Here is a 119,016-nt window from a genome sequence, read left to right as displayed (position 1 = left end):
CGGAGCCTGTGCTCCGCAAATGGGAGAGGCCACAACAGTGAGAGGCCCGCATAACGCAAGAAAAAAAAAAAAAAAAAAAAAAAAAAAAAAATGGGGTTGGGAAAACTGGAAGGCTACATGCAAAAGGATGAAATTAGGCTATTATAGCACACACAAAAATTAACTCAAAATGGATCAAAGACTTGAATGTAAGGCCTGAAACCATAGAACTCCTAGAAGAAAGCATAAGCCAGGGGCTTCCCTGGTAGTCTAGTGGTTAAGACTCTGCCCTTCCAATACAGGGTGCACGGGTTCGATCCCTGGTCGTGGAACTAGGATCGCACATGCTGCAGTGCAGCCAAAAATAAAGAAAGAAAGAAGAAAATATAAGCTGTAAGCTCCTTGACATCCATCTTGGCAATGTTTTTTTTGGATCTGACTTCAACAGAAAGGGCAACAAACGCAAAAATAAACAAGTGGGACTTCATCAAACTAAAAAGCTCCTGCACAGCAAAGGAAAAGGCAACCTACTGAATGGGAGAAGATATTCACAAATCACATATCTGATAAGGGGTTAATATCCAAAAAATATAAACAATTCATACAACTCAATAAGAAAAAAAATTCAATTTAAAATGGGCAGAGAATCTGAATAGACATTTTTCCAAAGAAGAGATACAGATGGCCAACAGGCACATGAAAGGATGCTCAACATCACTACTCATCAGAGAAATAAAAAACCAAACCACAAAGAGATATCACCTCATACCTGCTGTCATGGCTAGTATCAAGAAAACAAGAAATAACAAGTGTTGGTAAAGATGTGAAGAAAAGGGAACGCTCGTGCACTGTCGGTGGGAATGTGAAATGGTGCAGCCACTGTAGAAAACAGTATGGAGTTTCCTAAAAAAATTAAAAATAAAACCAGCATATGATCCAGTAATTCCACTTCTGGGTATGAATCTGAAGAAAATGAAAGCTCTAATTCAAAAAGATGTATGCACACCTATGTTCATTGCAGCATTATTTACAATAGCCACGATATGGTAACAACCTAAGTGTCCATCAATGGATGAATGGATAAAGAAGATGTGGATATATACACAATGGGATATAATTCAGCCATAAAAAAGAATGAAATTTTGCCATTTGTGACAATAGTGATGGACCTTGAGGGTATTATGCTAGGTGAAATAAATCAAATGGAGAATGACAAAAACTGAATGACTTCACTTACACGTGGAATCTAAAAACAAAACAAATGAACAAACAAAACAAAACTCATAGATACAGGGAAGAGATTGGTGGTTGCCATAGAAGAGGGTGGTGAGTGTGGGCAAAAAGAAGGAGGTCAAGAGGTACAAACTTCCAGTTATAAATAAATAAGTCATGGGGATATAATATACAGCATGGTGACTATAGTCAATAATATTATATTGCATATTGAATGTTGCCAAGAGAAAAAAATTTGTAACTTTGTGTGGTGACAGATGGTAACTACACTTATTGTGGTGATCATTTCACAGTGTATACAAATATCAAATCATTATGTTGTACACCTGAGACTAATATAATGTTATATGTCAATTACAACTCAATACAAAAATAAACATATTAGCACTAAATTAGGACTTTCCCATGACTTAATTAGAAGATAGTAAGATAATTGAATAGAGAATAACTTTTCCACTATATGATTCAATATCACTTAATGTCTTGTCCATGTGCTTTTAAACTTACTTAGCATACAACTCATGGTATGTATTCTACACGTTTCTGAAAAAACTGGGACTCACCGATGACCAATGATGAAGAGGTTCAGTGGGAGAGATGAGGATAGATAGATACTCACAATACACTTGCACACTTGGGACACTTGTTTCTATACTTTTTGCCATCTGGGCCATGGAACATGTGAGTATCCTACTCCTCACTTGGTTCTGAAATTCACTGTAGAGTTTATGGAAATTGAAGAAAATAATTTTAGAGTGGTTTTCTACCCTTCCTGCACCTTCGCTTATGATGAAGAACAAGTGAGGAATAAACAATGCAGAGTAAGAAGAAAAAAGTGATTACATGTAGCAGTAAACCAATAAGTATTTACAAATTTCCATAATGGACTCAGAATTGTCCTGGCACTATGGTGGGTCTGTAAATATCCATCATCATTCTCCTGAGGGTGCTTGTAATCTAGTTGCAGAAGAAAGCTGACAAAATTGGTAGAGACCAATAGAAATGTTTGTGTTGCGTTGCACATCACAATCTGTAAAAGCTATGAAAGATCAAAGGTGAGGAGATTCAATAGATCTAGAAGGGGAGGCTTCTGGAGGAACTGAGAATGTTGCCGAGTCTTCGTGGGAAAGAAGGAAATCCTGCCATTTGTGATGACTTGGATGAAACTTGAGGGCATTATGCTAAGTGAAATAAGTGAGACAGAGAAAGAAATACTGTGTGATCTCCACTTATATGTGGAATCTAAAATGTCTGAACTCATAGAAACAGAGAGTAGAGTGGTGGTTACCAGCGGCTGGGGGAAGGGGAAATGGGGAAATGTTGGTCAAAGGGTACAAACTTCCAGTTATAAGATGAATATGTTCTGGGGGTTTAATGTACAGTGCAGTGATTATAGTTAACAATACTGCCTATATACTTGAAAGCTGCTAAGACAGTAGATCTTAAATATTCCCACTACAAAAAGGAAATGTTAATTATGAGGTGATGGACATGTTAGCTAAGCTATGGGGATAATCATTTCACAATATGTAAGTGTATCAAATTAACCCGTTGTACACCTTAAACTCTTACAAGGTTATGTGTCAGTTATATCTCAATAAAGCTGAAAAAAGTAATATAAGAAAAATATGCAAACATTTTTTTTAAATAGAATCTACATAAGATAGCATCTGAATTAGGATAAAACTATATATCAACTGTTAAAATTGTAAAAAGCAATCATTTTATGATATTCCTGTAGGAATATCTTGACTTCCAGGTACTGTATCTCTTACACAAGTTTAACTTCTCCAACTCCTGGTTTTCATGGGTGAGGAGCGCGAGACTTCGTTGAAGGTTATGAGAGCTGCTCGATGGAAGACTGAACACTGTGTTCTGAATACATTCCCTGCTTCCCACAACCCAGAAGTCCTCTTCTCCCATTTCCTCTTTCTTCTTCTCACTACCAGGTACCCATCCACACAGATAGGCACTGTCCTTCTCTCCTGTTCTTTTCTGGGATAGATTGGTCAGAAATGACTGGGTAAACTGGAGGAAAACTTAAATGAGAAAGAACTTGGACAAGAACCCATGATGACGTGGAAGGAAGCAGAGTGATATAAAGGAGTAGTATGAGAGAGCTTGTCGGGTTGATGGAGCTCTTCTGAATCCTGATGGTGGGGCTGGCTACACTGTTCTGAATGTTGTTAAAACTGATAGAAATGTACGTCGCTCCCCCAATCAATTTTACTGCATGATAACTTAAAATAAAAATAAATAAAAAAGTGTGAAACAGTGCAAGGAGGTCAGACTTCTCATCTTTCCTATCTTCCTAAACAGTCATAAGGGAAATGTGATGAGGATCTAGGCTACAAAGTGGCTACTTGTTAGAAATATTCAATAGTATAGGTAAAAAGACCCACCACACTTACACATGGGCTGATTTCTAAGACTACATACATACTGTATGAATATGTGAATGTTTCATTTTTTATCTTTTTCTTTTACCAGCAAAATACATCTTTTTGGAAGCAAGAGGTTGCTAACTTTTTTTTTAGGTATGTGTGATATGTGAATATTTTTATTAAATGATAAACCATTGTGCAATTTTCAGTATATTATTAGTCTTATTTGTTGACCTGTAGGGATCTAGATAAGCAAACCGTAAGGTTAAAAGGGTCAATGTTTTTTTTTTTTCTTACTGGACTCATATTCTATTTACTGGCTCTTAACCTTGCCATACCTAAATACGGTATCTTAGAAATCCCGTTGCATAATCTTGCATAGTTCCTGTCTCCAACATTGGTGCTGAGCACACTAAGCACTTAAGACCCATTGGGCACAAGTTAACTCTATTGATTGACCTCCTTCGTTTGCCCAGAGATTGTGACTTTACCAGTTACCCTTTCACTAAATTAGCTTCCTTCTAGACTTGCCACATGTGAATTGCTCTGTGCTCTTTACCAGTTTCTCCTAGAATGGGATGGTCTACACTTCTTATTTTTATTAAGTTACAAGTTTTCCCATCTTCTCTGTTATCACACCTATTTGCGTGGATCATGACTCATGTTCTACTCTAGTGACACATTTTTTTTGTATTTAATTAAAATTTTATTAATTAGATTTTTTAACATCTTTATTGGAGTATAATTACTTTACAATGGTGTGATAGTTTCTGCTTTATAACAAAGTGAATCAGCTATACATATACATACATCCCCATATCTCCTCCCTCTTGCGTCTCCCTCCCACCCTCCCTATCCCACCCCTCTAGGTGGTCACAAAGCACAGAGCTGATCTCCTTGTGCCATGCGGCTGCTTCCCACTAGCTATCTGTTTTACATTTGGTAGTATATGTAAGTCCATGGCACTCTCTTACTTTGTCCCAGCTTACCCTTCCCCCCTCCGTGTCTTCAAGTCCATTCTCTACGTCTGTATATTTATTCCTGCCCTGCCCCTAGGTTTTTCAGAACCTTTTTTTTTTTTTAGATTCCATATATATGTGTTAGCATATGGTATTTGTTTTCCTCTTTCTGACTTACTTCACTCTGTATGACAGACTCTAGGTCCATCCACCTCACTACAAATAACTCAATTTTGTTTCTTTTTATGGTGGAGTAATATTCCATTATATACATGTGCCACATCTTCTTTATCCATTCAGATAGTGAACTTTATGGGAATTTCTTTTTTTTTTAAATTTTATTGATGTATAGTTGATTTACAATGTTGTGGGGTGTTTCTTTGAAATGAGCTCTCGTTCGACACAGCTTTGATCTTCTTAACTTTCCTGTCTGAATGTGACTGCAAAGAAATATAAAGGATTCATAGATAATTTTTTTTTTTAATTTAAAAGAGGAGGACTCCCCTGAGGGTGCAATGGTTCAGAATCCACCTGCCAAAGAAGGGGACATGGGTTCGAGCCCTAGTCCAGGGAGATCCCACAGGCCACGGAGCAGCTAAGCCTGTGCACCACAACTACTGAGCCTGAGTGCCCTGGAGCCCGTGCTCCCCAACAAGAGAAGCCACCGCAATGTGAAGCCCGTGCACCATAAGGAAGAGTAGCCCCCGCTCACTGCAACTAGAGAAAGCCCGTGCACAGCAACGAAGACCCAATGCAGTGAAAAATAAATAAATAAATAAATATATATATATTTATATAAAATAAATAAAAGAGGATACTTTTCCTTTTCTTTTTAAATAGCTTTCAACCAGAATTGTCTAGGAGAGGCATAGATGTAAACTTTGCATCTGGTTCCACCTTCCCACATGGAAAACTCTCATGGGTTCTCAGCTTTTCTTATTAGAGACCCTGGACTTTTTCTTTTTTTAAGTGTACAGTTAAATGACATTTTTTAAAATTAACAGACTTTATTTTTTAGAATAGTTTTACATTTACACAGAAATTGAGCAGGTAATAGAGTTCCCACATCCCCTCTCCCTTCACCCCCAGTTTTCCCTATTAACATCTTACATTGAGAGGGCACATTTGTTACAATTAATGAATGTATTTTGATACATTATTATATATCCATATAATCCATATGTTTCAAATTTCCTTAGTTTTTACCTGTTGTCCTTTTTCTTTTTTTTTTTTGGCTGCACTGTGTGGCATGTTGGATCCTAGTTCCCAGACAAGGGATCGAACCCGCGTCCTCTGCACTGAAAGCACAGAGTCTTAACCACTGGACTGACAGGGAAGTCCCCCTAATGTCCTTTTTCTGTTCCAGGATCCTCTCCAGAAACCCCATATTACATTCAGCAGTCATGTTTCCTCTTGGCTGTGACAGTTTCTCAGGCTTATCTTGTTTTTGCTTGTTTGTTTTTGTTTTTCTGTTTGTTTTTTTCTTTCAGATTTATTGAGATAGGACTTATCTTGTTTTTGATGACCTTGACAGTTTTGAGGAGTGCTGGTCAGGTATTTTGTAAAATGCCCCTCTATTGGAATTTTTCTCATGATTAGACTGGAATTTTAAGTTTTGGGGAGGAAGATCTCAGGTGTAAAGTGCCAGTCTCATCACGTCACATCAAGGGGACATACTATCAGCAGTGAGTTACCATTTTTAATGTTGACCTTAATCATCTGGCTGATGTGACATTTGTCAGGTTTCTCCACTGTAAAGTTACTCTTTTAAATTCTCTTTTTGTGCTGTATTCTTTGGAAGGAAGTCACTTTTCCTGGTCTATACTTAAGCAGTGGAGACTTATGCTCCCCTTCCTTTAGATGATATACCTACAAAATTTATTTGGAATTCTCCTGCACGAGATTGTTTCTTCCCTCTCATGTAATACTTTATTCAGTCATTCATTTACATTAGTATGGACCCATGGATATTTACTGTATTCTGTGGGTTATAATCTTTGACTCCTTTATTTTCTTGCTCACGTTGTTCTAGCTTTGGCTGATGGGAGCTCTTTCGGTCGGCTCCTGTGCCCTTTGACATACTCCTATCAGTGTGGGTGTTTTTATTTTTGAGCACTTCCTTACTTTCTTACACTACACTACAAGATGTTCAGGCTCATCTTGTACATTTCCTGCCCTAGGCCTAAGTCAGATGTTTCTCCAAAGATGAACCTTGCACTTTTATAAGCACAAAACAGCTCCTTAATTAGCTATTCCAAACATAAAAGCTGTTCTTCAATCTCTTTTTCTTTTTTAGTTTACTAGAAACAAAAGATGGAAAAATGTTTTAATAAATGATGTAGCCATGAAATGCAAATTTCCAGTAAAGGTTTAAGAAAAGATGATTCAGATTTGGTATGTAGATTATAAAAATGAGACAAGGGGCTTCCCTGGCACAGAGGTTGAGAGTCTTCCTGCCGATGCAGGGGACATGGGTTTGTGCCCCAGTCCGGGAAGATCCCACATGCCGCGGAGTGGCTAGGCCCATGAGCCATGGCCGCTGAGCCTGAGCGTCCGAAACCTGTGATCTGCAACGGGAGAGGCCACAACAGTGAGAGGCCCGCGTACCGCAAAAAAAAAAAAAAAAAAAAAAAAAGAGAGAGAGACAAATTATTTGAAATCTTAAGTCCCAGAGAAACCAGGGGTCTTTGGGTTTCATGTCTATAAAGGAAACTTAGAAGGACAGAAAATGAGTCTGGTTGGGCTCCTCAAATAGTAGGTACTATTTGCAGATTATGAAATGAACTTGGAAAATTTTGAAAGAGGAAGCTATGTCCACTCACAAGTGGAAAATGAATAGAAATAGACATACTTTGTTTACTGAGTTATGTAATGACAGTTTAAGGTATTCTACTTAAAATGTTTTTCATTAATTTACCTCTTTAAATATTAATTTATAAGTTACTTTTCCTGTCTAAGGATTATTTAGGTGTTCTAATAAGGACCAAAATCAGAAAGATTTTGAAGTGAAGAGAGCTGGCTACAAAGTAGCATATCTATTGTCATATGATCTGATTTGTGTAAACATATTTAATCATATTCATAAAAAAATCTTGAGGAATATTTATCAACCTAAACATGGTTATCTATTTCTGTAATATTGGTAGATTTTTTTTTTTAAAAAAAGATATTTATTACTTTTGAAATTGGAAAAAAATAAAGGAATTCAATAAACATTACAGAAAGCCAAAATACATTTTTTAAGTAATATATGTAGCTTTTGCTAAAAAATAAAAGAAGTAGAGGACTCAGAGATGAACTAGGGTTTGAGGTTTGATTTGGAGGTAAAGGCCAAGTATTGCTTAAAGCAGTGTCTTGAAGGGTTGACTAGAAAGGAGACTTTTTTTTTTTTTTCTGGAATGATGAAGTAATCTCAATTTAATATTAGGGCTTTATATGCTATAACGTATTTAGAAATGTAATTTCCCTATTACCCAGGTTGGGTAAGATATAAATTCTAGGAAGGTCTCTAGCATTTAGAATGGATGAGTGTTACAGTGATTCATATTTGGCACTCTCTGTATTAATCCACACCTCCAGCTAGATTTTGCAAGGAAAATGGTGAGAGCAGAGGTGCTTCATGAGTTCAAGGCAACTGTTCTCAAAATTCTGGTCCCTGGACCACTTCACACTCTTAAATATTATTGAGGAACTCAAATATACGTTTATGTGGGTGATATCTAGCACTAGTTCCCATATTAGAATTCAAAACAGAAATTAAAAACACAATTATTAATTTTAAAAAAACAACACATTTTAATATAAACTGCATGTCTTTATGAAAAATAATCACATTTTCCAAAATAAAAGAAATTCTTTGAGTTTTCATTCTTTTAGTGAGAAGAATGCACTGCTTTCTGTTTTTGTGTTGCTCTTTAATATCTGGCTAAATAAAAGATAGCTAGATTCCCTATGATTGAGGTATATGAAGAAAATAGGAGGTCTTAGGAGAAGAATTTAATAGTCTTTTTGGGTAATTGTGGATATTCTTCTCTGATACTACAGAGAATTTGACAAGTGGACATTTCTTAAAGGTTAATTCCAATGAAAATCTGAAAGCATATCAGGTAATGTTTTGTACTCTGTTTTTTATATATGTGTAAACACAGACACACACCCCTATCTATCCATTGGTCTGTCTTTCACTTTGAATCCATCTTTTAACCATGCATGATTTTGAAATGTCCTGCATTGGTCATTTGGAAAATATTGGTTCACTGTATCATGTACATCTTCCATATGTTGAGATATCTCATCATACAGCATCAAAAAATCACGATCTTTAATAGTGCTACAGTCTCAACAGAAAAGTCTTTAAGATGTCAAGCTCATGGCATTGATAGAAGACATTTTCACATATTGAGGTATGGTGAAAACATTCCGACTTATATATGATTTGGCTTGAACTTTAGACTAACGAGAACAGGCTGTCTTGGAGATTGGTTCAAGATGGCGGAGTAGAAGGACGTGCTCTCACTCTCTCTTGTGAGAACACTGGGAATCACAACTAACTGCTGAACAATCATCAACAGGAAGACACTGGAACTCACCAAAAAAGATACCCCACATCCAAAGAAAAAGGAGAAGCCACAGTGAGATGGTGGGAGGGGTGCAACCACAATAAAATCAAATCCCATAACTGCTGGGTGGGTGACTCACAAACTGGAGAACACTTATACCACAGAACTCCACCCACTGGAGTGAAGGTTCTGAGCCCCATATCAGGCTTCTCAACCTAGGGGTCTGGCCACGGGAGGAGGAATTCCTAGAGAATCAGACTTTGAAGGCTAGCGGGATTTGATTGCAGGACTTTGACAGGACTGGGGGAAACAGAGACTCCACTTTTGGAGGACACACACAAGGTAATGTGTGCATCAGGACCCAGGGGGCAGGAGCAGTGGCCCCATAGGAGACTGAACCAGACCTACCTGCTAGTGTTGGAGGGTCTCCTGTGGAGGTGGGGGTGGCTGTGTCTCACTGTGGAGACAAGGACACTGGCAGCAGAAGTTCTGGGAAGTACTCCTTTGTGTGAGCCCTCCCAGAGTCCGCCATTAGCCCCACTAAAGAGCTGGACAGGCCCCAGTGTTGGGTCGCCTCAGGCTAAACAACCAACAGGGAGGGAACCCAGCCCCACCCATCAGCAGTCAAGTGGATTAAAGTTTTACTGAGCTCTGCCCACCAGAGCAACAGCCAGCTCTACCCACCACCAGTCCCTCCCATCAGGAAACTTGCAAAAGCCTCTTAGATAGCCTCATCCACCAGAGGGCAGACAGCAGAAGCAAGAAGAACTACAATCCTGCAGCCTGTGGAACAAAAACCACATTCACAGAAAGATAGACAAGATGAAAAGGCAGAGGGCTATGTACCAGATGAAGGAACAAGATAAAACCCCAGAAAAACAACTAAATGAAGTGGAGGTAGTCAACCTTCCAGAAAAAGAATTCAGAATAATCATAGTGAAGATGATCCAGGACCTCAGAAAAAGAATGGAAGCAAACAAAGATCAAGAAGATGCAAGAAATATTTAACAAAGACCTAGAAGAATTAAAGAACAAACAAAGAGAGATGAACAACACAATAACTGAAATGAAAAACACACTAGAAGGAATCAATAACAGAATAACTGAGGCAGAAGAACGGATAAGTGACCTGGAAGACAGAGTGGTGGAATTCACTGCCGTGGAACAGAATAAAGAAAAAAGAATGAAAGAAATGAAGACAACCTAAGAGACCTCTGGGACAACATTAAACACAACAACATTCCCATTATAGGGGTCCCAAGGAGAAGAGGGAGAGAAAGGACCCGAGAAAATATTTGAAGAGATTATAGTTGAAAACTTCCCTAACACGGGAAAGGAAATAGCCACACAAGTCCAGGAAGTGCAGAGAGTCCCATACAGGATAAACCTAAGGAGAAACATGCTGAGACACATAGTAATCAAATTGGCAAAACTTAAAGACAAAGAAAAATTATTGAAAGCAGCAAGGAAAAAATGACAAATAACATACAAGGGAACTCCCATAAGGTTAACAGCTGATTTCTCAGCAGAAACTCTACAAGCCAGAAGGGAGTGGCATGATATACTTAAAGTGATGAAAGGGAAGAAACTACAACCAAGATTACTCTACCCAGCAAGGATCTCATTCAGATTTGATGGAGAAATCAAAAGCTTTACAAACAAACAAAAGCTAAGAGAATTCAGCACCACTAAACCAGCTCTACAACAAATGCTAAAGGAACTTCTCTAAGTGGGAAAAACAAGAGAAGAAAAGGACCTACAAAAACAAATCCAAAACAATTAAGAAAAAGGTAATAGGAACATACATATTGATAATTACCTTAAACATGAATGGATTAAATGCTCCAACCAAAAGACACAGGCTGGCTGAATGGATACAAAAACAAGATCCATATATATGCTGTCTACGAGAGACCCACTTCAGACCTAGGGACACATACAGACTGAAAGTGAGGGGATGGAAAAAGATATTCCATGCAAATGGAAATCAAAAAGAAAACTGGAGAAGCAATACTCATATTAGATAAAATAGACTTCATTTTATTTTATTTTATTTTTAAAATTATTTATTTATTTATTTTTGGCTGTGTTTGGCCTTTATTGCTGCGCGTGGGCTTTCTCTAGTTGCGGCAAGTGGGGGCTACTCTTCATTGCAGTGCGCGGGCTTCTCATTGCAGTGGATTCTCTGGTTGCAGAGCACGGGCTCTGGGTGTGCGGGCTTCAGTAGCTGTGGCACTTGGGCTCAGTAGTTGTGGCTTACAGGCTCTAGAGCACAGGCTCAGTAGTTGTGGTGCACGGGCTTAGTTTCTCTGCGGCATGTGGGATCTTCCCACATCAGGGCTCGAACCCGTGTCCCCTACATTGGCAGGCATATTCTTTACCACTGCACAATCAGGGAAGCCCCTAAAATAGATTTTAAAATAAAGAATGTTACAAGAGACAAGGAAGGACACTACATAATGATCAAGGAATCAATCCAAGAAGAAGATATAACAATTATAAATATATATGCACCAAACATAGGAGCACCTTAATACATAAGGCAACTGCTAACAGCTCTAAAAGAGGAAATCAACAGTAACACAATAATAATGGGGGACTTTAACACCTCACTTACATCAATGTGCAGATCATCCAAACAGAAAATTACTAAGGAAACACAAGCTTTAAATGACACAGTAGACCAGATAGATTTAATTGATATTTGTAGGACATTCCATTCAAAAATAGAAGATTACACTTTCTTCTCAAGTGCGCACGGAACATTCTCCAGGATAGATCACATCTTGGGTCACAAATCAAGGCTCAGGAAATTTAAGAAAATTGAAATCATATTAAGCATCTTTTCTGACCACAACGCTATGAGATTAGAAATCAATTACAGGGAAAAAGAGCGTAAAAAACACAAACACATGGAGGCTAAACAATACGTTACTAAATAACCAAGAGATCACTGAAGAAATCAAAGAGGAAATCAAAAAATACCTAGAGACAAATGACAATGAAAACACGACAATCCAAAACTTATGGGATGCAGCAAAAGAAGTTCTACGAGGGAAGTTTATAGCTATACAAGTCTATGTCAAGAAACAGCAAACATCTCATATAAACAATCTAACCTTACACCTAAAGGAACTAGAGAAAGAAGAACAAACAAAACCCAGATAGCAGAAGGAAAGAAATCATAAAGATCAGAGCAGAAATAAAGGAAATAGAAACAAAGAAAACAATAGCAAAGATCAATAAAACTAAAAGCTTGTTCTTTGAGAAGAGAAACAAAATCGATAAACCATTAGCCAGACTCATCAAGAAAAAGAGGGAGAGGACTCAAATCAATAAAATTAGTAATGAAAAAGGAGAAGTTACAACAGACACTGCAGAAATACAAAGCATCATAAGAGACTACTACAAGCAACTCTATGTCAATAAAATAGACTACCTGGAAGAAATCGACAAATTCTTAGAAAGGTGTAACCTTCCAAGACTGAACCAGTAAGAAATAGAAAATATGAACAGACCAATCACAAGTAATGAAATTGAAACTGTGATAAAAATCTTCCAACAAAAGTCCAGGACCAGATGGCTTCGCAGGTGAATTCTATCAAACATTTAGAGAAGAGCTAACACCCATCCTTCTCAAACTCTTCCAAAAGATTTCAGAGGAAGGAACACTCCCAAACTCATTCTATGAGGCCACCATTACCCTGATACCAAAACCAGACAAAGATACTACAAAAAAATAAAATTACAGACCAATATCACTGATGAATATAGATGCAAAAATCCTCAACAAAATACTAGGAAACAGAATCCAACAACACATTAAAAGGTTCATACACCACGATCAAGAGGAATTTATCCCAGGGATGCAAGGATTCTTCTATATACGCAAATCAATCAATGTGATACACCATATTAACAAATTGAAGAAGAAAAACCATATGATCATCTCAATAGATGCCGAAAAAGCTTTTGACAAAATTTAACACCCGTTTATGATAAAAACTCTACAGAAAGTGGGCATAGAGGGAACGTACTTTAACATAATAAAGGCCATATATGACAAACCCACAGCAAACATCATTCTCAATGGTGAAAAATTGAAAGCATTTTCTCTAAGATCAGGAACAAGACAAGGATGTCCACTCTCACAATTATTATTCAACATAGTTTTGGAAGTCCTAGCCACAGCAATCAGAGAAGAAAAAGAAACAAAAGGAATCCAAATCAGAAAAGAAGAAGTAAAATTGTCACTGTTTGCAGATGACATGATACTATACGTAGAGAATCCTAAAGATGCCACCAGAAAACTACTAGAGCTAAACATTGAATTTAGTAAAGTTGCAGGATACAAAATTAATGCACAGAAATCTCTTGCATTCCTATACACTAACAATGAAAGATCAGAAACAGAAATTAAGGAAACAATCCCATTTACCATTGCAAGAAAAAGAATAAAATACTTAGGAATAAACCTACCTAGGGAGACAAAAAACCTGTATGCAGAAAACTGTAAGACACTGATGAAAGAAATTAAAGATGATACAAACACATGGAAAGATATACCATGTTCTTGGATTGGAAGCATCAATATTGTGAAAATGACTATACTGCCCAAAGCAATCTACAGATTCAATGCAATCCCTATCAATTTACCAATGGCATTTTTTACGGAACTAGAACAAAAAATTTTAAAATTTGTATGGAGACACAAAGGACCCCAAATAGCCAAAGCTGTCTTGAGGGAAAAAAACAGAGCTGGAGGAATCAGACTCCCTGACTTCAGACTATACTGAAAAGCTACAGTAATCAAGACAATATGGTACTGGCACAAAAACAGAAATCTAGATCAATGGAACAGGATAGAAAGCTCAGAGGTAAACCCATGCACCTATGGTCAACTAATCTATGACAAAGGAGGTAAGGATATACAATGGAGAAAAGACAGTCTCTTCAATAAGTGGTGCTGGGAAAACTGGACAACTACATGTGAAAGAATGAAATTAGAACACTCCCTAACACCATAAACAAAAATAAACTCAAAATGGATTAGAGATCTAAATGCAAGACTGGACACTATAAAACTCTTAGAGGAAAACATAGGAAGAACACTCTTTGACATAAATCACAGCAAGATCTTTTTTGATCCACCTCCTAGAGTAATGGAAATAAAAACAAAAATAAACAGATGGGACCTAATGAAACTTAAAAGCCTTTACACAGCAAAAGAAACCATAAATAAGATGAAAAGACAACCCTCAGAATGGGAGAAAATATTTGCAAACAAATCCACAGACAAAGGATTTATCTCCAAAATATATAAACAGCTCATGCAGCTCAATATTAAAGAAACAAACAACCCAATCCAAAAATGGGCAGAAGACCTAAATAGACATTTCTCCAAAGAAGACATACAGATGGCCAAGAAGCACATGAAAAGTTGCTCAACATCACTAATTATTAGAGAAATGCAAATCAAAACTACAATGAGGTATCACCTCACACCAGTTAGAATGGGCATCATCAGAAAATCTACAAACAGCAAATGCTGGAGAGGGTGTGGAGGAAAGGGAGCCCTCTTGTACTGTTGGTGGGCATGTGAATTGATACAGCCACTATGGAGAACAGGATGGAGGTTCCTTAAAAAACTAAAAATAGAACTACCACATGACCCAGCAATCCCACTACTGGGCATATACCCAGAGAAAACCATAATTCAAAAAGACACATGCACCCCAATGTTCATTGCAGCACTATTTACCATAGCCAGGTCATGGAAGCATCCTAAATGCCCATCAACAGACAAATGGACAGAGAAGATGTGGTACATATATACAATGGAATATTACTCAGCCATAAAAAGGAACGAAATTGGGTCACTTGTAGAGACGTGGATGGATCTAGGGACTGTCATACAGAGTGAAGTAAGTCAGAAAGAAATACAAATATTGTATATTAACACATATATGTGGATCCTAGAAAAGTGGTACAGATGAACTGGTTTGCAGGGCAGAAACAGAGACACAGATGTAGAGAACAAACATATGGACACCAAGGGGTGAAAGTGGTGGGGTGGTGGTGAGATGATTTGGGAGACTGGGATTGACATGTATAGACTAATATGTATAAAATGGATAACTAATAAGAACCTGCTGTATAAAGTAAATTAAATAAAATTCAAAAATTCAAAAGAAAAAAAGAAATGTATATGTACAACTTGTCATTTCTACTTGTATGGTATTTTTGCCATCCATATTTTAAAAAAATAAACTCAGATTTCAATCTTAAAAAAAAAAAAAGAACAGCCTGTCTTATGACCAGTCAAACATGCATTGTACATCTGCTTTAACCATTAAAGAAAGGAATGCATTAAAAAAATCAAAATGGAGTAACTGTGGTTCAGGCATTCAAAATGGAGCCAGGTTGCCATTGTGGGTATGGTTTCAGACATATTATTGCAGCACTGAGAACTTGAATTTTCTGAATCAAGGACACCACCAGCAGTTCTCAAAACAATACCTTCTAGCAGCTGACAGCTGCAACCTTATGGTCTCAAGGTCTCCCCTTTGAACTCTGCAACCGTTTTGGACCTCAACCAATTCTTACCTAACAAGCATCCTTACTTTTTGCTAGTTCCAGTCCTAAGTCTTCACAAACAACTTAGGTAACTTTGTGGGTTTTGCCCATATCACCTTCCCCTATTTTTGAGCCTGGAGGAACACAATTCAGGTGCTTCTGGAAGCTGTTTCTCCTGGACTATAGTTCTCAGTTTGGCTGGAAGAAAACTCTTTTCTGTTCCGATTATAGATTGTTTATTGATTATTTCCACTGACAGTGTTGACATAAATTTTCCAAATTTCACTGGGAAGCTACACGTTATCATTGGCAACAAATACTGTCAGTTGTTTTGCTTGAAGTGTTAGGCTCACTTTATTCATTTTGGAGAAATGTGTCAATGCCCAAGTCAGAGTAACATTAGTTTTTCCTGTTCTTTCAAGGAAAAATGGCGCTCCATGAAAAACAGCTAGTCCAGCTCCCAAGTCAGCCAGCCGCTCAAGTGTTTTTCTTCAAGACGACCGACCATTGCTACTTTGGTATACAGCAACAGTGTGTGTGCGCTTCACGTTTTTCCCCTCACAATGTTAGAAAGACGTGTACTCAGGATTGAACTTTAAAAAACTCATATTTTTCACTACTTCATCCAGGATATTCCTAAATTAAAAAAACAAAAACAAACTAGGAGAGTATGGGAGCGATGCAACGACCAGCGGGATAGTTTTGTACTACCCTCTTTTTTTTTCTCGTCCCGCCGGGCTTGGGGGGAATCTTGGTTCCTCCACCAGGAATCGAATGCAGGCCCACGGTATTGAAAGCGCAGAGTCCTAACCGTGGGATCGCCAGGGAATTCCCTGCGCCACCCTCTTGACTCCTGCTGGTGCGATGTCGGCTGTGTTAATGTGAACCCAGAAAAAAAGACAAAGAACATGTCATTTACAACGAATTTTTTTTTTTTTTTTCGGTACGCGGGCCTCTCACTGTTGTGGCCTGTCCCGTTGCGGAGCACAGGCTCGGGACGCACAAGTTCCGGACGCACAGGCTCAGCCGCTCAGCGGCCATGGTTCACGGGCCTAGCCGCTCCGCGGCACGTGGGATCCTCCCGGACCGGGACACGAACCCATGTCCCCTGCATCAGCAGGCGGACTCTCAACCACTGCACCACCAGGGAAGCCGTGAAGATTGCTTCTAACATTGGGACCCCTAAAAAGCTCTTGGAGACTTCCAGAGGTCTGGGGATCACACCTAGAATTGCTGAATTAGAAGGAGAACATGTGAGAAAACAGGTCGTATAATGGAATTGAATTTAGTATATAATAATAACTTTCTTAAAAGAAGGGCTGCGGACTTCAAGTGCAGTGAGAGGCAGATTAGAAGAGGAGAAAGACCGGTGGGACTTATCAGGTCGGGAGACAGGATTTTAAGTGGGCCTTAAAGGACTGGTCCAAATAGTTTGAAGAAAAGAGTGTTGGAAGGGAAAGGCTTGCTCAGAACGCACAAAGAATAGACTCTGACTTCTGAGATCTTGTAGATACGAAAGGCTGATAAGGAATAAAGCCAGGCTTTTGTTCCCTGCGGTGTTGTGTGTACTAGGAGGTGATGGGTGCGTCTGCACTTTTGTCAACATCACCCTTAGAAATTGTATGCGAGGAAACCCTTGGACTGACAGGTGCGGAGAGGCGGGGAGTTGGGGTCACGGCTGTGAAGAGACGGGCCTCTATTGAAAATACACATTTATGTCTCAGAATGGCTACAGATAAAAACCTACTACAAAAGGAATATGTCCGAGGAAACTAATTTTGCTAACACATATTGATCTTTTGAAAAGCCAATAGAAGTAGGTGGCAAGGAGATGGCAGTGTATCCGAATGTTCACATAGTTCTGAAAGAACTCAAGGGATAAATCCTTTGCTCAGACCACTTTTCTGACACACTGTTATCAGCAGTCCCTAACTTGCGGGTCCCCGGTTCCCCGCTTGGCAAACAGCCAGGGCTCGTGAGCACTGGGAGCCGCTCGCAGCCGCTCGGAGCACGGGTCCCGCGGCCTTCCGCGATCGCACAAGAGCGGCCCTCGGCACTCGCCGTACGCGGACTCTACCATCGCCGGCGCAGGGGGGTCGGAGGCCGCGGAAGAGGAGTCCCGAGGGCGGTTCGGGAAAGCCGGGCATCGAAGGACAGTTGTTTCACAGCTCGCATAGCCCGCCCGCCCTTTTCCCCTCTCCGCTTCCCACAGCGCCGTCCCATCCGGGAGCTCTGCCGTGTTCCCGCGGCGGCAGGTGAGCGCCCGGCCGCGGCCCCGGCCCGGGCCCCCCCCTTCTCGGCGGTGGCGGCGGCCGGCGGGGAGGCGCCTGCGCGCAGTAATGGCAGCGCGGTGAGCAGGGACGGAGCTGACAGCCGCCGCCGCCCACCCTCCTCGCCGGGCTTCGTCCTGCGCGCCCTCGGGCTGTCTCCCACCCCTGGCCCCTGCCCCGCGTCCCGCCTCTGCAGCAGGTAACCCGCTGAAGGCCCGGCTCCGGTTGCGGGCACCGGGAAACTTCCCTTCCCGGTTAGTGGGTGGCGGGGCTGGGGCGGGGAGAGGAGTTGGGGGCACGGAGGGGGAGGGGAGGGATGGAGGGGCGGCTGGGGACCGGGTGTTCTGTGGGTGACCCCGGCTCCAGGAGCGCCAGCCCCGGAGCCCGGCCGCCCCCGGACTGCATCCCGGGCCTCCCAAACCGGTCTTGGCCGCCCCTCCCTCGGCCTCATTTTCCTCCTAGGAAGGTGCGAGTGCGTGTTCTCTGCTTATTTACGTCCTCACGCGGGCACAGAGCTCTGTGTTTGCTGGGGGTGGGGGTGGGGGCGGCATCAGTCTCTTATATCTTTACTACGAGTGTTTTCACTTTTGTTTCCGCAGACAGCGAAGATTGATAGCTCTGGGGAGTAGTGTCCTATGTGCATGCTAGACCTGTCTCACCACTTAGGGTTTGGTGAAATTAGATCCTTAGACTCTCTTAAGAGCACTTAGTTACACACCAGGGAGTCTGCACCATTCCCCATCACCCCACAAATACGTGCATGTACATAAAACATTTGCGAGTTGCAGGCTGTTGTTATTGTTAAATCCTCTCCTTTCCCCAGGGATTACTGTTACCAGTTGAAGGACAGTACCTTGGAAGTTAAAATTTTGATAATAAGGTAAAAACTATTAACATTCGCTACAGACTGTTTGAGTTTACAGTGTAAGCATCTTTGAACTAGACCTGTCCTAAATCTACACTCATAGTAAGGTATGGGAAATAATCACTTAGTTCTCATTTACTACCGACTACGTAATAGGCATTTAAAAACACTCAAAAGACTGCGCCCTCCTTTTTACAATCTCACAGTTCTTTCCAAGACAGACACTTGAACAGATTGTTTATATTTTGCCTCTTTTGCCCAAATATAGTGTTTGGAAGACCCTTCCAAAAGAGTCAGAGATGAAATAGCAGATGTACACAGTGTTTTGAGTCAATCTCCCCACCCCCCACCCCCAGATGCTGTTTATAAGTTGGGGGAACATCTCTATAGTGTGCATGCACAAAGTATGTGAAAAATACCTTTTCTATGTCTTTGAATGTTCACTTGCATCTGAAATACTCTTACTTCACTCTCCACCCTTTGGTGATGTTTTCAGAGTTTTATGTGGAAAGGTAGTTTATTCATGTTTTTTATCTTCACCAGTCTGTCACTAAATTAAATGCTGTGGACCTTCTTTAAAGTCAGTTTTGCCTTGTCTAACAGTTCAATATTTATTAAGCACCTGATTCGTATGTCAAGCATTACTGGAAGCATTAGGGATACAACCATAAACAAGACACGTGAAATTTCTGCTTTCCCGGAGCTTCAATTCTGGGAGGTAAGGGAAAGTCAGAAAGTAATTAAGAAATAAAAGCAATTTCAGAGAATCATAAGTGCTATAAAGGAAGTAAAGTAGGGAGTTGTGGTAGTGACTGGGACAGACTGCTTCAGATGCTGTGGTCAGGAAAGACCTGTCTGAGGTGAATTTTGACCTGATACCTGAAAAGTGGGAAGGATTTAGTCTTTGGAAGTCTGAGGGAAGAGTGTTTCTGTCTGAGGGAACAGTAAATGGAAATCCCTAGAGGTGGTTTCAAGCTTGGGTTCAGCAAATTGAAAGAAACTCAGTGAAGGTGGGCTGGGACCCTCTCGAGAGAGAAGAGGTTAGGTGGTAGCCAGGGGTCAGGTCATGTGAGGTCTGTTATCCAAAGGAGTTTGGCTTTTATTCTTAAAGTACATTGAAAAGCTATTTCCTTTTTGTGAAGCTGGGAGTGATATGGTCTGGTTTACAATCTGACTGTGAAGGAGATTGGATAAGAGGAGAATAGCAGGGGTACCAGTGAGAAGGCTGTGGCAGATTTGAGTAGTGACTGGAGTCAAGTAAAAAAGATTTTGAGATATATTTATAGTTAAAAGTAGTGATTTGGCATGGTTGGATGGGAATGCAGTTGTTTGGGACAGGGGTGACTCCTGGGTTTGGGGCTTCACCTGGGGCATGGTGATGCCACGTATTGGGATGGGGAAGAAGTGAGGGAAGCAGGTTGTTATATGGGGATAGGGTTGGAGGGGACGTGTTACATAGGACCTGTTAGATGTTCACGTGGAGTTGAGAAGCAGGCAGTTGGATATACACGTCTGGACTTCAGTGGAGAGGTTAGGGAGTCCTTCGTCCATTCAGCAAATAGTTTTCAAGTACTAGCTGTGGACTAGGCGGTGGTGATGTATAGTAGTGAAAAAATAGACAAAAATCTCTGCCTTCATCAGGTTTAAATTCTAGTAAGAGAAAGAGATGGGGAGTCATCTGCCTTTATCTGTTGGTTTATTATAATTATGTTTGGATAACAACTACATTCACCTGATTCAGAATTTGAAATGTTTGATGGGATATAGAATGAAAATCTCCTCTATTTCTTGTCCCTGCAGTTTTTGTCAAGGCCAAATATGTTAGTGGTTTCTTACTCATCTTTCCAAAGATATATTTTGTGCACATGTAGGCAAATGTGTGTAGATTCTTCTCCCCACTCGGCAAAAGTGGAAGCATACTTTCCTTGCTTTGACACCTTGTATTTTTAAGAGTATTAAATAGTATTTAAAAGTTATGAAGCAGTATGAGACCACCTAAAGAAAGAATGTAGAAAGAAGAGGAGACAGTCCTGGGGCACTGCAACATTTTCTGATTTGGTCCCTGCCCTCTTTGAGTTTGGGAACTGCAAATGTGGAGTTGTTTAAAGAGCTGTTATTTTTGTGAGGCTTTTTACAGAAGTTTGCACTGTTTGTGTGTGTGTGTGTGTGTGTGTGTGTGTGTGTGTGTTTCACCTTATCTGCCTGTTTTCTTTATATGCTAAAATAATGTTTGATTATGATTGAAAGCAGCGTTTTCATGTATGTACTGTCAGTTAAATTCAGGTAAATTAATGGCAAGATCAAGCCCTTGAATGTTAATATTTTGAAGAAGTTTGGCTGATGTTAAATCTTAGGAAAACAAGCAGAAATTTGGAATGTTATCATGAGACATAACAAGTTATTGATACTTGAGATGTATGACTGAATTCTCTCTCAGTAACCAGTTAATAATCAAACTATTTGTTCAGAGTGATCTGGCTCTTTGCCTGGGTTTGAATCTTAACAGTGATGTTTCTATTGCATTGCAGATGTTAGCATAATCTTTGTGTTATTATCTTAAAGAATACAGACCTTCCCCGATTTATGATGGTTTGACTTACAATTTTTCAACTTTATGATGGTACAAAAGTGATATGCATTCAGCAGAAACCATACTTTGAATTTTGCATTTTGATCTTTTCTTGGGCTAGCAATATGGAGTATGATAATCTCGTGATGCTGGGCAGTGAGCCTCAGATCCCAGTCAGCCTAGCAATTACGAGGGTGAACAACCAATATACACAATCATTCTGTGCCCATACAACCATTCTGTTTTTCACTTTCGGTACAGTAGTCAAAAAATTACATGAGATATTCAATACTTTATTATAAAGTAGGCTTTGTGTTAGATGATTTTGCCCAACCGTCGACTCATGTAAGTGTCCTGAGCACGTTTAAGGTAGGCTAGGCTAAGCTATGATGTTCGTAGGTTAGGTATATTAAATGCATTTCAACCTAACGATATTTTTAACTTTTGATGGGTTTAGTGGGCTGTAACCTGATCTTAAGTTGAAGAAGATCTGTATATAGATTCAAACTGTGTTGCTACTGTGTATTTGGAAAGGCCTGTTGGAGATACTAGAACAGTGAAGTTCCTTTGATTCTTAAAAATTTTGAGACAATGAGTAGTGTTAAGAGCATGATATTAGCATCTGCAACAACTTTTGGGTGCAGTTAAACCCTGTTGATTGACCTGGAGGAGGGGAGATGGAATATTCTGTAAGTTGCTTTAAGCTTTGTTGCTTTGAAGAATTAAAAAATCCAGACTGGGCTTCCCTGGTGGCGCGGTGGCTGAGAGTCCGCCTGCCGATGCAGGGGACGTGGGTTCGTGCCCCAGTCCAGGAAGATCCCACATGCCGCGGAGCGGCTGGGCCCATGGGCCACGGCCACTGAGCCTGCGCGTCCAGAGCCTGTGCTCCACAACGGGAGAGGCCACAGCACTGAGAGGCCCGAGTACCGCAAAAAAAAAAAAAAAATCCAGACTTATTTTGTTCTCTACTGAATTTATAATACTTTTTATGTTGGTTGGCATTTTGATTTTCAGTTAGCTGTCTTTAGCCAGATAACTTCCTATGTAAATTGATCTACCTCTTTTTTTCTGAGATTGTTCTTGATTTATGAACTGTTTTGTTCAGTTTGATTCTTGTGGTTATTTTTGTTATTGTTACCTCCTTTTTTTTCTTTTTTGTCTGAGATAAGTAAGCAGTTAGTTTCTAGGTTGGAGAAATATAATCTTTGGTAGAAAATATTTAATGTTTCTTTTTGAAGCATTAGACACTAATTACTGTGAAACGTGTGGTGAACGTGTTAAGCCTACTTAAACTCTGTAAATGCATAGATGTTAATGTCCTATTTGAAGATTTTAGTTATCCAAGGGATTTTCATTTATATTCTTTAACATTGTAAATAATGTTACTGTTGTTATTTAATCATTGGATTATAGCCTGATTGTGTATGTGTCGGAATTTTTCATCAATCAGGCTAATAGTTTCTCTTATCATCTGTATGCTTCTTGAAGGCAGCATCTCTAGTACTTGGTAGAGAGAGGTCTGAATATTGTAAATACTTAATAAATATCTATTAACTCAATGACTTAAGCCCTGTTCCAATGTAGGTTGCTTTTCAAATAGTGACATGTTGGATTTACCCTGTATAGATATTCCTTGAATTTCTCAACTTTGTTTTACTTCAGTTGAAAAAAAGTACAAGATACTTAAAAATTTATTTATTTAGTTTTGGCTGCACTGTGCAGCATGTGGAATTTTCGAATCTGTGCCCCCTGCAGTGGAAGTGTGGAGTTTTAACTCCTGGACCACCAGGGAAGTCCCCCCAAGTTTTTTAAATGTTGGAGTAATTTTAGACTTACAGAGAAGTTGCACAAATAGTACAGAGAGCCCAAGTATACTTTTCCCCCAGCTTTTTGTAATGTTAACAGCTTACATAACCAGAGCACAATGATCAAAATGAGGAAAACTAACATTGTTACAATACTGTTAAACTACAGACCTTATTTGAATCTCACCAGTTTTTCCTGTAATGTCCTTTACCTCTTTCAAGATTCAGTCCAGGATCAGACACAGCGTTTAGCATGTGTCTCCCTAGTCTCTTGTGATCTGTGATAGTCTTCTCTCATTTTCCATCACCTTCATGCTTGTGATGAGTGTGGTCAGTTATTTTGTAGAATGTTTCTCAACTTTGGTTTGTCTGATGTTTTCTCATAGTTAGATTGAGGTTGTACATTTTTGGCAGGAATACTAGAGAAGTGATGCTGAGTCCTACTCAGTGCGTCACATCACAGGATACAGGGTGTCAGTATATCCTATTAGAGGTGATGTTGACTCTCATTAAGGTCATGTCTGTTAAATTTCTCTGCTTGTAAAGTTACTGTTTTTCTCTTTGTAATTACTGGCTATCTTGGGGGAGATTGAAACTGTGCAGAAATCCTGTTCTCAAATTTTTGCCCATTCATTGCAGCATCCTTTGGTAGTTCTTGCTTGTAATAATTATTATAGTAGTGTTCACCTGATGGCAATTTTACATTTTTCTCATTTCCTTCTACACTTATTAATTGGAATTCTTCTATAAGGGAGAACTGTCCCTTCTCCATATTTGTTTATTCCGTAATTTGTTTGTATCAGTGTTGGGTCATAGATATTTGTTTTACTCTGTGGTTTATAATCTAATTCTATCATTGTTTATTTTATCGCTCAGATTGTTCCACTGTGGCTTTCAGGTTAGCTCTTTGTCTTTTGGACATCCCCCATCCTCTTTAGGAAAGCACTTCTATTTTCTGGCATCATAAGATGTCCAGGCTCATATTTTCCCTGCTGCAGCCCTGGAACCAGTCACTTCTCCAAGCTCTGGTTCCTTCTATTGGAGAATGGTATCTAGAAACCAAGATCTGGATGCTGTGTGTGTTCATTGCCACTGGGGTGTCATTGCTCCTAGGCCCGCTCAGTGAGCAGAGCTAGAACTATATATGTATACTAATCCATGCATACACAAACATCTATGTTTATTTCTATATCTTTTTATCTTTGTTTGTGTGTTAAAAACCATGAGTTCATACTGATAACTCTGATTCCAGTCAAGCACTATAGCATTTACACTAGCTGTCCCCTTTTATTCATGACTACTATTTTCTGACAGAAATAGAGCATACTTTTCTAATAGTCATAATAATGTATGTAGTATAAAGTTACCAAAATAATGAATCCAAGGTTTTTAGATAGATGTTACTTAATTTAGCTCTCATAATAGGATAACAAATATTGCAAGTCATTGGGTTGTGCAAAGAGAGGATAATTAGAGTAACCCTTTTTAATATTTGGATAGAAAGTCAGGCCTAGAAAAAAAATGTACTCTTAATGTTTGGATTATTTGTGCAAAGGCTTATTGGTCATAGCCTTGTCTAGCCTTCATGCCAAACTGGGCTTGCCTACCCATGAGAGACGCAGACAAATTCAGGTTCTCTAACTCATCCCTGATACGTATATAAGAATTATTATTATTTTTTAAGGCTAGTTGGTATCTTAGATTCCTTGCCTAGGTTGTTAAAAATGGAAAAAAATGAGAAAGCAAGTGAAGAAGACATTAAACTTCATGCTGATAGGAGCGATGTGAAAACTTGGAAAGAAATACTGTCTGTGTAGATGTGTGGGAGAGTCTCAAGTTCATTGAGGAGAGAAGGGTCTTTAATTCTGGTCAAATTAGCTTTATTTTGGAAGCAAATGTCTTCTGTAACTTCTTTGTTGTATTATAAGTACATTCCCTACTTACCACTGTCCTCCTTCCCTTTTTTTGAGACTGAGGTTTTCATCCTGCACTATACATTTTGCCAGCTGGGATGACAGACTGCTGTATTTTTCTTTACTGTTTTCTACACCAGTTTCCTCCTTTTTTTTTTAAAGCATACTACTAGAAATTCTTAAGTAGGAAAGTCATGTGACGGAGATGACATTTGTGGTGCGGAGCTTGTGTGTCAAACCTCATTGCAACATTAAGCTTTGTACCCCGAGCCTCCAACTAACAAAGGTACCTCTTGGCTATAGCTAATGGGTCACACATTCAGTACAGTAAGATTAAAGTATTTAGATGCATTCTTGGAGCTTATTTTCATATGAAATCATGGTAACATTTTTGGTCAGTGTACACTGGAGACAGCCCTTGAAATGGAAAATATTGCAAAGTTAATAATGCTCTTTGATTGGGTCTTAAGTATTTTCCTTATTTTGTGTATTTAGAATATAACCTGCTCAATAAGCCCCCTGAATGTCATTTGGAAAACTAACTATGGTATGTTGACTTACCTGAAATTTTTTTAGTCCCCAGTATTATATCTTTTTGGTAATTTTTGGAATGCCAAATTTTTATTGCTGGTACTGATGAATACTGAAATAAAAAATTATCATTTGGTAGTTTTTTGGTTTTGTTTTGTTTTTTTTAACTAAAAAGAGACTCACAACTTTAAGCGTTTAGCCATTTACATTATTGATAATTATACTTTTGGAAGGCAACTGAAATGTTTATCAGTAGTTAAGCTGTAGTCATACTGATCAGTATGTTAAACATGGTTATACGTTTTACTAAAATAGTTTATACTTCAAATGGAGTATCTAATTATGCACCAATGTCAGTTCTAGACTTAAAATGGAATGTTTTGAGATTCTGTTACTGCTTTACCTGCTGAAATGTAATTATCCAAGTCACTTCTTTGTATGAAAAATGTCTAAGTGAAGAACGACACAGTATCACTCCAAATTAAAATCCATCTGATCTTTGCGAAGTTATATCTTTTGTATTTCTGCTATTACTAGTAACTTTGCTTTTTAAACATTTTTGGAGTGGGAATTTTGTTAGGCTGTGTTAACACATCATACTTTGGGGTAGTACCATGTTATTTTGGAGCTCTTTCAGCCTCAGTACCTAAAACTCACTGGAAAGTTAAATTTTCAAGAGAAAGGAAAGATTAGTGACAGGTCACCTTTCAGTGTTCTGAGGAGTGAGGTATGTGTATGAGGAGAAAAACTTAAAAAGCAAAAGAGATTTTAGAACATTGCTATCAGAAATCTAGATAGCTTATTAATTTGATTTTCCTGATTGCTTCTTTATTTTCATCTTTACCTTGGATTACCTAGCTATTCTCTTAGAACTGGTAACTGATTTAAAAGTCTTTGTTGTCAGAATATTAGTAAAGTATTGACTTTCATGGGAAGTCAGTGATAAATTAAGAAAGCACAGAGAAGTTTTATTTTTTCTTAAATGATAATTGATAGATAATAAGGATTGTAAGTTAAAAGTCTGAAGAATTGTAAGCAGAGGGTATGATATTATCAGACTTGCATTTTTGGAAAGCTTACATTGGCCACAGTATTTGGAATGTAACAAGGTGGCAAAAGAGGATACAGGTGGCTCATTTAGGAGGCAGTAGTTGGGTGAGAGGTGGTGGTTTGGATTAGGGTGATGTCAGTGGGAATGGGAAGTAGTGGTTGGATTCAAGAAATGGTTAGAAGATAGGGCTGACAGGACTTATTGATTGATTTGAAGAAGAGAGTAAGAGAAATCAAGAATGATTAATAAAATTTCTACCTTGAGGAGCTAGAGTATGATAATACTAAGATGTGAAATACTGGAAATGGATGGACATGTTGAGTTTGAGGGGCCAGGTTTATTGAGGTATAACTTACACATAGTAAAATTCACCCTAAAAAGATACACAGTTATTTGAATTTTGACAAATTTATATGGTCACATAACCACCACCACAATCAAGATATAGAATATTTTATCACCCCAGCAGTTTCCTATTTGCTCCTTTGTAGTCCATCGTGAGTCTCTGACAACCAGTGATCTGATGTATGTCCTTATATTTTTGCCTTTTTCAGCAACCATACAATACGTAGCCTAATGAGTCTGTCTGCTTTCACTTGGTATAATGCTTTTGAGAATCATCCATTGTTGTCCACATATCAGTGAGTTGTTCCATTTTAATGTTGAATAGTACACCATTGTGTGAAAGCACCACATTTTGTTTTCCATTCACTAGTTGATGGCACATTTGGGTTTCTGGGTTTTGGTAGTCATGAATAAAGGTGCTCTAAAATTTTGTGTTTAAGTTTTTCTGTAAATGTATGTCTTCATTTCTCATCTATAAATAGCCAGGAATGGGATTTGCTGGGTCACATGGGAAGTGTATGCTTAATTTTAATAGAAACTGCCTAAGTGGTTATTTCATTTTAAATTCCCACCTGCAGCAAATGAGAGTTTCAGTTGCTCCATGTCCTCATCTGCATTTGATACTGTCAAAATTTTTGAGCCATTCTAATAAGTGTATAGTGGTATCTTGTTGAAGTTTTTGTTTGTTTGTTTGTTTTTTGTGGTACGGCCTCTCACTGCTGCGGCCTCTCACTGCGGCGGCCTCTCCCGTTGCGGAGCACAGGCTCTGGACGCGCAGGCTCAGCGGCCACGGCTCACGGGCCCAGCTGCTCCGCGGCATGTGGGATCCTCCCGGACCGGGGCACGAACCTGCGTTCCCTGCATCGGCAGGCAGACTCTCAACCACTGCGCCACCAGGGAAGCCCTGATACCACTCTTGATAGAGAATTCTAGGTGGTTAGTCATTTTCCCTGAGAATTTTGAAGGCATTGCTTTATATTACCTTCTAGCTTCCAGTGTTGCTCTTGTAAATCTAAAGACTTTAATTTATGTAGTCGTTTTTTCTTTTCTGAAAACTTACGGAATCTTTTCTTTACCCCCAGTGTTTTAATGTGTCAAAAGAGGTGCCTTGTTATTTATTTTTAAAATCAAATATTCTGGGTATTCAGTATGCCCTTTTAAGTTGGAAAACTAATGTTCATTAGTTCTGGGATATCTTTTCTTTGATAATTACCTCTCATTCTAATTTTCTAGAATGCATATTAATTGAATGTTAGACCTTTTGGATTAATGCTACTTTTTTTTTAAGCTTTCTGATTTCTTTTATGTGCTTCCCCCCATATTTATGGAGCTGTTAATGATGATGATGGTGAAGATTTTTTTTTTTACCCTTTTACTTTGGAAAATCGCAAACATATACAGAAAATGCATATTATAATAATCCCTCATGTACTTATCACTCATTCTCAACAATTACCAATTCATAAACAAGCTGTTTAATTTTGAAGCAGATCTCAGACAGCATTTATTACATCCATAAATATTTTGGCATGTATCTCTGACAGATAATGACTCTCAGTTTTAAAGCTCTCATAATTATTGTTATAAAAATTATTTTTTAAAGTCATCAAATATCCCATCAGTTTATAAATTTCCAGTGTTATCATCAATATAATTTTTAAAAAGAGCTTAAATCTAGATCCAAATAAGATCAGTCACACTGTGGTAGATGAATGTGTCTTTTTAGTCTATTTTAGTTCAGTTTCCATTCCACATATATCTCTCTCCCACTCTCATTTTCTTTTCTCTCTTTTCCTCTTATGTGTGTGCATAGTTTATTGAAGAAATCTGATTATCCAGTAGTTTCCTGCAGTCTGGATTTTGCTAACTTGCAGGTTGATGGTTAGTAATGCTTATATGTATAATATATGTATAGCACAGGAGGAATTCAGAAGGTATTTAGTAAACAGTAGTTAATGATAATAGTGTAATTTTCTTCTCTTATCAACTAGTATAGCAGTTGTAACTTAAATTGTGTTATTAGTATCTTTAGAAGAAAACCTTGTTAATGTCAACGTAAAAAGAGCTTACTGGGCTTCCCTGGTGGTGCAGTGGTTGAGAGTCCGTGTGCCGATGCAGGGGACGCGGGTTCGTGCCCCGGTCCGGGAAGATCCCATATGCCACGGAGAGGCTGGGCCCGTGAGCCATGGCTGCTGGGCCTGCACATCCGGAGCCTGTGCTCCGCAACGGGAGAGGCCACAACAGTGAGAGGCCCACATACTGCCACAAAAAAAAAAAAAAAAAAAAAAAAAAAAAAAGCTTACTAATTCCTAAAAAAAAAACTATTTAACTTAAAATTACTGATATTAAACTTCAATTTTGGAGGACTCATCACATATCATATCAAACTTAGTAGAATGAATCCAGATACAGCCAAACAATGAAATGCTATTAAGATTAAAGAAACCCTTGTGTATTAAAATGGAATACTTTCCCAAATATACTGTTAAGTGAATATATTGTTAAGTAAGCAGTGTAATACCATTTATGTAAAACAAGTAGAAAAAGACCGTCTCTATATTCATTTATGTAAAAGGGGGGAATAACAATATATATGTATAAAATACCCCCAGACACATATAATATATGCCTCTGGTGATGAGAGTTGGTGACTAGAGCATGGGAGTGAGAGGGAGACTGAGATTTCAGAATTTGCAACCACGTAAATATACCTTTTCTCCCCTCCCCTCCACGTTAAATTGCTCCAAAGTTTTTTTTTTTGTTTTTTTTTGTTTGCGGTACGCGGGCCTTTCTGGTTGCGGAGCACAGGCTCCGGACGTGCAGGCTCAGCGGCCATGGCTCACGGGCACAGCTGCTCTGCAGCATGTGGGATCTTCCCGGACTGGGGCATGAACCTGTGGCGGACTCTCAACCACTGCGCCACCAGGGAAGCCCGCTCCAAAGTTTTTGATACGATTATTTCACCTTAAATGTCTAACAGCTTTATTGAGTTATGCTTCACGTACCATTTCAGTGTACTCTTGAACTGTACAATTCAGTGGTACAGCTAAAAGCGCATTCACAGGGTTGTACAACTATGATGACAATCAATACTAGAACATTTTCATCACCCAATTAGCAATCACTTCCCATTTTTCTCCAAGTCCTCTAGCCCTGTGCAACCACTAAAATACTTCCTGTGTCTACAGGTTTGCCTATTCTGGATATTTCATATACGTAAGTGGAATCCTAAAACGTGGTCTTTTGTGACCAACTTTATTCACATAGTGTGTTTTCAAGGTTCGTCTGTATTGTAGCATCTGTCAGTACTCCATTCTCTTGTATTACAGAATAATAATCTGTTGTATGGATGTACTGCATTTTATTTATCCATTTATTGCTCGATAGACATTTGAGTTATTCCCACTTTTTTGGCCTTTGTGAATAATGCTGCTCTGAACATTTGCATCCAGGTTTTTGTGTGGACATGTTTTCTCTTGCATAGGAGTGGAATTGCTGGGTCATATGGTAACTATGTTTATATAAATCACTTTTGTGATTATTTAACTTACTATTATTGACAGCCATACATACTTAGAAATGGTGCTCTAAGTGAGAAAATCTAATCTAGGAATCGTTTTCAAATGTAATGAAAATTTCGTAAATGTTATTGTCATAAAATATTGTCACAATGTTATCTGGAAACATAAGTAAACATGAATTTTTATTTTTCAATTTTTTTTTTTAATTTGGAGCCTATGATTTATTTTTAGGGGCCATAGGCACAGTACCTGTGTGCCAAAGTGTTAAAAACCCTAACATTGCGTGAATGGACCCAGAAGAAAGCTAGAGGAAACTGTAGTAATGTGAGATTTGAACTTTGCAGGTGCTCAGTAGGACATAGTCTCACTGACTGGGGATGGCAGTGGTCCTGACAGGACCCCAGGTGTAGGACATGATGTGGCACAGGAATGAAAACAAGACTTACGCGTATTCTTGTGAGTTGTCCGACAGTTCGGGAAGTGGAGAAGAACAGTGTGGTGGCCGTGGTCTTGTTTCTTTCTTTGCCCTCCTCTCTTTCACGTCCTGACATAAATGCTCCACGAGTGAACGATCATTTAAACAGCTGAAATAAAATGAAGGCTTCTCTCACCTTGGTGTCCACATTTTCCACCCATCTGAGAATGGATTATCACTGCACATAAACCCATTCTGTCAGAAACCTGTTGGTCTCAGCAGAGAAGTCAGTGCCAGTCTGATTCTGCTAAAACTTCAGTAAAGCTAAAAGGTAATCTGTGCAACCATTAAAATAATTTATAAGCAGGGTGTGTAGTATGATTCCATTTTTATAAGGGGAGGAAACGAATGTGAAGCAGACAGTGACAGCTTTTTGATAGACAGTTTCAGAATAGTCCCTACCTTGAAGAAACACTCAGATAATCACAGTTGAGCATGGTTTAATCCTCTAATAGAGGGTTAACATAGAGTTCTCAAGTGATGCCTAAGAGGGCACCTTACCTAGCTTAAGTGGGCCCAGAAAATTTCTTGAAAGCAGGTATTCTGGGCCAAGGCTGAACTATCAGTAGGAGTTAGGGGAGTGGGTGGAAAGGGGGAGGCAAGGAGAAGAGAAGAATTTTAGGTACAGAAAACAATGAGGATAAAAGGCAGCGTGCGTGAATCAGCCTGTTGTGTTCAGTGACCTCTGAGCAGAGAAGTTACCAGATTATGATGTCAAGGAAGGGAGTCCCATGAGAAGAGCAAGGTGGAGAGGTGCTTTAGTCCAAGGTCAAACCATGGAAGCTTGGTGGGCCATGTTGCCAATGAACTTACACCGGATGCTGTCTATAGCGGACAGTCACAAACAGCTTTCAGTACCAGAGTGACATGGTCATCTCTGTGGTTTACGTAGGTTATTTTTGTTTCTGAGTGCCAGATCCAAGAGTCTAACCTTCTTGAAGGTCAAGAACTTTGTTTATTGCCCACTGTATCCTCAGCCTAGTACAACGCCTGGCATGTATCTAAGTATTCACTAAGGATGTTAGTAAGGCAGTATAGTTGTATATTGCAGTTGAGGGCAGGGGTTACAGCGCAGGTCTGAATAACTCCATGACCTTAAGCAAGTTTCTTAATCACTCTGTGATCAGTTTTCTTATCTAGAAAATGGGGAGAACATTGGGCCCTACCTAATCAGTTTGTTGGGAGGATTAAGTGAATTTATATAAAGCACTTAGATTTGTGTTTGGCTTATAGTAAGTACTGTGTAAATATTAACAGTTGTTAGTATTTCTTTGATAAAGATTAATACAAACTGGAACTGCTGAGGGCCTGATCTCAGAGCATTCATAGGGTTGCACAGGAATGGATGGATTTAAGAAGTACTGAGTAACACAGATAGGATGTGTGAATAAGGGTGAGATGGAGTTAAGGTTAATTTTCTGATTTAGAGCTAGAGCTTTAGGTTTCCCCCTTCCCCCAGTACACACACCCACCCGCACGCGCGCGCGCACACACACACACACACACACACACACACACACACAGAGGAACTACTGCTAATCCATTCTCGGTAGTTAGAGGAAGTTTAAGGCTTGTAGGTGGAGTCCCTGGTATGTTGAAGAAAGAGGGTTGATTTAGTGTGGCAAACCCTCTTTTGGGTTTTTGTTTGGCTTCTCTGATTCTTTTTCTTCCCTTCCTTGGACTCCTCTTGAGTTCTTTTCTTCACAGGACAGAAACGTAAGAAGGGCCCAGGGCCACCTCCAGTCTGTGGGCTGGGACCATGCAGCTGGTCTCCTCCCCTTGTCTCTTTTTTCCTTTCTCTCGGTGCATTCCCCCCTTCTCCCCTCTGTCTCCCTACCTCCTTTTTTACCACAGCGGGACACAGGAGGAAGAATGTTTCCTCCTTGTTTGACCCTGGCTACAGACGAGCTTGGTGCTTCACCGTCCTAGTAACGAGGGAAAACTTTGGGGAAGATGTGAAGGCATGTGCCGGAAAAGTGCTCCCTTGTGCAATTAAATTTAACTTTAAGAGGTTTCTCTTTTTAATTCTGTTCTTCTGGTGTGATATTGAAAAGGATTTGGAATCTAGTTAAACTAATGCTCCAGGAAAATAAACTCTTTAATTGTCTTGTGTTTTCTCATATATGGCCTCAGTCTCCAGTTTAAGGAGTGCAAACCACAAGGATTTGGGGCCATAACCTTTTTACTGAGTATCTCTTGTGCATTTCTCATGATGGAAGTTAACTTTTTGGCTCATTAGGTCCCAGCTTCTTTCTCTCAGCAAATTAAATGAGGCTTCTCTATCTTTGGACCACCCTGGGTTATAAATAATTTGTGCTAAAAGCTTTTTATTTCCTAGAGTTTGCAGTGAATGCACATATGCTGTGGAGTTCCTTGTCTGGACAGTCATGAGAAGATGGCAGCCAGTGTTTATTGTTCTCACCACGTGCCAGGTTCTGGTCTCACCCCTTCCGTGCAGCATGCTGTCTAGTTATGTGGTGCTTTAGAAACAAGTAACTGACCTTGTAGAATTCATGCTAATGTTACTGTTGTTTTTAATTAACAGATTTCAACACTAAACTTGCACAATGTCTTTGAAACCAAGAGTAGTGGATTTTGATGAAACCTGGAACAAACTCCTCACGACAATCAAAGCTGTGGTCATGTTGGAGTACGTGGAGAGAGCAACATGGAACGACCGCTTCTCGTATCCTTCCTGTGGCATGGATGCCTGCCCTGATCAACATGCTAGGTTCATAAGCTTGTTGAAAAGTGACAACAGGTTTAAGCTTTCCTAAGTGGAAGAACATGCCAGTGTGACTATTTTCATATATATAATTGTTCACATTTCCAAGTTGATTGCCTGTATGTGGCAGTCAACAATCTTTGATAACCTTTTGCTCAACAAATACTTTACTGAGCACTTAGTGTATGTCAGGCACTACTTTAGGCTTTGGGAGTACATTTGTGAACAAAACAAACTACTTTCCCTTCCTTCTACTAAAGGAAATAGATATTAAACGGATGTAAAACACAAAACCTGATGCCAGTGCTTCTAATAACAGGTGGGGGGACGTAAAGCAAAGCGAGGGCATAAGCGTGGTTGGAGTGCGTGTGCGCGCCTCTCTAGATGGTGGTCAAGGAAGGCCTCCTTGAGGATGGTGAGGATGGCGAGGATGGTGATACTTGAGCAGAGGCTGGAACCGAGGGAGGGAGCAGGTCACTCCCTTCTTCTAAATTATGTCAGAGTTCTTTTATTTAATGAGTCATTTTTTTATCCTTGCTTGCTAATCGATGATTTTATAGATACTGCATTTTTTACATGTCACATTTATATTTTTTCTCTTAAGAAATGTCAATAAAATTTTTCATTTTTTTATAGTTTTGTATTGTCAGTTCTCTTTTGATCATTATTTTACCATTTTCAATTTTAAGGTAATCTTTACTTTTATTCCCATTGCAAAACATTGTTTTTGACCCACTATGCAGTAGAGTTAATAGTGTTAAAACTAAAAATTAAGCCCAAGCATAGGAAGCATCTTTTAATAGAGAAAATGAACTAAAGTAAGTAATTTGCTGCTGACCAGCACTGCCTTTTGGTTGTAACAGAGTTCAGAGCTCTTGCTCCTGAACACCTTTTGTTTCTGACTTTGAGAATTTGTAAGTGGAAAGTTCGTACATACAGGTATCTTTCTATTCCGGCTCCCAGAAAAGATGACTCGGAGAAGACAGTGTTTCAATCTAAATCTGACCACCTACATTATTTCCCATTTTTGGTTTTTTAAAGTATCTTGTCTATAACCAAATCATAATTGAATGCTAGAGGGTTGAAAAGTGCTCCTCTTGGGTGCTCTTCCCAAGGCCTAACCATTTCCAGAGTGCTTGGGTATTTGAACAGGTTAAAGAAAAAGAACATATTTAGGTATATCTTTTAGGCAGTTGAGTGAAATTATGCAGTGAGACTCCAAACTATGCTGAGTTAAAATATTCATTTAAAAAATTTATTAAGGTGGACTCCATTAAAAGCAATACATGAGTACATTCTCACTGAGGAAGAGTCAAACAATATATAAGTCCTGTATGTGGAGTGAAATGGGAAAGTCTCCCTGGATTCCTACCTTGCAGAGATCCCTTTCCCTCAGCAGAGAGAAGGGAAGCCCTATTAGGTGAATTTTGCTGGTCATTTTTGTTTACATATACATGCAGTGGCTATATTGAGACATTAACTTTGTTGATGTAAAACATTTGAGCACATAATTAGCATATCATGTTGAAATTATGGTACTGAATTGCTGATTTTTCAGTATCAAGTAAGTTGTGTATTCTAGAAATGTGTGTATATGGCTTAAGGGAAGATTAGAGGAGCAAATATCATCATCATGTTGGATGGAAGTTCTGGAAGTAGGTATTCAGAACTTAAAGATAATAAATGTATCACTTCTGATTGTTGATCTAGAGCCTGGCCAAATTTAGTCATTTAAAAAATTTTTGTTTTTTCTTTTTTTTTTTTTTTTGGCAGTGCTGTGTGGCTTGTGGGATCTTAGTTCCCTGACCAGGGATTGAACCCAGGCCCACGGCAGTGAAAACTCCGAGTCTTAACCACTGGACTGCCAGGGAATTAAAAAAAATTAAATTTAATTTAAATTTAAGTATGATATACATGCTGACTGGTGAATGTAGAGGTGAGTTCTCACAAAGTGAGTGCACCTGTGTACCCAGTAAACAGAGTGCTCCCACCAATCAGGAACCTCTGTTCCCCAGTTGCTGAAGTTAACTGCTGTCCCGGCTTCTACAACACCTAATTCTGACAACCGTTTTACATCTAGTTTTACTAGGATAGGCTTGTGATCAGTTAAGATTTAAATTATGTCATGAACTAGGACTTTTTTTTCTAAAGGCATTTTTAGCTGAAACCTGGAGGGACCCCAGGCTGAGCCGGGAGCTCATGTAATACCTTACTTTGAAGCTCCTTCTCCATTGATGCCTTGTTCCCTCTCCCCTCCTCCAAACCATGTCAATTCTCTGTAGAATTTGTGTCCAGATAAATTAAAAAAATTTTCTTTCTTAGGTAGTGTATATTCAAGTCTCTCCTTTCTTTGTAATACAGGTGAATATTTTTTATGTTACTGCTGAAAAATAGCTCTTATATCTGTACTATTTTATTTAATCTTCCAGTCTGTAAAGGTTCATTATGATATCTAAGTTGATATAAAATAACTTAATAGTTTCTTTTTTTTTTAACATCTTTATTGGAGTATAATTGCTTTACAATGGTGTGTTAGTTTCTGCTTTATAACAAAGTGAATCAGCTATACATATACATATACCCCCATATCTCCTCCCTCTTGTGTTTCCCTCCCACCCTTCCAATCCCTAAAATAACTTAATAGTTTCTTATTGTAACTTTTTTTTCTATAAAGAAACCTGGCACAGTGATATTACACTATTTGGGTGATATTTTTGCTTCACCATGTTTGTTTTTTAAGTATGTAAATAAAATTTTAAGTATTTAATATAATAGTAATCGAACAAATATATATACGTGGATACATGGAGATATTTTATTGGTTACTAATTACAATTAAAAATAAACAACAAAAGAATTTGGAGGGAACATAGGAAAGTCTGACTGAGGCCTCCCAGACAATGACATCACGTGGAGAGGGCTGCTTGCTCTTTTTGGGGTGAGGATACAAGGTAAAGAGTCAGAGCATGTGAGGTTGATTTCCCACCTCCCTTCTATCACCAACGTGTCGGGTAAGTGTCTTTCATTCTGTGTATGTATCTATATAATCCTAAACTGCAAAAATGAAATAAGGATTTTTCATTTTTTAATGCCAGACTTGAGTTAAATCTTTTGTTTTAAAGTAGTATTTTCAATGAATATGAAAACCTTAACAATTTAACTAGAGATATCTATGCTTTATGTGTGGCCTATCCTGAACCCCTTGGAGAAAGACTTTATACAGAAACTAAGATTTTTTTGGAAAATCACGTACGGCATTTGCACAAGGTAAGGATTGATATATACATGATGTAAATGTGTTTATGGCTACATAGTTATTTGACTAGTTCACTGTTTTCCAGTGCAGAACTTGTATCAGGTTAAGGTTATTTGTTTTGTTTCCTAATTAGCATTTTTCTAATATGTATATAAGAGCTTTGGGTCAAGCTCTGTGTTGTTAGGTTCTCCAAGGGAAGTCAGTTTAGTTGCTCCAGATCATACAACTAGTAAGTTAAAGAGTAGGGTTTCAAATCAAGATGTGTTCAACTTGAAATCAAGTGTTTACATATCCTCTGGATGGTGTTTATAGAACCAAGTTTTCTTTTACTGTTGCTTCCCACCTCTTGGTGAGTCTCTGTCTTTATATTCAACATTTTAGCTGCCTCTTCATATCCTATATAAGGTCTTTAAAAACCTAGAATTAAAAAGGAGAATGGTAAATTAAAAAGTATGATAGAAAATCTCTGTGACCAGTTATTTTGGTCAGTGTGCCATGTGCATGAGGGAAACATCACCGACTTGATCTGTGTATAAGCAGTGAATGAATTTTGTAGTATTTGGCTACACGCAGCATTTCTGACTTATTTTGGATTACTGATCTTATCAGGAACTGGATGAGATCATTTATTCTTTGAACTAGAAACTTGACTACGTTCTTTTCCCCCCCAGTATTTTATTTTATTTATTTTTTAAAACTTTTTATTTTATATTGGAGTATAGCCAATTAACAATGTTGTGATAGTTTCAGGTGCACAGCAAAGCGACTCAGCCATACATATACTTGTATCCATTCTCCCCCAAACTCCCCTCCCATCCAGGCTGTCATATAACATTGAGTAGAGTTCCCTGCACTATACAGTAGGTCCCTGTTGGTTATCCATTTATTTTATTTATTTATTTTATACATCTTCATTGGAGTATAATTGCTTCACAATGCTGTGTTAGTTACTGTTGTACAACAAAGTGAATCATCCATATGCATACGTATACCCCCATATCCCCTCCCTCTTGTGTCTCCCTCCCACCCTCCCTATCCCACCCCTCTAGGTAACGCAAAGCACCGAGCTGATCTCCCCGTGCTATGTTGCTGCTTCCCACTAGCTATCTGTTTTACATTTGGTAGTATATGTATATGTCGATGCTACTCTCGCTTCACCCCAGCTTCCCCCTCCCCCAATGGTGTGTCCTTAAGTCCATTCTCTATGTCTGCGTCTTTATTCCTGCCCTGCCACTAGGTTCATCAGTACCTTTTTTTTTTTTTTAATTTCATATATATGTGTTAACATATGGTATTTGTTTTTCTCTTCCTGACTGACTTCACTCTGTATGACAGACTCTAGGTCTATCCACCTCACTACAGATAACTCACTTTCATTTCTTTTTATGGCTGAGTAGTATTCCATTGTATATACGTGCCACATCTTCTTTAGCCATTGATCTGTCGATGGACACTTAGGTTGCTTCCGTGTCCTGGCTATTGTAAATAGTGCTGCGGTGAACACTGGGGTACATGTCTCTTTTTGAATTATGGTTTTCTCAGGGTATACCCAGCAGTGGGATTGCTGGGTCATATGGTAGTTCCATTTTTAGTTTTTTAAGGAACCTCCATACTGTTCTCCATAGTGGCTGTATCAATTTACATTCCCACCAACAGTGCAGGAGGGTTCCCTTTTCACCACACCCTCTCCAGCATTTATTGTTTCTAGATTTTTTGATAAGGGCCATTCTGACCAGTGTGAGGTGATACCTCATTGTAGTTTTGATTTGCATTTCTCTAATAGTTAGTGATGTTGGGCATCTTTTCATGTGCCTTTTGGCCATCAGTATGTCTTCTTTGGTGAAATGTCTATGTAGATCTTCTTCCCATTTCTTAATTGGGTTGTTTGCTCTTTTGATATTGAGCTCCATGAGCTGTTTGTATAGTTTGGAGACTAATCCTTTGTCAGTTGCTTCATTTGCAAATATTTTCTCCCATTCTGAGGGTTGTCTTTTTGTCCAGTTTATGGTTTCCTTTGCTGTGCAAAAGCTTTTAATTAGGTCCCATTTGTTTATTTTTGTTTTTTCATTACTCTAGGAGGTGGGTCAAAAAAAGATCTTGCTGTGGTTTATGTCAAAGAGTGTTTTTCCTGTATTTTCCTCTAAGAGTTTTATAGTATCTGGTCTTACATTTAGGTCTTTAACCCATTTTGAGTTTATTTTTGTGTATGGTGTTAGGTAGTATTCTAATTTCATTCTTTTACATGTAGCTGTCCACTTTTCCCACCACCACTTATTGAAGAGGCTGTCTTTTCTCCATTGTATGGTCTTGCCTCCTTTGTCGTAAATTTGGTGACCGTACGTGCATGTGCTCATCTCTGGGCTTTCTATCCTGTTCCATTGATCTATATTTCTGTTTTTTGTGCCAGTACCATACTGTCTTGATTGCTGTAGCTTTGTAGTATAGTTTGAAGTCAGGGAGCCTGATTCCTCCAGCTCCGTTTTTTTTTTCTCAAGATTGCTTTGGCTATACGAAGCCACCATCACCCTGATACCAAAACCAGAAAAAGGTATCACAAAAAAGAAAATTATAGACCAATATCACTGATGAACATAGATGCAAAAATCCTGAACAAAATACTAGCAAACAGAATCCAAGAACATATTAAAAGGATCATACACCATGATCAAGTGGAATTTATCCCAGGAGTGCAAGGATTCTTCAGTATACACAAATCAATCAATGTCATACACCAAATTAACAAATTAAGGAATAAAAACCATACGATCATCTCAGTAGATGCAGGAAAAGCTTTTGACACAATTCAACACTCATTTATGATAAAAACTCTCCAGAAAATGGGCATAGAGGGAACCTACCTCAACATAATAAAGGCCATATATGGCAAACCCACAGTAAACATCATGCTCAATGGTGAAAAACTGAAAGTGTTTCCACTAAGATCAGCAACAAGACAAGGATGTTCACTCTTGCCACTCTTATTCAACATAGTTTTGGAAGTCCTAGCCATGGCAGTCAGAGAAGAAAAAGAAATAAAAGGAATACAAATTGGAAAAGAAGAAGTCAAACTGTCACTGTTCGCAGATGACATGATACTATACATAGAGAATCCTAAAGATGCCACCAGAAAACTACTAGAGCTAATCGGTGAATTTGGTAAGGTTGCAGGATACAAAATGAATGCACAGAAATCTCTGGCATTCCTATATACTAACAATGAAAAATCAGAAAGAGGAATTAAGGAAACACTCCCATTTACCATTGCAACAAAAAGAATAAAATACCTAGGAATAAACCTACTTAAGGAGGTGAAAGACTTGTACTCAGAAAACTATAAAACACTGATGAAAGGAATCAAAGATGGCATAAGCAGATGGAGAAATATATCATGTTCTTGGATTGGAAGAATCAATATTGTGAAAATGACCCAAAGCAATCTACAGATTCAGTGCAATCCCTATCAAACTACCAATGGCATTCGCAGAATTAGAACAAAGAATTTTACAATTTGTATGGAAACACAAAAGAACCCGAATAGCAAAACGTTATCCATTTTAATTATCAGTGGGTACATGTCTATCCCATACTCCCTAACTATCCCTTTCCCCCATCCGTCCCCCCTGGTAACCATAAGTTCCTTCTCTAAGTCTATGGAAACTTGGCTACCTTTTGTTAGCCCTGTGACCCTGGGCAACTCACCTCACCTACCTTGTAGATTGAACTTCATGTTCCTTTATCTGTAAAATGGAGATAAAGTAACAGAGTCTGTGTAATAATATGTCTAACCCTGTACATGACTAGGAGTAGATCTTTTTCAAATGGTAATAACCCATAAGTAGAGCACAATTGATCCTGTGATATTTCCCTTATAACATTTGAAGAAAAGCTCAGTTTTTCAAAGCCTATTTTATCTATCTGTTTATTTTATTTTATTTTGTTTTCATTGAAATATAGTTGACATACAATATTTGTAAGCTCAGATTTTCAGAGCAGATTTTATTTGTTTATTCTCTTTTCATTGAAATATAGTTGACATACAATATTCTGTTAGTTTCAGGTGAACTACAGTGATTCAACATTTACGTACATTATGAAATGATCACCAAATTATGTCTAGTTACCATCTGTCCTTATACAAAGTTATTACAATATTATTGACCATATTCCTTGCACTCTACATTACATCCCCATGACTTATTTATTTTCTAACTGGAAGTTTGTATCTCTTAATCCCTTTCACCTTTTTGGACCCCTACCCCAGCCTTCTCCCCTCTGGCAACCACCTGTTTGTTCTCTGTATCTCTGAGTCTGTGTCTGTTTTGTTTCGCTAGTTCGTTTGTTTTTCAGATTACACATATGAATGAGATGATGCGGTATTTGTCTTTCTCTGTGTGACTTATTTCACTTAGCATGATACCCTCTGGGTTCATCCATGTTGTTTTAAATGGTGAGATTTCATTCTTCATGCGGCTGAATAGTAACCCATTGTATATATATATATATATACCACATCTTCTTTATCCATTTGTCTATTGTTGGACACTTAGGTTGCTTATGTATCTTGGCTATTGTAAGTAATGCTGCTATAACTGCTGTGAACATTGGGGTGCATGTATCTTTTTAAATTAGTGTTTTCTTTTTCTTCAGGTAAATACCCAGGAGTGGAATTTCTGGCTCACATGGTAGTTCTGTTTTTAATTTTTTGAGGAACACCCTGTTTTCCATAGTGGCTGTACCAGTTTACAGTCCCATCAGTAATGCATGAGGGTTCCCTTTTCTATAGATCCTTGCCAGCACTTGCTATTTCTTGACTTTATTTATTTATTTTTGGCTGTGTTGGGTCTTCGTTGCTGCACATGGGCTTTCTCTAGTTGTGGCGAGTGGGGGCTACTCTTTGTTGCGGTGCGTGGGCTTCTCATTGTGGTGGCTTCTCTTGTTGCAGAGCACGGGCTCTAGGCGCATGGGCTTCAGTATTTGTGGCACGTGGGCTCAGTAGTTGTGGCTCGCAGGCTCAGTAGTTGTGGCACACGGGTTTAGTTGCTCCACGGCAAGTGGGATCTTCCCGGACCAGGACTCGAACCCGTGTCCCCTGCATTGTCGGGCAGATTCTTAACCACTGTGCCACCAGGGAAGTCCTATTTGTTGAGTTTTGATGATAACCATTCTGACAGGTGTGAGGTTATAGCTCATTCTGGTTTTGATTTGCAGGAAATGCTCTACTTTTTATTATATATGGCAGATACAGTTTAGCATTCTGCTCTGTGCATTTATCAGTTTATGAAAGTGGTTTTAATGACAAGTAATTTAACTTATTCTTAACATTTTTCATATGTTATTTTTGAAGTTAAAGTTCTGTTGTGAGCTGGTTAGCTTTGGTTATAATATACTAGATAACTGTGAGTCATTTATAAATTTTGCAATTTTATGTTTTAGCGTAGGTTGTAAGTGTGATTTTTAAAAACTTTTTATTTTGAAATAACTTTAAGCTTATAGAAAAGTTGCAAAAATAATACAAAGACTTCTCAAATACTTTTTACCCAGCTTCTTAATATTAACATCTTGCATAACAGTGGTACAATGATTAAAACCAAGAAATTAACATTGTGATTGAAAAATTACAATTGTGAAGTAGTTTTATGAAAGTTTAGAATACTTACATAATTTTATACCATATTTTCTCTCAAGTCCAGTGACAAAAAAAGAAGTTGGCTATTATGTAGATGACAAAGTAAATTGTTAATATAGCCAACAGAACTGAAAAGTTTCATCTGTGAGAACTTTTTAAATTACTAAAGTATTGCATTATGTTGTAGATCATTTCGAACATACTGATGAGGAAAAAGAAAATAAACATCACCCATACATACCTCCAGAATTAACCACTGTTAATACTTTTGATATATATATATATATATATATATATTTTTTTTTTTTGGCGGTATGCGGGTCTCTCACTGTTGTGGCCTCTCCCGTTGCGGAGCACGGGCTCTGGACGCGCAGGCTCAGCGGCCATGGCTCACGGGCCCAGCCGCTCTGCGGCATGTGGGATCTTCCCAGACCGGGGCACGAACCCGTGTCCCCTGCATCGGCAGGCGGACTCTCAACCACTGCGCCACCAGGGAAGCCCTCTATTTTTAAATATATCTTTTTTTGATACATATTAACAAAAATATAATTTATGTCTTTTGCATATTTTTGTTTTGTGTAGACTTCCATTTTTTATTAGAAAATGAAGTTATGTTGTATACTTTATAATGTGCTTTTTGCTTTTAATAATATTGTAGGTCTCTTTCTTTGTCATTAAATAGACTTGTAATTCTGGCAATGTTGTAAAATTTTTCATTTTGTGGAGATACTGTGATTTATTTAAATATTCCTATATTGCTGGGCATATGGATTATTTCCAGTACATAAAGTTGTGATTATAAACAATACTTCCATGAACACCCTTGTAGCTGAGTTATTCTTGTGTTACCAAGTTTTTTATAGGATAAGTCCCTAGACGTGGAATTACTGGGTTATAAGTCATGAACATTTCCCTCCATATCTGTGTGTTCCGAATTGGTGGATATGGAGGCCCGGCTGTAGGGACTTGAGCATCTGCGGATTTTGGTATCCATGGTGGGGTCCTGGAAACAATCCCCACTGATGTTGAGGAACAACCATAGTAAGAAATTGTTCCTAGATTTATATTCTATCCAACCAGCAGCAGCAGTTCCTAAGTGGGCCCTATTCCCCAGCATTATTAATAGTGGTTGCAATTTTTAATTTATTTACCATATGATAGGCAAAAACTACTATTTATAGGCTATTCCTGTCATCCTGAGACTTAATTGGTAAAACTCCAAGTTTAAAAGCATAGCTTTCATCAAGAGTTAATTGGATGAGTGTTGAGGTCATGTCTTGCCTAAGGTCACACGGACGGTTGATGGAAGAACTGAAGTAAGAGCAGCGGTGGCCTCGGGAATGTCTGTCCTGTCCAGTGGATTTTTATTGTTAGACTGGATTTCCATTAAAATTAACTTTTTAAACATCAGCCCTCAGATTTCAGTTTGATTTTCATTTTTCAAAAAATAGTAGGTTTTTATTAAATAAATATAAAATAACTTATTCGGGGAATATGGAAAATGTGTCAATTTTCATAAGTAGTCTTATTCACAGAAGTGAATAATATGAGGTGATGACGTAACTACAGGCTGATCAAAAGTGATGGACGTGAGGAAGCACAGTAGAATTACATTCTGTTTTAATCTGATCTAATATTCTGGCCCAAAGAACAGCATCAAACCATTACATTTTGTTTTTTTATCTTAGAGAATGAAACGTTTACTCTAGTATGGACGCTTCACTTTCATATCTAAGATTCACATTTTTTTTCTAGCTCTTTAATTGTTACTAAAGGTAATTAAAAATAAGAATGTAATTTGTAAATGTAATATATAGTGCTTGAATTATGTCACTTAAGAACATTAGTTTTTGATAAATTTCATAGTTTACAAATGGTTAGTGCTTTCTGAGTAAAAAGTATTTTTCTTCTTTTTCTAGAGAGTTCTGGAGTCTGAAGAGCAAGTACTTGTTATGTATCATAGGTACTGGGAGGAATACAGCAAGGGTGCAGACTATATGGACTGCTTGTATAGGTAAGTACACTTTTAGACTCTTGACAGTCTAAACAGTATTGCCTGCATTTGGTAATTGCAGGAGTTTTTTGTTTGTTTTTACTACCTACTACCCATGAAAATGAGCAGAACTAAAGCATTACCTGATGTATGGACTTTTCTCTGCTATGGGGAAAGGTCTGTAGTGTGGGTCATGTGGGTATTTGGGAGCCAGGCAGTGTATGGAAACTTATTCTGTGAAAACTAAAACTGTATTTGATGGCATAGCTCTGTTTCTTCAGTTGTCTGGGACTGTGTAACACACATTAAATCTTGACAAATCTGAAGTGAAACTTCAGCTTGGATGAAACTTTTAGTGAATCTAAGCTCGTGCCCCCCTCCAGCATGCTCTTGTTTGACTCTAGGATTCAGCATTTTATGTTTCATGGAAGTACCTGGCAATTTTCTCTTGATGTTCTCCCGCCCTTTCCTCTAGACGTACTGAATTACCGGCAGTGTTGTGATGCCTTGTGGTCTCATATCATCCCGCCTTTCCTTGTGCTATTCTGTCTGTCTGGCTTGCTTTTCTTCCTTTCCCTGAATGACTAGTTCCCATTCCCCGCTCTGAACTCCCCTCTCCTTGCCTCGGTCTCCTGCTTAGATCTTTGGTGTTAACTGCCACTCATGCATGTTCCTGTGGCACCCTGTGCTGGTCCTCTCTAACTCATTCACATAGACTGTGGAAATAAGTACAGTACCTAGGTACACAGGCAGAGACCCATTTGTTGAAGGACAGTGGATAAATAGGGAATAGTGCTGTTAAGCACCTGGGCCTTGTGGCCTGCGATGGTTGCAGTGATAATTTTGCCCTGTGCATTGTGGCTTGAGCCACAGATGAACCTCTGCCTCAGTTTCTTGCTGGAGAAGAGGAGCAGAGCTAGGTCTCAAAGTGTTTCCTGCACAGGTACATGGGGCCAAGGCATGGTCGCCTTGGTGTGTCTGTCCTTCTTTGCTTTACCGGTTCGTATTCCCTTTGGTTTTTATAACAACACTGGACTTTACTAGATGTAAGCTGCCTATGTTAGAAACTGGAACTCACTTCTAAATGGCCAGTAGCTCTATTTCCTCTTAGAAGAGCAAAATATAATAAAACCAGAAACCAGCAATTGCTAGCACGGGCAAGGTTTGCTGGGGCTTTGGCTTTTACTGAACATGTTTGCCATCCATTAAACATCCTGACATTTGATTTCCCTCCTCCATCCACCGAAGTGGCCTAGTCATAAATAGAACTTTAAGGATTCCTTAGCTAAACCGTGGGGGAGAGCGGGGGGAGTTTTAAGGATCAGAGTGAGAGCACACGCGTGTCTTTGTCACTGCTGAGAAGCTGGGGCCACTGGTATATGGATGACAAAACAGAGTGCTTTGATTGTGTGCCGTGCAGTGGATCCCTCATTAACTGAGATACTTCAGTGAAGATTCAAGTTGTTTTTCTGTTCTTTCTTAGTTTTCTGGGGCACCGTTCTCTTGGTTCTCCTGCACCTCTCTTTACCAAAATCAATTTGGTATTATTGAAAGTAGTACTATTAAATTGGTACTGTTGATGAGCTTTTATTAAATTTTGCAATATATGTGATTGATATATACACATATGTGTGCGTATATATAAAGCCATATGAGGTAGTTGGTTTTTTACAGTGGAGGAAAACTAAGGGTCAGAGAGGTCAAGATCCCTGAGCTGGAAAAATTACAAGGGCAGAATTTAAACCCAGATCAGTCTGAATAAATCCATTTAACTTCTTCATTCTACCTATAGCCTCATTCTAGAGAGTCATTGTAGTCACTCACGTAGGTTCTATGCTCATCCTTTAGCTACACTCTGCATTCTTTCTAGGATGATCTCTATTACTCCTGGTTTTAGCTACAACCTATATATTGATAACCACCAAAATAAATGTTTATTGAAGGTGGTCTAAGTTTCAGAGGAATATTCTTACCTAGCTGCCTGTACCTCCAGGATGTTTCGTGGGTACATCGTACTACTGCAGATGTTCACAACTGAGCTTGTTATCTTTTACACACACGCTGTCCCAATAATACTCATTTTGGTTAATGGTAGTCCTGGACATCCAGATGTATATGCCGGAAGTCTCAGTTATCCTTCACCTAGGGTTATCCTCTCTACCTGACCCCTCTTGGTCAAATCCTCCAAATGTCTCTTAAATTTATTATTTCCTTTGCAGTGCTATTATAGTATTGTAGTTCAAGCTTTTTATTGTTTCTGACCTGGACTATTATTGATAACATCCCTGTAACCAGTCTCCCAGCCTTTGATTTCTAATTTATTCTATTTAGTAAACTTCTCAAGTGCAAATTTGATCACCGTCCAAAATCACTTAGTAACTTTCCACTGTCTGTAGTAAAGACTTAGAACCTATGGCTCATGGGATTCACTTATAGAGTGTTTTGTTTGACCTCTGTGGGGTTGGCTTCATGTGACTGATTTATTTAATTATATTGGTAGACTGGGTGGTGAGATCCTTCTTATAGAGGGCACATTTGATTAGATAAAAACTGTAATTAGTATAAAAACTAGATAATTAGATAAAAACTGCTTGATAGTCTTTACTTGTTGGGTAGTAGGTTATCCAGGCTATCTCTTGTTATTAATCTTAGTCTATAAGGAAATCTGTGTGAAGAAATGTAAAGGAAAAAAATCAGTTTTATTTCAAAGCATTTTTCAGTATTATTGTTTTGAAGTAATTTCTAGCCTTTTCTTTACTCTGATTGATTTATAAGATGGATATGCATTAGCATAGGTGACTTAAGGATTCCAATTTTAAAGAAAAATAATGATGCTCCTACGCCACCTTTCCTGCTGCTACATATCTGTTTAGGCCCTGCGGGCCCTTGAAGTGGGGTACTTAAAGTATTACCTTGAGAACTAACGACTCTTGAAATCCAGTAGTATTAGCATGGGAACAGTTCTTATAATGGATTTTTTTAAAGATAGCTTGAAATGCCTGGTTTCTTAGAGGGTTCACAGTTACCTTAGGCTATTAGTTCTTGTTAGTTAATACTGTTGTGTTACTGCTGATACTCCAGAAAAGCAAAGGATGCTTATCAATCACTTTGTTGCCACAATAAATTATAAAAACATGTACTACTGCATGAGTTAGACCTGAGCAGAACAGTCAGGTATTGACTGTGTGGTAGAGTATCGACTATTTAAAGAAATTATTGAAAGCTATTTTACTTTACGATTTCCTAGAATATATATCTTTATTTAAAAACAAATGTGTGGTTAATAAATCTGATTGTAAAATACTACAGTGACTTAGAAATTAAGAATGGCGTCTGAATCAAAGTGAAAAATTATGCTACTTACATTTTAAATCATATCTATAAATTATTTTAAAAGCTTCTCTATCAAGCTTAAACTGTCAAGAGTAGAAATCTGTAATGAGAAGAATATAGATAATGAAAGTTAGTTTAAAATTTATTCCATGCGGGAAAGAGAATAGTGACTTGTCCTATCAGATGTAAAACGTATGAAGCTCCACTAAAACAGTGTATTGGCTGTGGAACATACACACAGATCTCTAGTGAATCCAGACTTCTGCAGATCTAGCAACTACTCTTCGGAGTCAGCAAACTCCTACGCTGAGAAGTTTACACTTACTGTATAGGAATAAGGGGGCTGCTGTAGGCTTCTGAATAGGGAGTTGATATCCTGAAAGCAGAATTTTTAGGTAAATTGGATATGCCAGAAATGGGAAATAGAGATCAGTCATGAGAGTGTTGCACATGATCCAAGCAGAGTCAACGAATGGCCTTGAAAGTGAAAAGGAAAATAATGGGAGGAGGTGAGGAAGAGTGTGAGAGGACAGGAGGACCAGCTGATTAAAGGAGGTAAACGGAAGGATGAGATAAGTGATGCTAATGTTTTAGGTAGGATTACTGGGATGGCCATGGTACAGTGACCAGAAAAGGAATGGTTTGGAGCAAAGGGTCTTATAGAAAGGCACATGTAATGGTGCAGATATGACTAAGTTCCCCCTACTCAGCACTTTTCACTGTTGAAATGTTACATTTGTTTATGTTTTTATGTCCTACCAGATGGGTAAGCTCTCTGGGCAGAGACTACATTTTTGTTTTTCGTTTTTCTATCCTCAGTGCCTTGTTGTACCTGGCATGCAGTACGCACTTGGTCATTACTTGCTGAATGAGAGTGGGAGACCTCGTGAGTTTTCTGGCCCAGCTCTGCCACTTAGTAGCTGATGGACCTTTGCCGAGTTCTTTAAGCTGTCTAAGCTGCAATTTTCTTACATGTAAAATGAGGATTCTAATGGTACCACATATATCTACCTCCTAGTATTCAGCCAGCTGCAATGCTTACACCTGTCTCTGACACACGATAGGCGCTCCATAAGTGTCAGTGATTACTTTTATTTCCTGACATTCATGCTTTTATGATCTGGCTCCAGGCTGCTTTTCCAAGTTTGTGTTCTAATGTTAGCTTTTGCCATCCGTGCTGCTGGAACGTTACCCGTTTATTCATTTCGTAATTCAGAGAAGTATTTTTCGAGGACTGCCTATCTGCCTGCCACTGTTATGGACACTGTCTGCCAGACCTCACATTCTAGAGAGGAGATGGATGTACAAAACCAGTAGACAAAGAAAAGAACAGGATTATTTCACATAGTAGCAAGTGCTGTGAAGAAAACAGTTATGTATTAGATAGTTACTTCATTGGGGGTGGGAAGTGAAGGTTAGTTTGGTTTGGGGTCAGGTCAGGCCTGAGAGAGGTGTGTTTGAGCCGAGACCAGAGTGACAGAGGCCAGAGGTGAAACGCCCTACCCCAGGGAATCTGTTTCAGGTGAAGCAGCCATTTCTCTCCAGCTCTTGCTTCCGTCTCTCAGTCCTGTTCCCCTTTTCTCAGCTGGAAGGCGTGGTGGAAGCACAGCAGGAAATTATTAGGGTTACAGTGAGAATGGAAGGGAAAGCTAAATGATATTTTGAAGGAAATGACATTGTAACCAGTGGACAGAAGAGACTAAAATGTCACATGGAGCACCAAGGTTGTAAGCCCTGGAGTCCAGAGCTGGAAGTGAGTGAATGTGGGAGGGAACTTGTGTAAGTGGTGGTGGCCGTAGCGCTTTATTATTTTTCATCGTCTGCTAGGATTGTCAGTGGAGTTATGCAGTTGAAATTTTTGTTTTCTTTGCTTGCAGTTTCAGTTGTATGAACATTCAGCAGACCTTTCATTTTGATTCAGTGAACGTGGGAAAGTGTGTGTTTTAATACGGAGATTTTGTGGTTGTTGCCTAAATACTTGTATTGTCAATAGCTATTTTCACCTTGGCAGAAGCCGTCAAACGAATAGTTTTAGGTGTTGAGCATTAAAGGCCTTGTGGTGAAATCTGGGATGGTGAAAAGTGGTGCTTGAATATTACACGCCTTTGTACACATTTTATCTAATCTTAGCACTCTTTTTCATCTTAGTAGTTCTTAGAGTTCATCACAGTTATTAGTCTTTCTTTATAAAGCTGTTTACCCCTGGTAGACAAAGTGATCTTGAATCTGTCAGTTTTGCCCATACTTCTTACTGTCTGTAACAATCTATTGCATTTTCTCACCTACTGATGGTGATTTTTTTGTTTGTTTGTTTGTTTAAAAATGAAAAGTTATGTATTTAATGGTGATAAAATATAGAGAACTTTCTTGACTTTGATCTTTTAACCATTTTCTGTTTAATTCTTTGCAAAGTGAACTTGTCTTATTTAACAAGAAGAATCCGGGAATGAGCAAATTAGACTGTAGAGGGTTGACCCTTGGATAGGAGCTGTTGGGCTATAAGAGTATTGGAAAGTTTTAGAACAAAACCCCTGAGTTTTTTTTTTTTTTGCGATATGTGGGCCTCTCACTGTCGTGGCCTCTCCCGTTGCCGGATGCGCAAGCTCAGCGCCCATGGCTCACGGGCCCAGCCGCTCCGCGGCATGTGGGATCCTCCCGGACCGGGGCACGAACCCGTATCCCCTGCATCGGCAGGTGGACTCTCAACCACTGCGCCACCAGGGAGGCCCCCCCTGAGTTTTTTTAAGTGAGACTGTGGTAGTAGGGTTTTTTTTTTTGCTACTCTAGAGGTCTTACTCTTTGTCTCTTAGGGCCTAGCAAAGGGAGTTGGGCTGGTAATTTTTATCTTTTTTAAAAATTATATTTCTAATTTATATATAATTAGTTTCTTTTGGATGTATTACTGAACTATTCTACAGTTGATTATAACCCTAAAATTATTGCTCTAAAGTTGCATGTTACTTGTTTTCCTACTGATTTTGATATAGTGTCTATTGATATTACATTTGTTTTTCAGGTATCTCAACACCCAGTTTATTAAAAAGAATAAATTGACAGAAGCTGACCTTCAGTATGGTTATGGTGGTGTAGATATGAATGAACCACTTATGGAAATAGGAGAGGTAAGACATTCTTTAAATGACTGGCAAACATAAGAGTGTTTTTATATACTGAGGAAATTTGATTCACTATCCTTTTCTTAAGGACACTGAGTGGACTATCTTAAAATTGTCAAGATTTAAAACATCCTAGGGAATAATTCCCTGGCGGTCCAGTGGTTAAGACTCTGTGCTTCCAGTGCAGGGGACGTGGGTTTGATCCCTTGTTGGGGAACTAAGTTCCTGAAAGATGCATGGCCAAAGGGGGGAAAAAAATCCTGAATGTTAAGTAAATGAAATATTGTTATGATTTCCTAAGAATCTTCAGATAGATGAGAAGAACAGAAAAGATGTGATGAGTATTATTTTAATAGTTAAATTAATGATGGATGAATGACAGAAGATTAATAGTTCTGCTGTATGAAGAATCTCATAAAAAGTATTTAGAAAATGTTGAGACTCTTATGGTTGAAAAGTGTAAAGGACGTGGACTTAAAAAAGAACCTAAAAGAGAGGAAATACAAATTTGTGGATGCAACAAATTTATTTTAACTTTAAAAAGTAATTAAAGAGGGCTTCCCTGGTGGCTCAGTGGTTGAGAGTCCGCCTGCCAATGCTGGGGACGTGGGTTCGTGCCCCGGTCCAGGAAGATCCCACATGCTGCGGAGCGGCTGGGCCCATGAGCCACGGCCGCTGAGCCTGCACGTCTGGAGCCTGTGCTCCACAATGGGAGAGGCCACAACAGTGAGGGGCCCGCGTACCGCAAAAAAAAAAAAAAAAGTAATTAAAGAAATTCAGAGTAAAACAATAAAGTGTGCAGTTCAACCAATTCACTCAAATTTTTGAGGTACAGTTCAGATTCAAATGTGGAAAATTATAATATATAAAACATATACTGACTATGCAAGAAATACTCTGGTGCGGTGTTTTTTTAAAAATTATTTATTTATTTATTTATTTATTTTTGGCTGTGTTGGGTCTTCGTTTCTGTGCGAGGGTTTTCTCTAGTTGTGGCAAGCGGGGGCCACTCTTCATCGCGGTGCGCGGGCCTCTCACTGTTGTGGCCTCTCTTGTTGCGGAGCACAGGCTCCAGACGCGCAGGCTCAGTAGTTGTGGCTCACAGGCCTAGTTGCTCCGAGGCATGTGGGATCTTCCTAGACCAGGGCTCAAACCCGTGTCCCCTGCATCAGCAGGCAGATTCTCAAGCACTGCACCACCCGAGAAGCCCTAGTGCAGTGTTTTTTTATTCATGTCGTACATATTTATCGAGTAGCCAGACATTGGGGATACAGTGGTGAACAGACAGAAGGTCCGCTGTCCTCATGGGGAACTAGATGCCAACAAAGTAAAGAAATTATTGTTAAATTTTGATGGGTGTCAGTGAAGGAAATAAACAACTAAGATGCAGCATTAGTAGAAATTTAAATTAGAATAACCCTTTTAGAAAGAAATTTGTCAGTGTCTTTCAGTAGACTTTAAAATGTTCAATACCTGTTGACCAGGTAATCCCACGTCTGGTAATTTGTACTGCAAAACTAATACGGAAAAAACGGTTTAAATGTATAAAAGTATTCCTTGCAGTCATTAATAAGGGTGACTAATGGGCTAACAGTCTAAATTTCCAATATCCAATAAAAATCACACATAGAAGACTATATACAATATGATTTTGTTATGAAAGTAGGCAAAGGGATAAATTAGTAGAAAACAGTTCATAGAAACATTAACAAAGGGGAAAATGGGTTTTGAAAACATTTGGACACAACATTATATGTTTAATAGGAATAAAGCTGTAGAGGGGAAAGGATGTAGAGAAACAGATCAGTGGGAAATACCAGAATCTTAATAGCAATTGCTTTAGTTTGTAGGATTATAAGTGAATGTTTTATTTTATAATCGTTCCTTATCACTAACGCCGTCATGCCCACTCCTCTTCCCAGAGGAAATCACTATAAACAATTAGATTTATATCTTTTCTGAATTTTACCTGCGCATTTACATATAAATATATATATATATACACACATAATAGTTTTGACATCAGAGCATACATAAAATTTTGCAACTTGTATTTCTTGCCTTTTGTTTAAAAAGTAGGGATATCAAATAATTATTTATTAAACTATTCCCCTTAGTTTTCATTTTTTTGTTGTCACAAACAATACTGTGTGGACATCATTGTTCATTTGTTCACTTATTAAATATTTTTTGAATCCCTCTGTGCTAGACACTGTACTATATGCTGGGAATATGGTAATGAGTAAAGTAAACAGAAATCTTACAATCATGGAGTTACATTTGTGTATATATCTGCTTGTACATGAGCAGAAATTTTCATGGAGTGAGTACCGGGAAGTGGATTTTCTGGGTCAAAGCACAGCCTGAACTTTGATAGCCCTGCCACCTTGCCTTTCAAAGGCTTTACCAGTTTGTCCTCCTACTACAGCTATAAAATCCCATTTTCTTATGTATTATCTTCTTTGTGCTAATTAAAAAGAAAAAGAAGGCAAAACCTGAAGAATGTTCCTTGTAGGAAAACAGATGCTTTTACTTATTTTTATAAAATTACCAGTGGATCAGAAAAAAGTTATCCCAGGGAAACAGTAGAGAGGCTAAAAACAGAATCATACCTGTGTGGATGCAGCTACGTTGGAAACAGGAGAAATCAATTTTTTTTTTTAGGAGCAATCAGTTTTTGATACTGGAATAACTTGTACTCTGTATGAGAAAAATTTATTGGAGTTTAAAGGCTTTCATGTGAAGGCAAAACTTGAAAACTTTGGAAGGCAGCATAGGAGCACACATATCTCCTCAAGGTTGACCTTAGGGAGCGAAAGAGTTCTTAAAAGACACAAGAATGCAGACAATAATGGAAAAGATTGATAAATTTGAGCACATTAAAATATAATATATTTCTACTTAAAAAATGCTGTAAAGAAATTCAAAAGTCAAGTCACAAACTATGACAAAGTGCGATATGTAAAACTGTCAAGATATATATATATCTTCTCATGATATATAAAGAACTACGAGGTCGCATTGAGAACAAGACAAACATTAATGGAATAATGGGCAAAAGAGATGAATGGACAGTTTACAGAGAAAAAAGAAAACTGAAATGCACAAAAATCATAAAAAGATGCCCAGCCTTATTCAGGAAATTGCCAGTTAAACCCTGAAGGAGGTCCATTTTATGTCCATCACATTGGCAAAATCTGACCGGAGCCTGGCAGTAGCAGTTGTTGTCAGGATGTTGGCTTCAAGTATAAAGTGGAAAACCACTTGGCTTTGTTTAGTAAAGCTGCACGCATGCCTGCTCCTGTCGGCCAGCGTCTCCACTCGTAGGTGTGTATCAGGGAACCGCTTGCTTATGACCACCAGAAGGTGAATACAGGAACAGCCGCAGTGTTCTCAGTGGCAAAAGCTGGGATCACAGTGTCATCAGCAGTAGAAAGTAAAAGTTGATCATAGTGTCTTCATACAAGAGGATACTATATAGCAATGCCAATGATTGAACTATAAACAAGTTACAGTTAAAAATTATACATAAGAAATAAGATTAAAAAATAACAAAAAATAAATAAAATTTAAAAATAACAACAAACAAAACAAACCAAAACAAAAATCATACATGGAAGAGCATACAATGTGATTTTGTTATCAAGGTCAGAAACAGTCAACTTCAGGACTTCCCTGGCGGTCCAGTGGTTAGGACTCTGCGCTTCCATTGCAGGGGACCCGGGTTTGATACTTAGGGAACTAAGATCCCACATGCCACGTGGTGCGGCCAAAAAAAAAAAAAAAGAAATAGTCAACTTCAAAAATATCATGTGGGGATAGTCACACACTTGGTAGAGCTGTAAGGAAGGGAATGATTTAACACAAAACGCAGGATAGTGATAACCTCTGAGGGGAAAGAAAAGAGGACATTTGAGGCAACAGTAATGGTGAAGTCGTATTTCTTAAATTGGGTGTTGAATACAGGTATGTTTATGTATTATTCTTTAAATTGACTTATTCTTTTATGTTTGTATGAGAGGTGTTATAATTTAGAAAACCAGCCAACAGCCGAATCACATTATTTTATTTAACATAACTCCTTTGTTTCCATTATAGTTTTGGTGTCTATAGCCCTTCCCTAATATTGGGCATTTAACAATCAATAAATTAAGGTTTTATAAAAATCAGTTATTTCTGTAAGATTTTCAATTAATGATAAAAGCTTAATTCTGTTGTTTGTACAAGTCTGATATGATAGTGTCATTTTAAATTAGGAATTTATTTTCCTTATATTCAATTTTTATTTGAATTTTGAAGTATAGTTATAAATACTTCATTTGATGGGTGTTTCTACTTTTAAAAGAAGTCTTGAACAGATGTTTAAATCAAATACTAAGTAATTCAGCCTTGATGATTTTCATTTTTCCTGGCAGCTAGCATTGGATATGTGGAGGAAATTGATGGTTGAACCACTTCAGACCATCCTCATCCGAATGCTGCTCCGAGAAATCAAAAAGTGAGTACTGACATTGATCTTCCTGAGTCAGTTCTAATTTGCTGTTTGAAATGGTCTAAAATAGTGAACGGTTGCATGGCTGTCAACTGCACATAGGCCTCCTTTTACTGTAACAAGCCTCATTTTCCATTCTAATGCCAATATTTTAAAATAGTTTTATAATCTTTTGGTTTTGGGGGGCAGATTTCACTATGACCTAATATGCTTAGTAAATAAATAAGTCCCTGAAGGAAATGACTTGTTTTGTAATCCTGAAACATCTTGGATCTTGTAGGCAGTGCTGAGTTGTTTGAACATATTCTCAGCTGAAACCCTGATGACAATAACCTACTCAGGAAAACAGATTCTTCCAGTTGTTGGTCACCTTAATAATCAGTTAACTTGTGAGGTAAATTTATGAGAAAAGGGCTTCCCACTGTCCTCATGGCCCAGAGTGGTTGACTCTTTACCTAACTGCTGTGTGAATAAGGTTTGGCACCAAGTAAGTTATCCTGTGGAGTCCAGAGTAGAACATTCTTGGTCACCTCTGGCCTAGAAGATTCTTACTAGACCTCAGCTCTGGGGAATCAGAAACTGAAATCGCTCACACAGATCAATTTTAGGTGACTGGAACTACTGTGAAAGGAATTCTGTAGACCAGTGAATTGCTGTGTGATAATGGCCACTCCCTCTGAAACTGCTTTCATTAAGAAGACCCAAATATGGAGCTTTTTATGTGAGGAAAAAAGCAGAGCGTTGTTCTTACTATGGGGCTCCTAATAAGAAAGAAGAGGTTAAGAAAAAAAGCCACAAAAGGAGAGACTATTTTAATATTTAATGTTAACACCAAATAGAAAATATGTGGTAGGAGTTAGTAACTTGGTTTTTAAAAATTGTCACTCACGCTTTTCATGATTCTACTGTTTCCAAAGGTGATGAGAGAGAGGAAAGGCAGTAGTGAAGCAGTAGGGTGGAACAGTGTTCTTCCTTCCTCTTTCTCCACTGAACTATGACTGACTAAAAGAACACGTCCAACGAGAGTTACAGGCTCTAGTATAATTTCCTTTGCTAAGAAATATTAGCTTTCTTCTTGACTTGGAATTCAGCTATTTTACATTAAAAGTATAATGAAAATATTGTTATAATTTTCTAAATGCACTTTTAATGAAATGTCTCTTTTAATATAATTTTGATCCAACCTAGTAAATTTTCCTTCAGTGTGATTGTTAGCTTGTTAAAAATGAATTTTATGAAAAATTAAAGAAAATATAACTGAGAAAAATAATACAACAGTAGGATACTAATTCTGGAAAAGACATAGGGACTATATGTTTAGAGACATTAGGGCAACTTGTTTTGGTTTTGTTGTTAAAATCAGTTTCCATTAAAGTATTATTCAACATGCTTTACTAATATCTCATTTATTTTTTATGTCTACTCTATTAGGTAGGTATTATCTTACATTTTACAGCTAAGGGTGCTAAGGCTTAATAATAATAATAAAATATGGAAACTGTGTACCAAGCAGTGATCTAAAAACTTTACGTGTGAATCCCATTTAATCTTCACCCTAGGTGATTGGTACAATTTACCATTTTACAGTTGTGTTGCTCTATTCAGCTCCCATCTTCTTAATTCCAGAGATTCAAATCTGGAATTTTTAACTCTAAATCCATTATGCCTGTCATTTCAATCCACAGAATGTTTCTTCCACTCCTAGCTCCAGTACTTTAGCTAAATAATGAATATATTTTGGTTTTATAATGCTTTGAGTATTCTAGTGTTTTCACACGTATTTTCTTTATTTGATCTCAAGGAGGCCAGGCAGGTTTTATTTATAAGTAAGTAAATTGAACTTCAATAAGGAAAAATGACTTACTGAACTTGATGTAGGTAGGAAAGACACTCCATGTCTTCAAGCTTCCAATTTGGGTCTTTCTGCTACATTGCTTTAACATCTATTTACCCTTCGTCATGTGAGATATCATGGACAGATAGGGTGACAACAAAGCATGATGAGAGAGTGGTAAATTGTCCAGAGCACTGGGAAAAATAGATTGAAAAAGGTGAGATGAGGTGGAGAGGATTATACAGTGAAAAGATTTCAGAGCAAGGACAAATGACATGCCGGCAATCCCTAACAGATAGACGTGGTTTTATTCCTGCCTAGATTGGTCTCCCTTAGTGCTAACATTATTTAATGTAGTCTGAGAGGTTATTTTTTTATCATAATAGCCAAGAGTCGCTAAAAGAAAAGACATGCGTCTCTCCTAGTTCTTAAATACATTTAGTACTTGGTACACTGTTTACCCTTCTACGTCAACATTTTTTAGATACTGCTGCTTTAAAACTTCCCAGGGTTTTACGTTTGTTTAGCCCTGTGATTCTTAAGCACTTGTCCTTTAGCTAAAATGCTTGCTTCCACCACTCAGGTGCTTATCTGATACTAATGATACAGCTCTTTTCCTACAACTTGGGTTAGATAATCCCTACCTCAGTTAATTGTTCTTTATTTTACCCAAGTAATATACTTTCTCCATCTTTTCACTGTGTGCTCTTAGCTTCATCAGTAGATGAATTAATTTGGTTAGCACCTTTAGGAAAAGAGTAGTTCCTAATGTAACTTTGGTTGTGCAGAGGTATATTTTATGCTGCACCATCACCTGCATCTCTAGGAGTTTTTGTATAGAATCACACATAGAACTGTCCTTCATTTTCTTATTGTAAGAGAAATATACAGATCGTAAAAATTCCCCAACTCACAGGTAGTGTGTTGATCTTCTTGGAAGATTGCGGAAAGTTGGGGGCCATCTCAGCCTTGAAAGAGGTAAAGTTATCTGTCAAGCTAATGGAGGACTTTTTCTTGTGAAATCAAAATGTTCTGCTAAGTGAAAATTCTTACTAGGCATGAATGCTGAAATGCTCAGTAAACTGTAATACAATTTCATGACTTTTGAAAAAAGTTGTAATTGGGTGGAGTGGGGTTTCTGTAGATCAGAAAAGACGGTCTAAAAAGGTCACAGGCAGGAAAACAAGACAGCAACATAAAGTGACATAAAAGGCTAAAAAACCATGTATCCTCTGCTTTTAAGGTACAGACTAGGCCCAGGCTCTTTTTTTGATTAATTGTATTCTATAAAGGTGGCTTCTTTTGAGGTATATAAACGCTACAGGAATAATCCCAGCTTCATGCATTTTAGAAAAACTGTTTCAGTGAAGTACTGGATTTAAAAGTGGAATATGTAGGTTGCAGAATTTTTGTGTTTGCTTAAGAGAGTCAATGAAACAATTGTTAGTTTAATTTTTTTTCATGGTATCATGAAATCTGTACACATAAAAATTAATTGATAATCCAAAAGTAAAAGTGCTCCTCCTATATAAGGAAGAAAGAAACAAGTGATGTGATCATAGGTTGTGTATCTGCATGTTTTTCACAGTGTCTGCTTCACTAAGGAAAGATAAAAGTAATTCTATTTATATAATAACTTGTCTTTTATAATAAAATAGTAGGATTGCCAATTGGGACTTTCAGCATAGTAACAACCTAACATTGTTTTTAATTTTAATAAATAAAATGCTGTAACTTTGTGGATCTAAATGTTACAGTGTAAGAATATGAAATTAGAGAGAAGAAAGTAGATACATTTTTAAATGTAAGTAAAAGGATTTGCTTAGATGCTTAAAGATACTGTTGAAAACACAAGACTTTTTAATGCTAAATGGATTCAGACTTGCTTACCTTTTTTCCAGTAGCTCCGCAGTTAACTTTCTAGTGTCAAGTAGTCTTTGAACAAAAATAGAAACTTTAATTTAAAAAATTTTTTTTAAAATATATTTTATTTATTTATTTTTGGCTGCATTGGATCTTAGTTGCTGTGTATGGGCTTTCTCTCTAGTTGCGGTGAATAGGGTCTACTCTTCGTTGTGGTGGGCGGGCTTCTCATTGCAGTGGCTTCTCTTATTGCGGAGCACAGGCTCTAGGTGTGCGGGCTTCAGTAGTTGTGGTGCCTGGGCTCAGTAGTTGTGGTGCACAGGCTTAGTTGCTCCGTGGCCTGTGGGATTTTCCCGGACCAGGGCTCGAACCCATGTCCCTTGCATTGGCAGGTGGATTCTTAATCACTGTGCCACCAGAGAAACCCCAAAATAAAAACTTTAAATAAAATTCTTTCTTCCCCTTTGAATTAGGAACAATCTGTAACATAGGCTGCAATAGCTGATTTGTGTTTTCTCTGGCATGTTCATATGTTTGTTATTCTATTTCTTAACTGTTAAGAAATTATAGATTTCATTGAGGAAAAATATCTTGGATAAAAATAAAATTTAGGGCTTCCCTGGTGGCGCAGTGGTTGAGAGTCCGCCTGCCGATGCAGGGGACACGGGTTTGTGCCCCGGTCCGGGAAGATCCCACATGCTGCGGAGCGGCTGGGCCTGTGAGCCATGGCTGCTGAGCCTGCGCGTCCAGAGCCTGTGCTCCGCAAGGGGAGAGGCCACAACAGAAGCCCGCGTACAGCAAAAACAAACAAACAAAATAAATAAATAAATAAAATTTAATGTAGTAGTTTTTATTCTTTTGTATCTCAGTTTCTGAGAGATGTTTTAAATTTCCCAGCTCATTTTCGATTTATGGATTTTCATCGGTGCAGTTGTTGTTTTATGAATTTTGAGGCTCTGTTGTTAGTTGAATAAATATCAGGATTATTCTGTTCATGGTTAATTGTTTTTATTGTTATGTAGTAACTTTATCTATCTTGTGCTCTTTTTCCATATTCTGTCACATATTAATATTGTTATAACAGTTTTCTTTTGGACTTTTGGGGATTTTGCTGTGTGTGTGTATCATTTTAGTGTAAAATTAAATATAGATACAGGAGGCCATACAACACAAATGTACAGCTTAATGAATTATTATAAGGTGAATGTGCTTGTTGCTGCCACCCAGGTTAAGGACTAGAACCACGCCAGCCTCCCCTGAAACCCTTGTGTGTGTCCCATCCCCTCCCTTTCTCCCATAGTAACCACTACCCAACTTTTGAGGCAATCACTTTCTTCTATTTCCTTATGGTTTTTTCACCCATGTGTGCATTCCTAGAATCTGTAGTTTAGTCTTGTCTATCCTAAAAAAACCTGCTCCAGACTGTGCCCAGACTGCGCCAGACTGAGCTAGACTGAGCTAGGCTGAGCCCAGACTGCGCCAGACTGCTCCAGACTGCACCCTGACTGCTCCCAGACTGCACCCAGACTGCACCCAGACTGCACCCAGACTGCGCCCAGACTGCGCCCAGACTGTGCCGGACTGCGCCAGACTGCTCCAGACTGCTCCAGACGGCACCCTGACTGCTCCCAGACTGCACCCAGACTGCCCCCAAACTGCACCAAACTGCCCCCAGACTGTGCCCAGACTTTTAATCTAATACATCTTTTAAATCTTTTAATCAATAGGTTTCTCCTCCATCCCTTTTTTTTTTAACTTGTAACTTATTTGTTCATGAATCCTGGCCATTTGATCTTTAGACTTTACCACCGTCTGGATATTGCTGATTGCATGCATGAGGCCCATTTACACGTGTTTCTTTGTCCTCTGTTTCCTGTAAATTGGCAGTTCAGTGTTAGACTCAGGTTGGTTCTTGCTGGCGAAACCAAAGATATTTTGTTCTTTGGTAATGTCTGATTTTTCACTCCTTTTGATGTAGGCAGCCACTGATGCTAAATGCTGACATCTTTTACTATATTGGGGTTTGTAAAAAGATGCCACCTTAATTCTGTCATTTAGTTTTCATTTTTTAACTTGAAAAATTTTATTAAAATATTCTTACCCTTATCTACTATTTGGTTATCATATAGGAAGGGCGAAATAACTGCTTGTTTCTTTTCTTTTCTTTACCCAGTTGTCAGGATAATGAGTTGGTTTGCTGTCATGTTCAAAAAGTGGCCAATTAGCTTTTTTTTTTCAACATACTGTGAGGAAACTTATAGAGTTAAATGTTTTTGATTTGATCCTATTCATTGTCTAACTTTATTAAAGTTTAAATAGCCTCTCTTTGGTTAGTTGGTGCCAGAGCCTTTTTGAAGTGACCCTAGTCATCATTGATAACTTTCTTGCTATCTAGTATGTCAGTGTATTCCAGGCTTATCTTGTACATTTTCTTCCCCAGACCTGGTACCAGCTACTCAGTGAAAAACTTAGTTCCAAATACACAAATGATATGTAAATGCATTCTTGAAAACCTTTGAGTGTTCCAGATCCTTTCCTCAATCTTCCTCTCCACAGAGGTAATCCCTGTTATCATTTGGTTAACTGTCTTTTCAAACCTTTTCCTATGAATTTTTATATCTATGTAGAGAAATAAATATGATACAGAATACAATACAGGATATTGTTTTGTTTTCTTTTTTTAAGTATAGAATTTTTTCTTTTTTTCTAACTTCTGAAAATCATTTATGACGTACTTCTTTTAAAATTCAATTTTATATCTTGATAATTTTTCTATGTTTGTACGTAGAGATCTTTCTCATTCTTCCTAAACTCTATATATTTGGTATGGCTCTACCTCATTTTTTAAACTCTTCTCCTAGTAATGTCTATTAGGTTGTTTCCAGTTTTTCCATTACTACAACTCTTGGTTCTGTCATGCACAGGTGCAGATGTTTGGAGCCATAGAGTATGTGCATTTAGAATTAATGTTACCCTCTGTAAAGTACCTGTTCTTCCAAAGGCAGAGTATGGGAACCCGTTTCTCTACTACTCATCAAGTCTTGCCAGTCTGAAGGTGAACTGTTTCCTTGATTTCCCAGTGCCTCCTGAGGTGCTCTGGGGTTGGGGCCAAGCAGTCTGGGCACAGTCTGGCGCAGTCTGGGCACGGTCTGGCGCAGTCTGGGTGCAGCCTTGGTGCAGTCTGAGCAGTCTGGAGCAGTCTGGCACAGTCAGGGTGCAGTCTGGGCACAGTCTAGCTCAGTCTGGGTGCAGTCTGGCGCAGTCTGGGTGCAGTCCAGAGCAGTCTGGCGCAGTCTGGAGCAGTCTGGCGCAGTCTGGGTGCAGTCTGGCGCAGTCTGGGTGCAGTCTGGCGCAGTCTGGAGCAGTCTGGCGCGGTCTGGGTGCAGTCTAGCTCAGTCTGGGCTCAGTCTGGCGCAGCCTTGGGGCAGTCTGGGAGCAGTCAGGGTGCAGTCCGGCGCAATCTGGGAGCAGTTTGGCGCAGTTGGGAGCAGTCTGGCCGCAGTCTGGAGCAGTTTGGCCGCAGTCTGGAGCAGTCTGGCACAGCCTGGGGGCAGTCTGGGAGCAGTCAGGGTGCAGTCTGGGGGCAGTCTGGAGCAGTCTGGGCGCAGTCTGGCGCAGTCTGGGTGCAGGTGCTTCCCTTCCTCGTGGCACCACACTCACTGCTCCTGCAGGGACACACAGAGCAGCTAGTCTACTGATGACCTTGCTGGTTTTGTGCCAGCCCGCTTTCAGTAACACCACTTCTTGCCCGTCCTCCTTCACTATCTTCCACCCCCTCCTTTTAGCAGTTCTTTCTCTTGTGCATTTTGGTCCGTAATTTTGTTTTTCTGTGCTGTCTAGTCTTCATTCTCTTTTTTTCAATTTCTACAGGTCCAAGGGCTACAGCCAACAATGGAGTGTTAAAAAGTATCCTTCCTGTCACTTCTCAGATTTGGAGTGAGAGCAGGAGGCTGCATTTAATTTGTTGGAACCATATTCTCATTTTAATCATAGCTGGTGAATGGGAGTTTCACCAAGACATTAATTTACCCATTGTCACATATCAGAATCAGGGCTTTTGAGAGTTCCAGCCTAACTTTTAATGACCATCACAAACCTGGTCTGCTCTCTGAAATGCCTTGGTTTTAAAATCACAGTTAGTGCTTTTTTTGGTCTCTCAGCTTACTTCTCCTCTCTAATTTATTGAAAATGCTTCCATTTTGCGCCTACCTGTACTTAAAATACTAGCTTATTGATGGTTTACTCATGTACCAGGCACTGTGCTACATACTTTCTTGGATTATGCATAATCTTTACCATATCCTCGTGAGAGTAGGTACATTTCTTACCCCCACTTTACAGAAGGGGACATCTCTGGGTACTAAAGGTTAATAAGCACCTGCACAAGGTGACATATTAATGCAGCCAGAACTTGAACCTAGGTAGTCTGACTCCAAAATCCTGGTCTTAGGGGCTACAATAAACTATTCCTATTAGTTCCTATCCTCCCAGCTGAGTGATTTCATTATGATTGTTGTAGGCATTTTCCACTTAGTTCTGTCAAGATCAAATAATGAGCCATATTCTAAAAATTCTTCATATTCTTTTCTCAAGGCTTGTCTCTTGGGATCACTGTTCTTAGATGAGACCAGAGCTTTTCAGATAACCAGCTTAGTCATTGCTTTTATATAGTACTAACTTAGCATCATTTCAGTTTATTTTCATTATATGTCAGCCTAATAGAAATAAATTACAATGATTTTCTATTGTACCTTTTGTGCAGTTATCAAAGTGTATGGTGAATTGAATAATTATGCCTAAGAGTTTCTGAGTTCAGATGTTCTTCTTACAGGAGAGGACAATTTAGTTATTAAGCAGTAGGAATGTCGATGTTCTTTCCAGGCACTACCTTACCTGATTCCAGCTTCTCTGGGCCTTTTGGGGTCAGAAACAAATGGCAGGAGTGCTGAGAATAGCAGCAGTGGACGTTTTCCTGGTGCTGAGCAGGGACAGTAGGATTTGGTCATGAAAATAATTTTAGGTAACCTGATTTTCCAAATATTTAGATATTTCTCACTTTTGACTGATTTTCATTTGGTCCCAGACAAAGTTAAAAGGCAAAAAGTGATGCGCTCCAAATCAATGGAATAGGTTATATCATTATTTCAGCAGATTTAATTTGGGTTTAAGAGGGAAGGTCAGCAGAGGAAAGGAGCTCACCATGTGTCACCTTGTATGAACTCATCGTTCTTATTAGTTCTTATATTAAAATGTAGACTTTGTAACTACATTTCTGTGACTGTCAGAAGGACTGTAGCCATATTAATTCAAGCACAACAAACTTTTCCCAGAATATCCAGATAATTAATGGGAGACAGAATGAGGATTAAAGGGAGGCAGAGGCAGGGAGGGGCACTGATATATAAAGGTAATTGCCACAATACTTTTCTTAAATGTTAGAAAATCTTTATATCCCAGTACGAAAACCAGAAGATTTTACTAGGAAATGATGATAATATATTTTTCTGTTGCTTTCTTTGTAAAATAATTATTAATTCAAAAAATAAAATATTTTAAAGTGAGGTGGAAGATTACCATGGAAAGGTAAACCTTTGTATAATGGTTTGATTTGAGCATTATTACTGGAGTCAGAAACTTCCAACATAGAGCCAGACTGTTTTACTGTGGCTTTAGGCCCACTCTTATTTTTTTCCTATTTCATTTTCCTATTTCTGTAATTATAAAAGCCAAAATTCACCTACATTTCTTATTGTGATTAAGACTTGCATCACAGTAGTACCCTTGACTAAGTAGGAACTTACCAAAATGTCACATGAATAATTGAGATGATTTTAGATCCCTTTGTAACTGTAACGGAATATAGAAATATTAAAACATATCTCACTAAATTTCTAAGTAGAGAAATACCTTTGTGCTTAAATGAAAGCAACTCAGTGGCTCTAGCAGACCTCTTAGAGAGAGAACAACAGTTATTAGTCATTTCAATGAGCGATACATTGTATTAGAGTGTACCTTTGAGGAATGAGTCTCATCAGGTTACTGTAGGCATACTTGTGATGGTTCAAAGACTGCATTCTCAGACCACATCCTCTAGTAACAGAGTTTGTGGTGAGTGAAATTCAAATATTCTTAACCACTGGTATTTAAAGTCTTGAATGGCTCATAGCTACTCTATTAAAATTGAAGAAGTATCATCTTAGTGTCAACATACTATCTTTAATTTTACAATTAAGCTTTTCTGTTGTTTATTGAAATGACATCTAATGTGTACATAAACTATCATAAATATTAATTCAGCTGCAATATGAAAAATCATTTTTAAGCATCGTGTGCATTGACCTTTAAAATGCTTTATACATAATGTGATTAGACCAATAGAATAAGCAGCCATATTGTGGCATACTTTGGTATATTTCCATAGATATTTGTATTCTCAAGAATGTTTTGTGTTATACCTTGTTTTAGTGATCGTGGTGGAGAAGACCCAAACCAGAAAGTAATCCATGGGGTTATTAACTCCTTTGTTCATGTTGAACAGTATAAGAAAAAATTCCCCTTAAAGGTAAAAAACCTCCTTTAAAAACATAAATAATAGACCTTTAATTTCTTAAGTTGCCTGTTCTAATTTTTTAAATATGATTTAATTGATTTATTTAGTTTTATCAGGAAATCTTTGAGTCTCCCTTCCTGACTGAAACAGGAGAGTATTACAAACAAGAAGCTTCAAATTTATTACAAGAATCAAACTGCTCACAGTATATGGAAAAGGTAAGAAAACATTAACTACATCATCTATTATATATCAGGCATGGTTTTATTTAATATTAGTTATCTTAGTTAATATATTTTTTTGGTGGAAAAAGTTCTGTTTTTTTGATCATTACACTGAGTTAATGTACAACACTTATTGATAAATCATTGTTCCTGCTATGGCATTTTCCATAGAAAAGGTGCTATTCCAGTTTTCATTGTGGTTGATACTTTCTGATAAAATCCTGATTGCTGGATTTGCTTGTCTTTAAAATTAATATATATTCATATTCTTGGCAAAATAAACTATATTTTGTGCTTAGTAGATAAGGGAATAGGATAAGTACAGAAGCTAAGGGTTGAGGTTTTTATCTTCCTCCAAAATGGAAGGAAAAAAATAGTAAAAATATAATAATTCTAGATACTTGGTCTTTTTGGTCTGTTAAGTTTGTGGAAGGCTGAGAAAAACCTCCACGAGAAATTTTAATCATTAAACCAACACACTGATAACCATATTTATAATTCCATGTATATTTTCTCAGTAAAACAATAGTGAGATTATAAATTCAGTCATCAGATAAGATATGTTAGAAATTTTAACTAGATTGTTTCATTGGCAGTGTTGGATTTCAAGCAATTTATTATCAGATGATTTTTGTTAGTTTGTTTACCTTTAAGAAAGGTAAAATGGGGACTTCCCTGGTGGCGCAGTGGTTAAGACTCCACACTCCCAGTGTAGGGAGCCTGTGTTCGATCCCTGGTCAGGGAACTAGATTCCACATGCATGCCACAACTAAGAGTTCACATGCTGCAACTAAGGAGCCTGCCTGCTGCGACTACGACCCAGTGCAACCAAATAAATAAATAAATAAAAATTTTTTTTTTTTAAAAAGGTAAAATGTTTCAAGTGGAATAACTGTAGTGAGGCTTCCATAGGCCATAGGTCAGGAAATATCAGTACTTACTGATATGATACAATGGTGAATATTCCACAAAGCCCAGGTCCAGAAGTCTGAGTTGTTTAATTCTTTTCATGCTTTGTCACTCTTTAGCTCTGGGACCTTAAGGAAGTTACCTAGGACATTTTCCTCCGTTAAGTGCAGGCTACACTAAGTCAGTGGGTCTTAGCACTTAGCCCTTTTTACATCTTAGACTCTTGTTAAAGGTTCTAGGCCCAATCCTGAGAAGTACACACAGAATATCAGGGATGCATACTCTCCTCGTTATATCTGGCTCTCAAAAACAGGCTGTTGGCAAACAATGGAAACAACCCAAATGCCTTTCAGGAGTTGAAAAGACAGGCAAAATGTGTATACATACAATGGAATATCATTCAGCCTTAAAAAGGAATAAATTTCTGACACATGCTACAACATGGATTAACTTTGAGAATATTATGTTGAGTGAAATAAGCCAGACACAAAAGGACAAACATCGTATGGTTCCACTTATATAAAATATCTAGAATAGACAAAGTCATAGAGACAGAAAGTATTATAGATTAGAAGTTATTGGGAGGGGAGGATAGGGAGTTATAGCTTAGTGGTTACACAGTTTCTGTTTGGTGTAATGAAAAAGTTTTGGAAATAGACAGTTGCACAACATTGTGAATATAATTAATGCTACTGAATTGTACACTTAAAAATGATTAAAATGACAAATTTTATGTTACATATATTTTACCACAATTTAAAAAAACTAATAATGTAATATACCAAAATCCACTGAATTGTATACTTTAAATGGGTGAATCATATGATATGTAAACTAGATCTCAAACTATTAAAAGGAAGGCCATTGGAGATTATATTTGGAAAATAACATTTATAAGAATAGGTCATTTAATTAACAGACAATTCATATGGCCTTCCTACTTCCCTTTCTGTATCTTTCCTTAGTTTTGGCTTTTTCTGTCAGCTACAGGTGGTTTATTTGAAGCCCTGCATTGAGGCACTCCAAACTTAATCTACTTTTTATTGATATGCACACTGCCCCCCGTTTTCATTATTTTATTTTTTTCCTTTTCTCATCCTCCCTTGCCTCTCTCAGACCCACATTCTAATTCCTTTTTTATTTAGTTAATCCATAAGCAGGTTAAAGTCATGTTTGTATACTAAACATGGCTAGGTCTGTTTTTCTTTTGAGATAGAAATTAGCCAGATTCTCTGGCTATTATCTTTATTATCTGTTTCTTGTTGATGTTAACCAGTGTATTGTTTGTACCTCAGTGGTTTTTTTTATAGGATAAGCTTTAATAAAGATCTTGATTGAAATATTTGACTATGACTAAATTTTTTTTACTTTAAAAAAATTTAATGGAATATTTAATGCAGTAGTTTACTATCATGTGCATACTGTTTATGTTTTTTGTAAGATGAATCAACATAAAGTAATTAGCTTAATCTACATGATCTAGTTGATGTAAATTACTTTTTAGTTTGATAGTTAAATATTCATAAAGTGACCACCTATTCTGGTTTTTAATGATCTTTACCCATGTTTCCTATTGCATATAGGTTGTCTATATGTAGGATGATTAGGGTCAATAAATGAGGGCAAAATGCAGACCATTTAACTTTTCATAAGACCATGCCGTTCATAAGACAGTGCTGAAATGTAGGTGACATCTAGTAGCTCAATAAAATTTTGAAATGACTTATGGAATGTGAGTTTAAATTAGATAATTCTTATTGGTAAGTTACTTTGCCATGTAAGTTACTTATTGATATTACAGGTGTTTTCTCATAGTAGTTTCTGACTGTAAGAATATATTTCTAAAGGTTCTAGGTAGATTAAAAGATGAAGAAATTCGATGTCGAAAATACTTACATCCAAGTTCGTATACTAAAGTAATTCATGAATGTCAGCAACGAATGGTAGCAGACCACTTACAGTTCTTACATGCAGAATGTCATAATATCATCCGACAAGAGAAAAAAAATGGTAAGTGATACCAGACATCAATGTGAATAGAAATTAAATTATGAACCCACTTTTTACATCATCTTCCAGCTACCTTAGACTTCCAACATATTTAAGTAATAGTCTCTAAAATATTCGATATGTCTTTTTACAGATATTAATAATCTATTTTAAAAGATTGTTTTGGAAAAGTATATTTTCAAACTGTATTTTAAAGTCAAAAGAAAAACTGGGAAAATATGCTTGTACATTTTTAAAAATCACAGGGGCTTATTTCCTGAATACATTAAGAGTTTCTAGTAAATAAGAGGAGAAAAGACAAAGAACATGAAAAGGAAATATAAATAGATTTTAAATATATGAAGATGCTCAGTCTCACTCAAAATAGGGGAAATACAATGAAATGTTAACAATAAGCAGTGAATAAAATGGAATTTTTTAGAAAAAAGCAATAAGGATTTTTAAATAGCAGGGAATAAATGTAACAAGATATGTGTCAGACCTACACAGAAAACTAAACATTCTTGAAAGCAACATTGATTTATAGATCCAGGGCAATCTTCTCAAAACCCAAGACTTTTTTTTAAACTCTGAAACTCTGAAAGTTATACTTACTCTTAGAGACAGTTTTGAAGAGCGTGATGCGAAAACTGCGGGATAGCATGACTTGTAAAAACCACAGTAATTAGGAATATGAGGCATTGGTGCAAGGATAGGCAAAGAGACCAATGGATTAAAATAAAAAGCCAAGAAATAACCCATGCATATGTAGATACTTCATTTAAGACTAAGGCAGCCCTGCAGAGCAGTGGGTGAAGGATAGTGTTTTGAATGCACAGTGCCAGGTCCGTTGGATATCCATGTGGGAAAAAAGCGAAATTTGATCTCTACCTCAAACACCATATACAAAATCGATCAGTTCATTTTGGGCTTTTGATCTCAATGTAAAGCAGTAACACTTCCAGAAGATAATATAGGAGAATAATTTCATGACCTTGGAGAGTATAGAAAAATATTTTAAATAAGACATAGAAAGCACTAACCACAAGGAAAGATTGATCAAGTTGACTATCATTAAAAACTTTGGATCATTACAAAACCATTAAGACCATTGGATCATTGGACAAAGGAGCCAAGAATACATAATGGGGAAAGGACAATCTCTTTAATAAATGTTTCTGAAAAAACTGGACAGCCACATGCAAAAGAATGAAACTGAACCACTGTCTTATATCATACATAAAAATTAACTCAAAATGAATTAAACACTTGAACCTAAGACCTGAAGCCATAAAACTAGAAATAAACAAAGGCGATAAGCTCCTTGACATCCGTCTTGGTGATGATTTTTTGAATCTGACACCAAAAGCAAAGGCAACAAAAGCAAAAATAAACAAGTGGGACTCCAACAAACTAAAAAGCTTCTGTACAGCAAAGGAAACCATCAGCAAAATGAAAAGGTGACCTACTGAATGGGAGAAAATATTTGCAAATCATTTATCTGATAAGGGGTTAATATCCAAAATATATAAAAGACTCATACAACTCAATAGCAAAAGGACTGATTAAAAAATGAGACGATCTGGGCTTCCCTGGTGGCGCAGTGGTTGAGAGTCCGCCTGCCGATGCAGGGGACACGGGTTCGTGCCCCGGTCTGGGAAGATCCCACATGCTGCGGAGTGGTTAGGCCCGTGAGCCATGGCTGCTGAGCCTGCACGTCCGGAGCCTGTGCTCCGCAACGGGAGAGGCCACAACAGTGAGAGGCCCACATACCGCAGGAAAAAAAAAAAAGAAAAGATCTGAACAGACATTTTTCTAAAGAAGACTTACAGATTGCCAGCAGGTACATGAAAAGGTGCTCAACATTATTAATCATCAGGGAAATGCAACTCCAAACCCCAGTAAGATATCACCTCACACCTGTTAGCATGGCTGTTATCAAAAAGGCTAGAAATAACAGATGTTGGTGAGGATGTGAAGAAAAGGGAACCATTGTGTACAGTTGGTGGGATAAAAATTAAAAATAAAACTATCATGTGATCTAGCAATTCTACTTCCGGGCATTTATCCAAAGAAAACAAAAACACTAACCCCCAAAAATATATGAACCCTGTTCATATATGTTCATTGCAGCATTATTTACAATAACCAAGATAAGGAAGCAACCTAAGTGTCCATTGATAGGTGAATGGATGAAAATAAACACGCACACACACACACACACACACACACACACACACAGAAATATCAGTCAGCCATTAAAAAAAAAATGAAATCTGCTATTTTGCAACAACATGGATCGACCTCGAGGGCATTGTGCTAAGTGAAATAAGTCAGAGAAAGACAAATATCGTGTGATCTCACTTATACATGGAATCTAAAAAACAAAACACATGAACTCATGGATACGGAGAAGAGCTTGGTGGTTGCCAGAGTCAGTGGGGATGGCTGAAGGGAGTCAAAAGGTTTAATAACTTCCAGTTATTAAAAAAATAAGTCATGAGGATGTAATAATGTATAGCATGATGACCATAGGTAATAATACCATGTTGCATATTTGAAAGTTGCTAAGAGAGTAGATTTTAAAAGTTCTCGCAGATATCGTATAATAACACTTATGTGTGTAATCTAGAAAAATGGTATAGATGATTTTATTTACAAAGCAGAAATAGAGACACAGAGGTATGGATACCAAGGGAGAAAGGGGTGTGGTGGGAGACTGGAATTGACACATATACATCATTGATAACTATGTATAAAATAAATAACTAATGAGAACCTACTGCATAGCACAGGGAACTCTACCTAATGCACTGTGGTAACCTAAATGGGAGGGAAATCCAAAAGGGGGGAGATATCTGTATGTGTATGGCTGATTCATTTCTTGCGCAGTGGAGGCTAACACAACATTGTAAAGCAACCATACTCCAATAAAAATTAATTTAAAAAAAATTAAAAAGTTCTCATCACAAGAAAAAAGTTGTAAATATGTACAGTGACAGATGTTAACTCGACAGATTGTGGTGATCAGTCTGCAGTGTATACCAATATCATTATGTTATAAACCTGAAACTAACATATGTCAATTATAACTCAAAAAGAAAAAAAAAAGGCTGTCATATGGTTATATATTTGCAATCCCTGAAAAAGGTTTATGTCCAAAATATAAAATAGTCAAGAAGTTTGAACAGGCACTGCAGAATAGAGGTTATCCAAATGGCCAATAAACATATAAAAAGGCTCTCAATCTCACTAAAACAGAGGAATGCAAATTAAAACCAAACTAAGGTATCAGTACTTAATCACATTTTGATATAAAATGAAAAAGACTGAAAATAATAAGTGTGTGGAAGTGTATAGAGTAACAGGAACTTGTTATACGTTGGACCTAGAGTATAAATCAACGCAACCACCTTGAAACTCTGCCAGTGAGTGACTGCTAATGCTGAGCAAACACATCTTTTGCGGTCCAGCTGTTGCTCTCATAGGTGTTCAACCCCCCACCAAAAATGCATGCACACATGCACAAAAAGACATGCACAGGCATGCTCACAGCAACATTGTTTGTAATAGCTCCAAACTGGAAACAGCTCAAATGTCCAGTAACAGCAGAATGAATTAAAGTACTGCATATTCACACAATAAAATATTATAGGAGAGTGAAAAGGAACACATTATAGCTTCATACAACACAGGTGAAGCTTATGAACATGTTGAACCAAAGAAACCAAACATGAAAGAATTGTATGATTTCATGTGTATAAAGGGTTCAAAACAGGCAAACTGAACCTGTGGTTTGGTTTAGTAAGTAACTAATCTGTCACGACAGTGATTACTGTTGCAGAAGAACAGGAGGGGTAGTGATTGGGAAGAGGTATGAAGGGGACTTCTGAGTGGAGGTCATGTCTCCTTCTTACTGTGGGTGGTGATAACTTTGGGAGGGGGGGTTCACTCGTGATAATTCATTGAGATATATACACTTATGGTTTGTACATTTTTCTGTATGTGTGTTATACTTCAGTAAAAAGTTTAAAATAAAACCCACTACACTGAGAGATCATTTTCCACCTCTCAGTGCAAAGATCAAAACATTTGTTGGCAAGGGAGCTCCTGGCCACTGGGAGCTCTGTCTAGAAGGTCCTTCTGCAAGACTAAGCTTTGCATGGCAGTCCCACTTCTAGGGATTTATACTGCAGATATTCTTGCCCATATGCAGGATTATTAATTGTAACATTGTAATATCAAGAGATTGGAAATAACCAAATTCCCATCAATTGTTAAGTAATTGTTGTAATGTAGCCATAAAGTGGAGTGCTAAGCAGTTGTAAAATATGAGGAAATGCTTTGTGTACTGATGTAAAAAGATCTATAAGTTAAAATGTTGTTAATAGTACCTGAAATACGCTACACTATTTGTATAAAAAGGGGCAGAGGGAAGAATAGCGTATTTGCTTGAATGGGTAGGAAACAGCTTTGAGAAGGTACTAAGCAACCACAACGTTGCTTTCCCAGGGGAAGAGGATGGGGTGATTGGAAGAAAGGTGTGGGGATCTGGCTGTGCATACTCTTCTGTAATTCTGCATTTGGAACCATATATTACCTATTATATTAAAAACATTTTTTAACTATTTGGAAATTTAATAATAAATTTCTTTTTCCCCTCAGACATGGCAAATATGTATGTCTTACTCCGTGCTGTGTCCACTGGTTTACCTCATATGATTCAGGAGCTGCAAAATCATATCCATGATGAGGGCCTTAGAGCAACCAGTAATCTTACTCAGGAAAATGTGAGTTACATAAGGAACTGGAAAATTTTTCTCTTAATCCGATTATCATGGAGTTTTTCTTTTGACTTTACTGTTTAAAAGCATGAAAGAAAAGTCCTCCCATGCCAATAAATGAAACGTCTTTATTAAAATGTTCAAACCTAGAAGTTGTTGGACACATTTTGGAATTATCAATTATTAGAAAATCAGTGAATAAGATAAACTTCTTCCTACACACTGTCGTGTTCATTTAGGAATTGTTAATTAATTTCTCACAGAAAAGTATGTTTGCTGTTTCTTTTTTTTTTAATTAATAATTAATTTTTGGCCGTGTTGGGTCTTCATTGCTGCGCGCTGGCTTTCTCTAGTTGCGGTGAGCGGGGGCTACTCTTCGTTGCAGTGCGTGGGCTTCTCATTGCGGTGGATTCTCTTGTTGCAGAGCACAGGCTCTAGGCATGCGGGCTTCAGTAGTTGCAGCGCATGGGCTCAGTAGTGTGGCTCGCGGGCTCTAGAGCGCAGGCTCAGTAGTTGTGGCTCACGGGCTTAGTTGCTCTGCAGCATGTGGGATCTTCCTGGACCAGGGCTCGAACCCATGTCCCCTGCATTAGCAGGCAGATTCTTAACCACTGCGCCTCCATGGAAGTCCCTGTTTCCTGTTTCTAAACAGTCTTGTTTCTATGTAACTGGCATTAATGTTTAGTTAGTTGTAGTGTAGTGTAGTAATGGTATTAATCAGTGATAATATAGACAACTTACAATTTGATTTCCTTTTACATGCCCTGGATTTGATAGCCCGGGAAGCAAATTTGGATTAAAACTATCTTCCCTAAATATATGCTTACTACCCAAAATACCCAGCAGTGACCTTCATATCCTTAATCCCCATCTTAAGAGTTCCCTGCCATTTAAATTACTGTTTACAATAAGGTGTCTCCTATCAAAGTGTGTTCCTATTGTCAAATTTTGTTGGACCACCTTCTTTGTTTTTACTAGTGATGGTTGACAAATAAGATAAACATGACATCACATGTCACTTCTCTTTCCTATGTAGAGCTGTTTGCTCCTCCTGTGATGCAGTGATCTGTGTATAGACCTCATTGTTCAGGAGCATTTATTAAATGCTGATCTCCTTAGTTGTAGATTTATTTGTCTTTGGCAGATAATTCTTAGATGTTATGTCCTGCCACAGTAATGCATAAGCTTTCCCATTTTTTGTAAAACTATTAATTTATATTGCTTAGATCTAATAGCCTGTATTATTTATTAGGTTTCTTAGTTTATATTAGTTTTACAGATTCAGGGTGTGGAATGACATTGGGCATAGAGGCATAGAGTTTGGTGTCAAGGCCTGGGAGATGCAAATACAAGAGAATGCGTTTGTAGGAGACTCAGATAATTTTAGCTGACTTAGAAGTCTTAGGTCTAACTTCATAGTTATCTCCATTAAGAATGAAAACTCACTTTTGCACTACTAGGTATTTCTTCTCTCTGAGATGTGGGGAACTGTACTGCCCAACTCTAGGGGTCTCAGTTTTCACAGATAATGGCTTTTTAACTTCTCCTCTCTCTCTCAGCCTTCAGTGCCTTTGAAGGCTGTTTTTATTTACATAATCCTCTATGAAAGTGATAGGCCTGGTAGTTCTGAGATTGTATCTTGTTACACTTAAGATACAGAATTCCAGCACCAGAGAGAAGTGTTTTTTCCATGGGTTCTTCTAGCAGAGGAACTACAGTCCTGCATTTCCAGTGTTGAATGACAGCTAATTTCAACATCAAAGTTTTAGATTTTTAAGACCGTCTTAGCTAAAAACATTTTTTGAGGGTGTGTGTCGTGTGTAACATTATTTGCTTAGGGAAAACTTTACTCTTAAACAACTCTTCACTAAGCCAAATTATACCCTTGAACTTCTTAAAATGTGGTTTTGTACTTTGTATTTCATATTTTTAGATGCCAACACTATTTGTGGAGTCAGTTCTGGAAGTACATGGTAAATTTGTTCAGCTTATCAACACTGTTTTGAATGGTGATCAGCACTTTATGAGTGCGTTGGATAAGGTAACTTTTTAATACATATATTCTTATCTATATATAATTTTCTTCATTTAATCATTATTCTTTAAGGTAGTTTCAGAATTAGGGCTTCTAATTGTGAGATTTCTAATCTGGAGATGGAGATTCACCTTAACCAACCAATTTCATAGTGGAAGTCAAAATAGAAGTGTGTAACATAACTTGTAAGTGAGTAATTGAATGATTGAATTCTTGAATTATATGGGAATTGAATTTCCCATGATTATGCTATAAAAGGAGACTTGTTAATACACTAGTATGTTCTGAAAAATACATGTGTAATTTTAATATTCTTTAGTGCTCATTTTTCCTTTGAATATAATACTTAGGCTATAATGAATAATATTTGAAAGAAAAGTAAATACTATATTTTACAAATTTTTAAACTTAAATTTGCCTACATGGTTGTTGTAAGATTTTTGAAAATATAGCCTTATTTTATGTGTATTCAACTATCAGTAATGAGTTATGAAGAGTATCTTTCAGTAGGAACAGGATTATATGTAATCATTATATAATTACCATGAGGGACACAGCGAGAGGAGTTTACCCTGTGTTAGCTATGACAACAGTATTAACAAACTACCCCCAAAATGCCATGTTTTATGTGGGGTAGTAATTTTTGGACGTACAGATTATAGCATATATAGAGCCAGCTGTGTTTTTACCCTATTAATTGTGGCTAATTCCTGGTCTGTCTTCTATATAGGCCCTTACATCAGTTGTAAATTATAGAGAACCCAAGTCTGTTTGCAAAGCACCTGAATTGGTAAGTTTGATGGTTGCATAAATGTAAACATATGAAAAGTCAGCATTAGAAAATGAAAACTGAGGTGAATGTCAAATTAACTTGTTTTTGTAGCATATTTTTAAAAAGTAGTTGAAATTAATTATTAAAAATAAAAACATATCAACACTGTATATCATTTGGCTTTTATTTAAGGAATGCAGTAGGTCATCTCTGTAGCCTTTTCTTAAGAAATAATTGAAGGAGAAAATATTCCATTTTACAATGTTTGGGTTGGAAAGTATGACTGCTTTAAAATAATTTGCATTACTTTACATGGAGATTTTATTTTATCTGAGATCTAAAGGGAATTTTATGAAAAATGTTTGATAACCTTTAAAGGAAACTTGCTTACAAGGTTGTGAGATTTTTAAAAAGTACTTATGTAATGTCAGAAATGACAGAACTGTTCAAAACTCACCTAGGTGTTCCATCAAAACTTAATTACTGGGCTTCCCTGGTGGCGCAGTGGTTGAGAGTCCGCCTGCCGATGTAGGGGACACGGTTTCGTGCCCTGGTCCGGGAAGATCCCACATGCCACGGAGCGGCTGGGGCTGTGAGCCATGGCCGCTGAGCCTGCGCGTCTGGAGCCTGTGCTCCGCGACGGGAGAGGCCACAACAGTGAGAGGCCCGCGTACCACAAAAAAAAAAAAAAAAAAAAAGCTTAATTACTTATATCATTGCTCTATTGATCATTCAGGGTTGATTAGATTTTTTACTGTTTATAGTTTTTTAAAAATTTCCCTGATGACATGTATTTCAAGTTCTTCAGTGCACGTCCATGATTATTAAAACACAAGCTTGAGGATGGCAAAGACCGTGATCTTATTTTGTGTTGTTGCCACTGTGCCTCCTTTGAGAAGGGCCCTCTGTAAGCGTTACTGTCAATTTCTATTTGAGCTCGCTAAGTACTGTGACAACTTGCTGAAGAAATCAGCCAAGGGGATGACAGAGAATGAAGTAGAGGACAAGCTCACGAGCTTTATTACTGTCTTCAAATATATCGACGATAAGGATGTTTTTCAAAAGGTAAGTTGTGAATCGAGAGGTTTTATGTGTCAGCTTTGATTTATTTTTGAACTTTAAATCATCAGAAAGGAAGTAATCTTTTAAAATATTTTTTAATGTAGTTCTACGCAAGAATGCTGGCGAAACGTTTAATTCATGGGTTATCCATGTCTATGGATTCTGAAGAAGCCATGATCAATAAATTAAAGGTACTGTAGCCTTTGATATGATAGTGTCCTAGAAATTATTCCACTAGCACACAAAGATGTTCATTGTAGCAATATGAGTAATAACAGGAAATAATTCATCAGCAGTTGACTGGTTAAATGTAAAGTGGTGTAGTCTCATGGTGGGATATGCAAATGCTGTATTAAAGGACAAAGTCTCTCTATTTGTTGATATAGAATCATCCACAAGATAAAGTGTTAACTTTACAAAAAACTTGTATTACATATAAATGAACACACCTAAAATATTCCTTTAAGTACAGGTTTTGTGGAGTGCATTTGAATTTCAGTTCACTTTTATGTCATTTTAGCTTATATACTGATGAGATAAGCAGTTGCTAATTTTATTTATCCTGAGTTACTCAGTAGTTGATAATTTTCTTGTATGGTATACATTGACTATGTGGTCCTTTTTAAATATACCAAAAATAATTTACCCTTTAATTTTTAGAGGTAATGTTAACAAAGCTTTTTATATCCCAAGATTAGAGATCCAAATTTTCTGGCCTGGTGATGACAGAGTTTTGAATAACTTCGAAGAAATAGATTTCTTCATTACTCAGTTAATGGTGTTAAAAATCTGCCTCAGTACCCTCCTTTTTAACAAATATTCCCAGTTATCTTTCACGTGTATTTGATACTATCTATAAACCTTATAAGGTATCTTACATTCAGTAATGGAGCATTTTGTAGTGTTGAAATGATAAACAGATTTATAGAAAAATTCTTGTTTTAAAGGGAAATTTGTTGTTTCATTAAATATTTGTTTTCATTCACTTATTTAATCTGCATTAAAAAAAAGGAATTTTTGAAAGGTTTTGAATAGCTGCTTTGGGTCATGAATAATACAGGCCTTTGGTGTAAGTGTACAAAGCAGGACCTTTGACCATAGACCTAGCAGTAGCAAAACATTCTTAATAATCAGTATGGTTTATTATTTTTGTTTTTAAGTCATATGTTTTTTAAAACTTTCTTTTACAGCAAGCCTGTGGTTATGAATTTACCAGCAAGCTACATCGGATGTACACAGATATGAGTGTCAGTGCGGATCTGAACAATAAGTTCAACAATTTTATCAAAAATCAAGACACAGTAATAGATTTGGGAATTAGTTTTCAAATATATGTTCTACAGGTATGAATATGTGTTTCATTGTGAGCATTTACTAATCATTTCAAATACTCTGATACAAACGATTAATAGATTGATGCCTAATTACCTTTTCTTTCAATCAGAATATTATAGCTTCTAAAGTTATATTGATCTGGAATGAACTGTGCCTTGATAGTAATGCTGGTGGGTTTTATCAACATTTTGAGGAAGGAGAAAAAGATGCTTTAGTTGCTTAAATCATTTTATAAACATTTACTTTCAAGTGAGATGTTTAACTATTTGACTTTTCTCCTTCTAGGCTGGTGCATGGCCTCTTACTCAGGCTCCTTCATCTACATTTGCGATTCCCCAGGAATTGGAAAAAAGTGTACAGATGGCAAGTTGGCAGAAAATATATTGGAAGACCTAAGGAATTTTAATAATTATCTTCACGTTATATCACTTTAAATATTTCTCCGAAGTCTTGAGGGCTCACGTGATATAAAAATATATTCACACATTATTGTTATTCTGCCTTGTAGGAAGACTGTAAATTATTGTAGTTTCTAATATTAAAACTAAAATGCTAAGGGTGTCAGTTCTTTGTCAAAGCATGTCTCTTATTCTTAGTAAACCTGTTATCTGTCTTAAGTAGTTCTAAATTACAAAGATTTTGATATAAGAAAGTTTAGAATCCAGTACTTAAAACAGTCATTTTCTAATTTTTCATTTGAATATTGAGCCATCTTTATAATTCATTTATTCCTTATAATAGTTATTTTTATTCTGGGCTGTAATTTAGGTAAATATATGTAGAATGTGAAATATTCTAGAAAAAATAGATTGAAGCTGGAAAATTCAAGTAAAAATGGCTTTAAAGTGTGACTGAATAGAAACCATAGACTTCTTACCCAAAGCTTTTAAAGAGACTGTGGAGACTACATCTTTAACAGCTGTTGAGATGTAACTTGTACCATACGGCTTAGTCACGTAGTCTTGTAGTCATTGTATCAGGCTGCCGTAACAAAATACCACAGCCTGGACGGCTTATGAATGACAGAGATTGATTTCTTATGGTTCTGGAGGCTGGAAGTCTGAGGCCAGGGTGCCAGCACGGTGGGATGAGGGCCTAAGGTGACAGACTTCTTGCTGTGTCCTCACGTGGTGGAAGGGGCTAGGGATCTCTGTGGGGTCTCTTTTATAAGAGCACTAATGCCATAGATGAGAGCTCCGTCCTCATGATCTAAGCACCTCCCAAAGGCCCCACCTTCTAAAAGCATCACACTGGGCATCAGGATTTCAACATGAATTTGGGGAGACACAAACATTCAGGCCACAGCACTATACAGTTCACTCAAAGTGTACACTTTCATTGGTTTTCAGTATATTCACAGAGCTTTGCAACCACCAGCACCATTTTAGAACATTTTAATTACCCTAAAAGAAACCCCCTACATACCAGTAGTCACTCCTCGCCTTCCCCAGCTCCCTCCCCTCTCCCTAGCCCCTAGGCAATCTGCTTTCTTTCTCTGTAGATTTGCCTGTTCTGGACATCTCATATAGAGATATGTCAGACGTGGTCTTTTGTGACTGCCTTCATTCACTTTGCAGAAGAATGTCAAGGTCCATCCATGTTTGAGTCTGTGCCAGTACTTCATTCCTTTTTATTGCCAAATAATATTCCATTGTATGGAGACACCACATTTTATTTATCCATTCATCAGCTGTTGGATGTTTGGGCTGTTTTGACTTTGGGGTGTGTAAGTAATGCTGCTGTGAACATTCATGTACAAGTTTTTGAGTGGATGAACATGTTTTCATTTCCTTTGAAACTGACCCTTTTTGATTCTCTAACTCACCAAAGGAGGCTTATCTTTTAATAGTCTTTTACTTGGGCAGTAACTTGAGGTTGTGAACCAGTGAGTTATGCGTATGTTTATGAAGTTTAAAATGAAAATGGTATTTCATTACACTATTTACTAGAGATGTTCACAGTGTGTAGTTTGAATCATTACATTATGTATGTATGTTATTTTTGCTGCTTTCAAAATAAGGATTATAAATCAAGTAACACAGTGTAAGCTCCAGAATCATAAGTCCTGATTTTAAATGTCTGCTCTTCCGTTTACTGTGCTCTGTGACTTTGTTCAAATAACTTCCGAATTTTTTGTTAACTGATAATACTACTACTCAGAGTGTTAATATGAAGATGAAATACGTAAAGCACTTAGTCTGGTATATAAGAAGTACTCAATAAATGCTGAAAGTAGAAGTAATAGTGATAGTAGTGGTAATAGCAGAGTAGCCAGGTAGATTTCAAGATACCATGCATAAGGTGGACTTTCCGAATAGGAGTCTAATTTAGGACTTTCTGTGTCTTTGTAAAGGCATGATAGTGCAAACCATCTTAGAAACTTCGTGAAGAGGAGCATTTGTTTGGATGGGCAGAATATGATCCCAGGGCAGGGGATGGGGTAACCAGGTGTAAAGCACTTTGATGTATTTGTGACCAGGCAAGAGAAAGAAAACTGACCCCTCACCTTTGACAGTCTTAAACCTTATTTATTTTTAAGAGCCTGCTTTTCCAATCGAAATTAAGGGACAGGGTGGGGGCTGGCAGAACTAAAATCTCCTTAAAGTTTGTTATTCTTCTCTTTCTCCTTGAAATAATTATTTGCCAGTAATTATTGGAGCACTGGAATCAACCCCTTAAACTTTATTTATTAACATATGACCTTCCCCAGGTTCCAGTGTCCTCATTTACAAACAGGAAGTGGGTTTCTTTCTGACTATAAATTATGATTCCAAGCATATCATTCTCTCAATTTGGACTTTCTCTAATTACCAGTAGAGGGAGTTTGTCCTTACATTTCTCCTAGTAAATCCAAGTTTTCAGTCACATAAGAATGGAAATCCATCTGTGTATTTAATAGTGTACATTTTTTCACATGTAAATTAATTCTCTTTGCTTTAATGGTCATCTATATATTTCCCATCTTTCCCTTAAATATAGCTATTTATCAGAAATCACATCCATTTTGCACGTATCTTAAAAGTATGGAAATTAAGCTTTAATTGAAAGCAATTTATTTTGGGGACTTCCCTGGCGGTCCAGTGGTTGAGACTTTGCCTTCCAGTCGGGGCAGGTGGGGATGTGGGTCGATCCCTGGGTGGGGAGCTAGGATCCCACATGCCTCGGGGCAAAAAAACCAGAACATAAAACAGAAGCAGTAGTGTAACAAATTCAATAGACTTTAAAAATGGTCCCCATCAGAAAATCTTAAAAAAAAAAAAAAAAAAAGTAATTTATTTTGCATATTAGACCAGTATATCTTAAATCTACTTTTGTACCTGGTCCACAAACCTGAATAATAACTAAAGAAATATAAGGTAGTGTATATTAGTGCAGCTCTCTGTTTGAAGTGAATACGCTCATCAAATATGAAACGTTCATTTTTAAGGCCCCTTGAGTTTCCATTAATGCCCTCAAATGGTATTTGAAAGATGCTCTCTGTTAGCCTGACTGTTATAACTATTAAGCCTGACTTTAAAATGAGAAGTTTAGTCAAGGTATATTTATTACTAATAAACTTTGGTAACACAGTTATTTAATGATATCATTAAGCAAGATGTTACAACTTTTGTCTTTTAATACCAGATGAATTGATACTACTCTCATTTGGAACTGAATCTTTTTGTTCTTGACTAGCTATGGATATGAGAATCTTTATAATCAGATTTTAAATTTAAGGATAATGGAATGCTTTCTTTGGCATATTGATATCATCAATAAAACTTTAATGATGGTACTAGTTGCTAGGGCTATAAAGAGGTAAAGCATGTGCTTTCAGAGCTTGGAATATACATCCTAAAGCTAGTTTTGCACTTACATAATTTATAAAGAGCATTTTAAACTTTGGTTTTCTCAGTTTCAAAAATGTTTTATTTTGCTTTTGTCCATAAATTCCTTATAAATGTTTCATAATTACAAATTGTATAGTAGTAATTGAATTTTATTGACACCCAGGGAGATTATTAGTCAGAGCATACCTCTGGGATCCTTTTATGACATACTTTGATTTTTTTCTTTGTCTAGATTAGGACCAGGCAGAAAATCATAAGTATTCCCGGTGCCAGTCATTTCCTATTTGTCATGCCAAGGGGCTGGTGAATTTGCTCATAGAGGAGAATGCTGCACCATTGGAGGGAAAAAATGCTCAAGTTTCAGCTTCCCAGGACTATCTTGGAATAAATTGCTAAAAGAATTCACCAATTCTCCTGGCTGGCAGCTGTGAACTTTTGTTGTAAGGAGTGGGCATAGTGCAGCTTACAGGTCAAATGTTGCTGATTGCTTTATTTAAACTTCATTTTGAAAGTACAGAAAGTAAAGTTTGAAGTACAGATAAAAGCTTTGGGTATATTACATATGGCTCGTCATGCTAAAAGTATGTCCACAATTCTGAATTGTGATGTGATGAATATATTTATTTTTCAGTTTTATATGGAAGTTGAGTTTTTACCTTTTTTACATTTCAGTATCATTTTCTCGCTGTAGATTATGTACTAGCTCTTTAGAAGATATGAACTCTATTTTTTGGACTGATGTCCTACATTCAATCTGAGGGAGGAATTTTTAAAATTTTAAAGTCTATGTTAATAGAATGTTAAATTTAATTTTTCACAATAATGTCAACAAAAGATACAAACACAGGCCTCTGAAGCTTTGCTTGTATTAGTGTTTGACTGTATGTGGAAGTTAAATCGTGGATGTCACTTTTGGAGTGACCACTGATATTCAACCCGTCCGTTCAGCAAGGGTATATGTTGGCAAATAGGAGACTAGAAATGAAGGTTTGATTTATATTTTCATGTTGAAATGCCTATGGTAGTGGTTTTGGTCAGGGATTTTATTTATAAAGTCCCAATTGATATCATTCAAAATGATAATTTCTGAATTTATACAAAAAGTTAAATTTGCAGGGCTGTGGTTTGGTGGAAAGAACCACAGACAGGGTTTTAAGTGAAAAGAGCTGGCCTGATATTTATATGATCTTTGTCAGGAACTTGCATAGATGTGTTTTCTCATCTGTAAAACGAGTAAAGATACCAGATGGGCTCTAATGTCTTCTCTAACATGAATTTTTTTACTCTTTTAGTGTCGTGATAGCCAAGTAAATTAGGTTGTAGAAGCTGAAAATAATTTGATTCCTTTTTCTTTTTTACAGTTTGAATTATTTTACAGCCAGCATTTCAGTGGAAGGAAACTTACATGGTTACATTATCTTTGTACAGGTAAAATGCATTTAATTATATCTAGTTTAATGAAATTTACCTGATATGATTATGTTAAAAATTTGGAAAGCGATTTCATAGGCCCTAATTATAGTTGTTGTTTTTTCCCTGGTTTTAGTTTTTAACGTTTTCTTCTTCATCTTCCTTTCTGGTTACCATTAAAGCAAGTAATAATGAAGTTCAAGTGAAGCACTTTTTTTTTTAAATTTACATTCCTTTTATTATGAGTAAAGTTGAGCACATTTTTATATGGTTAAAGCAAGTGCAGCATTTTTAATAGTGTTTTATAATTATGCTACTTATAAGGAATTTCTGAATTTTATAATGGTTTCCTACATTTCTGTAACAAACCGCGTTTTATAGATATTAGGAATTTTATTTAGAAATGCAGACTTGATGAAACAGATATCTTAAAAACCTCTTCTCTCTAGATATGGCAGATATCCTCAAAAATTTCATTAACTATTATAGCATCACAAGGAGACCTAACCATTTGATTTTTATTTGTGGTACTGTAGTGAACAGCAGTAGTAAACGCTTTTTCCAGAATGTCCCAGTTAACTTCCAGTACTTTCCAGTTTTAGAAAAGTTTAATCAAAATCTAATCATTTCCTTAGCTTCTTCCTGGAACAGTGGGGTCTACTAATTGGAAAGTAGGATTAATACTTTGAGTGATTGGAGCCTGTGTTCAGTTTCTCTACGCTGCCTGAAGATGTTAGCCAAGGCAAACACTCAGAATTTCTCTACTTTTGCTAAAGCTATGCTTTGAAAAGTACATTGAATCAACTTTCTCTTTGTATAAGAGGGAAAGGATGGCCATGTATGTTAATGTCTCTTAGAAATGGTACAAGAAAATCTGATTAGTTGCCATACCTTTATTTAGGAAATTCACTCACCTAAGAGAAATTTCATCTAAGTAGTTTCTCGTAAGTACCATTTATTTGACTCCTTTATATTTGGAATATGATGTCTTATTTTGTTAGTAATACATATTAGTACATAATAATTAGTACATAATAATACATATCTTTACAAGTTTATCTTTATTGAACAAATTGGGCATTTAAATTTTTTCAGTAGTTTGTGAAATAAATAGATGTTCATTGATATTCTTAGTAAGTGGTCCCTTAGTAGTTGGCCTTTAATTTTACATCTCTTGTGAATTTTTTATATTCTCATTTAGTAAATATAATTGACTTTAAGGAAAAAAACATTGCTGGACCAGTGTTTTAATGTACTTGGATTAAGTTTACTTTTACTTCCCTAAATATCTATCTTGGGGAATTTAAACTCCTTTGCATTACCTCACCAATAATCAGTCTGTCTCCTAAAGTAGTTTTAATGAGGGATTTACTATTTTGGTGTTTGGCAACTAGTTATGTATTCAGATTAAGATATTATTGGTGAGAATACTTCTTCGGTGGTCCTGTGTACCTGTGTTGCATTGCATCAGAAGGCACGTGGTGTCAGACTGTCCCACTGTGAGAGGCAGTAAAGTGGTCACTTGGTTGATTGAGGTGATGTTTCCATTGTGAGGAGACTGTTTCCCCTTTTCAATTAGCAGGTGATCTGAGGGGTGACACTTAGGTCCCAAATGAATACCATCTTCCAGGAACAACTGTATCTGATGGTTGTAGCATCCACTGGTGATCATTGCTTGAATCGGTTATCTTCTTCCTGGTTGCAGATCAGTGATACTCTGTCATGCACTCAGCATTTAGTAGCTGACATTCTTCTGTTAAAAAAACGTTCCCTTAGAGACTAGGTTGCTGATAGGTAGTAGAGGAGTAACTTGGAATAAAGTATTGTGAGAGTTCTGCCTACTCTTTATTTCTGGTAATTGTTAATTACCACTTCAATTATGGTTGTCTGATTTTTCAAGTATGTATGTATTGGAATGTTTTATTCTAGTTTGGAGTTTCTTAAAGTTTGTCAACCTATTCTGAAGGTTAAATGACCTCTTTGTCATTTTCCTTTTCTATTTACACAGCAGTAATTAAGTGAATCATCTAGATTTGGGATTTCCTTCCTTGCCCCACATGTTCCTCCACCCCTTCCCCAGTCTTTCCAGTCATGAGCTGAGTAATAAGAGAATGGTGCTGAAAAAAAGTGGAAAGAGGTCCATGTACCCCGACACCGATAATTTATTGAAAAATAGCAAGAAAAAGTCATAAAATAAAACTAACAAGTTTTCCTGTTTTTAAGGGTTGCAGAGTGGATTTGATATCAGTAAATGATACTTAGACCCCTTACTTGCATTGTCTCCTAATGCTCTTTGGGTTCTTGTGGCAGAAGACTCATTGTGTTTCCAAACCCATGGTAATACATTGCAACATCTGTGACAGCTAGGTGATGGTCCTAGCTTAATCATATAGGTGCTTGAGGCATTATTTTATACTTGTTTCTGGGATATGATTAAGTAGTCATTGCACAAATGGTGTAATGCAGTTTACATGATTTTTTTTTTTTTTTTGCCTCTCACCGCGTTTCCTAAACTTTAATGTTGAGATGAGGCTCTTAAAGTGCTCTTTATACTAATTGTTAGTAGGACAGTCCTAATGACTGTAGTCTACTTAAACTCTACATGAATTGGATATTCCAATTAATTAAACTTCCTTTCATGAAAATTCAGAGATTAGGAATTTTTTCTCTAGGTGTTCCTATCCAAATAATTTTGAAAAATATTTCTGAATATCAGTTTTTAAAAAAATAAGTCGAGGCATAATGCAAGTTAGAATAGGCATCTCTGTGGTCATAGTAAGCTGGAGAATTGACTTATATCCCTTAAAGTCTTTAATTACATAATGAATGAAATATATATTATTAAATAATAAAAAAAGAAGCACACAATCTTGATCAGAGTTACTAATTACCACTAACAGGGAGAATGCAGCGTCTGGGGTAAGTTCATGTAACATACAGCTTCCTTGAGTTAAAATATAGAGCCCTAAAACCACATCTCATGCTGATATAGTTTATAATTCATTAACACTCAAATAATGCAGGATGTGTGTGTGTGCTTGTGTAAGAGAGAGAAAGAGAAATACAGTCACTAAACCACAACTTTATTCTTTAGGAAGCAGTTCTTTGACTTGCATTAACTGTTTTTACATGTTGCAAGTGCGTAACTATTTGACACACTGTTAACAAGCTCTTCAGTGTGCTGCCCCCTGGGATGGGTAGAACTGTAGTTGGCCTAAGGCTGATGTATCTTTCTAGCTCTCAGGGTAGTGTAGGGTCCAGAACATTGTTATTGCATCAACTATTTCAACAAAATAATGCATCTGCCTGTTTGTCTCTCTTCCCATTTGTGCTTATTCCTAGAAAATTACTGGGGAGAAAAACATTATTTATGAAACAAAATAGCATTGTTATATTTTGGCAGAAATTATGGTTTAGACACTTTAGTACAGGTGTCCTCCTGTATACTTGAACCTTCCCTGGGGTAGATGAGATACACACATAGGAGGCAGTTGCTGGTAGCAAGCTATCATGCTCTCCCTTTGTCTGTCTGTTTCTCCTCCTACCTCCACCTCCTCTTACTTTTCTTCTGCCCAAGTCTTAGCCTTCCTATTACTATTTAAAGACATTGTTTGAGCTTACTGGTAATGTTATGATAGCTTAACCATGATTTATACTACATACTCAAAACTAAGAGCCATCCCCCCCACCCCCTCAAACAGATGATTACATTGCTGGCAGGAATAGCTTTGCAACAATTTAACCAAGAGTTCTTGGTTCACACTTTCAGGAGAAAATATCTGAAATAAACAGTTGTTACTGAGGTAATTTTGGAATGCTTCTTTGAATGATGAGTTTGTTGTCACAATTTTGTTTTAATTGTAGGTGAAGTTAAAATGAACTATTTGGGCAAACCATACGTAGCTATGGTCACAACATACCAAATGGCGGTTCTTCTTGCCTTTAACAACAGTGAAACTGTCAGCTATAAAGAACTTCAAGACAGCACTCAGATGAATGAAAAGGAACTGACAAAAACAATCAAATCATTACTCGATGTGAAAATGATTAACCATGATTCAGAAAAGGTATGGGGTAATAGTTCAAGGAATTTAAGCATTATAAGTATTAAAGCTTTTTCATGGGATGTTTGCAGTTTTAAAAGTAAGGTTATAATTGTTAATGCCCTTTGTTCTTTGAGAAGCACTCGAATCAGCTACATTACTTCAGGCTCCTTATGGCCAAGAACTTGAGGCGTCACAGAGAAGGCTGTCTAAGTTGGTACTCGTGTGCCCTTTATAGATTGATTTTATTTGTCCTATACTGTGGCAGTTTACTGAAAAATTATTAAAGAGTTGACAGCAGAAGGATTCTGGTTAATTGAGGTTTTAAAACTGTAGTCTGTCCTAAATCTTGCTGGGTTTTTTTCCCCCATATGTTTAGTTAATATTTAATTACATGGTTCTGTGATAGGAAATGACAGCCTGTTGATGTCTATTTATACACACATTAATATGTGTAACTCCATCTCAGGTGCTGTCATTCTCATGTCCCTGAATTTCAGGACTCAACTAACCCCCATATATATATATATTTTTTTTTTTTTAATTAATTTGTTTATTTTTGGCTGCATTGGGTCTTCGTTGCTGCGTGTGGGCTTTCTCTAGTTGTGGTGAGCAGGGGCTACTCTTCATTGAGGTGCGGGGGCTTCTCATTGCGGTGGCTTCTCTTGTTGCGGAGCACGGGCTCTAGGTGTGCGGGCTTCAATAGTTGTGGCACACGGGCTCAGTAGTTGTGGCTCATGGGCTCTAGGGCACAGGCTCAGTAGTTGTGGCGCATGGGCTTAGTTGCTTCGTGGCATGTGGGATCTTCCCGGACCAGGGCTCGAACCCGTGTCGCCTGCATTGGCAGGTGGATTCTTAACCACTGTGCCACCAGGGAAGTCCAACCCCCATATGTTTTTAATATCTGTCCTGAGAATTAGCAAGCTGATAGTATATTCCTTTTTTTCTTTATAACTTTTTTTTTCTGGTAACATGTTTTTGTTTTTAAAGTATGTCTTGGATATTTAAATGGTTAAAAAAGCAACAGATATGGGTTAAATCTCATGCTGCAGATTATTGTGCCCATAAGAAAAAAGTCTTGCTTCGTTTTAATTTTGGTTCATGGTCTACGACTTATTTCTCTCATGAGTTCATTTTGCTAATGATGACTTTTGTAGCCTATAATTGAACAGCTCTAAATGGCACGTATGCTGAAATTCAAATCAAGCTTTTCTTAATTTTGAGAAACGATTAATTTTTCTGACTTCAGAAACTTAACAAAACATTAAGTTCTTAATATTAAGGTTTTAATTAAGTCAATTAATTATAAGTAAAAGTTTTTAAGTTTAAAATTTTAAGTTTAAATTTTTAAGCTTAAGTGCCTAAAAAGTTAAGTATTTTTCTAAAGCATGTTATTTTTACTGCCCAGAAATGTACAAAATAAATATTGATAGGTTGTTTGCACATTAAATTTTAATTATGAATCTGGCATTCTTTAATAGAGTTTCTTTGGTTATTATTGAGAAAGTGCCATCTGCCAAGTGCTTCGTGGTCCTGCTGGCAGACAGATTCCACCGTATGACATGCGTGGCTTTCTTAAGCCCAATAGAGCTTAAGAGCTAAAAATTGGCTTAACAACTTCCGCTTGAGAAAAGTCCACTCGCTTCTGGCAGAGTGAATAAAACGGGCGTTGAGGGGTGATGTCAGAATCACACTGGGGTGGTGAGGAAGTGATGCTTGTGTGCCATTGGAACCAGCTGGCTTCTCTAGTCAGGTTATTTTAATTGGTATTTTGTTACTGCAGCATTCAAAAAAATTTTTTTTGGTTTGGTTTTACAAAATGTGATGGAAAAATTATGAGCCTCACTATTTCATAAAAATTAAAATGTTAAAATTCTGTTTAAGCCAATGAGCTTGACTCTCGTCAGATTTATCTGGTGGTAATGTATTAAACAGTTGGGCCAGAAAATAGCTTTATTCTAAATCTAAGCTGATTAAAATTCTATCAAGCATAAAATTAGGAAAGAATTATTTTTTCCTTCATTGTTTGACAGAAGACAATTATTTTTCTCTTAAATAATATTTATAATGTAAAAGATTACGAGAGTTGAGACTCTTTTCCTTGGTCATTATTTAATTTCATGGCATATTATTTGCAGCAATTGTTATTTAGTGATTTTATTTTTATAAATGTAAGTGAATTATTTTTAATTGTAGGAAGACATTGATGCAGAATCTTCATTTTCATTAAATATGAACTTTAGCAGTAAAAGAACAAAATTTAAAATTACTACATCAATGCAGAAAGACACACCACAGGTAAGTACTTTCTAATGTCATTTCTTTTGGAAATATTTAAGCATTGGACTTTACAAGTGGTAATATTGAGACCAATGCAAAACTTTTCATATCAAAATTATGATACAACTTATCTGGTTTATTTTTTGCATTAACTAACCTTATAAACAGTATTTTAGATTTTAAAAACAGTAGTATAATGAGTATCTTAGGAAAAAGCTGTCGTAGTTTAGTCATATTTGCTCTTTTGTTTTTTTCTCCCAGTTTTAATAGTTGTCACACAGCACAGTATAAGTTTAAGCAGTACAGCATAATGATTTGACTTACCTATATCATGAAATGATGATCACAGTAAGTTTAGTGAGCATCCATCATCTCATATAGATACAAAATTAAATAAATAGGAAAAAAACTTTTCCTTGTGATGAGAACTTGTAGGATTTCCTCTCAACAGCCTTCATAGATAAATAATTGTATTTATCATGTTTACATTCCATCTCTAATCATCATTTATCTTATAATTGGGAGTTTGTACCTTCTGACCCCCTTCATCCAATTTCCCCTCTCCCCACTCCCACCCCCTGCCTCTGGTAACCACAAATCTGATCTCTTTTTCTGTGAGTTTGTTTGTTTTTGAAGTATAATTGACACTGTGTTAGTTCCTGTTACACAACATAGCGATTCAATATTTCTGTACATTTCAAAATGATCCCCATGACCGGTCTAGTTACAATGTGTCACCATACAAAGATATTACATAAATTACCCCACACTGTACATTCCATACCCATGACTCATTTATTTTGCCACTGGAAGTTTATACCTCTTAATCTCCCTCACCTATTTTTCTCTTCCCCTCATCTCCCTTCCTTCTGGCAACCACCTGTTTATTCTCTGTTATCTGTAATTCTGTTTGTGTTTTGCTGTGTTCGTTCATTTGTTTTGTTTTTTAGATTTCACATATATGTGAAATCATACAGTATATTTCTTTGTGTGACTTATTTCACTTAGCATAATACCCTCTAGGCCCATCTGTGTTGTCGCAAATGGCAAGATTTCATTCTTTTTTTATGGCTGAGTAATATACCATTGTGTATATATATCATGTCTTCTTTATCCATTCATCTATTGATGGGCCTTAGGTTGCTTCCATATCTTTGCTATTGTAAATAATGCCACAGTGAACAGTCATATTTGCTCTTAAACTGTATTAAAATATATGGATTTGTTTTGTATTCTTTCCAAAAATTTCTACTTTGAATAGTAATATAATCTCATATTTTTCATTTGTAAAATAATGGAAGGTTTTACAACACATTTTTCAAAGAAAAGTTGTAGAAAATGCTTCTCAAACTTTCCTGTGCAAATGAACCATGGGGGATGGTGTTAAAATTCAAATTGTGAGCTTGTTGGTCTGGAGTGGGGTCCGACCCCGGGTGAGCCAGTTTGCACGGTGAACATCTGCTGTTGCTTGTTTCACCTCAGCAGCAGTTGTTCTGGGGCAGCCTATTCATATCACTGAAGTTTCCTGCTTGCCTCCTATGTGCCATCCTGACCTTGGGCTCGGGGCAAGATGTGAAGGTATCAGAGATGCCAGGCCACTCGAGGGACTTACTCCCCCATGGGAGACAAATGTTAATCAATTGCTGTTGAATTTGAACCCTGAAATGTTCACCATCTCATTTTCCTGTAGGCTAATGGCAATAATTTGTAATATGGATTGTATTTTCTCTTTTAAAAGCTGTTATGAGATTCCCTACTGATGTGGCATTGCCGCTTGTGCCTCTCCTCCACTGTCTTTCCTTGAGCTCCATGCACAGAGGCCCTTCCGGCCCATCCTTGCTGGCTTCTCTGCTGGAGTCAAATGGAGCCCTTCACAGCTCTTGCCCTTGAAGCCTGCTCCAGTGTGCACTTGGAGCCAGTTACCAAAGCCTGCAAGCTTTGTGGTATAAGTTTTTACTCATTGATAGGACAGCGGTCTTGAAAACTATTACTCTGTGTCACTTAAGTTCTCCTTTATTGACTACTTACACCGAGTACAGTTTACAGTAGTGTTCATTTCTTAAAAAAATAACCTTCCAACTTTAAGTTAAGAAATTATGCATAACTCACTGTAAATATTCTTTTGGTAATGGTTATGTTATATTGGGCACATAATCGTATAATTTGATTCTCAGTATTGATTGGAGATTTATTTAAACTCACAAATAAAATGAGTGAAAAACAAGTGCAGTGACTTAATGTGTCATTGGCTTTTTTTGTCCTTGTAAAACAGGAAATGGAGCAGACGAGAAGCGCTGTAGATGAAGATCGGAAAATGTACCTCCAAGCTGCTATAGTTCGTATCATGAAAGCACGAAAAGTACTTCGGCATAATGCCCTTATTCAGGAGGTAAAAGGGGGAAAAGTCCTCAAGACCTCTTGGGGCAGAGGGTATTAGGATTAGGAATGTTTCTCTGTGAACATGTTACAGAAATAATACGACTCCCAAAAAACATAAAGAAATGCTTCATTACTTAATGAGAACAGTACTCACTTAAAATTTCAGTATTAAATTCATGTTTGAATTTAGAGGTCTAAGCCTCATCGATTCAGTCTTGTGTCCAGTTACTGAAGGACGTGGACCACATCACACACTCACTCGTTCCATGAATACACGAACATCTACCATGTGTGGAGCACCGTGCTGGTCACCGTGGGGTGCACAGCAGCTCAGGATGTGGCTCCGGCTGTTTTGGAGTTCAGTCTAGTAGGGAAGAAACGCGTTATTGAAATAATATGGGAGTAAATATAAAATTACACTCACATGCAACAAAGAAAAGATATACAGTAGCATGAGAATGTGTATAAAGGTCTTGACTTGGGGGTGTGGTGGAAGGCTTTCCTGAGCAGGTGTTACTTCAGCTAAGAGCTGAAAGTTGAGTAGGGGTTAAGTGGAAGCTTGAGGGGTGTATATGAGTAGTTAGATAGATGAATTAGTTTATGGTTTAGTTTAGTTATATATGACTATTATTAGATTTTGCTGTATCCATGTTCTTCACAGTTTTTATCCCTTCACAACATAAAGGTCGGGCTTTTTCCTTAGTTTGCATAAAAAGTTATTTGCTCCAGTGCCCTCCTGGTGAGAAGAGCACTTAAACATCCATGTCTCTCCCACAGGTGATTAGCCAGTCAAGAGCTCGGTTTAACCCTAGTATCAGCATGATTAAGAAGTGTATTGAAGTTCTGATAGACAAACAGTACATCGAACGCAGCCAGGCGTCAGCAGATGAGTACAGCTACGTAGCGTGACGCGCGCTCCCCCAGTGTGGATGTGAGAAGGTCATTGCCATCGCCATCCGGTGTGTCCTGTGGGAGAAAGCAGGCCTGTGCCTCCATAATTTGGCCATTTGGCAGCCCCTGTTTCTCTGCTGTTTACAACATCACCAGTGCCACGTCATGAGCGTCAGAGAAAATGCCTAGAGATATTTCAAGCTCATGTCATTATGACATTTCTTAAAACTTTATTAAAAAAGAATGAGTGAAGTATTGCTGAAATGTGGAAATTTGGCTGGGTACCATGCTTTTTCTCCTTCACGTTTTTGTGTTTTTTTTTTTTTTTTTTTTTAATGTATCTTAAAGGACATAAGATAAAAAACTTAAATATTGTAATATGACAGATAACCTAATAATTGTATCTACATTAAAATGACAAACATGATATTGCTGCTTGTCAAATAAAAAAATAAAGAAATAGAATGCCTTTTTTATGTGGATGGAATATCACAAAATAATACATATAAATGTCCGTTGAGTTTTCAAAGCAGCTCATGCAACTTTAGTTGCATTTGTATCTGAACAGTGTAATTCACTTATACTCCTATTTAAATCCTACATGAAAAACATCTAGACTGTTGTTTTTGAATGCATAAAGATGCATTCAGCATAAAGAATGTTTTATTTTTATGGATTAGAACTACATTGGATTTGAGCGTTTTGAATAGTGAGGATTTAATTCCATCAAGAGTTTCTGGTGGTGTCCTGCTGCAGCTCAGAACCAAAAGTGAGGGGAATGTGTGTGACCTCACATCTGGCTCAGAAAGAGCTGTCATTCAAAGGTTGTCTTACTTTTGTTTCCACAGTATGTCAGTTCTAATGTAGACTAATGCCCCGCCTCTGCTGCTTTCCCTTCTCCCTTCCTCTGGGTTGTAGGTGATCTTGTGTTCCTGGTGTATTCCTCCCATACTCCTGCCTGCCTGTTACCCTTCCACCCCCTACCACGTTCACACTAGAGTCACTCTCCGACGTCACAGGTGTTCTTAGCAGTGCATAACCTAAATACCTTTCTTTTTTTTTGTTTTTTAATCTGTGTGATGCGTTACACCAGCTGCCACTTGCATAGACATGAAAGTCCATTATTTTGTTTATTATATATATCAACAGCACCATTAGAATGCTCTGGTCTATTTTCATATCTATTATCTATCTACCCTTCCACCACCACAACACACACATACAATTTTTTTTAAGCCGAGATATTTTAAAGCATATCCTACGTGAATCATTTCACTTAACAATACTTCAGTTTATATCTCTAACAGAAAAGGCCTTTAAAAAAAAAACCACAACCACAGTTACTTTATTACACTTAACAAATAAACAATAACTTCATATCATTTAATATAGGGTCCATATTCAGATTTCTCTTATTGTTGCAAAAATGGCTTTTTCAGTTCGTTTGTTTGATTGCACTTTTTCTAACTCATGTCTCTTAAGTGCTTAAAAAATCTACTGAGCTTTTAATGACTTCTATACTGTATTTCTCATTTTCCCTTTTTTCCCCCAGAGAGAAAATAACGGCAAACCATATAATACTGTACGTCCACTGTCAAAAAACAAACCTTTGTTTTTATAACTTGATAAAGTTTTCCAAATTGATTCCTTTTTCTCTTAAATATTTATAAATGTTAAATTAAGTCTTATCCTGCTGTCTAATTGTCAAGAAAATATATTGAAAAAGGGACAAAATACTTGTGCTGAGGTCGACGGAAATGGCTGACAGGAGTTGTTGTCCCACCCTTTTCCCCATTGCACCTGAAAGGAGACATATTGGAGACACGCTTGTCATGCCCTTCACCGAGCCCCCTCCCGAGAGGGCGGTGAGTAGGATGGGTCTAGCGCACTTTCTGCGGGGGAGCAGGAGCTTGGGAAGAGCCGAGGCTGTCGGGTGGGGTCAGGCAGTGGACGTTACGGTGCCAAACCTTGGCACACAGCTCTGTGCGTGGTGCCCAGTGCCGGGGGCAGGAGGGGTCGGAGCGGCAGAAGGGCAAGACGAGGGAGGGGAGGAACGGCTCTCCCGTTTCTAAGCTGCAGGGACGCTGCAGCTTAGAAAACGAAAGGAATGCGACCAAAACCGTCAGAAGCTAAAAAAGAAATCCTGAAGACTGAGGTGGTTAACACGTGACCCAGGGATGTATTTTACAACCAGACAGTGTGCAGCTCTTGTCAACACTTTGCTCTTTCCCTTCGAAACCAGATATTTTCATTGCTGCTGGAGGTGCAGGTTTATTCTAGGGTTTGCTCCAATACTTTACGACAATTGCCTTAATATAAACAAAAGGATAGACACTCTGGGGTTTGTGCTTTACTTTATAACTTAACGATCTTGATAGGATTTTATAACTTGTGTATGCTGTAATGCTATAACATTCCTGTTAACTGTTTTTAAACCCTTATTGAAGGCAGACTGTGGCTGCTGCTTCCACATCTTATTTGTTTGATCTTCAGACAATCCTGTTAAATAGGCAGCGTTCCTCTCTTTTCACAGGTGAGGAAACTTAAGTGTAGAGTGTTTTCCAGGAGTCATTGCCAGAAACTGCAGAACCTGAATTTAAACCCAGGTAGGGGCTTCCCTGGTGGCGCAGTGTTTGGGGGTCCGCCTGCCGTTGCAGGGGACACGGGTTCGTGCCCTGGTCCGGGAAGATCCCACATGCTGCGGAGAGGCTGGGTCCGTGAGCCATGGCCGCTGAGCCTGCGCGTCCGGAGCCTGTGCTCCGCAACGGGAGAGGTCTCAGCAGTGAGAGGCCCGCGTACGGCACAAAAAAAAACAAAACAAAAGAAAAACCAGGCAGGACTGTGGACCTAATAAATGCAGTCTATTTATATAGAGTAGCCTGTGAATTAGATAGAAATAACTTCATGTTATACATGAAGAATAGTTTTTCCTGACTTTTCAGAATAAAAGTTTGTGTCTAGTTAATTTGTGATATAATAAACACTTTCTATTTTAGTTTCTTAAGGTACTTATTTAAGCTGTAAATATACATGGTTAAGTGACTTGGCTCAAAACTGATTCATGGCAGAGAGTACTTGTGAATTTAATATTTTACATTCACATGCACAAGTATAGAACATTTATTTCAAGTGCATATATTAAATGCAAGCCTGTTTTCAATTAGAAGTTTTTGAGCTCTATGGTAGCAATGGGTAACTTATTGAGCTCTTAATTTTGGGGCCCTAGGACAGATTCTTGGTTGAGCGAGGTCAGAGTAAAGATGTGAGCTTTTAAAATACTACTCCTAAGGGCAGTTGTAAATGCGCCGTAGCTAAATGAGTGGAAATTGATACAGAAAAGCTCACTGGTTGAGGATTGGTATGTTCATGGAGCATACCTTAGCTGAAGCAATTAAATCAGGCAATCCTAGGTGAGACATAAGCCCCATTGGTTGGAGTTCGTGAAAGGTGGGCTTCACTGATGGGCAGGAATGATTTTGACCTGCTGTGACTGTGCCCCCTGGGAAATAAAAGGTTTTCCTCCCCAGCCTTCATCCAGTGTTCAGGCAGTCCCCCTTCCTTTGTCACCTAACAGCCATGCCCTGGGGCCAGCTCTTGTGTGGGTACCATTGCTGCAACCAGCAGCAGCCAACATACGGTCTGTGCCCACGTGGAGCGTTTAGACTTGTGACAGTTGGACGTGAACATGCCATTCCAAGCGTAAGTGCTCGCAAAGGGAACTCCTGGCTCTCGGAGGAGGTCTTGTAAGAGAAGTTGAAAGGCAGAAAAAGGCAGGAGAGTGCAGGGGCAACAGCATGGATCCCGAGCGGATCCAGAATACCTGTGTGCCTGAGCGGCTGGTGTTTACATGGGTGAACCCCATTTGCGTGAAAAGAAAAAAGATGATGGTCATGTTTTCTTAGGTGGTGGGTGCATGAATATTCCTTTAATTATGGTGTGTAGTGTATATATTTCTATTTTTGGTGTTCGTGAACTGTTTCAGAGTATTTGCAAAGTTCAGTGGGAAATGGCTACGCTGCTTTCGTGTGCAGAATGGACTCTGGAGGGAGGGCAGAAGTCAAGTCGTGTGAACGCAGGAGGCCTGAGCAGAAGCGGCAGTTAGGAGAGGAGCAGTGGCGCCCTCTAGAGGGGGCAGTGGATAGAGCTGACACCACTTCCCAGTGAGTTGGGTGAGCGAGGAGAGGGGTGAGTGAGATGACCCCAGACTCTTTCTTGGCTGTCACAGTGATGCCATCCAGTGAGATGGGGGACCTGGACAGGGCCAGGGTGGAGAAGGAGCGGATGAGCTCGGTTCCAGGCACCTCGCACGCGACGTGCCTGTCGTGCCTGTGAGATAACCCAGTGGAGCTGGCAGTTGTTCGTATGGGCCTGGTGCTCCGCCTTGTAGATGCTCTGAACCTGGACTTCAGAATCCAATCCTGGAGGCTGCTTAATCCATTCTCACTCCTCTGACTCTTTAGCCCTTGAATTAATGTCCAGGATAAATGCAACTAGAGAGTAACAGACATTTACTACCACACGAATACAGTACATACGTCTTAAGTCATGAAAACAAGAATGAACAGGGATGAGAATATCTAGTTGTTTATGCACGTTCTAGGGTTTGTCTTCCTGGAACTTCAGACGGTGGTCTTTGTCACCCTACTTGGAGGCGAGGACCCGTTTGTAGTAGCAACATTGAGCCATAAGTCAAAGTGCCATATGATTATTTCTTATGTTCACAATCTTTGTTAGTGTTAGGCACTTACCCAGAGGGAGGAATATACCCGTGTTTTGCATTCTCCCGGCAACTTAACGTACTGTTTTTCAGCAAAAGGAAGAAACCTTTGAGAACCAACTTGTGGAAAAGAACTTGAATAAGAAAGGCAGGGTTCTTTCAGTTTTCGTTTATTGTTTTCTTTTTCTCCATTGTTGACTATTTATAGTTACACTAATTGAAGAATTGCAGCCTGTGTTGAGGTTCACAGCCCTGGGGAGAGGGGTAAAGTGAGTGGGCTGCTAATTTTATCCTCTGTGGCCAGATCAGTATTTTCCTTGGAAGAACTTTGGTGTTGCAGGAAAACGATGGAAATGTTCTGTGACTTTTATAACCGCCCAGTTTAGGTATCATTACAGGGTGGTACTGCCCCAGCACAGCACTTTGTCCTGTGCTGAGAGCCTGACCTTCTCAGAGTGGGTGGGTTTCATTAGTTTGTCTTCTGGGGAAGAAAGGATAGACACAGAGAAGCAAAGATGTACTTTTAGCAGAAATAAGCTGGTTTAACATAAACTGTACATAACATGTGGCTCAAGGAGGTCACTGATACAACGGAAGTACTCTGACAAAGGAAAAGCTGAATGCTGAATAGAAAAAAAAAAAAGCTGTTTTAGTCATACACCGCTGAGGTGACTAAATTCAAATCAATGCCGTGCATGGAGGAAATTTCTGAGACGCCTTGTTTAGACAGTACGTTTAAAAATAACCATCTCTCGATGGTGGCAGCCAAGGAAGATGTGGTTCTCCAGCCACCTGGAGAAACGGTAAACTGGAAATGCGTGGTGTAGGAAGGGACGGGGAAGGGGGGCGGGAAAGGAGGGGGGATGCCGTCGCTGCTTGTACACCACCTGCTCTACCTGGGTTGGGGCCACCCCGGGCACTGCTCCACTCAGGCTGAGGAAGAGGTGTCCACAGCCTGACCCCGCCGCCTCTGCCCTTTTCCACGCTGGCATCGGCCCGTGGCCAAACAGAGAGAGCCGGTGTGCATTCCTTCACGAGGCCAGCCTTGATCTGGAAAAGTCAGGCTCACTGCTGACCCAGTCATTTATTTATTTATTTATTTATTTATATTTATTTTAAACATTGAAGGTTTTGCTTTTGTTTTATTTTTGGCTGTGTTGGGTCTTCGTTTCTGCGCGAGGGCTTCCTCCAGTTGCGGCGAGCAGGGGCCACTCTTCATCGTGGTGCGCGGGCCTCTCACTATTGCGGCCTCTCTTGTTGCGGAGCACAGGCTCCAGACGCGCAGGCCCAGTAGTTGTGGCTCACTGGGCCTAGTTGCTCCACGGCATGTGGAATCTTCCCAGGCCAGGGCTCGAACACGTGTCCCCTGCATTGGCAGGCAGATTCTCAAGCACCGCACCACCAGGGAAGCCCCTGACCCAGTCATTTAAATCCCAGCTGACTCGATCCAAAAGCTCTGGCACCAGTTGGAGTTCCCAAAAGTGACCAATCTGGGATTCTCCGGGAAGCAGAGCTAAAGGACCAGGCAGCTAGCTAATGCATCTTTGCCCCTGCCAGACCATCAGTCCCCCCAGGGGTGACTCATAAAGGGGCAAGGATGGGGCCAACTCAGGGAGCTCAGGGGGCTCAGTGGAGCACTGTGCTGTGGTTTCTGAAAAAACACTTGAGAGATGCGAGGTGTGATGTGAACTCACAGGATTAGGGTCAGTCCTCTTCTGCCTGAAGGGCTTACTTCGTTAACTGTTTTGCCGTGGGTGTGTATGTTCATTTTAATGAGACTCCTCTAATACCCTGTATTTTGTTACATATTGATTGTCATTTGCTCTCAATTACTGCCCCAGGTTGGATACTGTTCCCTCGAAACTGCATGTCCACTCAGAACCTGTGAATGTGACCTTATTTGGAAATAGGGTCTTTGCATTTGTAATCAAGTTAAGGTGAGGTCACACTGGGTTAGTGTGGGCCCTGATACAATGATGGGGTCCTTATAAGAAAAGGGAGATTTGGACACAGACACACAGGAGAGACAGCCACATGAAGACAGAGGCAGAGATTGGAGTGATGTAGCCACAAGCATCAGAAATAACCAGTAGAGACCAGGAAGAGGCAAGAAAGGGTCCTCTGGAGCCTTCAGAGAGAGGCCAACTCTGCCGACACCTTGGTTTTGGGCTATTAGCCTCCAGAACTGTGAGAGAATAAATTGTGCTATTTTAAGCCACCAGGTTTATGGTACTTTGTTATGGCAGTCCTAGAAAACGTATACAGTTCCCTTTATACGTTTTTTAAATGGGTGTGCTTAAAGTTTTGTGGGTTTTTATATTTTAAGTATTTTATACTTTAATTAGGAGATTACACTTTGGTATAAAAATCAACTAAATACGAATTTTTCTGATTTTTCCTTAAAAAGACATTGAGAAATAACTCCCAAAGAATCACCGTTTACCAGATGAAGAATAAATACACGAACAAAAAAGTCAAATGCCCACCTTGCATGTATGATTGGTTAGCGTACTTGGAGAGAGAAGATTGTTCTTAAATCTTATTCAGTCCACCAGAAACTGCTCTGCTCCCTGGACAGAGCTTTTGCTTCTATTTCTGCTGTATCTTCCTGCAAGTACTCACCACCAATCCCACACGTACCAGGAGAACATGGGGAAGGCTCGAAGCAACCCAAGTCTGTGGCCAGAACTATTCAAGAAGACCTGTGCTAATGGTGAGTATGTAGCATCTTGTCTGCATGTAAAGTACGAAATGCATGATAAGGAAACTCACAAAGAAGAAAAGCTCTGGTCAGATCCCAGCATCTGGATCAGCAGATTACTAGTTACCTGCTGAAAAAAGCAAGCAGTTGTCCAGTAAGCAGTCTTCTTGCCGGTTCTTCCTCTTTCTCCCCAGTCTCTTAATGTACAAGTGTCTCAGACTTTCTTTCCTCTGTCAACTCTGGTGATCTCACCCAGTGCAATGGCTTAAATGCCAACAGCGTCCAAAATCATAACATCGAGTCCAGGCCTCTCTCCCACACTCCAATGGCCAACTCAGTCTCCATACCTGGATGGCCAGTGGGCGTCTCTGACTGAGCACATCCACAGCTGAATTCCCAGGCCTCCTCCAGCTGACCCGCACGTGTGCTACTTACAACCTTGCCTGGCTTAGTTGATGGCGACTCCTTCCTTCCAGTTTCTCAGGCCAAAACCTTGGAGGTTTCTTTACTCACCTCTTCTTTCACAGCCCACATGTTGGCTCTGCTTTTAGAACCTATTCAGAGTCTGGCAGGCGGGTTGCCTGAGACAAGGACGGGATGCAGCAGAGATGCAGCAGGCAGTAGCTGCAGTCAGCACCCCGAGATGGCTGCAGGCTGAGGATGAGCGAACGCTGCCATCAGGAAAGGAGTCGGCGGACATCAGGGCCCGGCCACCGAGCCTGGACCGTGCAAGCCGAGGACAGGGTTTCCACAACAGGGATCTGAGCACGGGGCAGGCGGAGAACCCATGTCACCCCCTGCCGAGAGGTAATTCTTTACAACTTCCTTCCTTAACCCAAGAGGAGCCTGAGAATCTCAGAAACAGGAGGACGTTCAAGCAGCAGACGTGGACACCAGACAGGCCCGAGCCAGCAGTGTGGACCAGATCCCTCTTCTGCTACCGCAGGGGCTGCTCTGGAGGCTGGAACGAGGCTGCGCCTGCAAAGGAGGTCAAGAGGCCCCGGTTTGGAGAGACTTTGAGAGCGGGTGGAGGAAGAGGTTGCCATGGGGGCCCGTTTCTGAAACATTCGATTCCAGCAAGGAGGCCAGTGTGCATGGTGAGGGCCAGGGACAGCAGCTTCCAGGCCTTGTGTCTCAGGGACCCTCAGTAGGATCCATGGTTGGAGCTGGATTAGGCCCTGAGAGTCAAGTGGGTAAACTTCTCACCCTGTAAGCGTGAAGGGCATCACCATGTCCTCAGGTGGCCTCTCCCATCAGCCCCTACTTTCCTGTCTCCCCGGCTTCCCAAGTCTCCCCAACTGCACACACTGCACTCCATCCCCAGGCTGCACACGCTCTGCCAGACGCTCCCGGGGCCAGCTGGCCATGGGCCCCGCGAAGCAGCCTCAGGCCACGGCTCCTTTTGCTTCTTTCTACCCTCGCATCTCATTCCACTGTCCAAGGCCTTCGGGCTGGGCTTTAACCAAGGGTGGGTCTGCTCCCCTCCCCTCCCCCGAGCTGCTCCTGAGACTGGGCCTTGTCCAGAACCCGGGTGCTGATGCGGCCCTGCTGCCCCCCACCCCCACCCCAAGAGCTGTTACAGTCCTTGGAGGAAGGACCTTCCAGATGCTATCTCGCACCCCTGGCTGTGGGGCCTCTCCCACCCAGGAACGCCTGGTCCTGGGACTGCCCAGAGGATGCTGAGTCCCCTGCGTTCTCTCACCCTGGGCTTGGGGTGCCTGGAAGCCGTTGCCGTGTCGGTTTTCCGTTCCCTGGTGCACCACTCTCCACAGGCTTCTCCCCTATCTAGCTTGCTTCTTTGTGCCCCATGCCCAAACCCCCCTCTTGGTTCCAGCTTGGTTCTCTGGAGCAGCAGAGGACACAAGTAATCCCCTGCTGCGAGGGAACTCTTCGCAACTTCCCTGCTGCAAGCTAAGCACCCTCACTTGTGCTGGTCTCCATACCGAGCTCCATGATGGCGTGCACTTTGCTGGGAGGCACCACCCGTGGGGACCAGACTAAGTGTTCAAGTGCTCAGAGCTGAGGAGGCTCTCGACCTGCCTCTGAGGATTTGGGGTGAAGGAGGAGTCTGTGAGAGACAAAGGTTTGCTTTTGAGTCCAGTCCCTAGTTACGTTTTTGGTGTAAATGCAATTCCTTCACGCTCAGCAGCAACACCCAGGGAGGCCCCTCGATTCTCAGCTCAAGTCCATGTTCTCGGTGCTCCCATGGACCAAGTGAGGGGATCCTCTAGGCTCTCTGGAGGGACAAGAAAGGCTACCTGCTCTTTTCCTGGAAGGAAGAGTACTGAGGGCATCTTCCCTGACCCTAGGCTGCAATTGCTGGGGCAACAAGAATGTGCTTTGCGGAGGCAAGCTGCCTACAGGCCACTGTGCTGCTGTGCGCTGAGGGGTCTGCGAACATCTCAGGCCAAACCTCCTTCCAAACATGACACTGACCTCAGTGGCTAAAGTTCCTCTCTTTGGGGCTCCTATGGGTTTGGTTGTGCAAACTGGTGTTCTGGGTGGGCTCACAGGTTTCGAACGCCTCTGCTTTTCCACCAGACAAACCAGCAAGAGGCCTTTCTCTCTGTGCAAAGCTCTGGTTGGAAGGAGACAGTCGGAAGGGCCCTGGAAGTGGGAGGATCAGCCCAGGAGACTGGGAAAGGCAGGGCCACGGGGAGGAAGTGGGATTTGGAAAACAAATGTTTCCCACTGTGCCCTCCTGGAGATCTCTCTCCCCCTCTGGTGGTTTGAGTTCTGGCAGATAGAGGGTTTCCTAGGAAGTAACATGGATGGCAGCACTTTGTCATGTTGTGACAACTGGTGTGTGTGTGCGTGCGTGTGCACATGTGTGTGCATGTGTATGTGTACGTGTGTATGAGTGCATACACGCATATAGACGTGTGCATGCCTGCAAGTGTACACACATGTGTTCCTGCATATGTACACATGTGTACATGTGTGTATGTGTATTGTGCGTGGGTGTTGTGCATGTGTATGTGTGCGCATGTGTGTGTGTGTGCATGCCTGCACGTGCACCGTAGGCTGCAGGAGCTAAAGCTCTGGGCCCTCACTTGTCAGGAGGCCTCTCTATCTCCAGCCCAAGCTGAACTGCAGACATCTTAAAAATAATTTTGCTAACTGGCTGAAATGACCCTGACCAGGTTACGTAGTATCTCTTGCTGAAAAATAACTGGAGCATTGTTGTGAGGATGAAATGAGACAGCTTCTCTGAGTGCCATTCACTGGGCCTGACATATTAATTTAAGTGTTTGATAAATACTATGTGCCTGCCACCAGCACCAATAAGAACCAGTACTCTAAATGTTTCTCTCTTCTCTCTGCAGCCAAAGAATAAGTCCTTTCATGGGCGTCGTCATGGCTGCTTTTGCCCCTGGATGACAACAGCAAGCTCATGGCAGGCTTTCTTTCCTAACCCCTTTCAGCCACCAACTCCCTTTAAGATGCAACAGAAGCTGAGGCCAGCAGGCCGGTGAATCTGGCAGGCCTCCTGCTTTGCTCCCAGCTTCCTTTCCTGGGCAGAAGGGGAGTGGGACCAGCAGGAGGGAGCCCTTGGCCACGACCAGAGCTCCGCATCTGGAGAGCGAGAGGAGTTGGGGAAGACCCGTGCGCTTAACCCGTCTCCCAGGCAGCGGTCCCCCAGCCCTGAGTCTGCAGAGGGTTCATTCTGCAGCGGGGGAGCCCAGACAGCAGGGCTGCCCTGTTCCCGGTCAGCCTGCGGCTGCCATAGCACCTGACACAGGGCAGCCAACAGTGGACCTTTCACTACTCTTGGGATTGCAAAAGTGTCCCCTGAGTGGGTCTGGACCCCAAGAGTATATAGAGCCATTAGTGAGCAAAGGAAAGGAACAGCCCGCCAGAAGGGATCTGGCCTGTGGAAAAGCAAGAATCAGCAGAGACATTCAACCACTTGAACCAAAAGTAATAAAAAGTAAAATTGAAGAGAATTACGGCATAAAAATATTTTGTGGAAACAAGAAACTCTTGCATTTAAAATTTCAATTGATGAATTAAAGTAGAGGATGATTGAGATCTGAATTAGTGGCCCAGAAGATTCGGTGAAAAGAAAAGTCTCAAAATGTACAACAGGGCTTCCCTGGTGGTGCAGTGGTTAAGAATCTACCTGCCAATGCAGGGAACACGGGTTTCGAGCCCTTGTCTGGGAAGATCCTACATGCCTCGGAGCAGCGAAGCTTGTGTGCCACAACTACTGAGCCTGTGCTCTAGAGCCCGGGAGCCAAAAGTACTGAAGCCCGCGCGCCTAGAGCCCGTGCTCCGCAACAAGAAAAACCACCGCAATGAGAAGCCCGTGCACCGCAACTAAGAGTAGCCCCCACTCGCCACAACTAGGGAAAGCCCACGCGCAGTAATGAAGACCCAACGCAGCCCAAAAATGTAGAACAAAATTACAAACAGATGGAAATATTAAAGGAACAGATAACATTCTTGAAAGTTAGATCCAAAAGACCTTACATGTGGATAGTAAAATTCCCAGAAAGGTAAAAGAACCAGGTAGAGGAGAGAAATAATTTAAAAAATAATAATAATAATAATAAATTCCTGTGTGCTAAAAAAAAGACGAGCGCTCAAAGTGAATAAATTTACCAGATCCCAGTCTGGATTAATAAAACAGCCACTTAAGGAATATCCTAGTAAAATTTCTGAATTCCGAGAGAAAAGAAAAAATCTTTCATACTCTGGACTAAAAGGAAAAGAATCAGCAAGGCGCTTGGATTTGTCTTCTAGAAACACTGAAAGCGAGAAATGGTGGAGTAACATTTAAAACTACTGAGAGCAAAGCAGCCAAGATTACTGTACAGCTATTAGGGTAAAAGACAAATACTCAACATTATGCAAAGATTCAGAGAATAAATCATAATCTACTTGCATTTGATGAAAATATTATACTTGAGGACTCTAATCAAACTACAAATAAAGCAGAAAAAAAGACCTGAAGATTGGAGTGATGGGCAATGAGCTTTGCAGTGTGTGTGTTGTGATATATGTAAAATGATAGCGTGGTCAGAAATGTGTAACATAAGTGCTAGATAAGGATCTTGGAATAGAAACGATTCCACAAGCAAAACTGTAAATAATAGCCGGGAACTAAAAGCACTAAACTACCTGATCGTGCAGTGGCCTGTGTGTTCCATCTGGGTCCAGGAACCTGCAGGGTGGTTGTAACGTTCTCAAGCTTCCTTCTTAATGAGGTAATGGAGTGCCATGGTGGAGAGACATCGTTTGCTCTGTGTTTTGTTTTTACGTACAGTGGTAGAGAAATATTTGTCCCTGTGTACCAGGTGTAGGATGGTATCCACTAGGAAAATGGAAAATTATGGTAGAACTTTGCATTTCTCAAGTCAGCTAAGGACTGACAAAAATCCACACCTGCCCCTTGCCTCATCCCCACTCCCCAACCCCGCATCCTGGAAGGTCTCCATTTCCTTGGCTAAGGATACAGAAACTTGAAGAGACCACACAGAACCAGAAAAGTTGTGTGTTTTGGTGTAGCTGGAATCCTGGATCTGAGAGGCTTAATTCTGTTATGCTTCACAGTCGTATATTTTTAGGACTTGCAATTCTGTTCAGGGAGAATTTATACAAACAACCCTAATACTTCCATTTCAGGAGTGAACACAGACATGCAGATCTGCTGGTTCTTGAGCCCAGTTCAGAGCCATCAAAGCCTCGTCTCTGGAGCTGGCGTGGGAGTCAGAGTCAGTATCCAGGCACCCTGAGTGGCCCCTCGGCATCCATCTTTCCAGTAGGAAAGCAGCTTGCTTGTAAATCTCCTAACTAACAAGAAGGAAAAGGGAGACGGGAAGGAGAATGTGATCACATCAGCAAACTCAAGGAAAAGAGAAGGAACAACAGTATAAAATAAATAGTAAACAAAGTAGTACGTAAGGTTTAAAATCTATAATCTTTGTTACACTATGTGTGCATAGGCTGAGTTCCCTATTATATTAAAACACAGAAATTGTAACCTATATGTTGTTTATAAGAAGCACACTTAAACCAATCAAGATAGGATGAAAATGAAGGAATAGGCAAAGTGATCCAGGCAAATACAGGGAGGAAAAAACCCAGAAGTGGCAATATTAACCTTAGACAAAGTAGTGTTTAAGATTACTAATACAAAACAAAATAGAAAGAGGCCTTAAAATAAAGGCAGACTTTATGAAAAATAATCAGTATAAATCTGTATTCACCAAACAACATAGCAGCTAAATGTACAAAGCAAAAATGATTAGGAATGCAAAGAGAATGTTGTAAAAGTGTGATTGTAGTTGAAGATTTAAGAAATAAACTTCTTTTTAAGGAAATTTCCAAACATATATAGAAGAGGAGAGAATTACACTATGTTATAAAAGTGTTATGACTCCTGTGTTTTCATCACCCAGCTTCAAAAATTATCAACATGGTGCCAATTATGATAGGAGATTTTAATGTATCATTCTCAGAATTGCCAACCTATTAGATAAAAAGGCATGTAAAAACAGAGAAATTGAACAAGATAATCAACAAATACAGTTTAATAGATGTGCAGTTTTATATACAGAGAACTTTGCATTCAAGAAATACACTAGTCCCCCTTTATCTGTGAGGGATACATTCCAAGACCCCCAGTGGATGCCTGAAACCATGGACAGTGCCAAACCCTATATATGCTATGTTTTCTCCTATACATACATACATACCTATGATAAAGTTTAATTTATAAATTAGGCACAGTAAGAGATTAATAACAATAACCAGTAGTAAAATAGAAAAATTATAACAGTATACTATAATAAAGTTATGTAAATGTGGTCCCTCATTCTCAAAATGCCTTACTGTACAAATTTAATGTCTTTTCCATCTTAACTAAGCACTTATCACACACTGTGGCTGTAACTTTTGCAGTTTGAGTTTTTTCTTCTTCACAATTTCATCGATAGAAGATTCATTATCTTAGCAACCTCAGCACATGATTTTATTTCCTTATTAAGTCAAGAACTTTTGCCTTTTCACTTACTGAAGCATTTGCAGCTTCTCTTTGGCATATTCACATTGCCAGCATCACTCCTCTTGCGTTTTGGGGTCAATATTAAGTAGAATAAGGGTTATTAGAATACAAACTTTTTGATACCATGACAGTCAGTCTGATAATTGAGTCAGCTAATGACCAAGAAGCAGACATTTCTCCAAAGAAGAAATACAAATGGTCAATAAGTGCATGAAAAACATGCCCAGTATCATTAGTCATTAGGGAAATGCAAATCAACCAACAGAAAGCTACCACTTCATACCCACTAGGATGGCTGTAAGAACTAGTGTGAGCAAAGATGTGGAGAAATGAGAATCCTTTGCTGGTGGGAAGATAATAAAATGGTGCAGCTGCCCTGGAAAATGTGTCAGTTCCTCAAAAATGTAAACATAGAATACGATCCAGCAATTCCCTCTTGGGTATATACTCAGCAGAGTTGAAAACTTATATTCATACAAAAAGTTGTATACAAGTATTTATAGTCACATTGTTCATAATACCAAAAAATGGAGCAACAACCCAAATATCCATCATCTGAAGAATGGAAAAATAAAATGTAGTGTATCCATACAATGGAATGTTATTCAGCCACAAAAAGGGACGGAATTCTGATACATGCTACATACAACGTGGATGAACCTTGAATACATGATGCTAAGTGAAAGAAGCCAGTCCTGTAAGACCACATAGTGTATGATTCCATTTATGTGAAATGTCCAGAATAGACAAATCCATAGAGACAGAAAGTAGATAAATTGTTGCTGTGGGCTGGGAAGAGGGGGATGTGGAGTGAATGCTACTGGCTATGGAGTTTCTTTTTGAAATGATAAAAATCTTCCATTCATAGGGGTGATATTTGCACAACATTGTGAATATATTATCAACCACTTAATTATATACTTTAAATGGTGAATTTTATGGTATGTGAGCTATATATATCTCAATAAAAGTTAAATATATGTGTATTTCACATATAGATATTTATGGAAAAGATCAGTGACAGAGAAAACCTTAATTTTAAAAAGCAGAAAGTTTACTGGCTATGTTATCTGATCATAGCAATTCAATTAGATAGGTAAGAGATAATAAAAGTACACATTACAAAGATGGCCAAAATGATATTTAAAACTTGAAAGTTAGGAAACACTCTCCACCATTATGATCCAATAATACGAAGTGCTGGTGAGGATGTGGAGCTACTGGAATGCTCATACATTGCTGGTGGGAATGCAAAATAGTACAGACACTGGGGAAAACTGTTTGACCGTTTTTATAAAGGTAAACACAAAGCTACCATATGACCCAGCAATCCTGCTTCTGGATATTCACCTAAGTAAAACGATAACCTATGTTCACACAAAAACCTCTGTGGGGATATTTTTAGCAGCTTTATTGATAATTGCTGAGACCTGAAAACAACCCAAATGTCCATCAACTGCTGCCTAGATAAACTGGTACATGCATACAATGGGAAACTGCTTGGCAATAAAAAGAAATGAACTATTGATACATGCAGCAGTGTACATGAATCTCAAATGTATCATGTTAAATGAGAGAAGCCAGACTCAAAAGGTTCAAATTCTAGGATTCCATTTATATGATGTTCTAGAAAAGGAAAAACTACAGGGATGGAGAACAGATCAGTGATGGCCAGGGTCTAAGACTTGGTGGAGAGTTTGACTGCAAAGTGGTAACACAGAGGAATAACGTGGGGGGCAGGGGAAGTGTGATGGACCTGTTAGTATCTCCATTGTTGTGGTTGTGAGATGGCATTTGTCAGAATGTATAGAACTGTAATTAAAAAGAGTCAATTTTACTGAATGTAAATTTGAAAAGAAAGAAAGAAAAATATCCTTCAAAATAACCCTTGGAACCAAAAACCAAAACAAAACCCACCAAAAATCAAAATTAAAGTTTCTTTAACACTCTGTGCCAAAATATACAGTGTGTAGTTAAAGCTATATTCCAAAGAAAAGTTATAGCCTTAAATCCCTTCATAATTAAAGAATAAAAACATAAATATAGGGCTTCTCTGGTGGCACAGTGGTTGAGAGTCCGCCTGCTGATGCAGGGGACACGGGTTCGTGTCCCGGTCCGGGAAGATCCCACATGCCACGGAGCGGCTGGGCCCGTGATCCATGGCCGCTGAGCCTGCGAGTCCAGAGCCTGTGCTCCACAATGGGAGAGGCCACAATAGTGAGAGGCCCGTGTACAAAAAAAAAAAAAAAAAAAAAAAGTATATATAAAATAACTTAGCAGTCGTTTTTAAAAATTAAAAAAGAAAAATAAGATTAAAGGAAAGTACGAGAAAAGGAATTAAAAACATTAATTCTGAAATCAGTGAAATAAAAAACCAAAATATTTTTACAAGAACAAATAAATCCTAGAGTGATTTGAATAACTCAATATGGAAAAAGCCCTCTGAGCCTGATTACAAGTTGAAAAAGGAAAAAGGAGATATAGCCATAGCTACATAGATATTAAAATAATTTTAAGAGAATATCACTTGCAATTCTTTGACAAAACTTGAAAACTTAGAGGTAATGGATGATTTCTTAGAAAAAGTACAATTGTCAAAATTGATGAAAGAATAATAGAACAATTACTGTAGAAAAAAGTGAAATGTTGTTTGAGAATCTGCTATTAACACAATGTCACAGTTGAGTTCTATCTAATCTTTAAAGAACAGTTCATTCCAATGTTATTTAAACTATTCCAGGCCATAAAAATAGTTCATTCATTCATTTATGAGTCCTGCATCATTTACATCAAAACTTGAAAGACAAATCAAATAATGAGTTCATAAATCAAATCTCCCTTATAAATAGAGATGCAAAAAATTTTAAGTAAAATGTTAGCAAACTGACTCAAGCAACATATCAAAAATTGATAAATTCTGATTAGGAATGCAAGGAAACATCAGGAAATCTATTGATATAATTCAATCACAAATTCAGAATATCAATAAAATCCTTATCTATAATCATACCAACAGATGCAGAAGAGTCATTTGATAATAATCAGCATTTTTTTAAAAAAATAAATAAAATAAGCATAGAATGAAAGAAAATGACTTATGCATAATTATACCAGATTCACTGGAGTGAAGAAAAAAACTCAAAACAAAAACTAAGAAAAAAGCTGTGTCCATTACTGATAATATCTTACACTTTCATGGCTCTTCATTCTTGTCAAAACACTTTCAGAAACATCGTCCCACTGTTCTCACAACTCTGTGAAGCCCGAGTTTGAGAACAAACTTTAATGGTGCTGTGCTTCATTTTTCACGTTTGGAAAAGAAGACTTGATCTAAGTGTTGCCTGAGACCCACGCGGTGATGGACCACTTCTGGCTGAAGTCGCCAAGTCAGAGCAGCAGAGGACGCAGAGACCCGTGGTTTCCAGCCCCACTTCCTTCCCTGTGCCTCCTGGAGAAACCAGGGCCTGAGTCCTCCTCATTCCAGGCAAGTACCGGCTCTGGAGCCCCAGCTGTGGGGCTATGTTTTTGTTGCCATTTTGGAAGAAGAAAATTAAGAAAAACCATCCTGTTTAGGGTTTGCCCTTTTGGGGTGGGGGAGAATGAATTTTCATTTTCTTGTAATTTCAAACATGCAAAAATGTTGGGAGCATAGCACAAAGAACCCTGTTATGCCCCTTCTCAGATGCACCAATTATTTACATTTTGCTCAATTTGGTTTATTTGAGCAATAAATTACTCTATTACTCTATGTAAACATTCTTCTTCCTGAACTGATTGAGAATAAGTTGCTGATCCTGTACCCCTTTTGCCCCTAAATACTTGAGTGTGTTCTGTTGCATAACCACAGGGCAATCAGAAGCAGGAGACATTTATACACCACCACTAGCTAATAACAATCCCGATTTACATTTCATATTTTTCTCATCTGGAATTGAAGCCAAGATCATGCAGTATCATTTCTCTTCAGTCTATTTCAATGTGGAAACATTTCTCAATATTTCATTGTCCCTTGTGAGCTTATGGAAGAGCAGGAGGCAGTTCTGTAGAATTTCTCCGAGAAGGAGAGAAGCATCCCCGACACCCAGGCACTGGCAGATCCTGCCAGTTGGGCCGTGGTGCTGCTCTGAGCAGCCGGCACCCACAGGAAGGGATCAGTGTTCTGCTGAAGCCCAGCGATATCACAGAACCCCAGGGCCACCCTGTGACCATGCTGGATCATGACAAAAACAAAACCACCTTATGATCATGTCTCAACACAGAGAAAACACGACCCTTGCCAAAGCTGCAAAGTACCAGACACCCGCTCTGGCTAATAAGTGACAGCTGCTCTAGCTTGCCCTCCCCATAGACAGGATTAAGACGTCTGGGCATAACTTACCCCTGTGTCTCAACAGTAACCAACCCAGAGCAAAGCCCATGCCCTTAAACCCTCCTCCATACCACCTGTCCCAAATCCCATAGGTCCTCCTAACACGCTTTGATAGGACGAAGAATAAGGCCGGCTTGTCCAAACAAACACAGGGATGCTGCTGTTGTCCAAACACAGGGATGCTGCTGTTGTCCAAACAAACACAGGGATGCTGCTGGCCATCTTTGATTGATCCTCCCAACTGGGGCTGGTTTGGGGTTTCCTTGTGATTAGACAAAGAAGCTGACACATCTAGGATGGACACTGAGTGAATTTTAGAAAATAACTTGGCCTGGGTGGCTTTTCAACAACCAGTTGAATACATTTTCCTTAAACGTAATCCGAGAGATCACGGGGTCCCAGTTGTGGGCCAGAGGGGCCCTGCAGTCACTTTGGCCATCCTCAGACAATTCTCCAAATTATTGTGGAGTATCTTGTTGTCCCAGAAAGTATGGATGCTTTCCCAGACGGGTAGTAGAAATGGCAGTTCCTCAGTCGGAACTGGCTCCTTTTCTCTGAAATGCTTGTTCATATCCTTTGCCTATTTTCTACTGGGTTGTGTTTTCTTACTTATTGATTTCTAGGAGGTCTTTATGTATATTTGGTAGTAATCTTTCATCAATGATATTTATGGCAATACCTTGTAATTTGTCTTTTCACTTTCTCTAGGGTGTCTTCTGTTTGTTTGTTTTTTAAATTGTGGGTTTTTATTTTTTACTTTTTATTGTGGAAAATTTCAAACACATAAGAGTCGAAAGTATAATATAATGAATCCCCAGATACCTGGGTTTTAACAATACACCAGTTTTTAACAATTATCAATGAGTGACTGAAGGTATTTTTGTTTGTTTGTTTGTTTGGTTTTGTTTTTTGGGGTTTTTTTTTGTTTTTTTTTTGCGGTACGCGGGCCTATCACTGTTGTAGCCTCTCCCATTGTGGAGCACAGGCTCCGGACGCACAGGCTCAGCGGCCATGGCTCACAGGCCCAGCCGCTCCGTGGCATGTGGGATCTTCCTGGACTGGGGCACGAACCCGTGTCCCCTGCATCGGCAGGCAGACTCTCAACCACTGCGCCACCAGGGAAGCCCTGAAGGTATTTTTGATGAAAAAAAGTTATTAATTTTAGGTAGTCAAGTTTATCGGTATTTTATCATTAGAGATTCTTTGGTCTTATTTATTTTTAAAATAAATAAGTATCTTTTGGGATAATTTTAGATTTACGGAAGAGTTGCAAGGATGGTAAGTGCAGAGTTCCCGTCTCCCCTGGCCAGTTTCCATTTTCCCTAACGTTATCCTACATTGCCATGGGACGTTATTAAAATTAAGACACCGGGCTTCCCTGGTGGCGCAGTGGTTGAGAATCTGCCTGCCAATGCAGACGACACAGGTTCGAGCCCTGGTCTGGGAAGATCCCACATGCCATGGAGCAACTGGGCCCGTGAGCCACAATTACTGAGCCTGCGCGTCTGGAGCCTGTGCTCCGCAACAACAGAGGCCGCGATAGTGAGAGGCCTGCGCACCGCGATGAAGAGTGACCCCCACTTGCCACAACTAGAGAAAGCCCATGCACAGAAATGAAGACCCAACACAGCCATAAAAATAAATAAATAAATAAATACATTGTGTATAAAAAAAAAAAAAAAAAAAAAAAAATTAAGACACCAACACTGGTGCATTACTATTAACTAAACACCAGACTCTGGATTTTGCTGATTTTTCCATTCACAGCCTTTTCTGTTCCAGGACCTCGCGCAGGAAACCACAGTTCATCTGTTTGTCACATCTCTTAATCTGCTCCAGGACCATTTCTCCAGCTTTCTTTACTTTTCATGCCCTGATACTTTTGAGGAGTAGTGGTCAAGTATTTTGTAGATAAGGCCTTATTTAAAAATTAGTCCTTACTTGCAGGCTTGAAGAAGTCACCTATGTTTTCTTCTAAAAGTTAAAATTTTTTTCTCTTGACATTCAAGTTTTTAATCTATTCAGGATTTACTTGTATAGTAAGGATCCATGTTCATTTCTTTTTCCATAGAGATAACCTATTTTTTGTCATTGAGCAGTTTCTCTTTTCCCCAAGGATGTGCCATGACCCCTAGGTCATATTTTAATGTTCCTCTTTTGCATGGTTCTCTTTCAGGCTATTTCATTCCATTGGTCACTTTGCCTGTCTGCCAATAGCACAGTTGCCTTAATTACTCTAGCTTTATCCTGAGTCTTTGTGTTTGGCAGAGGTAGTCTCTTCTCTTTCATCTTGTTCTTCAGAAGTGTCTTGGATAGTCTTTGCTCTTCCTCGTACATTTGTCATGTTTCATAAAAATGAACACATGCATTCTATTGTGAACTTTGATGGGAGTTGCATTAACGCTATAGATTATGTGAATTATGACACTTTTAGGTTAAACTTTCCTGCCCATCAACATAAAATATCATTCCCTTTATTTGGGTCTTCTGTAATGTTTTTCAATAAAGGTATACAACTTACTGTGTATAGGGCTTGAATATCTTTTATTAGATCTATTTCTAGGTTCATTAAGGTTTTTGTTACTATTAAATGGTGTCTTCTTTATTTATTTATTTATTTATTTTTGGCTGTGTTGGGTCTTCGTTTCTGTGTGAGGGCTTTCTCTAGTTGTGGCAAGCGGGGGCCACTCTTCATCCCAGTGCGCGGGCCTCTCACTATTGCGGCCTGTCTTGTTGCGGAGCACAAGCTCCAGACGCACAGGCTCAGTAGTTGTGGCTCACGGGCCTAGTTGCTCCGCGGCATGTGGGATCTTCCCAGACCAGGGCTCAAACCCGTGTCCCCTGCATTGGCAGGCAGATTCTCAACCACTGCACCACCAGGGAAGCCCCTAAATGGTGTCTTCTTAAAATGAAATTTTCTAATTGGTTGTTGCTAGTGAGTAGAATAAAACTGTCATTTATATGTTAATATATATCATCTTGCCAAACTCTTTCCTTTTTATATCTAGTAATTCATTTGTTAATTCCCTTTAGTTTCCTATGAAAACAATCATATCATCATAAAATATTATAATTTTATTTCCTCCCTTTCAGTCCTTATGACTTGAATTTCTTTTTCTTGTCTTGTGCTGGCTGGGACATGTTGAAAGGACATGGTAATAGTGGACATTGTTGCCTTCTTTCTGACTTTATAGGACACTATTCCTACTGTTTTTTTAAAATCAAAATTATACTTGCCTCATGAAATGAATTGAGGAGTAAACTTTTTTCTTTATTCTAGATATGTCTTTATAAAATTAGAATAATCTATTCCTCAAATAGGTTGACTTGCCTGTAAGACAAACTGGGCTTGGTGTTTTCTTTAATGGGAAAGAGCCCATTTCTGACATACATCATGTTTAGAAAGTCACTAATTTTTCAAATGAAAACCTACTTATGACATTTATTTTTCCAGTAAAAAAGACTCTCCTTATCTATCTATCTATCATCTATCTATCTATCTATCTATCTATCTATCTATCTATCTATCATGAAACCTTTATAGTAGCTGACTCTGCTGTGTGGCTTTTGGGTTAAATATTAGCTGAACACTTTTGAAGGGCAAGTTTCTGATTAAAGAAACTGATTTCTTAAGTGCATTTTAAATAAACACACACACACATTTACATCATATTGTTCTTACAAAAATACTTTTGAGAAAAGGACAGTGTTTTAAAATAAATTAATTCTCTGTGTGTGGATTGTTAAAAATCTCTTTTGTGATTCCAGGCTGACTTCTTTTTGACACTACATTCACGTCTCATCATGTCCCTCCTGACTTGCTGAAACATGATTACCTGAAAAGGAAGTTCTCCTAGGAACAGAGATTAGTTCTGTGAGAAAGAGGAAGACAGACAGGCATCCATAGCAAGCCTGGGCATGTTTCTTGGGTCTCCTTTAAGATTCAGTCCTTGAAGAACAGATTGAACTCTTGCTCCCAAAGATAAGATCAGCTTTTCAGAGGAAATGTCAAAAATTTAAGAAATAAGAACAAAGCTGTTATTAATCATACCTTCACTCACATAGCTGTTTTGAATGCCTCCAATGTGCAAGGTACCATAGTTGACACTAAGGATACGAGGAATAAATATGAAGCAGTTCTTGCCCTCAAGCAACTCACAGTCTAACAGTATTAAGTTGATAATTAAATATGCACAGGGTATTGTGGAAGGTGAAAGTGTGTGTTCAAAGACAGCTTCCTGGGGGAAATGATGCTCCAGAGTAGGAACTAAGCCTACAGATGGTCCACAGTACAGAATCAACACTTTGTTTTCAGTAAACAATGAATGATGACTCTCTTCTACTGCTAGGTCTGAGTTGAACTACCTAACACCCCAATTGCCTTACTGAAGCCAGCAAAAAAGCCAGACAATATGTTTAAAAAACATAGTCTTCCTAAAAGCATCAAAGAACTAAACAGATAGTGAAGAGTTCCAAGGACAGCATGCGGGATGAGATAGGAATCCAGGGAACGAAGTCCAGTATTGGGACTGCTTTTGCCTAGAGGACACTTGTTGACCTAGAAGAGGTGGGTGAGTGGCTGGCAGCACAGGGATAGCCTTCCAGGGCTAGGAGGACAAGCAATGGACTCAGGGAGGTGCGGGGGTGTGGGCAGTCTTCAAGGGCTGCACCATAGGAATAAAGGAAAACCTGTAGTAACCATGATATTAACTGCAGCCTACTTTCAAGTCCTTTGGATTGTCTAGAAAAATCTCAACTGTTGCAATATTGAGGTAATAATGATTGTTGGTATGCCTAAGACCTTGGCAGAAACTTAAGAAAAGCATCTCTGGAGGAAAATAACACCCATGCTTGGTCACAGCTTATTTCTATAAACAATTGTAAAACTGCAATGATCAACGCAAGATCAAATATAACCCACTACATGAGGCGCTGAGGCAAATAAATGAGAATCAGCACAAACAACAGACACTAGGAATAGACTCAGAGATACTCTAAGGTGCAGTTAACTAGACAGAAACTGTAAAATCACAATACCTGTTATGTTCATGGAGATAAGTGAAATTTTTAAATTTTAGCAAAATACTATTTTACATAAATGACATTGCATATGTGAAAAAGAACTGCATCTGTCTGGATCCAGACAGAAAGTCAGCCCCAGATAGGCTGTGCACTAAATGTGAAAGGTAAAACAATGAAACTTTTAGAAGATAAATAACATAGAAGAATATTTTCCTGACCTTGCATTAACACTATTTTTGTTTTTAAAAAAGATCAATACATTTGCCTACATTAAAATTAGGAACTTCTGTTCATGAAAAGACACTAGGGGGAGAATAGAAAGGCCAGCACAGACTGGGAAAAAATGCTTGCAGCCTGTCTAGCTGACAAAGCAGCTTCTATCTAGAGTATGTAAAGATGTGCTGCCAATCCATAAGAAAAGGACAGATAACCCAGCAGAAAAATTGACAAGAGAATGAACTTTACAAAAACAGAAATCCAGAGGATTAATAAACATATGAGAGGACGCTCAATCGCTTTAGTAATCAAGGAAATTAAAATTAAAATCACAATAATATACCACTACCCACCTACAGAATGGCTAAAATTTTAGAAACTGACTTCCAGGATGTGAAGCTACTGAAAAATTCATGTATTACTGGTGGCAGTAAATTAGAGCGATCACTTTAGGAAACTGATGGCTGTCTCCTAAAATTGAAAATATATATACATACCCTGTGACCCAGCAATTCTACTCCTACCTTTATACCCCCCACATATGCTCCTGGGAATGAATAGAGATGCGTCCAAATGTGCACAGTGGCATTGTTTCAAATAGCCCAAGATTGGAAAGAACCCAAGTGTCCATCAACAACAGAATGGGTAGGTGGTGGTGTATTCGCGTACGAAATGCAAAGAGAGTTGTTTTCGCTGGAAGCCATGATGACAGCGTGGATGGAGGGGCTCAAGTAACCGCGAAGTGATGCGGAGGAGCAGACCCCGAGCTACGGAAGAGTGAATGCGCCCCCGGAGACGCCCCCAGACCTGCAGTCCTGTCTGCTTCCACCCCCCCAACCCCTTCTCCTTCTTGCAGTAAACGGGGCGTTTCTTTCCCCATCTGCCCCATGCTCTGGATCCCTCTCACTTTTTAAAAATAATTAATTAATTAATTATTGGCTACGTTGGGTCTTTGTTGCTGGGCACGGGATTCCTCTAGTTGTGGCGAGCGGGGGCTACTCTTCCTTGCGGTGCGCGGGCTTCTCATTGCGGTGGCTTCTCTTGTTGCAGAGCATGGGCTCTAGGTGCACGGGCTTCAGTAGTTGTGGCTTGTGGGCTTCAGTAGTCGTGGCTCGTGGGCTCTAGAGCACAGGCTCAGTAGTTGTGGCGCACGGGCTCAGTTGCTCCGCGGCATGTGGGATCTTCCCGGACCAGGGCGCGAACCCGTGTCCCCTGC

General features: G+C 38.7%; 1 protein-coding gene across 3 annotated transcripts; it reads left to right on the top strand.

Annotated features, from left to right (window-relative positions):
* Positions 1-17,984: 17,984 nt before the first annotated feature.
* CUL2 (cullin 2) lies at positions 17,985-94,235 on the top strand. 3 transcript variants are annotated; one of them, XM_007471339.1, is made up of 22 exons: positions 18,042-18,159; positions 18,560-18,737; positions 33,581-33,721; positions 36,925-37,027; positions 44,562-44,656; positions 50,985-51,090; positions 55,500-55,582; positions 65,739-65,835; positions 65,931-66,041; positions 68,804-68,966; positions 73,611-73,735; positions 75,663-75,770; positions 76,495-76,554; positions 77,473-77,601; positions 77,703-77,789; positions 78,789-78,941; positions 79,219-79,296; positions 84,125-84,191; positions 88,038-88,240; positions 90,413-90,514; positions 92,769-92,885; positions 93,653-94,235. In XM_007471339.1, the coding sequence occupies exons 3-22, from the start codon at positions 33,603-33,605 to the stop codon at positions 93,782-93,784; spliced, it is 2,238 nt and encodes a 745-aa protein (XP_007471401.1). In that variant the 5' UTR covers positions 18,042-18,159; positions 18,560-18,737; positions 33,581-33,602; the 3' UTR covers positions 93,785-94,235. The 3 variants fall into 3 exon arrangements, with proteins under 3 accessions (XP_007471402.1, XP_007471403.1, XP_007471401.1); XM_007471340.1 differs by lacking the exon at positions 18,560-18,737 and having other exon boundaries at positions 17,985-18,159; positions 93,653-94,218; XM_007471341.1 differs by lacking the exon at positions 18,560-18,737 and having other exon boundaries at positions 18,011-18,214; positions 93,653-94,226.
* Positions 94,236-119,016: the final 24,781 nt, after the last annotated feature.

This window comes from Lipotes vexillifer, unplaced genomic scaffold, assembly GCF_000442215.2.
Source record: "Lipotes vexillifer unplaced genomic scaffold, Lipotes_vexillifer_v1.1 scaffold1049, whole genome shotgun sequence".
Lineage (NCBI taxonomy): Eukaryota > Metazoa > Chordata > Mammalia > Artiodactyla > Lipotidae > Lipotes > Lipotes vexillifer.
This window is presented reverse-complemented; position numbering and strand designations above follow the sequence as displayed.

Excerpts from the sequence above, each read along its gene's own strand:
- CUL2 (XM_007471339.1), top strand. The coding sequence starts at position 33,603 with ATGTCTTTGAAACCAAGAGTAGTGGATTTTGATGAAACCTGGAACAAA. Across the intron at positions 55,583-65,738 it reads CTGCTCCGAGAAATCAAAAA|TGATCGTGGTGGAGAAGACC; the intron begins GTGAGTACTGAC and ends ACCTTGTTTTAG. Across the intron at positions 92,886-93,652 it reads ATAATGCCCTTATTCAGGAG|GTGATTAGCCAGTCAAGAGC; the intron begins GTAAAAGGGGGA and ends TCTCTCCCACAG.